Source organism: Hirundo rustica, chromosome W, assembly GCF_015227805.2.
Source record: "Hirundo rustica isolate bHirRus1 chromosome W, bHirRus1.pri.v3, whole genome shotgun sequence".
NCBI lineage: Eukaryota > Metazoa > Chordata > Aves > Passeriformes > Hirundinidae > Hirundo > Hirundo rustica.
The window spans coordinates 726,176-869,621 of NC_053487.1; the positions used below are offsets into that span (position 1 = coordinate 726,176).

The 143,446-nt window shown below is 45.3% G+C and overlaps 3 protein-coding genes across 5 annotated transcripts; 2 read left to right on the forward strand and 1 right to left on the reverse strand.

Moving 5' to 3' along the window:
* Positions 1-12,558: 12,558 nt before the first annotated feature.
* Positions 12,559-46,626, reverse strand: LOC120764916 (arrestin domain-containing protein 3-like). 3 transcript variants are annotated; one of them, XM_040089066.2, is made up of 8 exons: positions 45,923-46,626; positions 40,894-40,975; positions 36,595-36,742; positions 23,404-23,506; positions 22,669-22,925; positions 22,091-22,253; positions 21,113-21,267; positions 14,674-14,850 (listed from the first exon to the last, which is right to left on the reverse strand). In XM_040089066.2, exons 1-8 carry the CDS (start codon positions 46,200-46,202, stop codon positions 14,824-14,826), a joined length of 1,215 nt encoding a protein of 404 aa, XP_039945000.1. In that variant the 5' UTR covers positions 46,203-46,626; the 3' UTR covers positions 14,674-14,823. The 3 variants fall into 3 exon arrangements, with proteins under 3 accessions (XP_039945001.1, XP_039945000.1, XP_039944999.1); XM_040089065.2 differs by lacking the exon at positions 14,674-14,850 and adding an exon at positions 19,173-19,523; XM_040089067.2 differs by lacking the exon at positions 21,113-21,267 and having other exon boundaries at positions 12,559-14,850.
* Positions 46,627-48,314: 1,688 nt separating this feature from the next.
* LOC131378735 (arrestin domain-containing protein 3-like) lies at positions 48,315-59,194 on the forward strand. The gene is made up of 3 exons (XM_058423878.1): positions 48,315-49,018; positions 53,967-54,048; positions 58,203-59,194. Exons 1-3 carry the CDS (start codon positions 48,739-48,741, stop codon positions 58,411-58,413), a joined length of 573 nt encoding a protein of 190 aa, XP_058279861.1. The 5' UTR covers positions 48,315-48,738; the 3' UTR covers positions 58,414-59,194.
* Positions 59,195-73,180: 13,986 nt separating this feature from the next.
* On the forward strand, positions 73,181-93,879 carry LOC120764835 (arrestin domain-containing protein 3-like). Its single transcript, XM_058423932.1, has 6 exons — positions 73,181-73,354; positions 89,547-89,649; positions 90,128-90,384; positions 90,800-90,962; positions 91,786-91,940; positions 93,530-93,879. The coding sequence occupies exons 1-6, from the start codon at positions 73,181-73,183 to the stop codon at positions 93,584-93,586; spliced, it is 909 nt and encodes a 302-aa protein (XP_058279915.1). The 3' UTR covers positions 93,587-93,879.
* Positions 93,880-143,446: the final 49,567 nt, after the last annotated feature.

A 143,446-nucleotide genomic window follows, 5' to 3' on the forward strand; every position in this document is an offset into this window, starting at 1 on the left:
CTTAGTCCAGAGAGGTTGGAACAGTTCAGAGGAGAGGGCAAAAAAGCAAAAAGGAAGGAAAAAAAGGACAAAAAAAGAAAAAGAAAAAAAAAGCAAAAAGCTTCAGCTATTCTACAGCGTCTAACTACGCTAGCACTAAACTAACTAACTGCCGGGGAAAAAACAACAGAGCTTCTTTCGTCTTGCCGTGTTCCAGCTCCCCCGCTTCAAGGTCACTCCGATGAGCAGAGTTTTCCTGGGGAAAAACAAACCGCGCTTGCCCTCCCCCCTGCACCCAACAGACGATTGGGGATACACTGTCACCCCAGGACACTTGCTTTTCGCTACTATTTTCTGTTATAACTTCTAATTTAATTCTCCCCGCTGCGGTTACAAACCTCGCAGAAATCTTATCTTTTTTCTGTCTAAAAATCTTTTCTTGTGAAATGTTTGACCCCATGGTGTGTGTTTTCTAAATCTCACTGTCTCACCAAAGCCGAAAGGCTTGCTGCAGCTGTTTCTATTCCGCCTCAGGGTGTGTCTTGATCACTGCCCGCAGATCTCAGGGTGATGGGTTCTAGGGCCGCTTGGAAAACCGTCGTCTGGGACGAATTGAAAACGAGCTGTTCTCCTTCTTCTTGGCTAGATAGGTGTTTCTTCTCTGGAGTTGTCTTGGTTTGGCTTTGATCTTCTGAGAGCTTTTGATGTTGCTGCAGAGGTCTTATTTTTCTCGTTCAGGAATGCCAGATGTCGTGCATCCAGAGACGCCTGTGGCTGCCTGACCAGAGACGCCTGTGGCTTCTGTCCCATCTGGGGTGCTAGTTGTTTCTGTCCTATCTGGGGGACGGCAGTTGTTTCTGCCTATCTCAGGGACGGCAGTTGTTGGCTTGGCTGTTTGATGTTCTGGGAGCTTTTTGATGTTTCTGCAGAGGTTGCTGCGACCCTTTTTAGCGTTCCTTTTCAGGAGTGCCAGTCAGGAATGCCAGATGTTTCTGCACCCTCAGGGACATCAGTTGTTTCTGTCCACTCAGGGACGCCAGATGTTTCTGCCCACCCAGGGACGCCAGTTGTCGGGGGCTTACCCCAACATTGAGGTGGTTTCAGGGTCCTTTGCTCCCCTGCACAGCTCCGAGCTGAGCTGAAGGAAGAGACGGAGTTCTCAGGTTTAGATTTTTCAAGGTTGCATACTTCGTTTATTGTTTCTTATCTTACAATTTTCTCGGAGTCCGACAAGATGTTCGCAGCTGCATGGATTCCTCACGTCTCCCCCCGAGCTGGGCTGTCCTTATCTTTTATACTAATTACTACGTATTTGTTATTTACTATTTCTTACTAATGTCTATCACTATTACTAAAAAGGTCATCTTTACTTTGACCCAATCCTCACTAACTACTTTGTGCTACGTCAATGCAGCAATGGAGTGAGGGAAGAAGAAGGAGAAGGAGACAACGCTCCAGATTCTCCATCTTGTCCCCATTCACTTCAATGCTAGAAACTTAAAACTATTATTTTCTCATTCTGTGATAAGCTAAACTACTATTTCTCACATTCTTGTGGCCTGTAAACCTTCCCTCAGTGTAAGAAGTTTTTCCCATGGACTGAAATCAAAGCTAGTGTCTCTCTGAGCTCTGGGCTGGGGTCCCAGACCCCCCTGCCCAGGTCCCTGACCCTCCAGGGCAACCAAAGGAATGCCCTGGACTCCAACATATAAGCAAGTGTTAAAAGTATAAGTAAGTAAGAAAAGAATCCTGCTGCCCTGCAGCCTAAAGCCTAAATTCAATAGCTCAGTGTAAAACGTAACAAGAACATAACAAGTATTGCTTGTATTCTTTTTTTTGTGAAGAAAATAAATGAAAGTTTTATGTAAAATATGCATTAGTTCTGTCTGTAAGTCAACGAAATGGAGATAAGAAGTAGAAGATGTCCTGGGGTGACTGTGTATCCCCCAATCGTCTGTTGGGTGCAGGGGGGAGGGCAAGCGCAGTTTGTTTTTTCCCCAGGAAAACTCTGCTCGTCGGAGTGACCTTGAAGCGGGGGAGTTGGAACACAGCAAGACGAAAAAAGCTCTGTTGTTTTTTCCCCAGGCAGTTAGTTAGTTTAGTGCTAGCGTAGTTAGACGCTGTAGAATAGCTGAACCTTTTTTGCCTTTTTTTTTCTTTTTCTTTTTTCATTTTTTTTTTCCCTCCTTTTTTCTTTTTTGCCCCCTCCTCAGAACTGTTCCAACCTCTTGTCCTGGTTTGGGGACAAATTTGGGAGAAAACTCCTGAATAGGATCCCTCTGGGAAGGAAACCTCAGTGGCCCCTCCTTCTAACTAGTCTGGGGAAAAAAAAAACCCTCCTTGGAGAAAAGTGGAAAAAACTATTTTACTAAACAAATGAAGTGCATACAAGTATAAAGAATGAATAATATGAAACAATAAAACCTCTCCTTCTGAAGTGAGATGGCAAATTGAGAAAGTCCTTGCCATGGGTGTAGCTCGGCTCTCTCTCGGACTCTCCTCAGTCCCAGTCTCTCCGGCGCTGCTGGAAAATGCCGAGGTCCAGGCCCCGGTGGGCCGCAGGTGCAGCCCCCAGTGCTCCCCTGGGTTTTCAGTCTAGAGCAGGTTTAAACAGTTCCAAGAAAAAGGGAAAAAAACAGTCCAGGGAACTTCTCTGCCCTAGCTAGCTGAAACTAACTAAAAGCAAAACAAGATCTCTGTCCTGCAGTCTCTCCAAGCCTCCGCCGAACACGCTGTCCGCAGCAGAATGTGGAGGAGTCAGGCAGTTTTCTCAAAACAAACTCTGCGCTTCTCCTTGCTCTTAGAACCAGTCTTAAAGGCACAGGACTCAATATACAGCACAAACAGAACAGACGATTGGGGATACAAGCATCATAAAGTCACCCTAGGACACCTCTCCAGACTAAAGACCTGAAGAAGCACCAGAGGCCTCCACAGAGGACCCACCCCACCAAGACCAGCCCTGTACATCTCCTTTTCTCCCAACGCCAGCGGAGACAGAGCAGTAAAGCACAGTAACAATCTTCAAGAAAAGACTTTCTTTATGTTTGTTATCCCTCCGTAAGCAGCACAAAGCTCTTATCATCAAGTATTGTGCTGAAAGTGCTTTGCCTGTTTAATAAAGAGGTTTTTTCCACTTCTCTCTAAAGAAGTCTTTTCCTGAACCAGTTAAGAGAGGAAAGAAGGGCCCCTTAAGAAGATTTCTCCCAAAATCTGCCTGAAACCATCACACCATCATATAAAGGACCCACCAGAATATCAAAAGGGCCCTCAGCCAACAACATCAGGCTGTAAAAATAGAAACACCTTCAATCAAGTTGTCCAAGGCCTTGTTCACACTAAATTTTTTAAATTGTACATTTGAAAATCTTAACCCACCAATCGTGTGCCATTTCAGGGAAAACTGCCAGCTGCAGCTCAAAGTAAAGCCACTGGTGATGTTTAAAGATCTGGCAACCCAGGAGACAAAGGGTCCTTACAATCTGGTCACCTGGGGTCGTGGATACTCCTGCATGTCCACTCCCTCAGGTCTCAGGTGGGTGCCCTCCAAGTGAGTGAAACCATTCATCCCCAAAAGTGCAAAACCACCAACAGAGGCCCCACAAGTGATCAATGCCACCTGGAGAAGAAGCAAGCGCCGAACCCTCTCCCTCTAAATAGACCCTCTCTTCCCTAACAGTGTTTTTCCTGGACATTTTTTTTACATTGTTTATCACCCTTTCTATTTCTTCAGCTTTAGGGGTATCTCCCACGGACTGAGTTTTCCTCCTCCTAATTTGATAAAAAAGGGGGAGATGTTGCATTGTGCTCTGTGTTATTTGTTTTCATATTTATTTTATGCTGTTTATTTTCATTATAATGGTTTGTTCTGTAGTTCCCTGTTCTGAGAAATGTTATGTTCCAAGGTTTGTCCCTGTCCCCCTTCCCTGTCAATCCTCCCATATTCCCCCCAGTCCTCTCCTACAGGCCCTGCCTTTCATTCGATTGTTCCTCCCAGCTTCTAGAGAGTTCGGGTAAGGACATCGAGTGATAGGGCAGGAGCCGAGGAAGTTCCTCCCTTTATGCTCTCATTGGTTTCTTTGAATGTCCCTCCAACCCTGTTGCACTCCCACCTTGTCCCTCATTGGATGTTGGTTTGTCTCCTCCCTTAGTCCCTCCCCTGTATTTAATCCCGGAGCTCACCGCCCCAGGCGGCTCAGCTGAAGAGACTCCCTAAGGTTCAGATGTCCCCCAGTGGGACTGAATAAACACCTTGGACTCCTCCCTCCGTCTTTGGCGAGGTCTCTCCCGTGATAAGGGGAAAACCCCCTTGGCTGCTCCTCTGTTTCCCAGGATCCAGAGGAGTGTTCCTCGACTGATTACAATGTCAGAGCTAGCCTGGGTGGACGGAGCGCTGCTCCGAGAAGGACACAGCAAAAAACACTTTTGTAAATAGACTCTAATCACCTGTGATTTTGCAGTACGTATTAGGGAATGATCCCGCGCACCTGCCCGGTGTCATGTTAAAAATACACATTCTAACTCTAAACTGTTATAGTCTTTTATCCATTGCAGGTGGGTATTGATACTAGATCAATATTCATATCTTAATAAGTCAATTGTTCCTTATATTTTACAGTGCGTAAAAATTAATAAAAAAATAATAGAAAAGGGGAAATGTGGACATGGGACAGAGGTTACTGTGGATTTAATTAGCATAGTCATTTTGATAACCAAAATACCTGGGCAAGAACAAACAGAGCTTTGAAGATTACATGAAGATTGGATCAAGTCTGGCAGACAGGAAAAGAAGATTGAACCAAACCTCTGCAAGCAATAGATGTTGTAAAATGTATGAGTTTTGTCTGTGTGATGTTTAACCCAATCACTGTAGTAAAAAATTACTAGCCTTCCTAGAATAGTATATAAGCATTTGGAAATCTCAGTAAAAACGAATTCTGGTCAGTGAATCAGTCTTTCCGCCTCTCAATCATCCATAATCATCCATAATCATCATCCACTGGCCGATTGGTTTTGGTTGTGTGCTTCTTTCCTGTGATGACTGCCAGTGGCTTAGGCTCACTGTCTGGTTTAGCTACAACCTGAGTAGTTGGGGTGTTGGCTGCAGCCTGAGTGACTGGGGTAGCTGCTGATTTATCTCCCTGCCCCCCTGCTTCTGTGCTGCCCTACAGTATCTAGCAGAGTGTGATAAGCATATGCCAGGGCCCAGCTTATTGCAGTGACCTTTTTCTCCTTAGAGTCATCATGGCACTTCTCTTTCAGGTATTTCCCCATCTCATCTGGGTTCTGTGTTTGTTCACATGGAAAGTCCCAGGCTACAGGGTCAGAAAATTCCACTTTCTCGAGCCACGCTTGGGCACCAATTAATGTATATGTCCTGGTTTAGGGCAAATTTTGGGAGGAAACCTCCAAATGGGGTCCCTCTAGAAAGCAAGTTCAAGCAGCCCCTCCCCAACTGGTTCAGGAAAAAATTTCCTTAGCGCAAAGTTGTCATTATTGATTAGGAATGGCGGTAATAATGACACATTGACTCTCCGGTCTTCAGGAAAAAAGAGAGCGAACTTTATTTTTCACTACCCCTTTATATAGACAGTTTCGTGAAAGAGACAGGAATTGACATTCAGAACAACACCCCTTGACCGTTTTTTACAAGTAAACAACATGTTAGAAAAAACATCTGCTAACGTTTTTTTCCACCTTAACGGTTTTCCACCTTTCTAGGATTGTTTTGGATTCCTCCTCACAATTTCTCAGGCCAGTGTAAGAAAGTTATGTGACTTGATTTCACACAGGCTCAGACTGCTGTTGCTGCCTGATCTCTCACTTTCAGTATCCACAAAAAGTGGAAAAAACTGTTTATTCAACAAGCAAAGTGTTCACAAGCATAAAAAAAAAAAAAATTAAACAATGAAACCTCTCACCGTTCTAAAGAGACATGGCAAAATTGAGAAAGTCCTTGCTGCGGGTTGTAGCTCAGCTCGTCCAGTCTCTTATCAGGCCCTCCGGCACTGGAAAATGCCGTCCTGGGCCCCAGTAGACCACAGGCGTGAGCTCCCGGTCCTCTTCTGGGTTTTCAGTCCAGAACAGGTTTAAACAGTTCCAAGAAAAAGAAAAATAAACCACGGTCCAGGGAACTTCTCAGCCTCAGATAGCAAAAAAACCTAACTAAAAAGCAAAGGAGAACTCTCTCTTGCTGTCTGTACTGCAGACAACACTGTCGGTGAAGGATGCAGGGGAACAAGTGCAGTTTCTGATAACAAACTCCACGCTTCTTGTTTTTCCCCGCTTCGCTCTCGGAACCAGTCTTAAAGGTGCAGAACTTAATATGCAGCATAAACAGAACAGACGATTGGGGATACAAACATCATAAAGCTACCCCAGGACATTCCACCCCTTATCCCCAAACAGACAATTGTTTATGTTGGATATTATGCTCTGTACTTTAAAGGTTGGTTCTGAGAGCGAAGCAGGGAGAAACAGAAGCGCCGAGTTTGTTTTCAGAAACTGCACTCACTCCTCCACATTCTCCTCCTGGACTGTGTGGTCTGCAGCGTGGACAGACAGTGGGACAGAGATCTCCTTTGCTTTTAGTTGGTTTTAGCTAGCTGAAGCAGAGAAGTTCCCTGGACTGTTTTTTTCTTTCCTTTTTCTTGGAACTGTTTGAAAGTGCTCTGGACTGAAAACCCAGAAGAGCACCGGGAGCTCACACCTGTGGCCTGCTGGGGCCTCGGCACTTTCCAGCACTGGAGGGACTGATAAGAGATTGAGTGAGCCAAGCTACACTCCACGGCAAGGACTTTCTGAATTTGCCACTCCTCGAATGGCGAGAGGTTTTATTGTTTCATATTGTTCATTTTTTATGCTTGTGGAAAATTTGCTTGTTAAATAAATAGTTATTTCCACGTTTCTCCAAGGAAATCTTTTCCTGAACCAGTTGGGGAGGGGCCGCTTGAATTTGCTATTCTGGAGGGATCCCATTCAGAGGTTTTCTCCCAAATTTGCCCTAAACCAGGACACCCCCCATATCTCAAAGAATAAAACAGGTAATTTCCAAATTTTTAGTAATGCTAGTGTTGCCAAAATGATTTTTGCTTTTATATTTTCTTCATGTATATATATATTTGTGTGGCTGCTCTCTCTCCCCCTCCTCAGAGCCCGTGCTCCGTTTCAGCTAGCTTGAGAGAGAAACCACTTCAGAAGGAATGTTCCTTCACAGGGCCTTAAAAGCTACCCAGAGGCGAACCTTGGTTCTTTAGAGAGAGCAGGCGTCCGTCGATGGCAAAAGGAAAGTGTGTGCTCTTTGTCCGGGGAGGATCACAGCTTTATTCAGGGGTCCTGCCCCTGCAGAATCTGGAGTTCAGTCCGGTCCCCGTTCCCGGTGGAAGAGGGGGAGCCCCTGGCTGTCCGAGGGCTCTTTCCCAGGGGGGATGGGCCTAGAGGCAGGGACAAACCACTACCCAATCAGGGACAAGGTGGGAGTGGAACAGAGTTGGGTTACATTCCAGTGTGGGAGGATGGGCACGGCCAAGCAGGGACAAACCACATGATACAGTTTTCAGGGAACAGAAGAAACATTCCAAAACCCAATATAAAAATGAAATACAATATAAACCAAATTAACACACTACAACACCACAGCGAATGCCAAGCCTGACAGGTCTGTCTCTCTGCGTGGATGGGCCATGTTTCGAGACTCACGTGCCTGCGTGAGGTTCCTCGGCCACGTGCTCCACGCGTGGTTCTTTGAGCTTCCTGGGAGCCCCTTTTGGCTTCTAGCACTATGCTTGGGCATCACCTGAAGCTGCTATCTCTCTCCTCTCGGAGCCCATGCTCCGTTTTAGCCTCAGCTAGCTTGAGAGAGAGAGCCCACGCCAGAAGGAATCTTCCTTCACATGGCCTTAAAACTTACCCAGACGCAAACCTTTTTTCTTTAGAGAGAACAGTCATCCATTGATGGCAAAAGGAAAGAGTCTGCTCTTTGTCTGGGGGGGGATCACGGCTTTATTCAGGGGTCCTGTCCCTGCAGAATCCGGAGCTCAGTCCGATCCCCGTTCCTGGTGGAAGAGAGGGAGCCCCCGGCTGTCCGAGGGCTTTTTCCCAAGGGGGGATGGGCCTAGAGGCAGGGACAAGCCACTACCCAATCAGGGACAAGGTGGGAGTGGAACAGAGCTGGGTTACATTCCAGTGTGGGCGGATGAGCGGGGTGGAGGAGCAGGGACAAACCACGTGATATAGTTTCCAGGGGGACGGGGTGGTACAGAAGAAAACATTATAAAACCCAATATAAAAATGAAATACAATATAAACCCAGTTAATGCACTACAACATATTTGTAGCTCTGTAGACTATTGTTGTACAGTTATATATATAGTTCCTAGCTTGCTCCAGTACTTTTCCCTACCCTGATAGGCAGAAAGACAAAACACATTCCAGAGGCTCTGTCATGGGTTGGCACAGTTTGGTTTTTAGTTAGGGAGGAATGCGGAGTGTTTTTCCCTGTCAGGACCTTGAAATTGTTTTAGAAAGGACAGGGACCTATCAGAAGGCTAGTTTGGGATATCGGCATCCGCTTTGACCACTGAGAATGTTGAATGCAACTTTGGCCAGTACCCATATAAATCCTAGTTCGTTCAGGTCAGGCCTCTTTTCCTCCTGGTTGGCTGAACAGGTAACATCGAGTTGGGCCTGCTGCTCCCCCCCCGCCCCGCTTTGGGGGGAGAAGCTGGGCCCGAGGCCTGGCCAGGCTCCATTGGCTCCTGGCGGGGGAGGAGAAGTTGCAGCTTAACATCAACTACTTTTTCAACTTCCCCAGAGCCCCGGAGCAGGGAGGGATCTCTGCCGGGCCCCCGATAACAGCTATGGGCCCGTTTAGGCTGAGGCCACCCCAATTGTTACCAAGGGGTGGGCAGAGATCTCTCCCCCCCTCTCCGGTGATTCCGGACGGAGAAAGAAAAAAGAATGAAAAGAATGGAGGGAGGAAACCCGGGCTGATATGAGGTGCAGTGGGGGAGAGACTGCTGACCTGGGCAGAAATCACATGGCCACTGCAGGCCTGGGCAGATTTAACCCTTTCCTGGCAACATAAAGCTTCCAAGGCCTAACCCTTCCCTGAGAGAGAAACGAAAGAGACAGAGTGGACGTAGAAAAGACACTGCATTAAGTCAGTGGAGCAAGAGTGAAAGAACTGATAAAGATTTTTTGAAGAGGGATTGAGGATGTAATACATGATATAAATACATTTGTGCTGAAACTAAAGTAATCTCGTCTGAAAAAAAACCCGGCATGAATATTCGTCTGGGAGATGCACGTTCCAGAGGATTTTCATCCAAGAAGATTACATTGAAACCAGCACGAATATTCATCTGGGAGATATGTATTCCAGGGGGTTTTTACTGAAACCAGCATGAATATTTGTCTGGAAGGAGTGCATTCCAAAAGATTTGTCAGACACTGCGATAAAAAGAGAGACATGTCCCAACATGTAAGAGAGGGCAAGACCAACAGAAGAAGAAGAGGACCCCCAAAAGGCCTGGGATCATATAAAAAGGACTCTGTGATAGTAGCATTTTGTGAAACACGGTGTAGCGGTGCCAGAGAGCCCCTCCCTGTTTCACCCGGTGCTGTTCGCCTGGCACAGTGCCGGACTGATTTTTGCTTGTGGCTTTTTACGATTGTATTTTTACTATGGGATAAATTCTTTATATTAATCAAATTGGCTATCCATTTATAACAGAGGATGTGGACATTTTTAACCGACTTCTCTGGGGTAAACTATGGAGAAATGGACTGTTTCTTGTAACATCTTAATGTTGTTTGGGGGAATGCTGGTTCTAATCAAATTAGGGATTGATATGATAGAGATTTAAGTGAGAATCTCAAAGCCCCTCACTCCTGGGGTAAAAGGAGGTCTCAGCCCTTGAGATGAAGATGATTTTAGAGAGGAAGTGATTTGAAGCCCTCGGCTCCCAGGGTAAAAAGAGGTCTCTATTTCTTTTGAGATAGAGACGATTTTAGAGATAGAAGAAGAAAATCTTTGTTTTCTACTGGAAGAGGCATTCTTAAACAGTACCCCAAATACACTGAGAGGCCCATGAGTAGCCAGGCTGCTAATGGGTGGGACTGCACAATCTGCAAAAAATTCTGGGCGGTTGCAGATTTGTGACATTGGGAGACACTAGACTGTTGTAGTCTTGTGGTGAGTGTCTCCATGGGGCTCTAGAGAGACTCCTCTCCCAAAGTGATGGAAGATTATGTTCAAATGGTGAAACTGACTGAAAATCACAGGTTGTGTCGCTCTATGCTGTTTTGTAGGAAAGTTAGCAGTTTGTAGTGGGAGGGAAGAGTGTTTTTGGAGTTTCATTCTGTTTTGTTTTATTTTTTTTTCAACTTTCCTTTTCCATTCTTTTAGTGTGCGTTAATAAAACTATGTGTTTATTTTTAAGCTTGAGCCTGCTATGCTTTCTCCTGATCTTCTCGCACATAAAGGGATGTGCTGGCTTGAAGGCAAAACCAGCGAGAGACTCCAAGTCAGAAAAAAAACAATTTAATAGGAGAGAAAAAAAAAAAGTAAAATAAAATAAAACACATGCAATGGTACAAAAGATCACTGACAGAGTCAGAATACAACCTGAAACCGTGGTGGTGGCAGTCCAGATGAAGTGGTCTTGTTGAAGCAGTGTTCTTGCAGAAAAGGTCTGGTAGCTCTTGTCCTCTGGGGATCCAGTGGGTAAGGCTGCCTGTGCTGTCCCAAGGCCCCGATTATATCCAGGTGGGAATGCTTGGCTCCTCCTACTGGGCGGAGCATCTCACAATGGACTGATATCATTTTATCAGTTTTGCAATGGGTCCTTGATTGCCTATTAAACAGAGATAGCTCCTGGGGAGAGTTATCTATGAGTCATGCAGGACGGTATTGATGGGCCATTAACAGAAGATAGTCTGGAGGGAGGGGGCACGGGAAACAGTGGTGCACAACAACATTTCATGTAGATGGTGATAGAATACATACTTTGGGCACATTTTACATTGTAACCTAGGACAAGGGAATAAACACTAAGACCACTACACTAAATTTGGCAATCAGAATTTAGCAAACGTGAAACCACTACATTAATTGGTGTTTCCGCCCCGTTATTGAATTAAAACCATTACAGGCTCCAAACCCCAGGGGTCCAAGGCCCCTAACCTATCTTGGTTCTTCCTGGGAGCCAAGGTTGAAATCAGCTCTTCGAGATGCATTTTCATAAACAAAGTTTAGTTCCTATCTAAAGGGGGGGGGGGGGCTACGGAAGAGGTGGAGCCAAAATGGGGAATTACTTCATCACTTGTGCTTCTAATTGGGGGTTCTTGTCAATTATGCTAATCTGCCAAGCTTATAAAACTCTATTCACCCCATGTGGGTTGGGCATTTTTCCATATCTGCCCCTGGAGCCCTCCAATAAAGACCAGCCTTTATATTACCTCCTATACAAATATTGTCTCTAAAGCATGTTGTTTTATTTCTAGGTCTTTAAGGCATCGCTAGCAATAAACTTAAAGGTAGAAAAAAACCCATGAGCAGTGGTTGTGGTCTAAAAATGTAATTTCAAGAAAATGTTGCACAAAAATGCTCAAAGTGTCTGTCCTTTAAATGACACTGATGATAATTTAAATTTTGACATTGCCACATAGCATTAGAAACTTTAGTTATTAAAAAGGGTTGTGCTGTTATTAGAATAAATGTTCTAATCATTGTCACTCAGCTATAAAGGAGTTCTGAGTCTATCATCATAATGAGAGACAAACTTATTTTTTATATTTCCTATTGGTTTCAATCAAAACTCAGGCACAAATGATTCACAGTGTTATTAATGGGGAAAAGAACCCCTAAAAGATCTTTCTGGATTCTCCCTAGCTGGCAGTTACAAAGTCAAAATTAAATAAAAATGCTCTATTTGACACAATAATTCATGCATTTAGGATGTCTACTGTTTGCATTATACAAAGAGTTAGATCCAGTGTTTGGGTTGTCTATGTTAGTAGCATACACCATAAAACCTCCTGTAACAATACCATGATAATTTAGTGGTCTTTGGTACCTTTAACACCAACAGTCAGGAACAGCATTTATTGGACTCCTGAGTCCCAGCTGCTAGCCTAGTGAACCTTGCCTTAGGTCAAAAGACACTTTGATACCAAGCAATGATGATAGTCCATTCTTTCAGGGGTTCAGCTGTGTGCAGTATACAGAAACAAGATGCTAGGGCAGTGCTTCATTTCTGGAATGTTGAGGAGCTGTATTAATATCTTGCAAAGCTCTACTGACCAAAACACAAATCACAGATAGTGATTTTCAACATCTGGTAACATTAGACTTCTAAGTAAACAGCAAGACACACTTTGTTGACCCCAGTTCAACAAACCAACCTTTAGATCCCAACTGCATATCACTCAGTTATCTGGCTTTTAAAGTAATTCCCCTTCCCCCATTTCCTCCCACCCCTACAAAAATGTGCAATCCCTGCCCCCACCATATGTACTGGAAAACACTACATAACTTGAACAGAGGTCAGGAGTTACAGTAATTTTTAAGCAGGCTCCTGAAAAAAACATTCATATCCTGTAAGTTATTGGTATTTTCTAAGTTCAGGAGATTGTATTACAGCTTCCCAGCTGAAACCTAGCCCTAAGAAATCATTGATATAAACAAGACAAAGAAACTGAAGGTGCTGAAACTCAGCTCTTGTACTAATCAGTGGGGTAGCTCCAGAAATAGTTTTTCCCTATGCAGTTGATACATAGCATAAGCATTTCTGATAGTAATTTGATCCTTATGGCTGTTATTTTACACAGACACATATTAAGTGTTTAAGTCACAACAATTTTAGAGATTACAATTAAAGCATTTTAAAGCATTTAAACAACATTTTAAAGTTTCTTTTTCACAAGGAAGAACAATAGAAAAAAATTAATTGCTTTCCACATAGTTCTCCTTAAAACAAAGTCCATAAGGACATATTCAGCACCAAAAGTTAATTTAAAAAAGAAACACAACCAAAAAAAACCAAAACCAAACAAAAAACCCCAACCAAAACACAGCCATAGAATAGAATCTATAAAGCAAACATTTAACATTGCACTTTGTTTCCCTAATGGTTGGATTTTACTTTTTCCTAATTCAGATCAAGATTCTATATCAAATACTGGGTTACTACTATGAACCTATAATGCCTCTGAACAACTAATAAAAAAGTTTAAGTGGAAAATCTTTATTTGATAAGGTTTCAGAATTTTTCACTCTGATCACAGCCTGTGGTGCAACATCAATTATGACAACATTGGTCAATTTTGCTTCATATATAGTTTTTCCAATATACTGGGATAAGAGCTTCAATGCTATGTATATCAACAATTGTTCTAGTCTGTTAACAAAAAAGATAAAAAAGTAAAATCATCAAATGCCCTTTTATGCCAACAATTTTAACTTATAAAATTTTGTCTGGTTGGAAAGGATTGAAGGAAAGGACAGTCACAAAAATGGCAGCATAAGACATCACCCAATTTCCAATTCTTGCTTATCAAAGCTCAAACATCTGAACTGAATCACTTAAGACGTGACTCTCCTTTAATCACCCTGTCATCATTTTTGGAACATAAAATATCTTTCATGTTCTCAAAAAGGCCGCTTATGGAAAAGCCTATTTTATTATATTTATGAAGCCTTAAAAATAAGGCATAGCTTTATAAGAATGAGCATAATACAGAAACACCAGCTTTCCCTCCCCTCCCTTCTGAGCTGTTTCATTGCACAAGGATTCACATGATGAATTAGTTTTTAAATAGTCAACATCAGACATGTCTCAGACAATAGTTTTTGTTGTTGGTTTTTGGTGGGGTGTTTTGTTTTTTGATTAAAGTTGTTGGATTTTTTGTTTGTTTCATAGAATCATAGAATATCTTGAGTTGAAAGGGACCCACAATGATCATCAAAGTCCAACTCCTGGCCCTGCACAGGACAGTCCCAAGAATCACAACCTGTGCCTGAGAGCATCGTCCAAACACTTCTTGAGATCTGTCAGGCTTGGCGCTGTGACCACTTCCCTGGGGAGCCCGTTCCAGTGCCCAACCACCCTCTGGGTGAAGAACCTTTTCCTAATATCCAACCTAAACCTCCCGTGATACAACTTCAGGCCATTCCCTCGGGTCCTGTCACTGATCACCAGAGAGAAGAGATCAATATCAGTGCCTGCCCCTCCACTTGCCCTCATGAGGAAGCTGTAGACTGCAATGAGGTCTCCCTTCAGTCTCCTCTTCTCCAGGCTGAACAAACCAAGTGACCTCAGACACTCCTCATATAGCTTCCCCTCTAGACCTTTCACTATCTTTGCAGCCCTCCTTTGGAGGCTCTCTAATAGATTTATATCCTTCTTATAGTGTGGCACACAAAACTGCCCCCAGGACTCGAGGTGAGGCTGCACCAGTGCGAAGCAAAGCGGGACAAGCACCTCCCTTGACTGGTTGGCAATGCTGTGCCTGATGCACCCCAGGACATGGTCCTCCTGGCTGCCAGGGCACTGCTGACTCATATTTAACTTGGCATCAACCAGGACCTCCAGTTCCCTTTCTGCAGAGCTGCTCTCCAGCCTCTTGTTCCCCAGTCTGTCCGTACATCCAGGGTTGCCCCATCCCAGGTGCAGAATCTGGCACTTGCCTTTGTTGAACTTCATACGGTTGGTGATTGCCCAGCCCTCTCATTTGTCAAGGTCTCTCTGAAGGGCCTCTCTGCCTCTGAGGGAGTCAACAGCTCTTCCCATTTTATTATCGTCAGCAAACTTAGTATACCTTCGAGTCCTGCATCCAAGCCGTTTATGAAGATGTTGAAGAGAACTGGCCCTAAAATGGAAATTTTTTGTTATAAATTGTTTGTTTTAAAGCTCTCAGGACCAGCCCAGGAGCAATCAGAGCAATTCTCAGCAAATTAAGAGTATGGCTGGTAACACTGATACTCTGGCTCAGTTTTAGTCTATCAACTTCCAAACCAAGATGATAAGGCCAATGGAGCAATATTTGGGTCACTTAAACAAGCTTCAGGTCAACAGAACCTGGTTCTCATGGATGACTTCAGCTACCCAGACATTTGTTGGAAGAACAATACAGCAGCTCATATATCAGCCATCAAGTTCCTGGAATATGTAGAGGACTGCTTCCCCATACAAATGTTAGATGTGCCAAGCAGAAATGAGGCACTGCTGGACTTGCTTCTCACAAACCAAGAAAACGTGCTTTGTAATATCTGCTAGTGATAACCTTGGCTGCTGTGATCACAATATTGTGGAACTGGAGAGCCAGCTGAGCACGCTAAAGTTTAGCATTAAGACAAAGGTTTTAGATTTTAGAAGAGTAAACGTCAGCTTGCTCAGAGCTCAGTTGGGAGGGATTCTGTGGGAAGCTTCCACAGAGGGTAAAGGTGCTAGTGAAGGCTGGGAGTTTTTCCAAGAACACTTTCCTGGAAGCACAAAAGCAATTCATTGCCTTTAAAGGTAAAAGAAATAGGCAGAGCAAGAGACGTCTCCCCCTGGCTTAACTGCACGCCTCTGAGTCTGCTCAAAACCAAGAGAAGCATACCAGAGATGGAAAAGCAGACAAATATCTATTGAATACTACAAAAGGCACTGCCAAGGCATGCAGAGAAGCAGTTAGAAAAGCAAAAGTTCAGCCCAAATTGAAATTGTCCAGAGATGTCAAAAACCTGAAGAAAGGGTTCTTTGTGTATGTAAACAGTAAGAAACAGAAGGAAAATATGGACCTGATGTTAAACAGGAGAGATGAATTAGTCACCAACAATGCTGAAAAGGCTAGAGGTTCTCAATACTTTCTTCTCCTCTGTCTTCTTCACCCAGCACTGTTGGGCACCAGGCCTTGGGAACAAAAATCCAGGCTGATGCAAACACAGACCTATTGTCAGTGAAGAAAGAGTTGGCATGTGAACTGTTACAGGAGCTTGACCCCAACAAATCGATGGACCCTAACACTATCCACCCAAGGGTGTTAAGAGAGTTGGCTGACATCGTTGCAAGGCTGCTCTCCATAACCTTTGAGAAGTTACACAGATTGGGGGACTGCCCAGGAGATTGGAAGAAGGCTAATATCACCCCCATCTACAAGAAAGGATTAGAAGAGGATCGCGGAGATTATAGGTCCATCAGTTTTATTCAGTCCATGGGAAAGTTATTGAACAAATCTTCCTTGGGGCTATCAGAAGTCAAATGAGGCATGGGATTGGGAAAAGCCAGCATGGACTCACCAAGGGCAAATTATGCTTAACAAACCTGATCACCTTCTATGACTAAGTAACTGGCTTGGTTACGTGGGGTAAGCAGTGGACACTGTCTACATGGTTTTCTCCAAGGCTTTCAATGCTGTTTCCCACAGCCTCCTCCTACAGAGACTAATGTGTTATGGTCTAGACAAGTGGTCTGTGCAGTGGGTGGGGAACTGGCTGACAGGCCACACCTAGAAGGTGGTGGTAAATAGCTCCTTTTCAAACTGGAAACCTATCACAAGTGGGGACCCCCAGGGATCGATATTGGGCCCAATGCTGTTTACTATCTTCATAAGTAATCTGGATGATGGAATCAAGTGTACCCCGATGAAGTGTGCTGATGATACCAAGCTGAATGGGGAAGCAAACACTTTGGAAGAAAGATCCACCCTGCATGAAGACCTGGATAGGCTGGAAGAGTGGGCTAACAAGAACCTGATGAAGTTCAACAAAGACAAACATCTTGCACCTGTAAAACGTCATCCAGGAATGCAGCATAGGCTGGGATCTATCCCTCTGGGGAGATGTTCTGTGGAAAGGGCCCTAGGGATCCTATTGGACAACAAGCTGAATATGAGTGAACAGTGAGCTGCTGTGGCAGAGAGCCAACAGGATGCTGGGTTGCTGGCACCACCAGCAGAGATAAAGAAGTAATAATTCTCTGTTGGGGGTTAGGGGTTTGTTCCCCTTTTTTTTCTTATAGATTTTTTCCCCATAAGTTGCTAAGAGACTAAGTACTGGTGCTTAGATGGTGCTTGACCAACACAAAGGAGGTGGCTGAAAGTCTGGAGGGGGAATATCACACGAGTTTTGGGGCAGGAAAAGGACAGGGCTGGGGGAGCTGGGGGCTCTTCTTGCTCTGGGCATGGGAGAGGACGGCCAAGCTGCTGCTTGCTGTGGGAGGAGTCCACTGTCAACAGCAAGTCTGGTCCTGGGACATCTACCATCATCTGCTCGTGTGCCCAGGAATTCTGAGCCCCTTCGCCTGCCCTGCTGGAGCTAGGCCAGCCCTGTCCGGCCGTTGCGGCTTCTTTGGCACTGCTCTTTTTGCTACGCTGTAGCCCCGCAGCCCCCTGCCTGGCAGGACATCCTGCTGTTCCAGCCACCAGCTTGGTGCTCTCAGAGTCCCAAGAGATCAGACTGCCCCGGGCTTTGTGAAACAAAGCCCCTCGAGGTTCCTGGTTCTGTTTATTATTAATGCTATAGTTGTTGTTTGTTTGCCTTGTTATACTTGCTAGTAAAGAACTGTTATTCCTTTCCCCATACCTCTGCCTGAAAAAGCCTCTTTAATTTTCTAAATTGTAATAACTTGAGGGGAGGGGATTGGAATTCTCCATTCCTACAGAGGCCCCGCCCCTCCCTAGCAGATACCTGTCTTTCAAACCAAGACATTCTCCCACTCTACTCAGTGCCTTGTCAGGCCCCACTTGGAATACTGTGTTCACTTTTGGTCCCTGATATACAAAAGAAGATGTGGGCAGGCTGGAGAGGGTCCAGAGAAGGGCCACAAAGATGATTCAAGGTCTGGGAAGGTGCCATGTGAAGAAAGGCTGAGAGAACTGAGTTTGTTCAGCCTTGAGAAAAGAAGGCTAAGGGGAGACCTTATCACCGTTTTCCAGTATTTAAAGGGTGGCTACAAAGAAGATGGATACTTCCTTTTTACAAGGAGTCACATGGAAAAGACATGTGGTAATAGGTACAAGTTACTCCTCAGGAGACTACAGTTGGACACGAGAGAACAATCAGCCATTGGAATAATCTCCCCAGAGAAGTGGCAGATTCCCCAACATTGCACACTTTTTAGGTGTACTAGGTCAGCTTGTCTAGACCATGCTTTTGCCAAGAAAGGTGGGACCAGATAATCCTTGAGCTCCCTTCCAATCTGGTGTTCTATGATTCTGTGACAGAGTATCATAAACCCTGAAGATAATACTAAATGGGCAAACTGAGCTGCTGCTTAGTTGCCATAGTTCAATTTTTTCTTGCAATCTGAAATAGACTTTCTACTGGAGACTCATTTTATATATAATTTTTGATGATTAGGTAACTACATATTATTTAAGTAAAACCAAACACAAACCAACCAGCCAACCTTCTCCTTCCCATCCCTAATAGTTAAGATATCTCTGCCCATAAACCCTGGACAGCATATGATTATCCCCTTTTCACACTTTGCTAGTGTCTCCTGGTGCTGCTTTCACTTTGTAAGTTTTGCGCATGTCCCTGTTCAAAATCCCCCTCAAAGAACAAAGCCAAAACACAAATATAAATAACAGTGCAACATAAGAAAACAAATAGCATTCTAACAGTTTGGCAAGTGATGAATTCACCTGAGATTAAGTGATCTTTAGGCAGTCTGTAACAAAACACTGCTTTGCAATAAAAGCAGAAAGGCAACAAATTATTTTAAGAAATCAAGAAGGTATACAATCTTGATCACGTCTCTTACTAGTTTCCTTCTGTTATCTCTTCCTCCACCTATCTGTTGCTTGTCTACTACAGTTGGCTGCAAAACATACAGCAAGGATTGACTTTGATAGCGTGTAATGTTTGTAAATAAATCCACAATAGGATCCAAGCTGAAGAGGTGATACGGGATCAGCCTACTAGGACAATTCTGAGCATGTGCATTTACAGGTAAAGTCCAGGCTACATCAAATTAAAAGAAAAGAAAAAGAGCATTTGTCAGCCTTCATCTCTTCTTCTTTTTTTTCTTTTTTGGCAAAGCTGTCTTTTCTTCCTTGTTGTACAGATCACAAACAACTGGGGGGGGGGGGGGGGGGGAGGTGGTAACAACAGTCCATCACAAATGAGAATAAGTTGTAGTGGCAGTTAACTGTATAACATAAGTAATAAGCACGTGCAAATTTTCATAGAATCATAGAAAGCAGCCATTCCTCTCTTATAACGTGGTTTGAGTGTTTTGAAACACCTGACTGCACACTAATAAGGCTGCTCCTAGTATGTGCCGCTATTTAATGGAGGGGAACGCAGGTTTTCAAGCACGTGGAGAAGTCCTATGATGTGCTGTAGGTGCCAAAGCATGATCACAGGTTCTTTTCATTTTTTCACCATACAGGCAAGAGCAATACAATTCCCTTTAAAAGCAAGTCTCCACTATCACACCTTGATCTTCAACACAAGTGTGATTCAAAAGCCAAGTCAAGTCAGCTTTTTATGGATTCCTTCAACGAGAGGGGAAAGACGGTATCTCATCTGTGGGCTGATCTGGGTTTGGATCAATCTAACCAAAAGAAAAAGAAAAAAAAACCCAAAACAACAAAAAAACCCAACCAAACAATTGACCAAATAAGCCTAGAACAAAAAAAAAAAGCCCCACCAACCCAAAAACAAAAGCCACAACAACCCAATGCATTTCAGCATCAGTTCCTAGGAATAAAAGTCAAAATTCACAAGTTTAAGACAATTATAATGATATGTGGCATTTCCAGTCCAAGGGTTATTTAAATAACTGAAAAAGTTCTAGTTAGACAAAACTTTGGATAAACAGTAATAGAAATATTAGATCCAGTGGAAGACTTTAAACAAGTTGATGGCAAGTTAAGGATAAGCATGAATAACTGCTATTAAAAAAAATTCTCCTTTACTCACACAGAAGTCTTTTGAATTATCTGATATATACAAAAAAGATGACAACACATATCACTGTAAGCATAATTTAAGACATATTTAATTGAGAGAAGCGAAGAAGTTTTTCTTGAAATGGCAGAAATTCATCAACAAAAATTCATTCTACTTTTAAATTAAAGTAGTTAATCCTCAAATATCCTATAGGATGTTTCAAAAAGTTTGTGTGTTCTAAACCTTGCCTCTTCTTCCTCTCTACAGGAGAAATAAAGGGTACAAGCCTGCTAACTTAGGTCTCAAAAACTAGATGTAAGAGTAGTTTAAGCGTACATTGCATCTTTTAGACAACATTGAATCGGTTAACTTCATACAGCCCTTTTTTCTGCATTTCAAGCCTGGGGGCGGGAAGTTGTGCTACATAATGCTGTTTTCCTAAAGTGGATCAATTCAGACAAAATTTGGCCAGAGGACACTTTCTTTCATTTGTCCTATATCACTTCATTTTCTTGAAAAAGAAAAAAAAAACAACATGAAAAGCTTTGAAATTTGCATCTCATTCATGGTTATTCGGTGGCTGCATTTTTAGTTCTGTGAAGGCCAAAAGTGTTGAAGAACTGTGTACTTCAGAAAACTTAAGCCATAAATTAATACAAATACATCACTTTTCTACATGAAACTTCTGAAAGGCCTACACTCACAGAATTTAAACACACATGTAGGCAAAACAGTTTAGTGGTTGCTATAAATTGTTAGGAAGCAGCAGAGGTGAAAGAGTTGAAACCTTATTTTTACACAAATTTTTAAAAATTATGTTTCTAAAATGGCAAACAACACTTTGAAAATTTCCAGAAAGTATTAGACTAGGGAAGAGTGCTGCCAAGAAAAATTACATCCCAGGTCGGCAGCTCCAGGAAATAGCATGATGGAGAAGCTAAGGCACCTCATGGAGCACCTTTTAAATTTAAGGTTGCAGAGTTCATGTAAAAAATAATATTAATAAAAAAATTATAAAAAGGGTAACCCATGCTGTAAATCAGGCATGGAAAACTCTTGCTGCAATTCATCTGCATCTTGCAAACAAAAATCCTCCTCAAAACTAACTTATTCCACATCATAATTTTAATGGTTTCTTCCAATTTTAGGAAGGAGAAACAGGTTTCTAAACTTATTCCATCAGACAAAAAAAAAATAAAAAATCAGTTACAAACAATATATAAACCATCATAGTCTGACAGATATACCTACTTCTGAATATAGGGGAGGAGGCAGAAAACGAAACTCCTGGATATATGGAAATAATGGTCCTTGCAGTGCTCTCTGAAAATCATCAAAAGCAGCTACAGGTGCAAGGCCAGACTGTCTGTTTTCCTCTGTGACCACGTCTGCATAGCTAGGAGGTGCTGGAGGGAGAAGGTACATACAGTTCAAACAACAAGTTCTTATGCATGACAAAATATACAACATGATAAATATTAAACTTCAACCACTGAAAGATTCACCAGCAGATAAACAATGACTTAAAAATTGTTAAACAAAAAAGGGAGACTATTTTGTTTTATTCTGATATTAAGCTAATGTTCAAAGACAGACTGACCACTGTTGATTGTGGCTTAATCAGCCCCTTAAAATTTAAATCAGACCAAAGATAACTTGATCTCTGTACAGGTAGAAATCACAGAACATTGCAGTCCTCTGTACTCCAGAAGTCTCCAGGTCTGGGATTTGTACTTAAAAAGTGTAAGATATTAGATATGCAAAAAGAGAAGGAAGGAAATACATAATTCTTTCTTTGGCCATGAGAGATCTCCCATAGAAAAGAATATTATTTTTTCACAAAGTCTTGGCTACTAAGGCTGATGAGAAAGCCCAGAAACTGCTATTATGGGTTGCAATGCCTTATAACCAAGGATGTAATTGGGATACTGGAAGTGGAAGCAATGAAGTTATGCACAGATACAACGGTATGCTGTGCTTTTATTTCCGCCACTTTCCAAAGAAGCTAGATTTCACTGCCTGTCCTAGAGACCAAAAGGCAGGGAGGGAAAAAAAATCTCTTGCTCTACACAGAACAAGCAGGTGGCAAGAAAACATCCACAGTGGATTTCCTGTGGGCTTTATTATAAAAGGATGTAATTTGACTCTGTTAACAAGACTGCAATGAATAAAGCAGACAAAAATCAAAAGAGAGCAGCAAATTGATTGGGATTTGTATTATCAAGTTACCTTCTAGTCTTTCAGGCAGAGTCAGACCAAGCCAATTCATGTTCATGCTACCCTGGCTGCTTATGCTTGATGTTCTGCTACCAAATGGATGTAGAGGAATGGTACCAATGACCAGTGGTAAGTTAAGGAATAAATCCACAGCTCCTGGAATATCAACATATACCTGAAGAAAAATGAAACAAGTATATGATTAAAATGTGGGGTTTTATCAGCATTTCATAAGTATTAGTCCAAGTTATCTTTCTATGAAAGTTTTCATGAGGAGCTTGTTTCTAATAGCCCCTTTTAGGGCCCATGCTCCTATGGAGACAGGAGCTCTTCAAGTTAAGAAGAGTCTTAACATGAGCCCTCACATGGAAATGCAGTCTACTCATTAAATGCTTGCTTAGTTGACAGACAGCTGCTTTAAGAACTTGCATGATTTAAACTAAATTTACTTACCAGACCTCCTGTCATGACACTAATACCAGAACATGTAGTTCTTTCATAACTAATGATCACAAAATGCTGTGCTAGAAATTTACATGGCATGTTGGAAGCTACTCATTCTCGCGAGTGAAACAAACTGCCCAACATACCATCAGTGAATACTCCACACGGATTATACTACAGTCGAGGATTGAAGGGGAAACAGGTGGAATTTTCAACTGTTTGCCATTCCAGGTTTCTGTTTTGCCAGATGACAAGGATTCCCCACGGAGGTTGGCAACAAGCTGTCTGACTTCCTTCATTTTCCCTTTGGCATAGAATGCCTGTGTTTGGTAAATGGTTGCCTTTGGCACCACAATACGGGAAGAGGAATTCTCAATCTCAGCAAAGATCTGAATTGATTCACCTGAAACAAAAAGAAAAAAAACACCAACAAAAATAAAACCCAAAAAACTCAACAAAACACACCACAATTTCAATTTCTCTTTACATTTACAAGGCAGCTTAAGCAAACTCTCACATTCTTTATACTGTTATAACGATGCTGCTATCACTGCTCTACCTGGAAAAAAAACCATCCACTGATGCTAATAGAAACAAGATCCCCATGAGCTGTTCTAAAAGGAAAAAGAAAACAACACATCCAAAAAAACCCCAAAACAGTTTAACACCCAAAACATGCCAGTCTAACAGATGAGGTCACTGAACCATCTAAAGATACAAGTAGCCCTGTCTCAGTTAACAGGGTATACAGAGAAGATTGCTAAACGCAGACAGATGTGGTACAAATATCCTTAATGTTTTATCTATGTAAAAACAGTAGTACAGACTCCAGCTTTAAAAATTAAGGAAAACCACACAGAACTAATTATAGGATCACATACCTGGGGTGTAGCCCTTTCTTTCAATTTTGGCACTTAAAGATATTGGGCCTGAGGTACAAAGCCAACAACACAGAGTCTTTTCTTTTGTGCCTGCTTGGGGTGACTGCAAGAAGAAAAGTATTGTCCATCAAATTAGGAGCTTCATGAATCTCATCAGGTATTTAAAGCAACACAGGAAAATAAAAATTTTCATAATGTGCTTATTATTACATATTTTGATAAACAAAGCTGCTTTCATAGGAAAAGTCTCAAGCAGTTTAAACAGCATTATACAGATGAATTGTTTGTCCTAATTCCACTGGTGTATTCGTATTGCTTTTTCTGCGATCTTCCATACTAGAGCCCCAATTAAAACAATACTAAAAGAAAATACTGTATAGCTTAAAACAAAACCCTGCATAGCCTACACATCCCAACATAATGCTGCAGAGCTTTTCATTTAACTAACAGCAAATTAGAACATCTTCACACTTTCCATTAAGCTGCATTTCCAAAGCAAAATAACTAAGCTCAACTACTGTAATCTTTACTCCTGCTATTTCCTCAGTTTCTGAATAATCCTGTTTCATCTATGTTAAAAAGACTTATTTTACACAGTACCAGTGTAATAAACATTAACTATTTTTTGTTCACTGGAGATCAAATAACTCAAGATAACAGGAAGTTACTATGTTACTATCTAAGCTTATAGGCAAATATACCTTCGCCCATTTCTGTTCTCTCTCTCTACTTGCTTAATCAGCTTTAAGTTTCAGGAATTCCAGCTTAGTTACCATATAAGGAAGAGGACAACTACAGCCTTCATCTCTGCGACCACCGAGAGACAGAAAGAGACCCTCCCAGCAACACGTCACACATACATCATCATAGGAAAGAAGCAAGATAAAAGCAAGACTGAAAAACCTGCCAATTCACGGCAGTTGGTGGAGCGAGACTCCCCTGCCGTCCAGCGCTTGTATTTGCCTTTGCTTTGCCTGCTGCAATGTAATAAATTCCTATTGGAACTTTTCTTCGTGTTCATAGTCTATTACAATTTGGTGCCGTGACTCGGATCCACCTGCAAGATAGGACTTTTGGTTCTGCCTGGGGGGCGCCCCGCCGATCAGTTGGCGGCCCTGGTAGACCCGATTCCTGTCTCGGTTGGACCGACGAACCTAAATTCAAAGCATTAGGCAAAGGAAGCCGGCAGACCCTATAAATTTTGTGCACAAAGGTCCGGACGAAGACGCAAGACGCGTGAGTATCTGTGTGGAAGATTCCGTTCGGTCTGGGTCAGGTATCCTGGAGTGCTGCGAGTGTGTGTGTGTGTGAGAGGAGAACCGGCAGCTCGGATTTTCCAAGCGATTGTGGACCCTCAGTAGTGCGGTTCTCATTGTCCGAGAGGGCGTGAGCCACGAACAAGGGGAAGCGAGTGATTTCTGCACCACACTTGTGTGAGGGCACTCCAGAAGATGGGACAGGGGAAGAGCAGGCCCTCTACTCCCATAAAACTCCCCCCGGTGCCTAGAGATAGCCCACTGGGGTTCATATTAGACAATTGGAAACATTACCCTAACACAGGGGGTAAAGATAAAGCTAAAATGATCCATTATTGTGTGGTAGTATGGGGTGGAAAGGAGATTTCCTGAAATATTTTTTAGCCTATTTTAGGATCATCAGAAGATTGGGTGAGGCAAAAACTCAACTTGTGGGTAAACACTAAATTCCTTTTAGTCAGGAAGAAAGTGAATATGCTAATGTATGGGTTACAAGACCTGGGGGTGAAGTGCTCCTGTTTCCCCTCAACGAGGGAGGACGAAAGAAAGACAGGAGTAAAGAGGAAGAAGCGTAACTAATCCCACCTCCTTACATACCCCCTCAGAACCCCCAGATTCCGGATGCACCTCCAATGGAGCCTCAGGAAGCAGGAAGTAATCCCGAGCCCCCCGAGGAAGTGCAGGGACCCATAACCCGAGGTCGGGCTGGACAGCATAACCTATATCCCCTAAGAGAAATGCCTGTGGGGACGGGCCAGGGACCTCACCCAGCGATAGGGTTTGTTTCAGTACCTTTGAGTTCTGGGGATGTTCAGGAATTTAAGAGGGAGATGGGGAGCCTCCTGGAAGATCCTTTGGGGGTGGCCGAGAGACTGGACCAATTTTTGGGACCCAGTATTTATACTTAGGGCGAGTTGCAAGCCATATTGAATATTCTCTTCACGGCCGAGGAAAGAAATATGATTAGACGAGCGGGGATGCAGATATGGGATTCACAACATGCACAAGGACCTTTAGCAGACACCAAGTGGCCTTTGCAGGATCCCAATTGGAATCATCAGCAGCAGGATCACAGAATCAATATGCAGGATCTGAGGGGGATAATAGTACAGGGGATCCGGGAAGCGGTGCCTAGGGGGCAGAACATCAACAAAGCATTTAATGAGAGACAGAAAAAGGAGGAGACACCTACGGACTAGCTAGAACGCTTGAGAGAAAAACCTGCAGATGTACTCGGGCTTAGATCCTGAGACACCGTTAGGGCAAGCACTACTAAAAACACAATTTGTGGCTAAATCGTGGGAAAATATCAGAAAGAAGTTAGAAAATTTAGATAATTGGCAAGATAGAGACCTGGATGAGCTATTGAGGGAAGCACAGAAGGTATATGTGAGGAGAGATGAAGAGAGTCACAAGAGACAAGTAAGAATGATGGTGGCAGCAGTAAGAGAAACTAGGAGAATTGATGCCCCTCCCAAAACAAGTCAAGTGGCCCAGAGAAATGGGGGAGGGGTTCCCCGGGTAGAGAAAAAGGATGGAGGCGTATGTTTCTACTGTGGAAATAAAGGACACTTTCGGAGAAACTGCAGGAAGCGGCTGAGGGATGAGAGAGTCTTCAAAGAGGACTGAAGGAGTCAGGGGCTTCATTTGCTGGGGACACAGAAACATCAGGAGCCCTTGATAAAATTAAAAATAGGTCCTCAGCAGCAGGAATTTGAGTTTTTAGTAGATACTGGAGCTGAGCGATCGACAGTCCAGGTACTACCGGAGGGATGTAAGATATCAAAAGAAACTGCTCAAGTGGTAGGGGCGAAGGGGGAGCCCTTTAAAGTCCCTGTTATTAAGAATGTACTGGTGGAATCAAGGTCCAAAATGGGAATAGGGAACCTTCTGCTAGTACCAGAAGCAGATTATAATTTGTTAGGGAGAGACTTAATTATAGAAATAGGTATTAATATAGAAGTAGTAAATGAAGAAATCAAAATAAAACTCTGTCCCTTGAGGGTAGAGGATGAGGAAAAAATTAACTCAGAAGTATGGTACACTCCTGATAGTGTAGGAAGGTTGAATATACCCCCCTTCACAGTAATCATTAAAGATCCAGAGACACCGATAAGGGTTAAACAGTACCCCATCTCCCCAGAGGGGGATAGGTTGTTTGTAGATGGCTCATCGTGAGTAATTAATAGAAAAAGGGTCTCTGGCTATGCAATAGTTGGGGGAGAAGGACTTGCAGTTATCGAATCAGGCCCTCTAAGTGGATCTTAGTCGGCACAGGCCTGTGAACTTTATGCTGTACTGCGGGCATTGCAGTTGTTAAAAGATAAATCAGGTACCATCTATACTGACTCAAAATATGCCTATGAGATTATACACACTTTTGGGAAAATATGGGAAGAATGAGGGTTGATAAACTCCCAGGGAAAAAAAAAAAAAAAAACAAACCTGGTTCACCAGGATCTAATCAGGAAACTGCTGAAGGCCTTGAGGGGACCTAGGAAAATTGCTGTTGTTCACCTAGAAGGGCATCAAGAGGGATTGGATTTTAAAAGCAGGGGAAATAATGCAGCAGATCAGGAAGCAAGAAGGGCTGCTTTGCAGACGTCACAATCTACCCCCCAGAAAGATCCGAAAGCTGAAAGAAAAGAGCGTGAGACTAGCAGAGGGAATTTGCAAAAGATATATAGTTTTACTATGCAAGAAAAGAAAAGATGAAAAGAATGGGGTTGAGAGAAGACCCAGAAGGGGAATGGCGACTTCCAGAGGATAATAGAACTGTACTGCCTAAATCCATAGCTATGGATATTATGAAGAGAATACATAGCAAAACACATTGGGGGGCACAAGCATTAGTAGATCAATTCGCCACCAAACATATGTGTATTGGGGCAGATGACTTAGCAAAGCAAGCAGTGAGGGGGTGCGTTACCTGCCTAAAAGTAAATAAGGCCAATTTAAGAAAAACCTTAATGGGGGGGACGACCTACAGCATACCGGCCATTTACTAACATCCAACTATGGAAAAAGGGAAAGTTAGCTCAGAGACCCCCACTAGATTTGAAACTGCACCAGGTGCAACCAGGAGATTGGGTAATGATAAAGTCCTGGAAAGAAGCAACCTTGGCCCCACAATGGGAGGGCCCTTACCTTGTATTGCTTACTACAGATACTGCAGTCAGAACAGCAGAGAAGGGATGGACCCATGCTAGCAGAATTAAAGGGCCAGTGAGCAAACCGACTCCTGAGTGGCAGGTGACAAGCAATCCTGGAGACCTGAAGTTACGGATCCAGAGGAGAGATCATCAATGAATAGACACCGTGTAGAATATGCACCAGAACCACACTACACGGAGGAAAGATTAATTTGTAACTCTGATGTTAAGATAAGGTGTAGAGACCCAGAGTGCAATTGTTATCCTTTTGTTTGTTATATTTGTAAAATCTGCGGGGACAGGTGGTGGAGTCATTGTAGGCGAGGAACCCCTCCTAGAGGAATTTGCAGCCCCTGTTGGGTAGTGCAGCGGAACATAACTGATTGGATTCTAGAATATAAAGTTAAATATGAGGGATTAGTAGAAGAATCAGAAGAGTGGTGGAGGATTTTTGCATTAGGGATTGAACCAAAATATTATTGTTATCACCCTAATGAACCCATCCCGTTCATAGCTGAAATTGTTGACTGCACCTGCCGCACACGCCTAAAGGGAATCCGGTGTGATACACCCCCGATTAAGTATCGGAACTGGGATTCCTATGTCAAGAGGCAACAGAGTCGCCCCCGGGGACCTCCTGAAGAATATCCCTGCTGCTGAGAAGATGGTACCCCTCGTGGCTCGAGGCAACCGAGTCGACGGGAAAGACAGAGGGGTAAAAAGCTGTGGAGGAAAGAAACCCCAGAGTGGGACAACAAAACAATATTTGAGGAATTGCCTCAGGAATGGGAATTAGAGCAAGGACCCTGGGCAGAGAGACAGTTTGCGGTCTATGAAATAGAACAATCCTCAGATATACTCCCATTCCTATGCCCCCAATGATGCTCACCACGTGACCCAGCCGATTACTTTTCTTTTGCTGATGTTATACTTAAGAGGGATTAATGCCTTAGACAATCTACCACACCAACCCTTTAAATGGTCACTATGGCGATGGGATGACAATGAGATTTTGCAAACTGTAACTACTGTAGGAGCACCCAGTTTCAGAGTAGGATTGTGTGATCTGACCAACATAGATCATTGTAGAAAAGTACTGAACCTAACGGGATTTTACATGTGCCCAAGCTCAAATCACAGTAAAGGATATTGTAATTATCCTGAGAAATATTTTTGTGGATATTGGGGCTGTAAAACAATCGCCTCTGACTGGACACCCAGGGAAGGGCATGATAAATATTTGCAAGCAGACTTTAGACCATGTATATTTAATAAACTGATTACTATAGTGAAAAGCCGGCCGGAAGCAGCACATCTTATACTTCTTAGGACTAAGTATGATCAGATACCTGAAGAAGAAAATTTAGAAACTTTAGAGTTAGCCAGACAAGAACTGCAAAGATACAGTGAACAAAAATAAGTAAGAACAAGAGAAATGGGGGAATTGTGATAAACATTAACTATTTTTTTGTTCACTGGAGATCAAATAACTCAAGATAACAGGAAGTTACTATGTTACTATCTAAGCTTATAGGCAAACATACCTTCGTCCATTTCTGTTCTCTCTCTCTACTTGCTTAATCAGCTTTAAGTTTCAGGAATTCCAGCTTAGTTACCATATAAGGAAGAGGACAACTACAGCCTTCATCTCTGCGACCACCGAGAGACAGAAAGAGACCCTCCCAGCAACACGTCACACATACATCATCAGAGGAAAGAAGCAAGATAAAAGCAAGACTGAAAAACCTGCCAATTCACGGCAGTTGGTGGAGCGAGACTCCCCTGCCGTCCAGCGCTGTATTTGTCTTTGCTTTGCCTGCTGCAATGTAATAAATTCCTATTGGAACTTTTCTTCATGTTCATAGTCTATTACACCAGGGCTTGATCCAAAGACCACTAAAGTCAAATGAGAGACCTTCGATTTTCATGGAGTTTGTGCAAGGTCCCTTTGCGAGCTGATTTTTCATCCATACGCACAAGAAATTTGTTTCAATGGTCTTCTAATTTTCTTTCCCCTCTAGATTAAAATTTGAGAAGGGGATAAAATAAATAATTTTTAGGCCAGACTGAAATCAAATCCTCGCTGAAAGCAGTTGTGATATTAAAGTTATTTTAACAAAATGATATTTCAGAAAAGGATTATACAGAATTGCGATCATTTCCTCCCCATCAGTAGAAACCTATCCATATGGAAATCATCAATTATGCACTGCAGTAAATTTTTTACTTTGCATTTTTAAGTTAGCAGTCCCTCACTAAAATATTAAGTGTAATAGACTATGAACACGAAGAAAAGTTCCAATAGGAATTTATTACATTACAGCAGGCAAAGCAAAGGCAAATACAGCGCTGGACGGCAGGGGAGTCTCGCTCCACCAACTGCCGTGAATTGGCAGATTTTTCAGTCTTGCTTTTATCTTGCTTCTTTCCTCCGATGATGTATGTGTGACGTGTTGCTAGGAGGGTCTCTTTCTGTCCCTCGGTGGTCGCAGAGATGAAGGCTGTAGTTGTAAGCTGGAATTCCTGAAACTTAAAGCTGATTAAGCAAGTAGAGAAAGAAAACAGAAATGGGCGAAGGTATGTTTGCCTATAAGCTTAGATAGTAACATAGTAACTTCCTGTTATCTTGAGTTATTTGATCTCCAGTGAACAAAAAATAGTTAATGTTTATCACAATTCCCCCATTTCTCTTGTTTTTACTTATTTTTGTTCACTGTATCTTTGCAGTTCTTGTCTAGCTAACTCTAAAGTTTTTAAATTTTCTTCTTTAGGTATCTGATCATACTTAGTCCTAAGAAGTATAAGATGTGCTGCTTCCGGCCGGCTTTTCACTATAGTAATCAGTTTATTAAATATACATGGTCTAAAGTCTGCTTGCAAATATTTATCATGCCCTCCCCTGGGTGTCCAGTCAGAGGCGATTGTTTCACAGCCCCAATATCCACAAAAATATTCCCCAGGATAATTACAATATCCTTTACTGTGATTTGAGCTTGGGCACATGTAAAATCCCGTTAGGTTCAGTACTTTTCTACAATGATTTATGTTGGTCAGATTACACAATCTTACTCTGAAACTAGGTGCTCCTACAGTAGTTACAGTTTGCAAAATCTCATTGTCATCCCATCGCCATAGTGACCATTTAAAGGGTTGGTGTGGTAGATTGTCTAAGGCATTAATCCCGCTCAAGTATAACATCAGCAAAAGAAAAGTAATCGGCTGGGTCACGTGGTGAGCATCATTGGGGGCATAGGAATGGGAGTATATTTGAGGATTGTTCTATTTCATAGACCGCAAACTGTCTCTCTGCCCAGGGTCCTTGCTCTAATTCCTATTCCTGAGGCAATTCCTCAAATATTGTTTTGTTGTCCCACCCCTGGGGTTTCTTTCCTCCACAGCTTTTTACCCCTCTGCCTTTCCCATCGACTCGGTTGCCTCGAGCCACGGGGGGTACCATCTTCTTGGCAGCAGGGATATTCTTCAGGAGGTCCCCGGGGGCGACTCTGTTGCCTCTTGACATAGGAATCCCAGTTCTGATACTTAACTGGGGGTGTATCACACCGGATTCCCTTTAGGCGTGTGTGGCAGGTGCAGTCAACAATTTCAGCTATGAACGGGATGGGTTCATTAGGGTGATAACAATAATATTTTGGTTTAATCCCTAATGCAAAAATCCTCCACCACTCTTCTGATTCTCCTACTAATCCCTCATATTTAACTTTATATTCTAGAATCCAATCAGTTATGTTCCGCTGCAATACCCAACAGGGGCTGCAAATTCTAGGAGGGGTTCCTCGCCTACAATGACTCCACCACCTGTCCCCGCAGATTTTACAAATATAACAAACAAAGGGATAACAATTGCACTCTGGGTCTCTACACTTTATCTTAACATCAGAGTTACAAATTAATCTTTCCTCCGTGTAGTGTGGTTCTGGTGCATATTTTACACGGTGTCCATTCATTGATGATCTCTCCTCTGGATCCGTAACTTCAGGTCTCCAGGATTGCTTGTCACCTGCTACTCAGGAGTCGGCTTGCTCACTGGCCCTTTAATTCTGCTAGCATGGGTCCCTCCCTTTTCTGCTGTTCTGACTGCAGTATCTGTAGTAAGCAATACAAGGTAAGGGCCCTCCCATTGTGGGGCCAAGGTTGCTTCTTTCCAGGACTTTATCATTACTCAATCTCCTGGTTGCACCTGGTGCAGTTTCAAATCTAGTGGGGGTCTCTGAGCTAACCTTCCCTTATTCTATAGATTTTCCCTATATTTCATTTGGCTGGTAATGTATACATTCATATTTTGATCCCTCAACTTTGGATGATCTTGCGGTTCCTCTATATTGTAGGGCATTCCATACAACATTTCAAATGGAGATATTCCCATATCCGATCTAGGTTGTGTCCGGATATTAGCAATGCTAATGGTAGGCATTTTACCCATGACAGTTTGGTCTCAATCACGAGTTTGGTCAATTGTTTTTTAATTTCTCCATTCATTCTTTTTACTCTTCCTGAACTTTGGGGGTGCCAGGGGGTGTGATAATCCCATTGTATTCCCATTATTGCCATGGTTTCTTTAATTATTTTGGATGTAAAGTGGGGGCCTCTGTCCGAGTCAATGGTTTCCGTGACCCCATATCTGGGAATAATCTGCTCTAATAGGGTCTTGATCACTGTTTGTACCGTTGCCTTTGCCGTAGGGAATGCCTCTACATAATGGGTTAGGTGATCCACTATTACTAATAGATATTTATACCTCCCAGTCTTTGGTAACTCAGTAAAGTCTAGTTGGATGTTAGCAAATGGCCGGTATGCTGTAGGTCGTCCCCCCTATTAAGGTTTTTCTTAAATTTGCCTTATTTACTTTTAGGCAGGTAACGCACCCCCTCACTACCTGCTTTGCTAAGTCATCTGCCCCAATACACATATGTTTGGTGGCGAATTGATCTACTAATGCTTGTGCCCCCCAATGTGTTTTGCTATGTATTCTCCTCATAATATCCATAGCTATGGATTTAGACAGTACAGTTCTATTATCCTCTGGAAGTCGCCATTCCCCTTCTGGGTCTTCTCTCAACCCCATTCCTTTCATCTTTTCTTCTTCCTGCATAGTAAAACTATATATCTTTTGCAAATTCCCTCTGCTAGTCTCACGCTCTTTTCTTTCAGCTTTCGGATCTTTCTGGGGGGTAGATTGTGACGCCTGCAAAGCAGCCCTTCTTGCTTCCTGATCTGCTGCATTATTTCCCCTGCTTTTAAAATCCAATCCCTCTTGATGCCCTTTCAGGTGAACAACAGCAATTTTCCTAGGTCCCCTCAAGGCCTTCAGCAGTTTCTTGATTAGATCCTGGTGAACTAGGTTTTTTCCCTGGGAGTTTATCAACCGCCGTTCTTCCCATATTTTCCCAAAAGTGTGTATAATCCCATAGGCATATTTTGAGTCAGTATAGATGGTACCTGATTTATCCTTCAAAAACTGCAATGCCCACAGTACAGCATAAAGTTCACAGGCCTGCGCTGACCAAGATCCACTTTGAGGGCCTGATTCGATAACTGCAAGTCCTTCTCCCCCAACTATTGCATAGCCAGAGACCCTTTTTCTATTAATTACTCACGATGAGCCATCTACAAACAACCTACCCCCCTCTGGGGAGATGGGGTACTGTTTAACCCTTATCGGTGTCTCTGGATCTTTAATGATTACCGAGAAGGGGGGTATATTCAACCTTCCTACACTATCAGGAGTGTACCATACTTCTGAGTTAATTTTTTCCTCATCTTCTACCCTCAAGGGACAGAGTTTTATTTTGATTTCTTCGTTTACTACTTCCATATTAATACCCATTTCTATAATTAAGTCTCTCCCTAACAAATTATAATCTGCTTCTGGTACTAGCAGAAGGTTCCCTATTCCCATTTTGGACCTTGATTCCACCAGTACATTCTTAATAACAGGGACTTTAAAGGGCTCCCCCTTCGCCCCTACCACTTGAGCAGTTTCCTTTGATATCTTACATCCCTCCGGTAGTACCTGGACTGTCGATCGCTCAGCTCCAGTATCTACTAAAAACTCAAATTCCTGCTGCTGAGGACCTATTTTTAATTTTATCAAGGGCTCCTGATGTTTCCGTGTCCCCAGCAAATGAAGCCCTTGACTCCTTCAGTCCTCTTTGAAGACTCTCTCATCCCTCAGCTGCTTCCTGCAGTTTCTCCGAAAGTGTCCTTCATTCCCACAGTAGAAACATACGCCTCCATCCTTTTCTCTACCCGGAGAACCCCTCCCCCATTTCTCTGGGCCACTTGACTTGTTTTGGGAGGGGCATCAATTCTCCTAGTCTCCCTTACTGCTGCCACCATCATTCTTACTTGTCTCTTGTGACTCTCTTCATCTCTTCTCACACATACCTTCTGTGCTTCCCTCAATAGCTCATCCAGGTCTCTATCTTGCCAATTATCTAATTTTTCTAACTTCTTTCTGATATCTTCCCACGATTTAGCCACAAATTGTGTTTTTAGTAGTGCTTGCTCTAACGGTGTCTCAGGATCTAAGCCCGAGTACATCTACAGGTTGTTTTTTTTTTTTTTTTTTTCTTCAAGCGTTCTAGCTAATCCGTAGGTGTCTCCTCCTTTTTCTGTCTCTCATTAAATGCTTTGTTGATGTTCTGCCCCCTAGGCACCGCTTCCCGGATCCCCTGTACTATTATCCCCTTCAGATCCTGCATATTGATTCTCTGATCCTGCTGATGATGATTCCAATTGGGATCCTGCAAAGGCCACTTGGTGTCTGCTAAAGGTCCTTGTGCATGTTGTGAATCTCATATCTGCATCTTCGCTCATCTAATCATATTTCTTTCCTTGGCCGTGAAGAGAATATTCAATATGGCTTGCAACTCGCCCCAAGTATAAATACTGGGTCCCAAAAATTGGTCCAGTCTCTCGGCCACCCCCAAAGGATCTTCCAGGAGGCTCCCCATCTCCCTCTTAAATTCCCGAACATCCCCAGAACTCAAAGGTACTGAAACAAACCCTATCGCTGGGTGAGGTCCCTGCCCCCCCCCCCACAGGCATTTCTCTTAGGGGATATAGGTTATGCTGTCTAGCCCGACCTCGGGTTATGGGTCCCTGCACTTCCTCGGGGGGCTCGGGATTACTCCCTGCTTCATGAGGCTCTATTGGAGGTGCATCCGGAATCTGGGGGTTCTGAGGCGGTATGTAAGGAGGTGGGATTAGTTACGCTTCTTCCTCTTTACTCCTGTCTTTCTTTCGTCCTCTCTCTTTGAGGGGAAACAGGAGCACTTCACCCCCAGGTCTTGTAACCCATACATTAGCATATTCACTTTCTCCTGACTAAAAGGAATTTTAGTGTTTACCCACAAGTTGAGTTTTTGCCTCACCCAACCTTCTGATGATCCAAAAATAGGCTAAAAAATATTCCAGGAAATCTCCTTTCCACTCCATACTACCACACAATAATGGATCATTTTAGCTTTATCTTTACCCCCTGTGTTAGGGTAATGTTTCCAATTGTCTAATATGAACCCCAGTGGGCTATCTCTAGGCACCGGGGGGAGTTTTATGGGAGTAGAGGGCCTGCTCTTCCCCTGTCCCATCTTCTGGAGTGCCCTCACACAAGCGTGGTGTGGAAATCACTCGCTTCCCCTTGTTCGTGGCTCACGCCCTCTCGGACAGTGAGAACCGCACTACTGAGGGTCCACAATCGCTTGGAAAATCCGAGCTGCCGGTTCTCCTCTCACTCACACACACACTCGCAGCACTCCAGGATACCCGACCCAGACCGAACGGAATCTTCCACACAGATACTCACGCGTCTTGCGTCTTCGTCCGGACCTTTGTGCACAAAATTTATAGGGTCTGCCGGCTTCCTTTGCCTAATGCTTTGAATTTAGGTTCGTCGGTCCAACCGAGACAGGAATCGGGTCTACCAGGGCCGCCAACTGATCGGCGGGGCGCCCCCCAGGCAGAACCAAAAGTCCTATCTTGCAGGTGGATCCGAGTCACGGCACCAAATTGTAATAGACTATGAACACGAAGAAAAGTTCCAATAGGAATTTATTACATTGCAGCAGGCAAAGCAAAGGCAAATACAGCGCTGGACGGCAGGGGAGTCTCGCTCCACCAACTGCCGTGAATTGGCAGATTTTTCAGTCTTGCTTTTATCTTGCTTCTTTCCTCCGATGATGTATGTGTGACGTGTTGCTAGGAGGGTCTCTTTCTGTCCCTCGGTGGTCGCAGAGATGAAGGCTGTAGTTGTAAGCTGGAATTCCTGAAACTTAAAGCTGATTAAGCAAGTAGAGAAAGAAAACAGAAATGGGCGAAGGTATGTTTGCCTATAAGCTTAGATAGTAACATAGTAACTTCCTGTTATCTTGAGTTATTTGATCTCCAGTGAACAAAAAATAGTTAATGTTTATCACATTAAGCATTGCATTGTTCCTTCATAGATTATTGTTTATTTATAATTTAAGAGGATCAGTTCACCAAATTTTCTTCCTTAATGGGAGTCTACAAGCTGGTAGTATCAGTTTAGACCAACAAATGCATTTTATATCTTGTAAAGATCAAGCAACTCCAAGTACAGGATAACTTAGCCTTCAAAATACCAGCAGTTAAAGAGTTGTTAAACTGATATAATACTTAAAATAAGAGCTGTACTTAAGCTAGCAAATAAATATTAGGTAAAGTTACATGCTGATGTTGTTTCAGTTATTATTTGTCATTATTTTTATGCCAGAAAAGGAATGAGTAGTTCTGTGAGTTCTTACCAATAACGAAGGAGTGTTGATATCTATATGTTCAAAGACTGTAAATTCCTTCTTTAATTTTACTGGTAGAAGCCAAGGCCTATGCAATTCAGCTTTCACCCAATACCGCACACTGCCGTGTCTGCCTTCGAATGAGGTAGCAAGTGGTCTGCGCGGGACAAAGGTCAAAGTTGAGTAAAGTTTGTCTCTCATTCCCGTAACGATGCAATTGATCAGATTTGGAATTGGTAGGTTGTTGGGGTTTAGGATTTTTCCTTTTGTTTCTTTCTCTTAGGGAATTTTCTCCCATTTTGTTGCTAAGAAACAATAACGACCGGTACTTCAGAGTGACAAAAGAAGTAACCACAGAGAAAGGGGAAGAGTGCAGCTGGCTTTACTATCGTAGCTGAGGGGGCATTCTCCCGGGAAGGGCAGAGATATCGCCAGACTTGGGCTGGGGGAAGGGGCTGGGTGCAGCTCCTAGCTCTCTCTTGCTCTCTCGGCGTCGGAGGAGGACGACTGAGTTGCTGCTTACTGGGGGAGGGGAGGGGAGGAGAGGGGAGGGGGGGAGAATTCGCTGCCGCCGCCGGAGCCCAGCCCTATCCTGCTTCTTCTGCCGTGGGTGAGCCTTTGCTCGTGAGTTCAGTCACTGAACTGGGACCTTATTAACACCCTACCTCACTAAAAGAAAAAAGACTCTCACCATCTGCTCGGGTACCTCAGGGGAAACCCCGGGATCCCGAGCCCTTTTCCCCTCCCAGGGAGCCTCACCCTGCCGTGTTCGGGAGCCGGGCTGCCGCTGTCCCGGCCCCCGCCATTTCTTTGCCACTGCTCCGGGATTTTTGCTACACTGTAGCCCGCACCCCCTGTCTGCTGGGACGCCCCGCGGTTCCAGCTACAGGTGCGGAGTTTCTGATACATCTCGTCTGCCACTCCGGGATTTTGCTCGTCCCTGCTGTTCCAGCTTGCTGCTTCCGAGGTCCCTGCTACAGCTCCTTTTGCTATTCAGAGGGGGCAGCGGGATTGGCTGCCCCTAGGAGTTCGTAAAGGAAGCCCCTTTTCAATCCCTTCTGCCGGCTGTGCCCGCCATTGTCCACGTGCAGAGAGACGACCGAACTCCCGCCACAGCGCCCCCTGCAGCCGCAGGGGGATCGTCGCACCTGCCCTGCCCAGCTGGGGAGCCACCAGCGCCCCTGCCGGCTGTGACCATAACTACACCAAAGGGGAAGGTGCCCGACAGCCGAGAGAAGGCTGTTACTGGGTTTCTGGTTTTGTTTGCTGTTGCTGCCATTATTGTTGTTTGTTTGTCTAGTTATACATATACATACTAGTAAAGAACTGTTATTCCTTTTCCCATATCTTTGCCTGAAAGTCCCTTAATTTCAAAGTTATAATAATTCAAAGGGAAGGGGGGCATATTCTCCATTCCAAGGGAGGTTCCTGCCTTCCTTGGCAGACCCCTGTCTTTCAAACCAAGACATATGTAGAACTGTATTTTTAATGTATCATAATAAGCATAACTTATTTGCAACATTTCCATATCTCAGAAAAACGTAATGGTAAAGTTGGGGAAATATATCATCTCCGATTCATTCAACAGTAGTTTTGTAGAAGTTTTAAGAACCAATTAAAGAATTGTGCAAGAAAAGTGCTAGAAGAATATACATCTCCTTTAGAGGCCATTTTCAAGTGTAGAATAAAGCATGCCCTTTTAAGGTAAATTAAGACCACCAAGAAAAATTAGCATTAGTACCGTCCCATTATTATTTTGGACATTGTATTCTGTAAATAATTGTCTATTATTTACTTGGTTGGTATCTCAGTGGTTTAACTATAACTATATGCTTTTGTAGTTTGTTTTGCCTTAAGTACAGTAGTTCAATATTTCAATGTAGAGTTCTGAAGAGAGAGCTTTTGAGCATCGTCTAATCTTCCTTTACCCTGATGAGATCATCTTAATATATATACACACACAATATAGAAAAGATAAAGACTATTCTGCTCTGAATGCTGAAAGACAAAGTCCTTTTGGGGAGTTGGAGAGGGAAAAAAGAAATATGCGGATAGGGACGTCAAACCTTTCAGCATTACCCTTTTAGCCTCTTCTCCCTCCTCCTCCTTCCCCCCCCCATCATAAGATGAAGGACATAAGATTTTTGTATTCCAGTCATGTCCAGTTAACTCTAACTTGTCTTTTCCTTACACTTTAATCTTTAATCTCTCAGATGATTTTTTATATTGCACTATGTTTAAAATGCATCATAATAGAAGATAAGTTATGGGCAAAGCTTCCCTCCCTAAATTCTATATCAAATAATACTAGCTGTGCTACTACTTTACTAGAAAGAATCATTCTGCTACAAGTTTGACATCTCTATCTGCACATTTGAAATGTTTACTTTTTTTCTTAATAACGCAAATGAAAAGTATTTTCTAATCAGCCTTCAATGTTTCATCCTGCTGCAGTATCCTTTAAGAAAAAAAAAAATAAATAATCTGTAAGGCCAGTCAGCATATTGGTTCTTTTCACTATTGCTTTGTATTTGGTTGCACCGGGTCTGACTGGGATGAAGTTAACTTTCCTCATAACAGTCCATACAGTAGGGCGCACACACACACACAGACACACAATACGACCACACAGACAGGGCTGACACAGACATTCATGGCTATGGTGTTTGTCTTCTCGAGCAACCACTACACGTACTGAGACCCTGCTTTTCAGGAAGTGGCTGGACATTTCTCTGCTGATGGGAAGTAGTGAATTAATTCTTATTTTTGCTTTGCTTCCGCATACAGCTTTTGTTTTTTTTCTTATTAAATCTGCCTTTATCTTGACCCACAAGCTTGTCCATCTTATTTTCTCTCCCTGGCCTGTTGATGCAGAGGAATGAGAGAGCAACTGCATGGAGAGCTGGCAGGCAGCCAAGGTCAACCCACCACATTGGTTTTGTTTTAAATAAATTTTAGAAATATTCCATGGATACAAAATAGCAAGAAATGGTAAGGAGGCAGTGTCAAACTAGTGTTCTTCAGGCCTTTTACTACCAGCCTTCATTTTTTTCCAGTATTATCAAAGATGGCTTCATAGTTATTCTTTAAAGTCACTTGACAAGACCTTTAGTGTTTTAATCAATTTTTATGCTATTTTAGTGGTAATATTTGAACATTCCTTCCAACTCAAGGGAATATCAGTATCATCCTTATCACTTCTTATAGAAGAGTTTTTCATCTGACCCTTAAATTGACTTCTAAAAGTTTCCATATATATGCATCTTCTCCAGCATTCTAATAATACTGACTGTAAAGCCCTGCACTATTTGCAGAAACTGATCTGTAAAAGCATTTATCATCTGCAGGTTCTGTTAAAGCCAGTCCCTCTAATAAGCAGATGTTTTATTAGCTTTAATATTAGGTATCAGTCTAATATTCTGCCAACTTTTTTTTAACCTTAATGACTTTGGCACTTGGCTTTTACAGTAAAAGGATCCTCCTACCTCCTTTCTTTCATCTATTTCCAGACTCTCTCTGTTCCTTCATATTTAATTTTCCTGCAACTTGTGTTTGAGCTAATTTCCATGTTGGTAACTCTTCTATGTATAAATCTTCCCTTCGCAATGTATATATTAGACACCTCAAGCTTGTGTGTGTGTGTATGTGGCAATTTTATCTTAAAACTTCTGCTATCACTCTTGCTTCACCTTTGCTTTCTGAGACAAGCGGGATTAGGTATGGGAATGTTTCTTGCTTCATCCACCCATCCATTTGTTGGTTTTTTTTTTCCATCCTGGCTTTTTTTTGTCTAGAGGTCAGCCTGAGTACATACATTCTATTTGAAGTAGAAAAAAAAAAGCCAAACAAATTCTTATTTAGTTCAAATGCAGTTAAACCTGCCACATCTGTTTCAGACTGAGCCTGAACAGTTAAGCTGTTATCACTAGGTTCTGATGGCCTGCATGGCTCCAGTAAAATCTTGTTTCATTTAGAAGATACCTCAGCCCCTCTTGCAGGACTCAAATGACACAAGTTCCCCTCCCTTCTTCTGTGAAGGGGTCCAATCCTCCAACAGGAGCCAACATACCTCAGTCAAAAGAAAGAGTAACCAACTGAGCAACAACGAGCTCCTGTTTTGCGAACAACTCTTAACCAGTTTAAAAGCAACCTCTTCAGTTTAATGAGATTACATCCTCTATTGCATGCCTGAGCACAACTCCTACTACCACTGAAAAGGTTTCCCTCTCCCCACAAGAATTTTTCTTAAGCAGGTATGTATCTTAGCCTTCTCCTCTCACAAGCTGTGTACTGCGTGTAAGTACTTACATCTGTGGAAGCTCAAAGCTGAATGCATATTCATGCCTTCCTGAATGGATGGTGTGAAGGCCTTCTTCAGAATTGTCATCATCTAGGAGGGAAAAACCCAATATGCTATTCCACCTGTGAACATTTTACATAGCATAATATATTATATAGGTTTCTTTTCCAGAATAAGAGGGATTTATACATTCTTTACAATAATAAGCATACAGTGTCTCAGAAACAAGTCTCTCCAGTCCATTTGTATTAACTGCTAGATGTATAACTGCAGAATTTTTAAGGTTAGGTGAGATTCCAAGACTCGCCTGACATAGAAGCAGAAGTTACCTTGTTTTAATTTATGATCTTGGTTCCAAGTACTGACATAGTTGTAACTGCTGTCATTTCAAGGTCTGCCTGAAAGATCCGTAATGGAAACTGTTTTCCGATATGACCTCTAGTTAAAACTTAAATAGAGCTCTCTAATAGTATTAAGAGATCTTAGTATTGTCTGCTACATTAATCGATTACACGTAGTAATTTGACTTCCTCCTATCGCCTGCCTAGCAAGTGTCCAAAAATTGATTTTTTTAAAAAGTGCGCAAGCACCACCTAGAAAGTACCGAACAAATTCAGGGGCACGAGAAGTGGCAAGCTGTCCAATTAATGTTGTTAAGAGCTAATGTATCAAAAATTCAAAGTTTAGCTCGATCTTGCTTGGATAGCAAAGACCCAAACATTTCCTAATTTCAACGAGAAAGCTGACCTTGTTTTATAGTCATGATTCCTTGTATTGCTTTAAATGCCCCAATAAATTTGCAGTTTGTTCTGATATAATTATCATGAACCCAGAAAAAAAACCTTGCTGATTCCAACAGAACAGAAAGTTATTAAGATAAAACAATTGAGCATTTCATATACAAAAGGGTTGGCATAATTAAGGCACATATAGTGGGATTACGCAAAAGACCCTTCATGTTGTTAATAATCTGAAGCATCATGAAGGAACACCGCTACATTTTAAGATTTTTTTAGTTCCTACTGTTGTACAAAAGTGCTGATGCTCCAATTTCTTTAGTGCACCAGAAATGCTGAAACAAACCTATGCAAAAATATAAAACTCCTAGAACACTATTTACACAAATGCACCTGCAGCATGTCCTGTCACAAAATAACGATCTTCAATACACTGAAAGAGCAAAGCAATGTGTATAATGCTTTGTTGCTGTTGTTAAAAAAACGCTTGGAGGGCTTTGTTTGCTTTTGATTAAAAATAATAGTGTTTTCCTTGTGAGACGTTAATTTTGAGGAACTAAGGATTTTTAGGAAAGTTAAGATAATAAGTTGCTGAACTAGCTGAAGTAGATAGGTAATCTTTGTTCGCAGAAGCCGGATCTTAGATAAGCTACCCCGGATCTTGTAACTCATTTCTTGTCAGGTTTATGTTTATGTAGTTGTCCTTGTAATGAAAAACAAAATGTGGTAAATAGGGCATAAGATAGCTGCAGCTTTCCTGCTTAAAGGACCCATTGAACACAGGAAACTGTAAGTTCTACCAAGGAATCATTTGTCATGAATGCATTGAAAAGGTAGAAAGGTCAGGACGAGGAAGACTCATCTTACTTCCTCATTTTAGGTGACCCCTCCCCAAAATAGACCCCCGACTCATTTTAGGAAACAAAGTACGCATGCTTAATAGCCTTTTTGCCAATTAGCATACGAAGCGAGGAATGGGAGGTGACAGGGGTATGAATATGCATTTGTATTTTGGATATTCAACACTTTTGTAAATAAAAGGCTTTGTAATTACCCGTGAATTTTGCAGTGCAAATTAGGGAAATATCCCGCGTGCTGCCCGGCCGTAATAAACATACACTTTCTAACTTGAAACTGTTAGAGAGTTTTTGTCTGTCACAGTTGGGTATCGATACTAGATCGATACCCATATTTCTTTAATAAGTCACTTGCACATATGTTTTTTAATCTCTTCTTCACTTCCTGTCAGATCAGCAGTCCCACTGAGCCTGAACAGCAGCAGCAGAATTATGGTAAGCAAGTACTGAGCTGTCAGTCACAGACTAGGCTGGAGCAGGAGAGGACTGGCCTAAACAGGCACAAGCACATCCCCTGCCAACCACTCATATACATACAGTATACATTACACCCCACTACACTTGCTCAACAACTCTGCTCACAGTCTGGCCTGACTACCGCAGAGGTAAGGAGAGAGGGAGAGGGCATCACCCACGCCTCACCATCTGCTCTATCACAGGGCCATGCTGCCAGCTTGCCCCGTGCAGACACTCCAATCCTGCACTTCTCTCAGGAGCATGTGCTGACCCATTACTGAAAAGCGATTACAGATAGTGCTGGCCATAGGCGTGGGACAGGAGAGATAACCGAGTGAGCAATGCAAGAGGCTGCAGGGCCGTGTGTCCCAACGGCCGCCCCTGCTCACAACTCCTTGCTGGCCCAGTGGATGTGCATGGCAGGAGCTTGAATACTTCTGTCTGTCCCCAGAAGTGGGCATTCCCAAGAAAGGCAGTGTGCCCTCTGGAGCCACTTCACTCCGCCCCTCAGCACGCACTAGAGAGTGGGCAAAGGAACTTCCCCCACATCCCAGCCCCATACAATCAGCGGCTGGCAACACCTTAGCAACAGGCTAACAAACCCCAGCAGGCCAATGACAAGGCGGGGACAGGGAGTGGTCTTCCAGACTATGGTAGGGTACAAGACTGTAGAGTTAAACTCCACTCTGCAGCGAGTGTTCACAGTCCTGCCGCTGCAGCCAAGGGAAGGACAGTGGTGTCCTGGGACAACTGCTTAAGACTGTACGTGCTGCACATACAGCACCATTCTTGCTTCTGGTGTCGGAATGCATCAGATCAGTCCCTTCCCTGCCACCTTTTGCTCCCTTTCCAGACAAAACCAAGCACCTACTATCGAGGTCAGCATTTGGATCTACAGGCCACATACAAAGTCATTGCTGCTGCTTAAGCTGACAGAAGCATAGGATCGCCTTCTTACTCGTAAGGATACATCCTGCTATGAATAACTCATGCATGCTTGCATGTTTCTGTCATATGCAAGCCAGAGGTGAATGAATTTTTTGCATGAGAGAATTATTTCTAAGGCAGCAGTATAAAGAACATTTGAGCTAGAAAGACACCTCATGAGTGACCTGAGCTTACTTGCATCATGGTAACATTATTAAAATCAATAGCAACTGCTATTTCCAGAGGATCTCTGCAGTAAATATACTTCAAAATAATAAAAAAAAAAACAACAAAAACACACACACACACAAAAACCAACCCCCCCCAAAACAAAGCCAAAACAACACACCAAAACACCCAACCCAATTATGCACTCAGTTTTAACATTTTCTCGTTCTAGAAATTGAGTCATCACCACCACCTGATGTGTGCAACCAATCTGCAGAGAGAAGGAATACTCCCTCCCTTCTTCCCAGGACTGGCCTCGAACAGGATTGAACCGCTTCTAACAAAGGGTGGAAACTTCAGAAATAACCAACTTAGAGTCCCTTGTACTTTCACAACGTAACTATGTGTGAAAAGTGCATATTATATGGCTCTACGAAAGATATTTACTATGTTGTATTGATTAGTAATGGCGTATTAATATTTTGATAGTATGGTAAATGTAGTTTTGTGGTTAAAATGTAGTTTTTGTAGTTAAAATAGAAATTATGCATTTTTTTAAGAGAGGATGGGGGATACTCACAAAGAGATAGCAGCCACAGGAAAACATAAATCTTTTAAAGAGAAAGACTTTATTACTTCCTTATGAGAAGAGATCAACTTCTCCTGCCTTGCTCAGCCCTGAAGACGCCACAGGAAAAAAGTGACACTGACCAGAGAGAATTCTTTGTTTGAATGGAATTTATGCATCATGTATGAAATGTATGAATATTCAACAGGCTATTGCTTTTAAGAGATAATCCTCTGTTAATGGGGTTCTTTTTCGGAGCTTATTTGCCCGGAAAGGCACCCAGACGTCTGTAACTTTGTTTTTATTGTCTCGTATTGTCCTAACCCCTAATTGTTCGATTTTTTTATTACTCTAATTCTATTTTTATAACCATTTTATTACTATTAAACTTTTAAAATTTTAAAACAAGTGATTGGCGTTTTTCACACTATGCAAACAATAGATTAGCAAATTTAAGACCCACAATCCCACTCACAATGTAATAGCCCATTTCCATACCCAAAAATAAGGGAATTTGCAGGGCACTTTCCATTTCTATAGTGGCTTAGCAGACCAGGTTTTCATTGAATGCAGGTTCCAAAACTCCTCAACTCAGAAGCGATGCTCCAATCATACAACCATGACCTCTTATTTGGCCTTTCAGACAGATTTTTTACATCTGGGTCCCCCATAGAGGAGTTGAATAAAAGAAATTAAAGTAATTTACAAGTATACTAGTTTAGAACAAAGGAAGAAATGGAAAATTACGGGTGCGGTGGTGATTGCACATCAAAGTAATCCACAGGAAATCTTTTATCTGCCAACAATGAATCAACCTTAAAAATAATTCTGCAAGTCAGACCTGCATCTGTTATGTGTCAAAAAGTCTAATGTTACATTTTAACTACACTTATGATTCGATAGGATGCTACCAAGAAAGTAATTTACTACATATCTGGTTTTGATTTAACAGCTATTTTCCCCATAGAGAAACAAATCACGCTAATGTCGCTAAGGAGAAAGAAAGAAAAAAAAAAAGGGCATTGTATATTTAAAAATAAAACACATTAAAAACAATGCAATTCCTTATGAAAAGACTGTTAAAAGGCAGGTATTTTTAAAAAGTCCTGTTTTCAGGTACTTTGAAAATGCACCTCAGCATCCTTTTAAGTAAACGTTCAAATAATCAAAAATACAACCTAAGAATGCAACCAGCATTTCCTCATCTTTAGAAATAGTGAACGCTCTGAGACTGCATATTAAAAAGGGATAAACCAAGCAAAGATGCATCTTTTTCTGGAAACATGTCTGCATGTAGTAGTGAATGAATAAGCGAAAAGCTTACCTCTTGCATGCCCGACTAGAACGTCCTTATGGTTAAAATACTCTACTTCTTCGGTGTAATTTTGTGTATAGGCAGTGTTGGATCCCGCATTTCTAGATTCGCTCCAACGTACTTTTGCATGTCCTCTTGCATGAATTTTAAGAGCTTTCACTCTAATTTCCCCAGTAACTTCTAAACTGATCCTTCCTGAGACTGTGTCCCCGCTAGAATACACGGGGATATTGTTGTTACTGAGACAGTCAAAGCTTATTGTCAAATTCTTCACCTTCCCCAGCACCATGATTTTTAACGAAGTGTATAAAAATATACTGTAAGGAAAACAAAACAAACAAACAAACCCAAACAAACAAAAAAGTCAAGGTCTCACAAAACGCGACCTTCACTTTACACTGAACAACACCTCTGCTGCGTAAAGAGCCTGCCAACAAGATCAGCGTGTCCCCTATGAACGCTTCATCGGAATGACTGAGAAGACAACGGCAGCCACCCAACACTGCGATATCCTTACAAAGGCAGCTGGCCCGCACGCTGCCAGCTCACTTTAAGAAGAGCTTTGTGACAAACAACCAGCCCTGCGCATGCGCGAAGCGAGTAGTGGCGGCGGTTTCCTCCACCGCTTGCGTGTCTTTCCTGTCGTGTTCCTTTTTCTTGTTATTGCTTCCGTCTCATGCAGAGAGTCAGAGCACTCCCTGGTGGAGTCGGGGCTCTACTGTGAGTTCGCAGTACGGTATTGAGATACGTACTGAAGAGCGGAGAGAAAAACGTGGGGGGGGGGGGGGGGGGGTGTTGTGCGAGGGCTCCTTTTCCGGAGGGTCGTCTCGTCTCGTCTCGTCTCAACGCCTGGCACGGCTTGGGGATCCTGGCTGGCTGGTTGGGAGGTGTCTCGGAAGAAGCTGGCAGCTGAAATCGGACAGCAGTCGGCAGGTGAGCGGGGTACAGCTGTCTTTACCTCTGCAAAAGTTAATATGCAGGTCCACACTGACAGAGGTACAAATGTGTCACAATGAACCCTGAAGTAGAAGGACAGGAATTGTGACCCTCCTGTCTGAACTCCATGAATGGTAGTGGTATAAATAACTACGTAGTTATTGTCTTTTGCAAATTATTTTGATATAGTACAGTTTGTAATGTCTTTTTAACTGCTTTTGATATAGTATAATTTGTCGGCCTTTTATGGTTAATACCCTAATCCCTGTGTAGATTGTACATCTCAGTGTGATAAATATATATTATAGTTTAGGCTTTTGCAAAATATTAAAATAGAGGATATGTACTGTGTATTATAACATTAACTTCTGCAGAAGTAATTGTAGTTGTGAAATAATAACTAATGCCGTTATTTTTGTAACTAACTGACAATAGTGAAATAGCTAATGTTAACTGAAAGTACTTGTAAAAATGGCTAGAACATCTATATGATAACATTGAAAAAAAACTCAGGCAAATAACACCAAAAGAGAAAAAAGGAATATACCACTCACCCTTCGGTATCAATAACTGTCAAACCGAAGACCAGGGGGCCTTGCAAGGAAATAAAATACAAGACTTTCAAAATCACATCTGCATTGTGGCACATACTCTAAGAAGATGAGGTCAGGGGTTGAACTAAGATAAAGAATTCCCAGAAAATGTGAACTCAAAGAAATGTTTGAATATGTATAATCTTTATTAATATGCATTTGACCAGTGCAATGGGAAAGTATATAAGAAGAGTTGTTATAGTTAACTGTGCTTTCTGGCAGTTTGCCAGATACCCCAGCGCTGGATACTGTCCCTTTTATCCCTTATTGAACTCTTAAATTTTTAAAGAGTGAGCCTTGTTTCTCACAGAAGAAATAGAAAAAGGGGGGGGGGGGGGGGGGGGGGAACAACATCAGCAGCAAACCAGACCCCAAACTAACATTTATATTAATTATATTTTAAAGTATTAAAATGGAAAGCTTCACCTTGATTAAGGTTTAGATGTTTACTTTTGCATAATGCCACGCATTTGTACCCTCACTCCTCAGTTAATGCGCCGACTGCTGCAAGGGGCAAGGTCTGTAACTGAGCAACATGCCGAGAATTTCCCCGACACAAACGTTGCGATCTTTACTGTTAGCCAGACAACCCTCGGCTGAAGGAGAAAACCCGTGCCGTCCGCTGCCAGAATCCGGGCCTGGTGCCCACCGACTGCTGTCCGATTTCAGCTGCCAGCTTCTTCCGAGACACCTCCCAACCAGCCAGCCAGGATCCCCAAGCCGTGCCAGGCGTTGAGACGAGACGAGACGAGACGACCCTCCGGAAAAGGAGCCCTCGCACACCCCCCCCCCCCCCCCCCCCCCCCCCCCCACGTTTTTCTCTCCGCTCTTCAGTACGTATCTCAATACCGTACTGCGAACTCACAGTAGAGCCCCGACTCCACCAGGGAGTGCTCTGACTCTCTGCATGAGACGGAAGCAATAACAAGAAAAAGGAACACGACAGGAAAGACACGCAAGCGGTGGAGGAAACCGCCGCCACTACTCGCTTCGCGCATGCGCAGGGCTGGTTGTTTGTCACAAAGCTCTTCTTAAAGTGAGCTGGCAGCGTGCGGGCCAGCTGCCTTTGTAAGGATATCGCAGTGTTGGGTGGCTGCCGTTGTCTTCTCAGTCATTCCGATGAAGCGTTCATAGGGGACACGCTGATCTTGTTGGCAGGCTCTTTACGCAGCAGAGGTGTTGTTCAGTGTAAAGTGAAGGTCGCGTTTTGTGAGACCTTGACTTTTTTGTTTGTTTGGGTTTGTTTGTTTGTTTTGTTTTCCTTACAGTATATTTTTATACACTTCGTTAAAAATCATGGTGCTGGGGAAGGTGAAGAATTTGACAATAAGCTTTGACTGTCTCAGTAACAACAATATCCCCGTGTATTCTAGCGGGGACACAGTCTCAGGAAGGATCAGTTTAGAAGTTACTGGGGAAATTAGAGTGAAAGCTCTTAAAATTCATGCAAGAGGACATGCAAAAGTACGTTGGAGCGAATCTAGAAATGCGGGATCCAACACTGCCTATACACAAAATTACACCGAAGAAGTAGAGTATTTTAACCATAAGGACGTTCTAGTCGGGCATGCAAGAGGTAAGCTTTTCGCTTATTCATTCACTACTACATGCAGACATGTTTCCAGAAAAAGATGCATCTTTGCTTGGTTTATCCCTTTTTAATATGCAGTCTCAGAGCGTTCACTATTTCTAAAGATGAGGAAATGCTGGTTGCATTCTTAGGTTGTATTTTTGATTATTTGAACGTTTACTTAAAAGGATGCTGAGGTGCATTTTCAAAGTACCTGAAAACAGGACTTTTTAAAAATACCTGCCTTTTAACAGTCTTTTCATAAGGAATTGCATTGTTTTTAATGTGTTTTATTTTTAAATATACAATGCCCTTTTTTTTTTTCTTTCTTTCTCCTTAGCGACATTAGCGTGATTTGTTTCTCTATGGGGAAAATAGCTGTTAAATCAAAACCAGATATGTAGTAAATTACTTTCTTGGTAGCATCCTATCGAATCATAAGTGTAGTTAAAATGTAACATTAGACTTTTTGACACATAACAGATGCAGGTCTGACTTGCAGAATTATTTTTAAGGTTGATTCATTGTTGGCAGATAAAAGATTTCCTGTGGATTACTTTGATGTGCAATCACCACCGCACCCGTAATTTTCCATTTCTTCCTTTGTTCTAAACTAGTATACTTGTAAATTACTTTAATTTCTTTTATTCAACTCCTCTATGGGGGACCCAGATGTAAAAAATCTGTCTGAAAGGCCAAATAAGAGGTCATGGTTGTATGATTGGAGCATCGCTTCTGAGTTGAGGAGTTTTGGAACCTGCATTCAATGAAAACCTGGTCTGCTAAGCCACTATAGAAATGGAAAGTGCCCTGCAAATTCCCTTATTTTTGGGTATGGAAATGGGCTATTACATTGTGAGTGGGATTGTGGGTCTTAAATTTGCTAATCTATTGTTTGCATAGTGTGAAAAACGCCAATCACTTGTTTTAAAATTTTAAAAGTTTAATAGTAATAAAATGGTTATAAAAATAGAATTAGAGTAATAAAAAAATCGAACAATTAGGGGTTAGGACAATACGAGACAATAAAAACAAAGTTACAGACGTCTGGGTGCCTTTCCGGGCAAATAAGCTCCGAAAAAGAACCCCATTAACAGAGGATTATCTCTTAAAAGCAATAGCCTGTTGAATATTCATACATTTCATACATGATGCATAAATTCCATTCAAACAAAGAATTCTCTCTGGTCAGTGTCACTTTTTTCCTGTGGCGTCTTCAGGGCTGAGCAAGGCAGGAGAAGTTGATCTCTTCTCATAAGGAAGTAATAAAGTCTTTCTCTTTAAAAGATTTATGTTTTCCTGTGGCTGCTATCTCTTTGTGAGTATCCCCCATCCTCTCTTAAAAAAATGCATAATTTCTATTTTAACTACAAAAACTACATTTTAACCACAAAACTACATTTACCATACTATCAAAATATTAATACGCCATTACTAATCAATACAACATAGTAAATATCTTTCGTAGAGCCATATAATATGCACTTTTCACACATAGTTACGTTGTGAAAGTACAAGGGACTCTAAGTTGGTTATTTCTGAAGTTTCCACCCTTTGTTAGAAGCGGTTCAATCCTGTTCGAGGCCAGTCCTGGGAAGAAGGGAGGGAGTATTCCTTCTCTCTGCAGATTGGTTGCACACATCAGGTGGTGGTGATGACTCAATTTCTAGAACGAGAAAATGTTAAAACTGAGTGCATAATTGGGTTGGGTGTTTTGGTGTGTTGTTTTGGCTTTGTTTTGGGGGGGGTTGGTTTTTGTGTGTGTGTGTGTTTTTGTTGTTTTTTTTTTTATTATTTTGAAGTATATTTACTGCAGAGATCCTCTGGAAATAGCAGTTGCTATTGATTTTAATAATGTTACCATGATGCAAGTAAGCTCAGGTCACTCATGAGGTGTCTTTCTAGCTCAAATGTTCTTTATACTGCTGCCTTAGAAATAATTCTCTCATGCAAAAAATTCATTCACCTCTGGCTTGCATATGACAGAAACATGCAAGCATGCATGAGTTATTCATAGCAGGATGTATCCTTACGAGTAAGAAGGCGATCCTATGCTTCTGTCAGCTTAAGCAGCAGCAATGACTTTGTATGTGGCCTGTAGATCCAAATGCTGACCTCGATAGTAGGTGCTTGGTTTTGTCTGGAAAGGGAGCAAAAGGTGGCAGGGAAGGGACTGATCTGATGCATTCCGACACCAGAAGCAAGAATGGTGCTGTATGTGCAGCACGTACAGTCTTAAGCAGTTGTCCCAGGACACCACTGTCCTTCCCTTGGCTGCAGCGGCAGGACTGTGAACACTCGCTGCAGAGTGGAGTTTAACTCTACAGTCTTGTACCCTACCATAGTCTGGAAGACCACTCCCTGTCCCCGCCTTGTCATTGGCCTGCTGGGGTTTGTTAGCCTGTTGCTAAGGTGTTGCCAGCCGCTGATTGTATGGGGCTGGGATGTGGGGGAAGTTCCTTTGCCCACTCTCTAGTGCGTGCTGAGGGGCGGAGTGAAGTGGCTCCAGAGGGCACACTGCCTTTCTTGGGAATGCCCACTTCTGGGGACAGACAGAAGTATTCAAGCTCCTGCCATGCACATCCACTGGGCCAGCAAGGAGTTGTGAGCAGGGGCGGCCGTTGGGACACACGGCCCTGCAGCCTCTTGCATTGCTCACTCGGTTATCTCTCCTGTCCCACGCCTATGGCCAGCACTATCTGTAATCGCTTTTCAGTAATGGGTCAGCACATGCTCCTGAGAGAAGTGCAGGATTGGAGTGTCTGCACGGGGCAAGCTGGCAGCATGGCCCTGTGATAGAGCAGATGGTGAGGCGTGGGTGATGCCCTCTCCCTCTCTCCTTACCTCTGCGGTAGTCAGGCCAGACTGTGAGCAGAGTTGTTGAGCAAGTGTAGTGGGGTGTAATGTATACTGTATGTATATGAGTGGTTGGCAGGGGATGTGCTTGTGCCTGTTTAGGCCAGTCCTCTCCTGCTCCAGCCTAGTCTGTGACTGACAGCTCAGTACTTGCTTACCATAATTCTGCTGCTGCTGTTCAGGCTCAGTGGGACTGCTGATCTGACAGGAAGTGAAGAAGAGATTAAAAAACATATGTGCAAGTGACTTATTAAAGAAATATGGGTATCGATCTAGTATCGATACCCAACTGTGACAGACAAAAACTCTCTAACAGTTTCAAGTTAGAAAGTGTATGTTTATTACGGCCGGGCAGCACGCGGGATATTTCCCTAATTTGCACTGCAAAATTCACGGGTAATTACAAAGTCTTTTATTTACAAAAGTGTTGAATATCCAAAATACAAATGCATATTCATGCCCCTGTCACCTCCCATTCCTCGCTTCGTATGCTAATTGGCGAAAAAGGCTATTAAGCATGCGTACTTTGTCTCTTAAAATGAGTCGGGGGTCTATTTTGGGGAGGGGTCACCTAAAATGAGGAAGTAAGATGAGTCTTCCTCGTCCTGACCTTTCTACCTTTTCAATGCATTCATGACAAATGATTCCTTGGTAGAACTTACAGTTTCCTGTGTTCAATGGGTCCTTTAAGCAGGAAATCTGCAGCTATCTTATGTCCTATTTACCACATTTTGTTTTTCATTACAAGCACAACTACATAAACATAAACCTGACAAGAAATGAGTTACAAGATCCGGGGTAGCTTATCTAAGAGCCGGCTTCTGCGAACAAAGATTACCTATCTACTTCAGCTAGTTCAGCAACTTATTATCTTAACTTTCCTAAAAATCCTTAGTTCCTCAAAATTAACGTCTCACAAGGAAAACACTATTATTTTTAATCAAAAGCAAACAAAGCCCTCCAAGCGTTTTTTTAACAACAGCAACAAAGCATTATACACATTGCTTTGCTCTTTCAGTGTATTGAAGATCGTTATTTTGTGACAGGACATGCTGCAGGTGCATTTGTGTAAATAGTGTTCTAGGAGTTTTATATTTTTGCATAGGTTTGTTTCAGCATTTCTGGTGCACTAAAGAAATTGGAGCATCAGCACTTTTGTACAACAGTAGGAACTAAAAAAATCTTAAAATGTAGCGGTGTTCCTTCATGATGCTTCAGATTATTAACAACATGAAGGGTCTTTTGCGTAATCCCACTATATGTGCCTTAATTATGCCAACCCTTTTGTATATGAAATGCTCAATTGTTTTATCTTAATAACTTTCTGTTCTGTTGGAATCAGCAAGGTTTTTTTTCTGGGTTCATGATAATTATATCAGAACAAACTGCAAATTTATTGGGGCATTTAAAGCAATACAAGGAATCATGACTATAAAACAAGGTCAGCTTTCTCGTTGAAATTAGGAAATGTTTGGGTCTTTGCTATCCAAGCAAGATCGAGCTAAACTTTGAATTTTTGATACATTAGCTCTTAACAACATTAATTGGACAGCTTGCCACTTCTCGTGCCCCTGAATTTGTTCGGTACTTTCTAGGTGGTGCTTGCGCACTTTTTAAAAAAATCAATTTTTGGACACTTGCTAGGCAGGCGATAGGAGGAAGTCAAATTACTACGTGTAATCGATTAATGTAGCAGACAATACTAAGATCTCTTAATACTATTAGAGAGCTCTATTTAAGTTTTAACTAGAGGTCATATCGGAAAACAGTTTCCATTACGGATCTTTCAGGCAGACCTTGAAATGACAGCAGTTACAACTATGTCAGTACTTGGAACCAAGATCATAAATTAAAACAAGGTAACTTCTGCTTCTATGTCAGGCGAGTCTTGGAATCTCACCTAACCTTAAAAATTCTGCAGTTATACATCTAGCAGTTAATACAAATGGACTGGAGAGACTTGTTTCTGAGACACTGTATGCTTATTATTGTAAAGAATGTATAAATCCCTCTTATTCTGGAAAAGAAACCTATATAATATATTATGCTATGTAAAATGTTCACAGGTGGAATAGCATATTGGGTTTTTCCCTCCTAGATGATGACAATTCTGAAGAAGGCCTTCACACCATCCATTCAGGAAGGCATGAATATGCATTCAGCTTTGAGCTTCCACAGATGTAAGTACTTACACGCAGTACACAGCTTGTGAGAGGAGAAGGCTAAGATACATACCTGCTTAAGAAAAATTCTTGTGGGGAGAGGGAAACCTTTTCAGTGGTAGTAGGAGTTGTGCTCAGGCATGCAATAGAGGATGTAATCTCATTAAACTGAAGAGGTTGCTTTTAAACTGGTTAAGAGTTGTTCGCAAAACAGGAGCTCGTTGTTGCTCAGTTGGTTACTCTTTCTTTTGACTGAGGTATGTTGGCTCCTGTTGGAGGATTGGACCCCTTCACAGAAGAAGGGAGGGGAACTTGTGTCATTTGAGTCCTGCAAGAGGGGCTGAGGTATCTTCTAAATGAAACAAGATTTTACTGGAGCCATGCAGGCCATCAGAACCTAGTGATAACAGCTTAACTGTTCAGGCTCAGTCTGAAACAGATGTGGCAGGTTTAACTGCATTTGAACTAAATAAGAATTTGTTTGGCTTTTTTTTTTCTACTTCAAATAGAATGTATGTACTCAGGCTGACCTCTAGACAAAAAAAAGCCAGGATGGAAAAAAAAAACCAACAAATGGATGGGTGGATGAAGCAAGAAACATTCCCATACCTAATCCCGCTTGTCTCAGAAAGCAAAGGTGAAGCAAGAGTGATAGCAGAAGTTTTAAGATAAAATTGCCACATACACACACACACAAGCTTGAGGTGTCTAATATATACATTGCGAAGGGAAGATTTATACATAGAAGAGTTACCAACATGGAAATTAGCTCAAACACAAGTTGCAGGAAAATTAAATATGAAGGAACAGAGAGAGTCTGGAAATAGATGAAAGAAAGGAGGTAGGAGGATCCTTTTACTGTAAAAGCCAAGTGCCAAAGTCATTAAGGTTAAAAAAAAGTTGGCAGAATATTAGACTGATACCTAATATTAAAGCTAATAAAACATCTGCTTATTAGAGGGACTGGCTTTAACAGAACCTGCAGATGATAAATGCTTTTACAGATCAGTTTCTGCAAATAGTGCAGGGCTTTACAGTCAGTATTATTAGAATGCTGGAGAAGATGCATATATATGGAAACTTTTAGAAGTCAATTTAAGGGTCAGATGAAAAACTCTTCTATAAGAAGTGATAAGGATGATACTGATATTCCCTTGAGTTGGAAGGAATGTTCAAATATTACCACTAAAATAGCATAAAAAATTGATTAAAACACTAAAGGTCTTGTCAAGTGACTTTAAAGAATAACTATGAAGCCATCTTTGATAATACTGGAAAAAAATGAAGGCTGGTAGTAAAAGGCCTGAAGAACACTAGTTTGACACTGCCTCCTTACCATTTCTTGCTATTTTGTATCCATGGAATATTTCTAAAATTTATTTAAAACAAAACCAATGTGGTGGGTTGACCTTGGCTGCCTGCCAGCTCTCCATGCAGTTGCTCTCTCATTCCTCTGCATCAACAGGCCAGGGAGAGAAAATAAGATGGACAAGCTTGTGGGTCAAGATAAAGGCAGATTTAATAAGAAAAAAAACAAAAGCTGTATGCGGAAGCAAAGCAAAAATAAGAATTAATTCACTACTTCCCATCAGCAGAGAAATGTCCAGCCACTTCCTGAAAAGCAGGGTCTCAGTACGTGTAGTGGTTGCTCGAGAAGACAAACACCATAGCCATGAATGTCTGTGTCAGCCCTGTCTGTGTGGTCGTATTGTGTGTCTGTGTGTGTGTGTGCGCCCTACTGTATGGACTGTTATGAGGAAAGTTAACTTCATCCCAGTCAGACCCGGTGCAACCAAATACAAAGCAATAGTGAAAAGAACCAATATGCTGACTGGCCTTACAGATTATTTATTTTTTTTTTTCTTAAAGGATACTGCAGCAGGATGAAACATTGAAGGCTGATTAGAAAATACTTTTCATTTGCGTTATTAAGAAAAAAAGTAAACATTTCAAATGTGCAGATAGAGATGTCAAACTTGTAGCAGAATGATTCTTTCTAGTAAAGTAGTAGCACAGCTAGTATTATTTGATATAGAATTTAGGGAGGGAAGCTTTGCCCATAACTTATCTTCTATTATGATGCATTTTAAACATAGTGCAATATAAAAAATCATCTGAGAGATTAAAGATTAAAGTGTAAGGAAAAGACAAGTTAGAGTTAACTGGACATGACTGGAATACAAAAATCTTATGTCCTTCATCTTATGATGGGGGGGGGGGAAGGAGGAGGAGGGAGAAGAGGCTAAAAGGGTAATGCTGAAAGGTTTGACGTCCCTATCCGCATATTTCTTTTTTCCCTCTCCAACTCCCCAAAAGGACTTTGTCTTTCAGCATTCAGAGCAGAATAGTCTTTATCTTTTCTATATTGTGTGTGTATATATATTAAGATGATCTCATCAGGGTAAAGGAAGATTAGACGATGCTCAAAAGCTCTCTCTTCAGAACTCTACATTGAAATATTGAACTACTGTACTTAAGGCAAAACAAACTACAAAAGCATATAGTTATAGTTAAACCACTGAGATACCAACCAAGTAAATAATAGACAATTATTTACAGAATACAATGTCCAAAATAATAATGGGACGGTACTAATGCTAATTTTTCTTGGTGGTCTTAATTTACCTTAAAAGGGCATGCTTTATTCTACACTTGAAAATGGCCTCTAAAGGAGATGTATATTCTTCTAGCACTTTTCTTGCACAATTCTTTAATTGGTTCTTAAAACTTCTACAAAACTACTGTTGAATGAATCGGAGATGATATATTTCCCCAACTTTACCATTACGTTTTTCTGAGATATGGAAATGTTGCAAATAAGTTATGCTTATTATGATACATTAAAAATACAGTTCTACATATGTCTTGGTTTGAAAGACAGGGGTCTGCCAAGGAAGGCAGGAACCTCCCTTGGAATGGAGAATATGCCCCCCTTCCCTTTGAATTATTATAACTTTGAAATTAAGGGACTTTCAGGCAAAGATATGGGAAAAGGAATAACAGTTCTTTACTAGTATGTATATGTATAACTAGACAAACAAACAACAATAATGGCAGCAACAGCAAACAAAACCAGAAACCCAGTAACAGCCTTCTCTCGGCTGTCGGGCACCTTCCCCTTTGGTGTAGTTATGGTCACAGCCGGCAGGGGCGCTGGTGGCTCCCCAGCTGGGCAGGGCAGGTGCGACGATCCCCCTGCGGCTGCAGGGGGCGCTGTGGCGGGAGTTCGGTCGTCTCTCTGCACGTGGACAATGGCGGGCACAGCCGGCAGAAGGGATTGAAAAGGGGCTTCCTTTACGAACTCCTAGGGGCAGCCAATCCCGCTGCCCCCTCTGAATAGCAAAAGGAGCTGTAGCAGGGACCTCGGAAGCAGCAAGCTGGAACAGCAGGGACGAGCAAAATCCCGGAGTGGCAGACGAGATGTATCAGAAACTCCGCACCTGTAGCTGGAACCGCGGGGCGTCCCAGCAGACAGGGGGTGCGGGCTACAGTGTAGCAAAAATCCCGGAGCAGTGGCAAAGAAATGGCGGGGGCCGGGACAGCGGCAGCCCGGCTCCCGAACACGGCAGGGTGAGGCTCCCTGGGAGGGGAAAAGGGCTCGGGATCCCGGGGTTTCCCCTGAGGTACCCGAGCAGATGGTGAGAGTCTTTTTTCTTTTAGTGAGGTAGGGTGTTAATAAGGTCCCAGTTCAGTGACTGAACTCACGAGCAAAGGCTCACCCACGGCAGAAGAAGCAGGATAGGGCTGGGCTCCGGCGGCGGCAGCGAATTCTCCCCCCCTCCCCTCTCCTCCCCTCCCCTCCCCCAGTAAGCAGCAACTCAGTCGTCCTCCTCCGACGCCGAGAGAGCAAGAGAGAGCTAGGAGCTGCACCCAGCCCCTTCCCCCAGCCCAAGTCTGGCGATATCTCTGCCCTTCCCGGGAGAATGCCCCCTCAGCTACGATAGTAAAGCCAGCTGCACTCTTCCCCTTTCTCTGTGGTTACTTCTTTTGTCACTCTGAAGTACCGGTCGTTATTGTTTCTTAGCAACAAAATGGGAGAAAATTCCCTAAGAGAAAGAAACAAAAGGAAAAATCCTAAACCCCAACAACCTACCAATTCCAAATCTGATCAATTGCATCGTTACGGGAATGAGAGACAAACTTTACTCAACTTTGACCTTTGTCCCGCGCAGACCACTTGCTACCTCATTCGAAGGCAGACACGGCAGTGTGCGGTATTGGGTGAAAGCTGAATTGCATAGGCCTTGGCTTCTACCAGTAAAATTAAAGAAGGAATTTACAGTCTTTGAACATATAGATATCAACACTCCTTCGTTATTGGTAAGAACTCACAGAACTACTCATTCCTTTTCTGGCATAAAAATAATGACAAATAATAACTGAAACAACATCAGCATGTAACTTTACCTAATATTTATTTGCTAGCTTAAGTACAGCTCTTATTTTAAGTATTATATCAGTTTAACAACTCTTTAACTGCTGGTATTTTGAAGGCTAAGTTATCCTGTACTTGGAGTTGCTTGATCTTTACAAGATATAAAATGCATTTGTCGGTCTAAACTGATACTACTGAGACGTTAATTTTGAGGAACTAAGGATTTTTTAGGAAAGTTAAGATAATAAGTTGCTGAATTAGCTGAAGTAGATAGGTAATCTTTGTTCGCAGTTAACAGAAGCCGGATCTTAGATAAGCTACCCCGGATCTTGTAACTCATTTCTTGTCAGGTTTATGTTTATGTAGTTGTCCTTGTAATGAAAAACAAAATGTGGTAAATAGGACATAAGATAGCTGCAGATTTCCTGCTTAAAGGACACATTGAACACAGGAAACTGTAAGTTCTAACAAGGAATCATTTGTCACGAATGCATTGAAAAGGTAGAAAGGTCAGGACGAGGAAGACTCATCTTACTTCCTCATTTTAGGTGACCCCTCCCCAAAATAGACCCCCGACTCATTTTAAGAAACAAAGTACGCATGCTTAATAGCCTTTTTGTCAATTAGCATATGAAGCGAGGAATGGGAGGTGACAGGGGTATGAATATGCATTTGTATTTTGGATATTCAACACTTTTGTAAATAAAAGACTTTGTAATTACCTGTGAATTTTGCAGTGCAAATTAGGGAAATATCCCGCGTGCTGCCCGGCCATAATAAACATACACTTTCTAACTTGAAACTGTTAGAGAGTTTTTGTCTGTCACAGTTGGGTATCGATACTAGATCAATACCCATATTTCTTTAATAAATCATTTTGGCGAGCCAGCCAGGAGACTGCTCTCTCTGGCCGTGGGGCCAGCAGGGTCCAGGACCCCTCTGGGCGCCCACCCGGAATTTTCTGGGAAGAGGGCTCCTGCGGTCCCACTGACTACCTGGGGAAAGACCAGAACCTGCTGGAACTACGGACAAAAGGTATGTTTATATTTGAAAATAGGTACCTTGGTATAGGCGGTTGGTAAGACACTGAGAGACGTCTCGTGCACAACATACGCCTCTTGGGTTTGTTTGTAAAAGTTGTGACAGCTCTGCGGAGCTTGGTATCAGTGGTTTGGTAGTCCGTGTTCTGTAGTGGGGACAGCGGCAGCCTGTCTTTGTTGTGTCATCTTGCAGTTTAAAGGTGCCTTGGTAGTCCGTGTCCCGTAGTGGGGACAGCGGTAACCGGTTTTTTTGTTATGTCATCTTGCAGTTTAAAGATGACTTTGTAGTCTGTGTCCCGTGATGGGGCAGCGGCGGCAGTAAAATAACCGGTGTTGTTGTTGTGTATTAGGAGCAGTGGTGGCTCCGGTTACAGTTTGTGGTTCAAAGGTACCTTGACAATCCGTAATCCGTGTGGCGAGCCCGTGCTGGGACGCGAAGGGTCCCGTGGTGGGTCGCGGAAAATCCCGATTGCAGCCCTGAGTGCACGGAGTGTGTGTGGTGTGAACGGATCCGTGTTCTGTGGTCTCGTGGTTTTGTGTGTTTGTGTCTTCAGTTGTGGAAGAATTATTGGTGCACCATATGTATCGTGGTCTGTGGGAGTTTGTGTAAGCGTTTTGATTTGTGTGATTTTGGAGTGTGTTAGTAACCTGTGTAAATGGTTTTAGGAATTTTGCAAGCTTGAAGTTGTAAAAACCTTTAGAATTCCCCGCCTAATCAGTGGAGGGATACCTCTGTTTGCAGGACGGAAGGATTTAAAGTGTTTGTGTTGTATCCAGATTGTGTGCTGGAAGGGAATTAGACTGTGTGTGAGCTTGAACAGCGAGTGCTTTTGGCAACAAGATTTTGCTGACGTTTTGTTAGGTGAGGAAAAAAAAAACAAACAAACAAAAAAAACAAAAAAAAAAAGCATTTGTGTTAGTTTAAATTGTTTGGTTTTGAACTAAAAGGAGCAAGCAGCGTAAGGAGGTTTGAAACCTGAGCCAGCCTCAGGAATTGGGAGGGGGTGATTTGTTTCTCTGGTAACCGCAGGGGAATCCAGGCTCTGCAGCCTCGGGCCGTGTCTCTAAACTCCCTGTAAAACCCTAAGAAGTTCTTTTGGCGAGTGAGTGTTTTAGTTAAAGGGAAAAAGGTTGTGCTTGTTTGTGAGGCTTGCAGTTGCTAGAGTGTGTGGCAATATTTTAAAGTCCTGGTGGTGTAGTCCTTAACCACAGAGTGGAGAGGCAGCGTGGGATCAGGGTTACCCCCCCACCTCCTTCTCACGGAGGGATTTGTGTGTGGTGTCCCGGCCGAAATCCGTAGGATTTTTCGGCGAGACCTTGTTGAAACTTCTGGTGGAGTGTGTTTGGGGTCGTGAGGGACCCCTGGCTGTGGTGGTGCAGAACTGTTTTATTAGATTTTTGTAAGAAGTTTATGTTATGGTTCGTTTCACTGTATCCCCAATTCTGTATCCCTTTTGTGTTGTCTGTATAATAAGGTGTTTTGTGTCAATCATCCCATACCTCACATGACATGTAACATCCCCTCTGCCCCAACCCCCCTCTCTGGGGCAGCTTGTCAATCACTCCCGGGGTCCCTCCCGGATTGTGAAATCTCCGTGAGAGAGCTTCAGGTGATAGGTAGCCTGGGGGAAATTCCTTTGGCTCTGGATTTTAGTGGTCTGAAGCTTGGGGATGGGCACACCTTGTTACCCCCTGAAACCCCTGATTTGTGGTCTTCTTGTATCCTCCCTGGGACCCTCCCCCGCTTATAGGGGGTAGGAGGGAGGAGCAAGCTCTCTCAGCCGCTGGGTTCTCAGCCTGGAATCTCTCAGCCGCTGGGCTCTCAGCCTGGAATCTCTCAGCCTGGAATCTCTCAGCCGCCGGATTCTCAGCCTGGAAGCTCTCAGCCGCTCGCTTCGGAGCTTGGAGATCTCTGCTAATAAACATCCTTTAACCTGCTAAGCTGAGAGCCAGCCTTTTCTCTTCTGCTGCTGTTGACTGTCACCTTTGGGTCCAGCTGCCAAGCCGAGAAGCCAAAACGAACTGGAAACTTTGTGTCTGTGTTGACCCGAGCTAGCTGGGGGTCAGCTCCCACCCGGAGCGGGGACACAACCGGACGCAATTGGCGCGCCAACGTGGGGCACACCACGCCGGCAGAAGCAGCTTGGACCACGTGGAGCACGGCTCCACGGTGACAGAGCGTCCAGCGCCCACGCAGGGACCTCCGGAGACGAGGCGGACCCTGCGAACGGACTGGGGCTGATTTAGCCCGAAGAACAGTCTCTGGGCGTCACGCACCCCTGTGAAATTGACTTTTAAACAAGGTAAGTTCCAGGGGAAAGAAGGGGAGCTTCGAGCCCCGACCGGAGTCCTTCTTGCAGCAGAACATCCAGACCCACGCACCCCCCAGGCACAGGAACAGGTAAGTATACCCACAAAGGGACATACTTACTGGTTTTAGGGTTCCCCCGAGGGAGGGGGATCTATTGGGGAGGAAAAAATCCTCCAAAAATAGCTGCGCAGCTAAAGGGTTAAACCTCCTGTGATTTTGAGCGAACGGGGTCCGCGGGGGGAGTGCTTTTCATCTGGGTTTGGGTTCAAAAGCAACTTAGTATCGAAACATGGGCGGGGAAAGCTCACGGTCGCTCAGAAAAGGTTGTATTATAACTATGCGTCAGTAGTTAACGAGGCCAAATTGAAAATCTCAAAAGGCGAGTTAAGAAGTTTTGTTCGCTGGGTTCATGTGCATTTTCCCCAAGTCTCTCCGGACAGAGTCTGCAACCCACATTTCTGTGGCACTGTAGAAAAGGAATTAATTAGGTTGATTCAAACTGGGGACAAAAAGGCTACAAAGTATTTTACTGTAGCAATGAAGTTAAATTCGGCAATTCAATTTCAAAAGGGAATGCCGAAAGAGCCCAACGGAGAAACGTGTTCTCCCCCTCCTCCCCCTCCTCCCCCCACCTCTTTTCCCCGGTCCCCATGTCCCCGGGAAAGCGTTCTCGATGGAGCGGCAGGGGTCCCGCCCGCCCGCTCTGCCTCCGGGGCACCCCAGCCTCCACGCCCGTGCTGGCCCGGTGGGGCCGGGAGGGAAGTCTCAGACAGCACTGGCCATGCTGCACGGGACAACCCTCCCTCCCCGCTTTTTCCGGTTCAAAAATGCCGCGTTCAGTTTTCCGTGGGGGGTGGAATCGGGTCCAGGTCCACGTGGTCCTCTCGGGGTTCCCAAGATGGCGGAGACGGCATGGCGGGGGACTCCCCCGCCCCCTCAGCGCCGCCCACCCCTCCCTACCCCGGTGACGTGGTGCCCGCAGCGCGCGGCCCCGCCCCCTTCCCCGCTCCGCCTTACCCCTGTGACGTCGGGTGCCTGTCGCGTGACCCCGCCCCCCCCAGCCCCGCGCCGCGCGGCCCCATCCCCACCCCACGTGGTGCCGGCCCCAACCTGCGCGGCCCCGCCCCCACCCCACGTGGTGCCGGCCCCGACCCGCGGGGCCCCGCCCCCGCCCCGCGTGCCGCGGCCGCGCTGCCCCCCCCAACCCCCTGTGGCTGCCCGTGCGCACTGCGGCACCCCTTCCCCCCCGCAGCCGCCGCGCTGCCGCCCGCCCCGGAGCAGCCCGGTCCCGGACCGCCGGGGCTCGATCCCGCTCCCCCGGGATCTCCCCTGCCCCCCCACTCCTCAATGATGTCACCCCCCGGGCAAGCCGTGGCCCTTGCAGGGACTCGGTTGCCAGGCAACCAAGTGCCTCAGGGCACAGGCGTCCCAGCTCCCTCAAACCCGGAAGTGCCCGAGCAGGGAACGGGAGCAGAGACAGCTGCCAGCTCCTGCTCCATTCCCACCCTTGCCCCTGTTACCTTCCGCAATGCCCGCGGTGGTAACAACAGGGCAGAGTACCACCCATTTCCCCGAGCCACCATCAAAGAGATCTGCAAAGCTCACAGGATATATGGCCGGGATGGGCCATATTTCAGAGGGCTTCTCAGAGCAGATCTCTCTGCAGAGGAGGTGGTGCCTGCTGATTTAAAGTACCTGTTTTCTTGCTTGCTGAACCCAACAGAGTACATCCTATGGGTCACAGCTTGGAAAAGGCTGCTCCAGGAGGCCTTACCAGGGCTCCTCAACCATGTTAACACCAGAGTTGATGCTCAGGGAATCCCTCTCACTCTCGACCACCTGGCTGGGGAGGGGCAGTGGGCAGAAGCCACTGACCAAGTGGTCATTCCTGTCCAGTGCCTCCACGTAGTGAGAGAGACAGCCCTGACTGCATTCTTCAGCATGCAAACACAAGGTCCTGCGATTTCTTATTCGAAAATCAGGCAGGACCAAAGTGAGTCTTTCACAGATTTTGTGGAAAGGCTGTCCCGAGCTATTGAAGCTCAGGTCAAAAATGAAATGGCTCGGAACACATTTTATCGGAGATTGCGTTTTCAAATGCAAATGATTTATGTCGTGCTGCAATTTTAAGTTTACCCCTACACCCCAAACCAACCTTACCAGACATGCTTCAGGTATGTCAGGTAAAGGTGCCTTTTATGAGCTCCTCTACAGGTCCACGGCCCAAACCTCATCAAGTTGCAGCCATGGAAACTGAAGATTCCCGAAAAACACCGAACACCGGGAAGAAGCATTCTGCGCAAAGCTCCCAGAAGTGTTTTTTGTGCGGGAATTTGGGGCATTGGGTTTCCAAATGCCCCCTCAAGAAAGAAGTAGAGGACCTCAAAAACAAAAAAGGGGGAGGGGAAGGGGAAAAAGGGAGAGGGTTTAAACCCTCACAAAAAAACTGGTGAAAGAGCGCAGGTCCGCCCTGCGTGAGGAAAAAAATGGGGTGGACCGGGCAGGAGGGGAGGGGAAAGGGAGCCAAGGGAAAAAGAAGGAGAAGCTGCAATGCCCCATTCAGGGTGGCAGCAAACATAACACACTGGAAATGACTTACACGGACCATGACATGGCACAACCAATTTTGACAACCAATTCTAAATATACCCCCTACAGGTTGCAGCTCACGGAGGGTTTGCACCTGAAAGACGACAACTGGAATTTTGTGTCAGTTGACAACAGTGAGCAGGGTACCTGGCCAAGGGTCAAAGGTAAGCTCATCGTTGTGGGGGACTGCAAACACACCCCAAAAGAGATCGAAATTCTTCCAGGAACACTTGATAACAATCCTGGAAAGTTCGTTCTCTGGCTACGCTGCACTCACCCACCAACATTCCTACCTAAAGGGCAGACAGTTGCCCAGATCATACCCACCTGGGAACACCTGGAAGAAGACAACATACCAACAGCTTGTCCCGTGCACAACATCACAGAAGTGAAACCCCAGGTGGGATGTGAGTTACAGGTGGGTGATGAGGCCATTAACATCACAGGCCTGCTCCACACGGACATGGACGTGACTGTAATACCAGCTAAGCACTGGCCGTCACGTTGGGCCTTGGAAAACGTGGCAGGACACGTGCAAGGAATAGGGGGAATGCAATTGGCCAAACAATCAAAGAGTGTGGTGCAAATTAAGGGGCCAAAAGGGCAGTTGGCCAGTTTACGCCCTTTTGTTTTGGATTATAGGGAACCCTTGTTGGGGAGAGACCTGATGGCCCAGTGGGGAGTCACGATTGACATCCCAGACCCCCCACAGGATTTTTGGGCGGCGGTCACTGAGGAGTGCCCTACCCACAAGCTGAATTGGAAAACAGATGCACCAGTGTGGGTTGAACAGTGGCCGCTTTCAAAACAGAAATTGAAGGCGCTCGAAGAGCTCGTGGAGGAGCAGTTAGCTAAGGGTCACATTGTAGAGACAACCAGCCCTTGGAATTCGCCGGTTTTTGTTATCCGGAAGCCGGGGAAGGACAAGTGGAGACTCCTCCAAGATCTCAGACAAATTAATAACGTGATAGAAGACATGGGCTCTCTTCAACCTGGGATGCCTACCCCGACCATGCTCCCACAAAATTGGAAATTGGCTGTTATAGATATAAAAGATTGTTTCTTCCATATTCCCCTACACCCTGACGATGCACCACGTTTTGCATTCTCGGTTCCCACTGTTAACCGAGAGGCCCCGAGGAAACGCTACCATTGGAGGGTTCTTCCCCAAGGGATGAAGGTGTCACCTATCATCTGCCAGTGGTATGTGGCTTCCTTGCTGTCCCCGGTCCGCGTAGCCGCAGAGAAAGCAATCATCCATCATTATATGGATGATGTGCTTGTGTGTGCCCCCACCGATGATGTCTTGTCCCACGCACTTGACCTGACAATTAATGCATTGGTTGTTGCAGGGTTCGAGCTGCAGGAAGACAAGGTTCAAAGGATGCCACCTTGGAGGTACCTGGGGCTGGAAATTGGCAAGCGGACCATTGTGCTGCAAAAATTGGAAATCAAGGCCAAAATTCAGACCCTTGCAGATGTCCATCAGCTGTGTGGGGCATTGAATTGGGTGAGACCCTGGCTGGGCCTCACAACTGAGGACCTAGCCCCTCTTTTCAATTTATTGAAAGGGGGAGAGGAGCTGAGTTCTCCCAGGGAACTAACCCCGGAAGCGAAGGAGGCACTGGAAAAGGTACAGCATCTCATGTCCACTCGGCAGGCTCACAGGTGTGATCCAGACCTGCCTTTCAAATTTATAATAATGGGGAAATTGCCACACCTCCATGGAGTCATTTTCCAATGGAGAAATAACATCAAAAAGGACAAGGGCAGAGAGGACCCACTTCTAATCATAGAATGGGTCTTTCTCAGCCATCAAAGGTCCAAGAGAATGACACGTCCACAGGAACTGGTGGCTGAACTGATCCGAAAAGCCAGAGTTCGGATCAGGGAATTGGCAGGGTGTGATTTTGAATGCATTCACATTCCAGTTGGATTAAGATCGGGCCAGATTACAAAGGCAATGTTAGAACACCTGCTTCAGGAAAATGAAGCACTGCAGTTTGCTCTAGATTCCTTCACTGGGAAAATCTCAATTCATCGGCCAGCCCACAAAATTTTTAATCAGGATGCCAAATTCACACTGAATTTGAAAGATGTTCAGAGCAGGAAGCCTTTAGAGGCCCTGACAGTTTTCACGGACGCGTCCGGAAAGTCCCACAAGTCAGTTATGACTTGGAAGGACCCTCAGACTCAGCAGTGGGAGGCAGATGTTGCCGAGGTGGAGGGATCACCTCAGGTTGCTGAGTTGGCCGCTGTTGTCAGGGCTTTTGAAAGGTTCCCCGAACCCTTCAATTTAGTAACGGACTCCGCTTATGTAGCGGGGGTGGTATCGAGGGCAGATCAGGCAATACTGCAGGAAGTGTCTAACACCGCACTGTTTGAGCTGCTTTCTAAGCTTGTCAAGCTTGTCTCCCACAGGGAGCAGCCATTTTTTGTGATGCATACAAGATCACACACCGATTTGCCGGGGTTCATAGCTGAGGGGAACAGAGGGGCTGATGCTCTTGCTGCTCCTGCAGCGATGGCCCCATTGCCAAGCATTTTTGAGCAGGCAAAGCTCAGCCATCAGCTTCATCATCAGAACGCGCCTGGCCTTGTTCGCCGGTTTCACATCACCCGGGAACAGGCCAAGGCAATTGTGGCTACGTGTCCCTCATGTAATCAGCATGCACTCCCCACCTTGAGTGCAGGAGTAAACCCCAGAGGTCTGAACAGCTGTGAGCTGTGGCAGACTGACGTGACACATATCCCCCAATTCGGCCGATCTAAATATGTGCACGTGTCTGTGGACACTTTTTCCGGTGCAGTTTTTGCTTCTGCCCACGCAGGGGAGAAGACCTTGGATGCGATTAAACACCTCATCCAGGCTTTCTCCTTCATGGGCATCCCAAAAGAATTAAAAACTGATAATGGCCCAGCGTACCGTTCCAAGGAATTCTGCAGCTTCCTGCAACAATGGGGAGTGGGTCATAAAACCGGCATCCCTCATTCCCCAACAGGCCAAGCTGTAGTGGAGAGGACCCACAGAGAAATCAAAAGGGTCCTTAACCAACAACAACCGGTGTTGAAAACAGAAACACCACAGACCCGATTGGCCAGGGCTCTATTCACTTTGAATTTTTTAAACAGCACATTTGAGTTTTTAAACCCTCCCATTGTTCGTCATTTTGGGGCAAACCCTCAGCTAAACATCAAAGAGAGGCCGCCAGTCATGGTCCGGGACCCTGAGACTGGAAGGACAGAGGGACCTCATGATTTAGTCACGTGGGGCCGTGGGTACGCTTGCGTGTCCACCCCCACGGGGCCGAGATGGTTACCATCAAAATGGGTGAGGCCCTATGTCCCGAAGGTCTCGGGGGAGAAAAAGAAACTGCCACAGGTTACTCAAGCAGCTTTTAGGAGGAAAAGGAGGGAAGATTTTTCCCCGGATGGTTTCGCTTTCCTGAATGACCCCTGCTCGAATGCTGATTGTTTGTTTTAGTTCTTCTAGTCCCGATGGAACCTGTCCAGTGCCAATCCCCTGTGCTGAGGAAGTTTCACCTGCTCCTTGGTGTCCTCCTGCTTGCCAGTCTCACTGCACCTGTCTCCGGATGGTTAGTGATGTCCACAAAGCCATCCAGAATATCCGAGACATGGTGAATGACATCAAGAGAGAGACTGGTGACTAGCTGAATGGATTGTTTGGGGACTGGGGAATTTCGGGCTGGGTGGGTTCAATTTTGAAATCAGTTTTGTTATTTTTGTTTGTTATTCTGTTAATTTTAATTGGATTTGGTATCATCAAAAAAATGTTAAGTAGATTAATTTCTAGCACCACACATGCCCCCTCTGTGAACCATGTTGCTGTATCATCCGTGCCTGGATGGGAGGAAGACGTGGAACTGGAGGAAGACCCAGAAGACAGAAGACACCCAGAGGATGAACCTCAGATGGAGTGGCCCACTCAGCCAGAGTGGCTCACCGAGAGTTACCCGGACTTCGAATATCATCCTCCTCCGTTCCAGCCCTCCTCCTGTCATTAAAACAAAAAAGGGGGAGATGTGGTGGTGCAGTGTCACCGAGACACACAAAGCAATCACACGCAGACAAGAGATTTTCGCAGAGGTTCCTCTGATCCAGCTCCCAGCTGAAAGAGCGGAGAGAAGAGACCCCTTTGTTTATTCTTTTATACATTTGTGGGTCTAGCAGAAGATTGGCTTTTTGGGGTTTCCACCCCTCAGCCTCAGTGGCCAGACGAATTGTCAGTTACAATTGTTTTCAGGTTAGAAATATGCAAACAAAGGACAAAGAATGAAAAACAAAGGATTTGTTTATATTACTTCTGTGGGAAAGGTAGAAGAACTGCTCTAATATTCTACAGTAACTAAAAGATCTGACTCCATTTATGAAAATCAAAAGGCTAATAAAAAACTCAGAAAAACCAGGGTAACAGTGCAGAACTGTTTTATTAGATTTTTGTAAGAAGTTTATGTTATGGTTCGTTTCACTGTATCCCCAATTCTGTATCCCTTTTGTGTTGTCTGTATAATAAGGTGTTTTGTGTCAATCATCCCATACCTCACATGACATGTAACATCCCCTCTGCCCCAACCCCCCTCTCTGGGGCAGCTTGTCAATCACTCCCGGGGTCCCTCCTGGATTGTGAAATCTCCGTGAGAGAGCTTCAGGTGATAGGTAGCCTGGGGGAAATTCCTTTGGCTCTGGATTTTAGTGGTCTGAAGCTTGGGGGTGGGCACACCTTGTTACCCCCTGAAACCCCTGATTTGTGGTCTTCTTGTATCCTCCCTGGGACCCTCCCCCACTTATAGGGGGTAGGAGGGAGGAGCAAGCTCTCTCAGCCGCTGGGCTCTCAGCCTGGAATCTCTCAGCCTGGAATCTCTCAGCCGCCGGGTTCTCAGCCTGGAAGCTCTCAGCCGCTCGCTTCGGAGCTTGGAGATCTCTGCTAATAAACATCTTTTAATCTGCTAAGCTGAGAGCCAGCCTTTTCTCTTCTGCTGCTGTTGACTGTCACCTTTGGGTCCAGCTGCCAAGCCGAGAAGCCAAAACGAACTGGAAACTTTGTGTCTGTGTTGACCCGAGCTAGCTGGGGGTCAGCTCCCACCCGGAGCGGGGACACAACCGGACGCACCTGGCTATTTTCTTTGCGAGCCTAAATCGGTTGGTGTTTGGAGTTGGGTCTCTCTAAGAAAAGGCTTTGATTGTGTGCAGAAAGCAGAGAGCCCAGAACTTATGCCCAGAGCTAGCAGAAATAGCCGAGAAATTTTTGGTGCTGAGAAGCGCAATTGAAGTAGTCTACTTTGTGTTTTGTAACATCTTGGACCAAAAGGGATTCTAAACATGGGGGCAAATGAGAGCAAAGAGATTCCCAGAGGAAGCCCTTTAGGGTGTATCTTAACACACTGGAAGGAACTGGTGGGCTGTGGTGGTACCGAAACTAAGAGGTGTTGGGAAGGATGAAGCCAGAAAGCCCTATAAATATGATTGCTTAGATTCTGAGAATGTGAAACCTGTAACTGAGATAGAATTGAAAGTAAGTTTTGATGTTTGAGATGTCCTAGCTGCTGGATGCCTAGGAAAACAACCCCCATGTATGATTTATCCCACACTTGTAACACCCCCCTGAAGTATCAAGTATCTGTAACCCCATTGGCACAACCCTGTTACAGCCCACCTCGAGACCCCTTATCAGGGGGCTGCGAGAGTGGACCTTTCTCTTCTTCTTCTGTTTCTTCTGTCTCTTCTGTTTCTTCTCTCCTCTTATCTCTTTGTTTACCTCTTGCATCTTGCTCTTGGAATTTCCTTATCTCTCACTACCCCCACCTTCCAAGGCCATGCTTCAGCTGCGCCTGGCGGCTCTGAGCAAGGCCTCCCATCTTATACAATAAACCCCTTCTTCTAAAACCCAACTTCAGAGATCTCTCGTCTACATTCATCTACACCGTCCTGGAGTCCTCAGCAGCAGCAAGAGGCATATTTCTACAAATTGGTGCCCAATGTGGAAGATGCAGGACCCAGCCTTTCAAGCTGTGAGAGACTTCATCATGGACGGTAACTAAATTACTAGTGGTACGCTAATCGGTGTCACGAGCACAGCAAATCGCTGCTGAGCAGTGTGAGGCTGGAGCTCTTTAAAGTTGCCGAGGGCAAAACCTTGAGCACGAGGACCGTTACTCAGTAGCGGACACTCTGAGCTCTGAGAAGGTTTTTGCCGGGCATCCCTCGAGCACAGACGGCAGCTGCTGAGCGGCGGCCACTGGAGCTCACGGAGGGACTTTTGCCGTGGTACGTTGCCACGTGCGTTGAGCGCGTGTGGGCACTGCTTTGCACTGCCCGCACTGAAGCGCCGAGGGGAGGTTGGAGTCCCGAGCACGGAAGAGCTGTTCCTGAGCAGCGCCTGGAGCCGTGGCTCTGAAGGGGACCCCGTGCAGTGTCCTGAGAGCTGACTGGAGTGTCTGGCCAACCCCCACGTCGGATCTCGAGTGAGGACCTGCTTCTGCGACATCGAGGTGAGCTACACTAGTGTTAACAATATGGGTCTATCCCGTTCTACCCTTGATAGAGATCTCTATAAGAAACTTAAGCATCTTTTACGCTGCAACAACAGTACTTTACATAAGCAAGAGCTGAAAGACCTTTTAGAATGGACTCTAGTTAACTTTCCCAATGCTGACCGTTCAGCCATCTTTACCAGAGACTTTTGGGACTCAGTTGGAAATAGACTCTTTAATGATATTTCACGAAAGAATTTTGCTGTTGCTGAGCTCGTTCCAGCTTGTAGGGCCCTCGTTGAGCTCTTTGCTACAAAAAATGCCGCTACAGACGCGACACCTGGTCACGCCACTCCCGGAGATCCCCTCCGCGCGGCCGCGGGTCTGCAGCAGAAACCGCCCCCCTCCCCCCCTCTGCGCCACGCGGTTTCGGCACCCGCGGTCCCGCCGAGCGCCGTGGACCCATCCCCCACCCTCGTGGCCGCGGCACCCGTCCCCTCGGCCCCTACACCCCCACCGGACCCTGCGGCCCCTCCCACCGCGCCCTCGGTCCCGTTCACGGATGGAATTCCTCTTATCGGGGCCCCCTCCCCTCGCTCCAGTGTGCCGGGCCCCGTCCCCGCTTCTGCCCCTGTGAGCCCGCCCACTGACAGCGTTCCGGCGGCGCTTCTCGCTGCCGGCACGGCGGCAGCCCCGCACCCCCCTCACCCCGCGGCTCGGGCTGTACTCCCCCTCCCCCCCGCGGGTCCCGCCGCTCCGCCGGCCACGGCTTTTGCAGCTGTAGCCGCAGCCGTTGCTGGCGTCCTTCACACACAGGCAGCGACCCTCCTGCAAGCGGCACAAGCCCCCCTCGCTGTAGCCGACGTGGCGCTGGCGGTGCCACCGCTCTCGCCCGTGCCCGCCGCTGCCTCGCCGCCGCCGCCGCCCTTCTATGAGCCGGCGGTGCCGGCTGCAGCGGTGTCGGCGCCCGCGGTGCCACCGGCGCCGGTACCGGCTGTCCCTGCAGTTCCCCTTGCGCACACTAACGCGGAGATGCCCACCACCCCCCTGCGTGTTCTGCCACAGTGCCCCAGCCCCGCACCGCGCCGGATGCTGCAGCCCGTTCCAGTCCCTGCTCCGCGGCGTGCCCCGGCCCAGCCTACGAGTTACCAGCGGCTGAGTGCCGCGGCACAGACGGCGGATGGCCATGCGAGCCCAGTCCCTGCTCCGCGGTGTGTTCCACCCCGCCCCCCCCGTCCCTGCTGGAGCAGCGGCTGCACCAGACGCCGCGGCCGCCACCGGGTTCGCTGCGCTGCCCCCTGCCACAGCCCCTGCGTGTCCTGTGCCCGCAGACTCCTTCGCGTTCCCTCCCGCGGCCCCAGAAACTACCGCTGCTGCGGCTCCCGCGCCCCCGCCACCTCCCGCGCGCCCCATACGAGCCGCCGCCATAACGTCCCCCTACACCGAGACTGCGCACCTCGCGCATGCGCAGTACCCGCCAAGCCGCATCACCGCCTGTAATACAGCCTGCCAGCTCCCGCAGCCATGCTGAAACCTACGCTCAGCCGGAACTTGTTACAGTGCCATCGCAAATAGTCCACACTGCCCATCGTGCTGCACAGCCGCCGATGCTACAGCCGTCAGCAGCCCTTCCCCCGTCCACGACCCTGCACACACCACAACAGCAACATGATTCTACAGCGACTTATATGTATCCTTCCGCGTCTGTTCCACCACGGGACCTACATGCTGCAGTAACAGCTTCATGCCTGACGAATCCTTCCGCGGCTTCAAGCTCTTCTCACATGCCTCCACTGACAGGCCCTCTGCCTCCTGCATCCCTGCCTCTGCCGCCGCACCTTGCATCGTGCCCAAGCATGACAAGACCACAGCTTGACGCACAAACCATGCAACGAGAAGGGGGAGGATGGAATGTGGCAGCCACTTTAACAAATACAGGACAGACAGAGAACTGCTTTGCCCTTGCAGATGCCAGCCGTTTCAAATCTAAGGATCCACCACCACCAATCCCGATTTTGGAAGGTCCCCAGAAATGTTCTGATGACCTTCAACTGACAGACTGGCATGAAGTCACACGAGAAATTTGCAAAGAAGAAAATCTAAATCCTTTAGCCATGCCTGTGATATTCAGCCAGCAAGCCGGAGGTCCCAGAACATGGACAGCTATCCCATCTCACGAAATAAAAGAATTAAGAAAAGCGATAAAGGACAGTGGCATCTGCTCTCCATATTTTAAACAACTGCTAAAAAGCACCTTGGAAGGACACACACTTACACCAAATGACTGCAAAAACCTTGCTAGTGTAATTCTCACAGATTCTCAATATATGCTGTGGGAATTCAAATGGAGAAGGTTGCTGACAAACGTACTGCAGATGTACAAAGTACTGATGTGGACCTTCGTATCCTTACTATGTCTAAGCTCACTGGTGGCCCTCCTGATGATCAGAATGATAATCAAGTGAACTTACCCAAAACAGCATTAGACGACATTAAAAAGATGGCCCGTAGAGCCTTTGTACAAATTCAGCCTGCAGGAAGTTTTGAGAAAGCCTACAACCTAATTAGCCAAGATTCATCTGAACCATTTACCACATTTGTGGATCGAGTGATTCAAGCAGCAGAAAGACAATGCGGTGATGATATAGCTCGCCCAATAATGATACGGGACATTATTGAAAATAATGCAAGTCTGGAATGTAAAAGAGCAATCAAAGCCCTAGGAAAAGAGAAACCCACAGTGCCTGAAATGATTGATGCCTGTAACCAAATTGGGGGCCCACAGCACGTCGCAACGATTCAAGCAAATGAACTTGGAAAAACTATTGGAGAAAAAATTGAAAGGGCTCTTACAGCACAAGCAGCACAAGCTGAAACACGAGACCAGAAACTTACTGAAATCTTAGCCGCCCTACATTTAAACTCACAACAACAAGACAACACCATGGCTGTTATGCAAGCTACTGTGACTTCAGGACCTTGCTACTTCTGCAAACGACCTGGTCATATCATGAGGAACTGCCCAGACATCAAAAGAGGTGTGCAGGCACCAGATCGCTGCTCCACCTCTAAGAAGGGAAAGCATCCTGCCTGGCAGTATCAAGCCAGACAGGACATGAGCAGAAAATACAATCAAAAAACTCCAAGGGGAGCGCGCAGCGCCATCGCGTGAAGACACAAGTAATGGCACCCCAAGCGCCCGAGGAAAAATTTGTGAATACCCCGACCCAAACGCTCTTCGCTTCATCACCAGCACAATCCCAAGTAATGACCCAAACCTACTACCCCCAGGTACCTGGTGCACCTTGGCAACCTCCAAGCCAACAACCTTTCTAAAAGATGATGGCTACGATTATATCTCAACAGGGATCACTGGGCCTTCACAACATAGGCAAGACTTTTTAGTTGTTGGTAAAGAAAGGAATAGCATCCTGGGACTGCTTGTTTTGCCTTGTGTGATGTCTGTTAACTGCAACGAAGAATTGCTAGTGCTAGCCAATGCCTGCTATCCCCCATTGCATATTCCACCCAGAACCCCTATAGCTATTGCCATAGCATTGCCTATGGGAACTATGGACCAAATGCCACCACGCTGTTTCCCTGTCACTCCTGAAAATCCTGAAGTTCTATGGGTTCAACACATAAGTGAACAAAGACCAATGCTAACTTGTGAATTGTCAAATGGTGGGGTTCAAGTTAACATCAAAGGGATGATCGATACCGGCGCAGATGTTTCTGTGATCTCTTCTTACTATTGGCCAAAAGATTGGAAGTTAGTAACTCCCCCAGGTACTCTCACAGGCATTGGAGGTGTCACTCTGTGTTTGCAAAGCGAATCTGTAATCAGCATTACAGGACCAGATGAGAAGAAAGCATCAATTCGTCCCTATGTAGTGCAAAAGCCCATCACAGTGTGGGGAAAGGACTTGCTTTCTCAATGGGGAGCCAAAATTGAACTGGGTTTTTCGTAGGGGCCACTAAAGCACTCAGCACTCTAAAGCTGACCTGGAAAACTGACACCCCTGTCTGGGTTGACCAGTGGCCCCTACCAGACAATAAGCTGAGTGCCCTCAAGGATCTAGTGGCTGAACAACTGCAAAAAGGCCACATTAAGCCCACTAACAGTCCCTGGAACTCACCTGTGTTTGTAATCCACAAGAAAACCTCAAACACCTGGCGATTGTTACAAGATCTCAGAAAGATCAATGCAGTTATTGAAAACATGGGTCCCCTCCAACCTGGTCTACCCAACCTTTCCATGATACCAAGAGACTGGCCACTTGTAATCATAGATCTAAAAGACTGTTTCTTCAATATCCCACTGCATCCAGATGACGCTCCTTGTTTTGCCTTTTCTGTTCCAAGTACAAACTTGCAAGAACCGCTCCAAAGATATTGGCTCGTATCACCTCAAGGGATGAGAAACTCGCCGACTATCTGCCAATATTTTGTAGCCCGTGCACTGTCTCCAGTCCGTGAACAGTTCACACAATCAGTTATTCTCCACTATATGGATGATTTGCTCATTGCAGCACCAACACGAAAACAAATGGAAATGACTCGCAATTGCATTGTTGCTGAAATCAAAAAGAGTGTGCTGGTGATATCTGAATCAAAAATACAAGAGACTGCTCCCTGGAAATATTTAGGTTGGAAACTGACAGAACAGTCCATCACTCCTCAAAAAATACAAATCCGAACTGATGTTCACACTTTGCAGGACTTGCAGCAACTTTTAGGAGAAATTAACTGGGTTAGGCCTGTCCTAGGAATCACAGCTGATGAACTTGCTCCACTTTTTGATTTGCTGAAGGGGGACAATGACATCAGATCCCCTAGATCCCTCACTCCTGAGGCTCACAAAGCCTTAGAAGAAATTACTAGTGCTCTGCAGAGCAGGCAGGCACATCGCTGTGTCCCTGACAAACCCTTTTTCCTTGCAATCTTAGGAGAAAAGCTGAGACTGTGTGGTCTCATCTTTCAATGGGATTCTTCTCACAAAGATCCGTTGTTAATAATTGAATGGGTTTTTATCTCATACAGGTCGCCTAAGACAATCCTCACACCTTTAGAAATGATGTCTCAAATCATCATCAAAGGTAGAACAAGGCTTCTTTCAATAGCAGGTCGTGAATTCGCAATTATCTCTCTGCCCATGAAGAAAACCTATTTTGATTGGGCAATGCAAAAATCAGAAGACTTGCTATATGCCTTGCTCGATTTCCCAGGCATTTGTTCCATTCATTATCCAGCACACAAAATGATCAAAGCTAAATTATGTTACAAAGAAAAACCCCTGATCAGTGAAGAGCCTTTAGATGCAGTCACCATCTTCACTGACGGGTCAGGGCGAACGCACAATTCGGTTGTTACATGGCAAAATAAAAATACTAAAACCTGGGAACAAGATGTTCAAAAAGTTGAAGGTTCTCCTCAAATTGTTGAATTGGCAGCAGTTGTAAGAGCATTTCAGCTCTTTCCAGAACCTTTCAACCTGATCACTGATTCAGCATACGTTGCTAATGTTATTAAGAGAATTGAAGGATCTGTTCTAAAGGATGTGAACAACGACAAGTTGTGCCTTTGGCTCACCTGTCTCTATCAAATTTTATCACACAGAACTAATCCTTATTTTATTTCTCACATTAGAGCTCATTCTGGTCTCCCAGGATTTATGGCAGAGGGAAATGCACGAGCTGATGCATTGGCATCAGCTGCATCTGATGAGGAAAGTGCAGCAAGCATTGAAGATTCTACCTCAGTGCTTGCTGCAACCACCTTGCCTAACACTGTTGAACAAGCCAAACTGAGTCATGCATTTTTTCACCAAAATGCACAGGCAATCAAACGAGATTTTCACATTACCCTAGAACAAGCACAAAATATTGTACGAGCTTGGCCAAACTGTCAGCAGGTTCAACCTCTCCCCTCTTCAGGAGCCACCAACCCAAGGGGTTTGGAAAGTTTACAGAAATGGCAAACAGATGTTACTAAGTACCCCTCTTTTGGGAAACTTAAAAATATCCATGTCTCTATTGATACATTTTCAAATGCAGTTTTTGCTTCTGTACATGCAGGGGAAACAGCTAAGCATGTTTGCCAGCATTTTTCACAAGCTTTCTCCTATTTAGGTGTCCCCCAAGAAATTAAAACTGATAATGGTCCTTCATATACCTCACAAGAATTAGCTGCATTCCTAAATGACTGGGGTGTTCACCATACATTTGGCATTCCTTACTCTCCCACGAGTCAAGGAATGATAGAAAGAACACATCAAACTCTAAAACGCATTTTAGATCAACAGAAAGGGGGAGAAGACCAGGCTGCACCTCAAAAGAGGTTGAATAAAGCCCTGTATGTTTATAATTTTCTGAACAGCTCTGCAGAAGAGCCAGACCCCCCCATTTACAGACATTTCTTAAACAATAAGAAAGCAAAACTGAAGGAGCACCCCCCAGTTTTAATTAAAAACTTAGATTCAGGACAAATTGAAGGACCGTACAATCTTATAACATGGGGGAAGGGGTTTGCGTGTGTCTCCACAGAAAAAGGACTCCAGTGGATTCCAGCAAAGAACGTGAAACCGTACCACGCATCAAAGCCCGCTGAGACCTCCACATCAGCCAGTACTGCTGCAAACCAAGAAGCAAGCGCCCAGACCTGAGCTGCGCAGAATCATCAGGAGAAGATGATCCGCCAAAAGCAGCCCAAGAAAAGACTGAAGTTTTATCATTTGCGCGCGTGCATGTTACTTTTGTTCTTTTGTTTTAGTTCTTGTAGTCAAGCTTTACCTGTAAGTCAACCAAAGACAAATGTCTGGGTTGCTTTAGCCAAGTCTGCAGGCTCTGACACCATCTGTCTATCCGACACAAGCCCTGACAAACCTTTTTCGACCTGTTTAGTTGGAGTGCCTCTTCCAGAAGGTTTTGACAATGTTACTTTTGACAAATACTGGCCGTATGATGATCATCACATATCCCCAACTCCCAGCCAAAGACACCAAACTTATATTGACAATTCTAAAGTTGATAAATCTGACCTCCAAGAGCTAGAAATCCTAGGCTCACTAACTATGAGCACCTGTTATTTCTTTCATTTCCGAGGAGAAAATGGCCCTCATTTAAACGTTACCCCTTATCACCCAGTTTATAGCAACATGACTTCTTGGTGCAATCAAACTAAGCTTCTTACATATGATGAGCCCCACGCAGATCGCTTTAACAAACTTCCTATTCGATTTCCTAAAGGGATTTGGCTCATCTGTGGAGACAGGGCCGGGCAAGGTATACCTTCAAAAATAGATGGTGGTCCTTGTGCCATGGGACAACTTACAATAATTGCTCCCAGTGTCAAAAAAGTAGTCAAAAAGAAAAGCAGGAGGATTAGATCCTCCTGGGGACATGAATATGAGAGCAACTGTGATAGTAATTTCCATCCTTGGAACTGAGGGGAGTCAATTGCTGCTAGCATTTTCCTGCCTCAGCTGAGCTCCTCAATTGCCCTAAAACAACTAAACAAGTTAGGATGCTGGCTCAGCAAAGAAGTAAATGCCACCTCTACTATGATCAGTGACTTGCTAACAGATGAGGAAGCAATCAGACATGCCACTTTACAAGACAGAGCTGCCATTGACTACCTTCTTCTAGCACATGGACATGGTTGTGAGGATTTTGAAGGTTTGTGCTGCATGAATTTATCCGATCACTCTGTTTCCATTCACAAACAATTGCAAGAATTGAGAGATTTAGCTGGCCAAATTACAATAGATGACCCATCTTGGCTAGACAATTTTTTTGATGGTATGAGCTTTGCACCTTGGCTAAAGGAACTTTGTGAGATAGGTTTGATTGTTTTAATAGTAGTAATTGTAGTTTTAGTAGTGGTTCCCTGCATACTTCAGTGTGTGCAAAAAGTAATGAGTAAGACAGTATCTAGCGTTTTAGTTGTTAATAAGAACGGGGGAGATGTTGGGAAGGATGAAGCCAGAAAGCCCTATAAATATGATTGCTTAGATTCTGAGAATGTGAAACCTGTAACTGAGATAGAATTGAAAGTAAGTTTTGATGTTTGAGATGTCCTAGCTGCTGGACGCCTAGGAAAACAACCCCCATGTATGATTTATCCCACACTTTTAACACCCCCCTGAAGTATCAAGTATCTGTAACCCCATTGGCACAACCCTGTTACAGCCCACCTCGAGACCCCTTATCAGGGGGCTGCGAGAGTGGGCCTTTCTCTTCTTCTTCTGTTTCTTCTGTCTCTTCTGTTTCTTCTCTCCTCTTATCTCTTTGTTTACCTCTTGCATCTTGCTCTTGGAATTTCCTTATCTCTCACTACCCCCACCTTCCAAGGCCATGCTTCAGCTGCGCCTGGCGGCTCTGAGCAAGGCCTCCCATCTTATACAATAAACCCCTTCTTCTAAAACCCAACTTCAGAGATCTCTCGTCTACATTCATCTACACCGTCCTGGAGTCCTCAGCAGCAGCAAGAGGCATATTTCTACAAAGAGGGAGCTTGCTAAGCTTTGTACACAATGGTGGCCATTATATAAACTTGATGAAGGTGTGAAGTGGCCAGTAAACGGTACACTGGACTATGCGACATTATTACAATTGATGCTTTTCCTTCGGCGTGAACAAAAGTGGCAAGAAGTAGCTTATGCTGATATGTTTTTCACTCTCAGGAATCATCCCGAGTGGCAAAGGGATTGTGGAATGAGGTCACCATCTGATCCTTTAGTATTAGCCCTTGAAAAGGACAATAAAGCTACTAAAGGGAAGCCCAAACGGTGTTGTAGTACCTGCTCGATAAATCAGAGGTGCACCCATCCTGACAAAGTATACCAAACAGAGGCTTTGGAACAAGAGACAGAAGACATACTTAAGCCAGCCCCTAGGAGGCAGGAAAGGAGGAGGGTGGTGGGGGACGCAAATTCAGAACCATCATTGACTCCAACCCCCCCCCCACTTCATCTTTAGCTTCATCTTCCTTTGGGAGGACAGCAACTGAGGTAGGGGTTTCTCCACCCACTCCTAAATCCCAGGATCCACCACTGCCTAGCAGTGACAGTGAGTGGGATGAACCTGAACCCCTCCCACCAGGTCCTAAGATTCCCTCACGAGGACCTATAGCATCAAGGACCCGAAAACAAACCAGAGAGGTCATACAAGCACCTCTAAGACAAGCAATAACCTCTGATGGGGAAACAAAACTGATTAAAGTTCCTGTCCTAGGGTAACTTTATGATGCCTGTATCCCCAATCGTCTGTTCTGTTTGTGCTGTATATTGAGTCCTGTGCCTTTAAGACTAGTTCTAAGAGCAAGGAGAAGCTACCTGTCAAAGTCCGTCATGTAGATGCCCATGTCCCCAAGAGTCAGGCTAATGAAGAGCACCAAAACAACGAGCAGGTAGATCAGGCTGCCAAGATAGAAGTGTCAAAGATAGACTTAGATTAGCAACACAAAGGAGAGTTGTTTCTAGCTCGATGGGCCCATGATGCCTCAGGCCATCAGAGCAGAGATGCCACCTATAAGTGGGCCCAAGACCGAGGGGTGGATCTAACCATAGACAGTATTTCTCAAGTTATCCATGACTGTGAGACGTGTGCTGCCATCAAGCAGGCCAAGCAGGTAAAGCCGCTATGGTATAGCGAGCGATAGTCCAAGTATAAGTACAAAGAAGCCTAACAGATTAACTACATCACCCTTCCCCAAACCCGCCAAAGCAAGCACTATGTGCTCACAATAGTAAAGGCCACCACAGGATGGCTGGAGACCTACCCTGTGCCTCACGCTACAGCCCGTAACACCATTCTAAGCCTTAAAAAACAAGTTCTTTGGAGGCACGGACGGGGTTGGAATCAATTTTCCTCAATTGATTTAGAAATTTGGGAAAGGATTGCTAAGGGCTATCGAAGTGATCCTATAGGGGTTGCTAAGAAAATGAAGTTTATGGTTAAGCAGCATTCACCTGATTGGGCAGATCTGCAACTGCTACTTGATGCCTTAACAGAAACTGAGAAGCAATTAGTTTTGAAAGTAGCTGGGGATCTGGCTGAGGATGATTGTAGGACAACACAGGAGGATGTTAAAGATGTATTTCCCCTTCAAGACCCAGGCTGGGATCCTAATGATGATGAGGAGTTAGGGCAGTTAAAGCGATACCAAGAACTAATAGTAAAAGGGCTAGAAAGAGCAATCCCCAAAACCATAAACTGGTCAGCCTTATATGCTATCAAACAGGGCCCCTCTCAAACACCTTCTGAATTTCTAGATCACCTGCGAGACGCAATGCGCCGACACACCACCCTGGATCCTGGATCTGATGAAGGAACGCAGCAATTAATAAATTTATTTTTAGGACAATCCACAGGAGATATCAGGCGGAAACTCCAGAAGATCCGGGGCCCAGACAGCCGGAATTTAGAAACTTTATTAGATGAGGCCTGGAGGGTTTTTAGTAACCGGGAAGAAGGGTATAAACAAGGGATGAAGAAACTAGCAGCAGCAGTAAAAGAAGGAAAAAAAGGGAAACATGGGCAAGGTCCACCAAAACAAGGACCACCCCGACTAGGAGAAGATCAATGTGCATTTTGTAAGAAATTTGGTCACTGGAAAAACCAGTGCCCAGAATTAAGAAAGGGTAATGAACATAGAAAAGGTGATCAGAAAAGGGAAAAAGTAGTTGCTCATGTAAAAGAGGACTGAAGGGGACCGGAGGGCCCTACCCTAGGGGACCCTCTGGTTATAGTTAAACTGGGGAACAAAGAAAAAGAAGTGAAATTTTTGATAGATACAGGGGCAACATTTTCAGTGTTGAATAAGGCCCTAATACCTGTAACCAATGACTATGTTATGGTAAAGGGGGCAACTGGCCAATCTGAAAGAGCTTATTTTTGTAAACCATTGAAGTATAAATTGGGAAAACAGTGGGGCATCCATCGATTTTTATACATGCCTAATGCTCCATCTGCACTTTTGGGCAGAGATTTGCTAGAGCAGCTGGAAGCAAGAATAATATTCAAAAATGGGGAAATTAGTTTGGAGGTAAAGGATCAACAATATGTAGAACTGTTAAGCTTAATGCTAATAACCAAAGAAATTGAAGTGGCAAATGAAAAGGAAAATTTTAGGAAAATAATGGATCAAGTATTTCCAGGAGTGTGGGCCTCCAATATACCTGGAAGAGCAAAGAATGCACTACCAGTGCAAATCAGGCTTAAAGAAGGAGGACAGCCAGTAAGGGTTAAACAATACCCCCTAAAGAAAGAAGATATAGAAGGGGTTAGCCCAATTATTGAGAACTTTCTGCAGCTAGGACTACTGAGAGAGTGTCAATCTGATTTTAATACTCCTATTCTGCCAGTAAAGAAACCTAATGGGTCATACAGATTAGTACAAGATTTAAGGGCTGTTAACAAGGTAACTGAAGACTTGTATCTTTGGTTGCCAATCCCCACACCTTGTTAACCCGTTTAACACCTGAACTAACTTGGTTTACTGTTCTAGATCTAAAGGATGCTTTCTTTTGCCTCCCTCTCCATGAAGCCAGCCAGAAAATTTTTGCATTCGAGTGGGAAAGCCCTAAAACTGGAAGAAAAACTCAGCTTGCATGTTGTGTGTTACCACAGGGGTACAAGAACTCCCCCACTATATTTGGGGAACAGCTTGCCAAGGATTTAGAGTCCTGGGAACCTCCACCAGGAGAAGGACAGTTACTCCAGTATGTGGATGATCTCTTAATAGCCACCCGGACCCAGGAGACATGTGTGGACTGGACGGTAAGCCTCCTAAACTTTCTAGGCCTGCAGGGGTATCGAGTATCCCAGAAGAAAGCCCAAATGGTGAGGCAAACAGTTATTTACCTGGGTTACGAAGTAAGTGCTGGACAAAGGACTCTGGGGCAGGATCGCAAGGAAGCAATATGCCAGACCCCAAAACATCAGACAGTGAAAGAACTAAGAACCTTTTTAGGCATGACAGGGTGGTGCAGACTGTGGATTTATAACTATGGGTTGCTTGTTAAACCTCTGTATGCCTTGATCATGGAAGGGAGCAGAGATCTTCAGTGGACAAAAGATGCAACCCGAGCCTTCAACCAACTAAAGAAAGCCCTTATGTCAGCTCCAGCCCTAGGACTTCCAAACGTGAGTAAACCATTTTTCCTGTTTTCTCATGAGAAGCAGGGGATTGCCTTGGGAATATTAGCACAGAACTTAGGCCCGTACTGGAGGGCAGTGGCCTATCTTTCCAAGCAACTGGACACAGCAGCTAAAGGATGGCCAGGGTGCCTCAGAGCAGTTGCAGCAGTAGCAATAAACATCCAAGAAGCATGCAAATTCACCCTAGGCCAGAAGATGACTGTGCTAGTATCTCACACAATGTCTGCAGTCCTTGAGGCAAAAGGGGGACATTGGCTCTCCCCACAGAGATTTCTGAAGTACCAAGCCATACTGGTAGAACAAGATGATGTTGAAATTGTGGTAACTAACATTGTGAACCCAGCTTCCTTCCTCAGCGGGAGTACAGGAGAACCAGTGATCCATGACTGCCTGGAGACCATTGAAGCCACATACTCGAGCCACCCAGATCTGAAGGACACCCCGCTTGAGGATGCTGAGACCTGGTTTACTGATGGAAGCAGCTATGTCATCAGTGGAAGAAGGCACGCTGAGTATGCAGTTACCACAAGCAGAGAGGTAATAGAGTCTAGACCATTACCAACTAATACATCTGCACAGAAGGCTGAAATAATTGCCTTAATCTGAGCCCTAGAGCTGGCAAAAGGAAAAGAGATCAACATCTACACGGACTCAAGGTATGCATTCGGAGTGGTTCATGCTCACGGAGCCATCTGGAAGGAAAGAGGACTGCTGAATTCACAAGGCAAGGGTATTAAACACGCACAAGAGATACTGAGGCTATTAGATGCCATACAACTACCTGAGAGAGTAGCCGTAATGCACATAAAGGCACACCAAAAAGTGAGCTCTGAATTGGAAGAAGGGAATATGCTGGCAGACAGAGAGGCAAAAGAAGCAGCAAAAGGTGAGGTACCTGATAAGGCTGTTGAGGCAGCATTGATTCCAGATGGAAAAGTTTCTATGGAAGGTAAGCCAGTGTACAATAAGAAAGATAAGAAACTTATCAAGGTAGAAAAGGCAAGCTATAACCAGGAAGGATGGGCTGTAACAGAAGAAGGGAAACTTGTAGTACCCTCCTATTTGTTGTGGTCATTAGTACAGAGGGAACATGCAAAAACACACTGGGGAATAGATGCCCTGTATAACCATTTGAAAGAATGAATCATGGCCAGGAATTTGCAGGGCACAGTAATACAAGTAACTCGTCAGTGTAGTCTTTGCCTCCGAACTAACCCTAAAAATACCCCAAAGCCTAAAGTGGGACAAATTGGGAAAGGTTGTGGACCTGGGCAGCAATGGCAAATTGATTTTACAGAACTGCCCAGGAAGGGAGGGTATCATTACCTATTGGTGTTAACTGATACCTTTTCAGGATGGCCAGAAGCCTTTCCTGCCAGGACAGCTAAGGCCCGAGAGGTGACCAAAGCGCTGTTGCAAGAAATAATACCACGATTTGGAGTTCCAGCCACCATATCCTCCGATAGGGGACCACACTTTATTTCGACAATTGTGCAGCAAATAAGTCACCACCTGGGAATAGACTGGGAATTGCACACCCCATACCACCCTCAATCTAGTGGCCAGGTGGAAAAGATGAACCATTTGATTAAACAACAAATTGTAAGATTGGGGCAAGAAGCAAATTTGCCCTGGCCTCAGGCTCTCCCATTGGCCTTGTTGCGAATTCGGACAAAACCAAGAGCAAAAGAGAAACTAAGCCCTTTTGAAATATTGTATGGAAGGCCATATGCAGTTCAAGAGGGAACAGCATCCATTCAAGTAGGGGAAGAAACCCTACATGGATATATGGTGGCCCTAAATAAACAACTTAGAGAAATTGAGAAATATGTGGCTGGAACTCAAAACAGAGAACTAGACGGGCCAGTACGTAATGTACAACCTGGGGATTATGTGTATGTTAAGTCTTTTGCAGAAAAAACCTTAGAACCACAGTGGGAAGGGCCATTCCAGGTGCTCCTCACTACCTTCACTGCAATCAAGATCAAGGAACAGAAGGCCTGGATCCATCACTCCCGAGTGAAAAAAAGCCCCAGAAGGAATTTGGAAGGCCACACCAGGCAATAATGAACTGAAGCTGAAGCTCACTTGGAACAACGAATAAATGGACTAAGAGTTATTTTGGACATTATGTGGAAAGTTGTAACTATTGTAGTAATTACCTTAACCATAACAGGAGTCAACGCAATACCACGAAGGTATAATGTGACTGGGATATACCAGTGCCAAGGAAGAGCCTATGATCCTTACTCTCGTAAGGCTTTAAACAAGATACTAAATGTCACAAATGCAAGCTTGTGGGAGGGAAGAAATGTTTGGGGATGTAAGTATGCATTTGTACAGGATGGGTTCCACGAGGCTTACCATCCACCCATGAAACTCATCAGGGTTAGTCCTGAATGCTGTGATAAATGCTTGAGTAAATGTCTAGAGTTTAGGCTCAAAACAGAAGGGTGTGCGATAAGGGGGTATGACATTGACTTTAACATCACTCAGGTATGTACTGAGTACCATAAGAACCAGACCAAGATCACTCCACCAGTGCCAAGAAAGGCTGTGATCACCAAGATGCCAGCTATTCCAGAAGTGGAGGAACAAATAACTCCTGTAGTTACCAAAATTGGGCCATATGCTATTAAGAAGACAGGAGTTCAGAAGCTGATAGTTAACCCAAAGTGGTCTTTAAAACGAGTAGAAATGGGAGTACAGGTAAATGCTTCACACGTTCTGCCAGAATGTGCCCCATTTCTCAGGAACTCCTTTATGGACTGGACTACTTGGCTTCAAAAAGTATGCCTCCCAATTTTAGGAACAAGAGGGATCTCACTGGATTGCTAGGAACAGGACTGGGAGTGCTGAACACAATAGATTCAGAAGTGTTACTGAATAAATTAACCACAATAGGGAGCGATTTAGTCAAACTACAACAACCTTTGCAATCCTCTCTACTAGCACTAGGTAACAATCACTGGAAATTGACCAAGATATTACCAGAATGGGAAGACACAGAGGAGCGAGATCATGAAGTAATAATTAACGCACTAGGCACAGCTAGTGAAAACATCTCGTTGGCCCTAGGGTGTACTCAGGCACAACTGTGGATGCAATCAATGGCTGCCGCAGTTATCAGGGAAGGTGGAGCAGGAATATTCCCTGCTGAAATTCGCAAAATTGTCTGGGATAATGCCTCTGATATGGAGAGGGAACTTCAGTCCTGGTGGGTGTTGGTCAATTTCACCTATAACCCTGTGACTAGTGTAGTGACAGCCTTTGTTTTAACTATACACGATGCCTCAGTGGACTTAATACACCCAATAGTCCCCTTAGGATTAAACCACGAGGGAACTGTATTGTACCCTTCTGAACACAGAATGTGGGCACGAGAAATTAAAGGAAAGTGGCAAACTATTAATCTAGAGCCCTGTACTGTGAGGAGACAATTAGGATACATATGTGAAGGGACATTAGAGGGTGACAAAGACACTTGTTTAGACACAGACCAAAGTATTTGTCACTTTGAAACACATCCAGGCAAACAGTCAACTTCACTTGTGTATATAGGACAAGGTTGTGTCTGTCTGAGGACAGCATGCCCCATCATAAGGATAGACAACCAAATCGTGAATGAGACTCAATTCAATTTGTGTGTTTGCAATTTTGTTAGAATTAAGGGATGTGATTTTTCCTATCGAGTACCCATAATATCACATCAATATATAAAGGCCAACCTAGCCACTGTGCAGAAGATACTGCCTGTGCCCATAGGAATGAATTTGACTTTAGTTGCTCAATTCCTGAAGCATCATGAATTGAGAGAAATCTTAAAAGAAATTAGAGATGAAGGGAAAAAGACATTAATTACCATACACCATGATACAGAGACCATCAAAGGGGTTTTTAAAAGGCTTGAGGAACATTTGTCTCATCATTGGTGGGATGTGCTTTTTGGGTGGTCACCAACAGCAACCGGAATATTGAATACCTTAATCCCCCCATAGTTGTGTTGCTTATTTTGGTCAGCATAAGTTTAATGTTATCCATTGTAATACTTGTTTGGAATTGGAGGATGCTACGACGAGTGGCAGCTTTAACATCACTGTCAAAGGCATATGGCTTGGTCTTGAGAGACACTAGCTGTACAGCTTGGATAGATGAGGAAGACTCTTGTTGAGGGTTAAGTCTCCTGTAGAATTTTTTCCCCCTCCCAAGTTACTAGGAGACTAAGTGCTGAGTGCTTTACCTGAACAAAGAACTGATAACTTAGTTTTGGGGGAGGGAAAAAAGCTCCCGGAGAGAGCTGAGGGTGGGGGGATCTCGTGGCTCTTTTCTTCTTCCGGGGGGAGCACCGATCGGGCCACGGCTGGCTGCTGGAGTCCACGGTTAACGAAGGAGTCTGGTCCTGGGAATTCTACCATCTGTTGGAGTATCCAGGAATTCGGAGTTTCTTCGCTGTCCTGCTGGATTTTGGGTGAGACCGGGTCCCGCTGCTGCGGCTTCTCCGGCACTGCCACCTCTGCCTGCCGAGGACACCCCCTGCCTGCGGAGGACAGTCCACTGCGCCCGGCTTCCAGCCATCAGCGCCGGAGCTTCCTCCGTTTGCCCTCGGGGTTCTTGGTTCTGTTCTACTATTGTTATAATTGCTGTTGTTTTTTGTCTGTCCTGTTATATTTACTAGTAAAGGACTGTTATTCTTTTTCCCCATAGCTCTGACTGAAAAGTTTTATTTTTGATTTTCCAAATTATAATAACACGGAGGGAAGGATTCAAATTCCCCATTCCTAGAGAGGCCTGCCTCTCCTTAGCAGACACCTGTCTTTTCAAAACCAAGACAACTCTGTATACTGAGTAAAAGAATTTACTCATTTCAAAGAAGAAGTGGGGAATGAGTCGTTAATTTTGAGGAACTAAGGATTTTTTAGGAAAGTTAAGATAATAAGTTGCTGAATTAGCTGAAGTAGATAGGTAATCTTTGTTCGCAGTTAACAGAAGCCGGATCTTAGATAAGCTACCCCGGATCTTGTAACTCATTTCTTGTCAGGTTTATGTTTATGTAGTTGTGCTTGTAATGAAAAACAAAATGTGGTAAATAGGACATAAGATAGCTGCAGATTTCCTGCTTAAAGGACCCATTGAACACAGGAAACTGTAAGTTCTACCAAGGAATCATTTGTCACGAATGCATTGAAAAGGTAGAAAGGTCAGGACGAGGAAGACTCATCTTACTTCCTCATTTTAGGTGACCCCTCCCCAAAACAGACCCCCGACTCATTTTAAGAAACAAAGTACGCATGCTTAATAGCCTTTTTGTCAATTAGCATATGAAGCGAGGAATGGGAGGTGACAGGGGTATGAATATGCATTTGTATTTTGGATATTCAACACTTTTGTAAATAAAAGACTTTGTAATTACCTGTGAATTTGGCAGTGCGAATTAGGGAAATATCCCGTGTGCTGCCCGGCCGTAATAAACATACACTTTCTAACTTGAAACTGTTAGAGAGTTTTTGTCTGTCACAGTTGGGTATCGATACTAGATCAATACCCATATTTCTTTAATAAGTCACTACCAACTTGTAGACTCCCATTAAGGAAGAAAATTTGGTGAACTGATCCTCTTAAATTATAAATAAACAATAATCTATGAAGGAACAATGCAATGCTTAATATTTTAGTGAGGGACTGCTAACTTAAAAATGCAAAGTAAAAAAATTACTGCAGTGCATAATTGATGATTTCCATATGGATAGGTTTCTACTCATGGGGAGGAAATGATCACAATTCTGTATAATCCTTTTCTGAAATATCATTTTGTTAAAATAACTTTAATATCACAACTGCTTTCAGCGAGGATTTGATTTCAGTCTGGCCTAAAAATTATTTATTTTATCCCCTTCTCAAATTTTAATCTAGAGGGGAAAGAAAATTAGAAGACCATTGAAACAAATTTCTTGTGTGTATGGATGAAAAATCAGCTCGCAAAGGGACCTTGCACAAACTCCATGAAAATCGAAGGTCTCTCATTTGACTTTAGTGGTCTTTGGATCAAGCCCTGGTACTGTGTAAAATAAGTCTTTTTAACATAGATGAAACAGGATTATTCAGAAACTGAGGAAATAGCAGGAGTAAAGATTACAGTAGTTGAGCTTAGTTATTTTGCTTTGGAAATGCAGCTTAATGGAAAGTGTGAAGATGTTCTAATTTGCTGTTAGTTAAATGAAAAGCTCTGCAGCATTATGTTGGGATGTGTAGGCTATGCAGGGTTTTGTTTTAAGCTATACAGTATTTTCTTTTAGTATTGTTTTAATTGTGGCTCTAGTATGGAAGATCGCAGAAAAAGCAATACGAATACACCAGTGGAATTAAGACAAACAATTCATCTGTATAATGCTGTTTAAACTGCTTGAGACTTTTCCTATGAAAGCAGCTTTGTTTATCAAAATATGTAATAATAAGCACATTATGAAAATTTTTATTTTCCTGTGTTGCTTTAAATACCTGATGAGATTCATGAAGCTCCTAATTTGATGGACAATACTTTTCTTCTTGCAGTCACCCCAAGCAGGCACAAAAGAAAAGACTCTGTGTTGTTGGCTTTGTACCTCAGGCCCAATATCTTTAAGTGCCAAAATTGAAAGAAAGGGCTACACCCCAGGTATGTGATCCTATAATTAGTTCTGTGTGGTTTTCCTTAATTTTTAAAGCTGGAGTCTGTACTACTGTTTTTACATAGATAAAACATTAAGGATATTTGTACCACATCTGTCTGCGTTTAGCAATCTTCTCTGTATACCCTGTTAACTGAGACAGGGCTACTTGTATCTTTAGATGGTTCAGTGACCTCATCTGTTAGACTGGCATGTTTTGGGTGTTAAACTGTTTTGGGGTTTTTTTGGATGTGTTGTTTTCTTTTTCCTTTTAGAACAGCTCATGGGGATCTTGTTTCTATTAGCATCAGTGGATGGGTTTTTTTCCAGGTAGAGCAGTGATAGCAGCGTCGTTATAACAGTATAAAGAATGTGAGAGTTTGCTTAAGCTGCCTTGTAAATGTAAAGAGAAATTGAAATTGTGGTGTGTTTTGTTGAGTTTTTTGGGTTTTATTTTTGTTGGTGTTTTTTTTCTTTTTGTTTCAGGTGAATCAATTCAGATCTTTGCTGAGATTGAGAATTCCTCTTCCCGTATTGTGGTGCCAAAGGCAACCATTTACCAAACACAGGCATTCTATGCCAAAGGGAAAATGAAGGAAGTCAGACAGCTTGTTGCCAACCTCCGTGGGGAATCCTTGTCATCTGGCAAAACAGAAACCTGGAATGGCAAACAGTTGAAAATTCCACCTGTTTCCCCTTCAATCCTCGACTGTAGTATAATCCGTGTGGAGTATTCACTGATGGTATGTTGGGCAGTTTGTTTCACTCGCGAGAATGAGTAGCTTCCAACATGCCATGTAAATTTCTAGCACAGCATTTTGTGATCATTAGTTATGAAAGAACTACATGTTCTGGTATTAGTGTCATGACAGGAGGTCTGGTAAGTAAATTTAGTTTAAATCATGCAAGTTCTTAAAGCAGCTGTCTGTCAACTAAGCAAGCATTTAATGAGTAGACTGCATTTCCATGTGAGGGCTCATGTTAAGACTCTTCTTAACTTGAAGAGCTCCTGTCTCCATAGGAGCATGGGCCCTAAAAGGGGCTATTAGAAACAAGCTCCTCATGAAAACTTTCATAGAAAGATAACTTAGACTAATACTTATGAAATGCTGATAAAACCCCACATTTTAATCATATACTTGTTTCATTTTTCTTCAGGTATATGTTGATATTCCAGGAGCTGTGGATTTATTCCTTAACTTACCACTGGTCATTGGTACCATTCCTCTACATCCATTTGGTAGCAGAACATCAAGCATAAGCAGCCAGGGTAGCATGAACATGAATTGGCTTGGTCTGACTCTGCCTGAAAGACTAGAAGGTAACTTGATAATACAAATCCCAATCAATTTGCTGCTCTCTTTTGATTTTTGTCTGCTTTATTCATTGCAGTCTTGTTAACAGAGTCAAATTACATCCTTTTATAATAAAGCCCACAGGAAATCCACTGTGGATGTTTTCTTGCCACCTGCTTGTTCTGTGTAGAGCAAGAGATTTTTTTTCCCTCCCTGCCTTTTGGTCTCTAGGACAGGCAGTGAAATCTAGCTTCTTTGGAAAGTGGCGGAAATAAAAGCACAGCATACCGTTGTATCTGTGCATAACTTCATTGCTTCCACTTCCAGTATCCCAATTACATCCTTGGTTATAAGGCATTGCAACCCATAATAGCAGTTTCTGGGCTTTCTCATCAGCCTTAGTAGCCAAGACTTTGTGAAAAAATAATATTCTTTTCTATGGGAGATCTCTCATGGCCAAAGAAAGAATTATGTATTTCCTTCCTTCTCTTTTTGCATATCTAATATCTTACACTTTTTAAGTACAAATCCCAGACCTGGAGACTTCTGGAGTACAGAGGACTGCAATGTTCTGTGATTTCTACCTGTACAGAGATCAAGTTATCTTTGGTCTGATTTAAATTTTAAGGGGCTGATTAAGCCACAATCAACAGTGGTCAGTCTGTCTTTGAACATTAGCTTAATATCAGAATAAAACAAAATAGTCTCCCTTTTTTGTTTAACAATTTTTAAGTCATTGTTTATCTGCTGGTGAATCTTTCAGTGGTTGAAGTTTAATATTTATCATGTTGTATATTTTGTCATGCATAAGAACTTGTTGTTTGAACTGTATGTACCTTCTCCCTCCAGCACCTCCTAGCTATGCAGACGTGGTCACAGAGGAAAACAGACAGTCTGGCCTTGCACCTGTAGCTGCTTTTGATGATTTTCAGAGAGCACTGCAAGGACCATTATTTCCATATATCCAGGAGTTTCGTTTTCTGCCTCCTCCCCTATATTCAGAAGTAGGTATATCTGTCAGACTATGATGGTTTATATATTGTTTGTAACTGATTTTTTATTTTTTTTTGTCTGATGGAATAAGTTTAGAAACCTGTTTCTCCTTCCTAAAATTGGAAGAAACCATTAAAATTATGATGTGGAATAAGTTAGTTTTGAGGAGGATTTTTGTTTGCAAGATGCAGATGAATTGCAGCAAGAGTTTTCCATGCCTGATTTACAGCATGGGTTACCCTTTTTATAATTTTTTTATTAATATTATTTTTTACATGAACTCTGCAACCTTAAATTTAAAAGGTGCTCCATGAGGTGCCTTAGCTTCTCCATCATGCTATTTCCTGGAGCTGCCGACCTGGGATGTAATTTTTCTTGGCAGCACTCTTCCCTAGTCTAATACTTTCTGGAAATTTTCAAAGTGTTGTTTGCCATTTTAGAAACATAATTTTTAAAAATTTGTGTAAAAATAAGGTTTCAACTCTTTCACCTCTGCTGCTTCCTAACAATTTATAGCAACCACTAAACTGTTTTGCCTACATGTGTGTTTAAATTCTGTGAGTGTAGGCCTTTCAGAAGTTTCATGTAGAAAAGTGATGTATTTGTATTAATTTATGGCTTAAGTTTTCTGAAGTACACAGTTCTTCAACACTTTTGGCCTTCACAGAACTAAAAATGCAGCCACCGAATAACCATGAATGAGATGCAAATTTCAAAGCTTTTCATGTTGTTTTTTTTTTTCTTTTTCAAGAAAATGAAGTGATATAGGACAAATGAAAGAAAGTGTCCTCTGGCCAAATTTTGTCTGAATTGATCCACTTTAGGAAAACAGCATTATGTAGCACAACTTCCCGCCCCCAGGCTTGAAATGCAGAAAAAAGGGCTGTATGAAGTTAACCGATTCAATGTTGTCTAAAAGATGCAATGTACGCTTAAACTACTCTTACATCTAGTTTTTGAGACCTAAGTTAGCAGGCTTGTACCCTTTATTTCTCCTGTAGAGAGGAAGAAGAGGCAAGGTTTAGAACACACAAACTTTTTGAAACATCCTATAGGATATTTGAGGATTAACTACTTTAATTTAAAAGTAGAATGAATTTTTGTTGATGAATTTCTGCCATTTCAAGAAAAACTTCTTCGCTTCTCTCAATTAAATATGTCTTAAATTATGCTTACAGTGATATGTGTTGTCATCTTTTTTGTATATATCAGATAATTCAAAAGACTTCTGTGTGAGTAAAGGAGAATTTTTTTTAATAGCAGTTATTCATGCTTATCCTTAACTTGCCATCAACTTGTTTAAAGTCTTCCACTGGATCTAATATTTCTATTACTGTTTATCCAAAGTTTTGTCTAACTAGAACTTTTTCAGTTATTTAAATAACCCTTGGACTGGAAATGCCACATATCATTATAATTGTCTTAAACTTGTGAATTTTGACTTTTATTCCTAGGAACTGATGCTGAAATGCATTGGGTTGTTGTGGCTTTTGTTTTTGGGTTGGTGGGGCTTTTTTTTTTTGTTCTAGGCTTATTTGGTCAATTGTTTGGTTGGGTTTTTTTGTTGTTTTGGGTTTTTTTTTCTTTTTCTTTTGGTTAGATTGATCCAAACCCAGATCAGCCCACAGATGAGATACCGTCTTTCCCCTCTCGTTGAAGGAATCCATAAAAAGCTGACTTGACTTGGCTTTTGAATCACACTTGTGTTGAAGATCAAGGTGTGATAGTGGAGACTTGCTTTTAAAGGGAATTGTATTGCTCTTGCCTGTATGGTGAAAAAATGAAAAGAACCTGTGATCATGCTTTGGCACCTACAGCACATCATAGGACTTCTCCACGTGCTTGAAAACCTGCGTTCCCCTCCATTAAATAGCGGCACATACTAGGAGCAGCCTTATTAGTGTGCAGTCAGGTGTTTCAAAACACTCAAACCACGTTATAAGAGAGGAATGGCTGCTTTCTATGATTCTATGAAAATTTGCACGTGCTTATTACTTATGTTATACAATTAACTGCCACTACAACTTATTCTCATTTGTGATGGACTGTTGTTACCACCTCCCCCCCCCCCCCCCCCCCCCCCCCCCCAGTTGTTTGTGATCTGTACAACAAGGAAGAAAAGACAGCTTTGCCAAAAAAGAAAAAAAAGAAGAAGAGATGAAGGCTGACAAATGCTCTTTTTCTTTTCTTTTAATTTGATGTAGCCTGGACTTTACCTGTAAATGCACATGCTCAGAATTGTCCTAGTAGGCTGATCCCGTATCACCTCTTCAGCTTGGATCCTATTGTGGATTTATTTACAAACATTACACGCTATCAAAGTCAATCCTTGCTGTATGTTTTGCAGCCAACTGTAGTAGACAAGCAACAGATAGGTGGAGGAAGAGATAACAGAAGGAAACTAGTAAGAGACGTGATCAAGATTGTATACCTTCTTGATTTCTTAAAATAATTTGTTGCCTTTCTGCTTTTATTGCAAAGCAGTGTTTTGTTACAGACTGCCTAAAGATCACTTAATCTCAGGTGAATTCATCACTTGCCAAACTGTTAGAATGCTATTTGTTTTCTTATGTTGCACTGTTATTTATATTTGTGTTTTGGCTTTGTTCTTTGAGGGGGATTTTGAACAGGGACATGCGCAAAACTTACAAAGTGAAAGCAGCACCAGGAGACACTAGCAAAGTGTGAAAAGGGGATAATCATATGCTGTCCAGGGTTTATGGGCAGAGATATCTTAACTATTAGGGATGGGAAGGAGAAGGTTGGCTGGTTGGTTTGTGTTTGGTTTTACTTAAATAATATGTAGTTACCTAATCATCAAAAATTATATATAAAATGAGTCTCCAGTAGAAAGTCTATTTCAGATTGCAAGAAAAAATTGAACTATGGCAACTAAGCAGCAGCTCAGTTTGCCCATTTAGTATTATCTTCAGGGTTTATGATACTCTGTCACAGAATCATAGAACACCAGATTGGAAGGGAGCTCAAGGATTATCTGGTCCCACCCTTCTTGGCAAAAGCATGGTCTAGACAAGCTGACCTAGTACACCTAAAAAGTGTGCAATGTTGGGGAATCTGCCACTTCTCTGGGGAGATTATTCCAATGGCTGATTGTTCTCTCGTGTCCAACTGTAGTCTCCTGAGGAGTAACTTGTACCTATTACCACATGTCTTTTCCATGTGACTCCTTGTAAAAAGGAAGTATCCATCTTCTTTGTAGCCACCCTTTAAATACTGGAAAACGGTGATAAGGTCTCCCCTTAGCCTTCTTTTCTCAAGGCTGAACAAACTCAGTTCTCTCAGCCTTTCTTCACATGGCACCTTCCCAGACCTTGAATCATCTTTGTGGCCCTTCTCTGGACCCTCTCCAGCCTGCCCACATCTTCTTTTGTATATCAGGGACCAAAAGTGAACACAGTATTCCAAGTGGGGCCTGACAAGGCACTGAGTAGAGTGGGAGAATGTCTTGGTTTGAAAGACAGGTATCTGCTAGGGAGGGGCGGGGCCTCTGTAGGAATGGAGAATTCCAATCCCCTCCCCTCAAGTTATTACAATTTAGAAAATTAAAGAGGCTTTTTCAGGCAGAGGTATGGGGAAAGGAATAACAGTTCTTTACTAGCAAGTATAACAAGGCAAACAAACAACAACTATAGCATTAATAATAAACAGAACCAGGAACCTCGAGGGGCTTTGTTTCACAAAGCCCGGGGCAGTCTGATCTCTTGGGACTCTGAGAGCACCAAGCTGGTGGCTGGAACAGCAGGATGTCCTGCCAGGCAGGGGGCTGCGGGGCTACAGCGTAGCAAAAAGAGCAGTGCCAAAGAAGCCGCGACGGCCGGACAGGGCTGGCCTAGCTCCAGCAGGGCAGGCGAAGGGGCTCAGAATTCCTGGGCACACGAGCAGATGATGGTAGATGTCCCAGGACCAGACTTGCTGTTGACAGTGGACTCCTCCCACAGCAAGCAGCAGCTTGGCCGTCCTCTCCCATGCCCAGAGCAAGAAGAGCCCCCAGCTCCCCCAGCCCTGTCCTTTTCCTGCCCCAAAACTCGTGTGATATTCCCCCTCCAGACTTTCAGCCACCTCCTTTGTGTTGGTCAAGCACCATCTAAGCACCAGTACTTAGTCTCTTAGCAACTTATGGGGAAAAAATCTATAAGAAAAAAAAGGGGAACAAACCCCTAACCCCCAACAGAGAATTATTACTTCTTTATCTCTGCTGGTGGTGCCAGCAACCCAGCATCCTGTTGGCTCTCTGCCACAGCAGCTCACTGTTCACTCATATTCAGCTTGTTGTCCAATAGGATCCCTAGGGCCCTTTCCACAGAACATCTCCCCAGAGGGATAGATCCCAGCCTATGCTGCATTCCTGGATGACGTTTTACAGGTGCAAGATGTTTGTCTTTGTTGAACTTCATCAGGTTCTTGTTAGCCCACTCTTCCAGCCTATCCAGGTCTTCATGCAGGGTGGATCTTTCTTCCAAAGTGTTTGCTTCCCCATTCAGCTTGGTATCATCAGCACACTTCATCGGGGTACACTTGATTCCATCATCCAGATTACTTATGAAGATAGTAAACAGCATTGGGCCCAATATCGATCCCTGGGGGTCCCCACTTGTGATAGGTTTCCAGTTTGAAAAGGAGCTATTTTCCACCACCTTCTAGGTGTGGCCTGTCAGCCAGTTCCCCACCCACTGCACAGACCACTTGTCTAGACCATAACACATTAGTCTCTGTAGGAGGAGGCTGTGGGAAACAGCATTGAAAGCCTTGGAGAAAACCATGTAGACAGTGTCCACTGCTTACCCCACGTAACCAAGCCAGTTACTTAGTCATAGAAGGTGATCAGGTTTGTTAAGCATAATTTGCCCTTGGTGAGTCCATGCTGGCTTTTCCCAATCCCATGCCTCATTTGACTTCTGATAGCCCCAAGGAAGATTTGTTCAATAACTTTCCCATGGACTGAATAAAACTGATGGACCTATAATCTCCGCGATCCTCTTCTAATCCTTTCTTGTAGATGGGGGTGATATTAGCCTTCTTCCAATCTCCTGGGCAGTCCCCCAATCTGTGTAACTTCTCAAAGGTTATGGAGAGCAGCCTTGCAACGATGTCAGCCAACTCTCTTAACACCCTTGGGTGGATAGTGTTAGGGTCCATCGATTTGTTGGGGTCAAGCTCCTGTAACAGTTCACATGCCAACTCTTTCTTCACTGACAATAGGTCTGTGTTTGCATCAGCCTGGATTTTTGTTCCCAAGGCCTGGTGCCCAACAGTGCTGGGTGAAGAAGACAGAGGAGAAGAAAGTATTGAGAACCTCTAGCCTTTTCAGCATTGTTGGTGACTAATTCATCTCTCCTGTTTAACATCAGGTCCATATTTTCCTTCTGTTTCTTACTGTTTACATACACAAAGAACCCTTTCTTCAGGTTTTTGACATCTCTGGACAATTTCAATTTGGGCTGAACTTTTGCTTTTCTAACTGCTTCTCTGCATGCCTTGGCAGTGCCTTTTGTAGTATTCAATAGATATTTGTCTGCTTTTCCATCTCTGGTATGCTTCTCTTGGTTTTGAGCAGACTCAGAGGCGTGCAGTTAAGCCAGGGGGAGACGTCTCTTGCTCTGCCTATTTCTTTTACCTTTAAAGGCAATGAATTGCTTTTGTGCTTCCAGGAAAGTGTTCTTGGAAAAACTCCCAGCCTTCACTAGCACCTTTACCCTCTGTGGAAGCTTCCCACAGAATCCCTCCCAACTGAGCTCTGAGCAAGCTGACGTTTACTCTTCTAAAATCTAAAACCTTTGTCTTAATGCTAAACTTTAGCGTGCTCAGCTGGCTCTCCAGTTCCACAATATTGTGATCACAGCAGCCAAGGTTATCACTAGCAGATATTACAAAGCACGTTTTCTTGGTTTGTGAGAAGCAAGTCCAGCAGTGCCTCATTTCTGCTTGGCACATCTAACATTTGTATGGGGAAGCAGTCCTCTACATATTCCAGGAACTTGATGGCTGATATATGAGCTGCTGTATTGTTCTTCCAACAAATGTCTGGGTAGCTGAAGTCATCCATGAGAACCAGGTTCTGTTGACCTGAAGCTTGTTTAAGTGACCCAAATATTGCTCCATTGGCCTTATCATCTTGGTTTGGAAGTTGATAGACTAAAACTGAGCCAGAGTATCAGTGTTACCAGCCATACTCTTAATTTGCTGAGAATTGCTCTGATTGCTCCTGGGCTAGTCCTGAGAGCTTTAAAACAAACAATTTATAACAAAAAATTTCCATTTTAGGGCCAGTTCTCTTCAACATCTTCATAAACGGCTTGGATGCAGGACTCGAAGGTATACTAAGTTTGCTGACGATAATAAAATGGGAAGAGCTGTTGACTCCCTCAGAGGCAGAGAGGCCCTTCAGAGAGACCTTGACAAATGAGAGGGCTGGGCAATCACCAACCGTATGAAGTTCAACAAAGGCAAGTGCCAGATTCTGCACCTGGGATGGGGCAACCCTGGATGTACGGACAGACTGGGGAACAAGAGGCTGGAGAGCAGCTCTGCAGAAAGGGAACTGGAGGTCCTGGTTGATGCCAAGTTAAATATGAGTCAGCAGTGCCCTGGCAGCCAGGAGGACCATGTCCTGGGGTGCATCAGGCACAGCATTGCCAACCAGTCAAGGGAGGTGCTTGTCCCGCTTTGCTTCGCACTGGTGCAGCCTCACCTCGAGTCCTGGGGGCAGTTTTGTGTGCCACACTATAAGAAGGATATAAATCTATTAGAGAGCCTCCAAAGGAGGGCTGCAAAGATAGTGAAAGGTCTAGAGGGGAAGCTATATGAGGAGTGTCTGAGGTCACTTGGTTTGTTCAGCCTGGAGAAGAGGAGACTGAAGGGAGACCTCATTGCAGTCTACAGCTTCCTCATGAGGGCAAGTGGAGGGGCAGGCACTGATATTGATCTCTTCTCTCTGGTGATCAGTGACAGGACCCGAGGGAATGGCCTGAAGTTGTATCACGGGAGGTTTAGGTTGGATATTAGGAAAAGGTTCTTCACCCAGAGGGTGGTTGGGCACTGGAACGGGCTCCCCAGGGAAGTGGTCACAGCGCCAAGCCTGACAGATCTCAAGAAGTGTTTGGACGATGCTCTCAGGCACAGGTTGTGATTCTTGGGACTGTCCTGTGCAGGGCCAGGAGTTGGACTTTGATGATCATTGTGGGTCCCTTTCAACTCAAGATATTCTATGATTCTATGAAACAAACAAAAAATCCAACAACTTTAATCAAAAAACAAAACACCCCACCAAAAACCAACAACAAAAACTATTGTCTGAGACATGTCTGATGTTGACTATTTAAAAACTAATTCATCATGTGAATCCTTGTGCAATGAAACAGCTCAGAAGGGAGGGGAGGGAAAGCTGGTGTTTCTGTATTATGCTCATTCTTATAAAGCTATGCCTTATTTTTAAGGCTTCATAAATATAATAAAATAGGCTTTTCCATAAGCGGCCTTTTTGAGAACATGAAAGATATTTTATGTTCCAAAAATGATGACAGGGTGATTAAAGGAGAGTCACGTCTTAAGTGATTCAGTTCAGATGTTTGAGCTTTGATAAGCAAGAATTGGAAATTGGGTGATGTCTTATGCTGCCATTTTTGTGACTGTCCTTTCCTTCAATCCTTTCCAACCAGACAAAATTTTATAAGTTAAAATTGTTGGCATAAAAGGGCATTTGATGATTTTACTTTTTTATCTTTTTTGTTAACAGACTAGAACAATTGTTGATATACATAGCATTGAAGCTCTTATCCCAGTATATTGGAAAAACTATATATGAAGCAAAATTGACCAATGTTGTCATAATTGATGTTGCACCACAGGCTGTGATCAGAGTGAAAAATTCTGAAACCTTATCAAATAAAGATTTTCCACTTAAACTTTTTTATTAGTTGTTCAGAGGCATTATAGGTTCATAGTAGTAACCCAGTATTTGATATAGAATCTTGATCTGAATTAGGAAAAAGTAAAATCCAACCATTAGGGAAACAAAGTGCAATGTTAAATGTTTGCTTTATAGATTCTATTCTATGGCTGTGTTTTGGTTGGGGTTTTTTGTTTGGTTTTGGTTTTTTTTGGTTGTGTTTCTTTTTTAAATTAACTTTTGGTGCTGAATATGTCCTTATGGACTTTGTTTTAAGGAGAACTATGTGGAAAGCAATTAATTTTTTTCTATTGTTCTTCCTTGTGAAAAAGAAACTTTAAAATGTTGTTTAAATGCTTTAAAATGCTTTAATTGTAATCTCTAAAATTGTTGTGACTTAAACACTTAATATGTGTCTGTGTAAAATAACAGCCATAAGGATCAAATTACTATCAGAAATGCTTATGCTATGTATCAACTGCATAGGGAAAAACTATTTCTGGAGCTACCCCACTGATTAGTACAAGAGCTGAGTTTCAGCACCTTCAGTTTCTCTGTCTTGTTTATATCAATGATTTCTTAGGGCTAGGTTTCAGCTGGGAAGCTGTAATACAATCTCCTGAACTTAGAAAATACCAATAACTTACAGGATATGAATGTTTTTTTCAGGAGCCTGCTTAAAAATTACTGTAACTCCTGACCTCTGTTCAAGTTATGTAGTGTTTTCCAGTACATATGGTGGGGGCAGGGATTGCACATTTTTGTAGGGGTGGGAGGAAATGGGGGAAGGGGAATTACTTTAAAAGCCAGATAACTGAGTGATATGCAGTTGGGATCTAAAGGTTGGTTTGTTGAACTGGGGTCAACAAAGTGTGTCTTGCTGTTTACTTAGAAGTCTAATGTTACCAGATGTTGAAAATCACTATCTGTGATTTGTGTTTTGGTCAGTAGAGCTTTGCAAGATATTAATACAGCTCCTCAACATTCCAGAAATGAAGCACTGCCCTAGCATCTTGTTTCTGTATACTGCACACAGCTGAACCCCTGAAAGAATGGACTATCATCATTGCTTGGTATCAAAGTGTCTTTTGACCTAAGGCAAGGTTCACTAGGCTAGCAGCTGGGACTCAGGAGTCCAATAAATGCTGTTCCTGACTGTTGGTGTTAAAGGTACCAAAGACCACTAAATTATCATGGTATTGTTACAGGAGGTTTTATGGTGTATGCTACTAACATAGACAACCCAAACACTGGATCTAACTCTTTGTATAATGCAAACAGTAGACATCCTAAATGCATGAATTATTGTGTCAAATAGAGCATTTTTATTTAATTTTGACTTTGTAACTGCCAGCTAGGGAGAATCCAGAAAGATCTTTTAGGGGTTCTTTTCCCCATTAATAACACTGTGAATCATTTGTGCCTGAGTTTTGATTGAAACCAATAGGAAATATAAAAAATAAGTTTGTCTCTCATTATGATGATAGACTCAGAACTCCTTTATAGCTGAGTGACAATGATTAGAACATTTATTCTAATAACAGCACAACCCTTTTTAATAACTAAAGTTTCTAATGCTATGTGGCAATGTCAAAATTTAAATTATCATCAGTGTCATTTAAAGGACAGACACTTTGAGCATTTTTGTGCAACATTTTCTTGAAATTACATTTTTAGACCACAACCACTGCTCATGGGTTTTTTTCTACCTTTAGGTTTATTGCTAGCGATGCCTTAAAGACCTAGAAATAAAACAACATGCTTTAGAGACAATATTTGTATAGGAGGTAATATAAAGGCTGGTCTTTATTGGAGGGCTCCAGGGGCAGATATGGAAAAATGCCCAACCCACATGGGGTGAATAGAGTTTTATAAGCTTGGCAGATTAGCATAATTGACAAGAATCCCCAATTAGAAGCACAAGTGATGAAGTAATTCCCCATTTTGGCTCCACCTCTTCCGTAGCCCCCCCCCCCCCCCCCCCCCCCCCCTTTAGATAGGAACTAAACTTTGTTTATGAAAATGCATCTCGAAGAGCTGATTTCAACCTTGGCTCCCAGGAAGAACCAAGATAGGTTAGGGGCCTTGGACCCCTGGGGTTTGGAGCCTGTAATGGTTTTAATTCAATAACGGGGCAGAAACACCAATTAATGTAGTGGTTTCACGTTTGCTAAATTCTGATTGCCAAATTTAGTGTAGTGGTCTTAGTGTTTATTCCCTTTATGTGCGAGAAGATCAGGAGAAAGCATAGCAGGCTCAAGCTTAAAAATAAACACATAGTTTTATTAACGCACACTAAAAGAATGGAAAAGGAAAGTTGAAAAAAAAATAAAACAAAACAGAATGAAACTCCAAAAACACTCTTCCCTCCCACTACAAACTGTTAACTTTCCTACAAAACAGCATAGAGCGACACAACCTGTGATTTTCAGTCAGTTTCACCATTTGAACATAATCTTCCATCACTTTGGGAGAGGAGTCTCTCTAGAGCCCCATGGAGACACTCACCACAAGACTACAACAGTCTAGTGTCTTCCAATGTCACAAATCTGCAACCGCCCAGAATTTTTTGCAGATTGTGCAGTCCCACCCATTAGCAGCCTGGCTACTCATGGGCCTCTCAGTGTATTTGGGGTACTGTTTAAGAATGCCTCTTCCAGTAGAAAACAAAGATTTTCTTCTTCTATCTCTAAAATCGTCTCTATCTCAAAAGAAATAGAGACCTCTTTTTACCCTGGGAGCCGAGGGCTTCAAATCACTTCCTCTCTAAAATCATCTTCATCTCAAGGGCTGAGACCTCCTTTTACCCCAGGAGTGAGGGGCTTTGAGATTCTCACTTAAATCTCTATCATATCAATCCCTAATTTGATTAGAACCAGCATTCCCCCAAACAACATTAAGATGTTACAAGAAACAGTCCATTTCTCCATAGTTTACCCCAGAGAAGTCGGTTAAAAATGTCCACATCCTCTGTTATAAATGGATAGCCAATTTGATTAATATAAAGAATTTATCCCATAGTAAAAATACAATCGTAAAAAGCCACAAGCAAAAATCAGTCCGGCACTGTGCCAGGTGAACAGCACCGGGTGAAACAGGGAGGGGCTCTCTGGCACCGCTACACCGTGTTTCACAAAATGCTACTATCACAGAGTCCTTTTTATATGATCCCAGGCCTTTTGGGGGTCCTCTTCTTCTTCTGTTGGTCTTGCCCTCTCTTACATGTTGGGACATGTCTCTCTTTTTATCGCAGTGTCTGACAAATCTTTTGGAATGCACTCCTTCCAGACAAATATTCATGCTGGTTTCAGTAAAAACCCCCTGGAATACATATCTCCCAGATGAATATTCGTGCTGGTTTCAATGTAATCTTCTTGGATGAAAATCCTCTGGAACGTGCATCTCCCAGACGAATATTCATGCCGGGTTTTTTTTCAGACGAGATTACTTTAGTTTCAGCACAAATGTATTTATATCATGTATTACATCCTCAATCCCTCTTCAAAAAATCTTTATCAGTTCTTTCACTCTTGCTCCACTGACTTAATGCAGTGTCTTTTCTACGTCCACTCTGTCTCTTTCGTTTCTCTCTCAGGGAAGGGTTAGGCCTTGGAAGCTTTATGTTGCCAGGAAAGGGTTAAATCTGCCCAGGCCTGCAGTGGCCATGTGATTTCTGCCCAGGTCAGCAGTCTCTCCCCCACTGCACCTCATATCAGCCCGGGTTTCCTCCCTCCATTCTTTTCATTCTTTTTTCTTTCTCCGTCCGGAATCACCGGAGAGGGGGGGAGAGATCTCTGCCCACCCCTTGGTAACAATCGGGGTGGCCTCAGCCTAAACGGGCCCATAGCTGTTATCGGGGGCCCGGCAGAGATCCCTCCCTGCTCCGGGGCTCTGGGGAAGTTGAAAAAGTAGTTGATGTTAAGCTGCAACTTCTCCTCCCCCGCCAGGAGCCAATGGAGCCTGGCCAGGCCTCGGGCCCAGCTTCTCCCCCCAAAGCGGGGCGGGGGGGGAGCAGCAGGCCCAACTCGATGTTACCTGTTCAGCCAACCAGGAGGAAAAGAGGCCTGACCTGAACGAACTAGGATTTATATGGGTACTGGCCAAAGTTGCATTCAACATTCTCAGTGGTCAAAGCGGATGCCGATATCCCAAACTAGCCTTCTGATAGGTCCCTGTCCTTTCTAAAACAATTTCAAGGTCCTGACAGGGAAAAACACTCCGCATTCCTCCCTAACTAAAAACCAAACTGTGCCAACCCATGACAGAGCCTCTGGAATGTGTTTTGTCTTTCTGCCTATCAGGGTAGGGAAAAGTACTGGAGCAAGCTAGGAACTATATATATAACTGTACAACAATAGTCTACAGAGCTACAAATATGTTGTAGTGCATTAACTGGGTTTATATTGTATTTCATTTTTATATTGGGTTTTATAATGTTTTCTTCTGTACCACCCCGTCCCCCTGGAAACTATATCACGTGGTTTGTCCCTGCTCCTCCACCCCGCTCATCCGCCCACACTGGAATGTAACCCAGCTCTGTTCCACTCCCACCTTGTCCCTGATTGGGTAGTGGCTTGTCCCTGCCTCTAGGCCCATCCCCCCTTGGGAAAAAGCCCTCGGACAGCCGGGGGCTCCCTCTCTTCCACCAGGAACGGGGATCGGACTGAGCTCCGGATTCTGCAGGGACAGGACCCCTGAATAAAGCCGTGATCCCCCCCCAGACAAAGAGCAGACTCTTTCCTTTTGCCATCAATGGATGACTGTTCTCTCTAAAGAAAAAAGGTTTGCGTCTGGGTAAGTTTTAAGGCCATGTGAAGGAAGATTCCTTCTGGCGTGGGCTCTCTCTCTCAAGCTAGCTGAGGCTAAAACGGAGCACGGGCTCCGAGAGGAGAGAGATAGCAGCTTCAGGTGATGCCCAAGCATAGTGCTAGAAGCCAAAAGGGGCTCCCAGGAAGCTCAAAGAACCACGCGTGGAGCACGTGGCCGAGGAACCTCACGCAGGCACGTGAGTCTCGAAACATGGCCCATCCACGCAGAGAGACAGACCTGTCAGGCTTGGCATTCGCTGTGGTGTTGTAGTGTGTTAATTTGGTTTATATTGTATTTCATTTTTATATTGGGTTTTGGAATGTTTCTTCTGTTCCCTGAAAACTGTATCATGTGGTTTGTCCCTGCTTGGCCGTGCCCATCCTCCCACACTGGAATGTAACCCAACTCTGTTCCACTCCCACCTTGTCCCTGATTGGGTAGTGGTTTGTCCCTGCCTCTAGGCCCATCCCCCCTGGGAAAGAGCCCTCGGACAGCCAGGGGCTCCCCCTCTTCCACCGGGAACGGGGACCGGACTGAACTCCAGATTCTGCAGGGGCAGGACCCCTGAATAAAGCTGTGATCCTCCCCGGACAAAGAGCACACACTTTCCTTTTGCCATCGACGGACGCCTGCTCTCTCTAAAGAACCAAGGTTCGCCTCTGGGTAGCTTTTAAGGCCCTGTGAAGGAACATTCCTTCTGAAGTGGTTTCTCTCTCAAGCTAGCTGAAACGGAGCACGGGCTCTGAGGAGGGGGAGAGAGAGCAGCCACACAAATATATATATACATGAAGAAAATATAAAAGCAAAAATCATTTTGGCAACACTAGCATTACTAAAAATTTGGAAATTACCTGTTTTATTCTTTGAGATATGGGGGGTGTCCTGGTTTAGGGCAAATTTGGGAGAAAACCTCTGAATGGGATCCCTCCAGAATAGCAAATTCAAGCGGCCCCTCCCCAACTGGTTCAGGAAAAGATTTCCTTGGAGAAACGTGGAAATAACTATTTATTTAACAAGCAAATTTTCCACAAGCATAAAAAATGAACAATATGAAACAATAAAACCTCTCGCCATTCGAGGAGATGGCAAATTCAGAAAGTCCTTGCCGTGGAGTGTAGCTTGGCTCACTCAATCTCTTATCAGTCCCTCCAGTGCTGGAAAGTGCCGAGGCCCCAGCAGGCCACAGGTGTGAGCTCCCGGTGCTCTTCTGGGTTTTCAGTCCAGAGCACTTTCAAACAGTTCCAAGAAAAAGGAAAGAAAAAAACAGTCCAGGGAACTTCTCTGCTTCAGCTAGCTAAAACCAACTAAAAGCAAAGGAGATCTCTGTCCCACTGTCTGTCCACGCTGCAGACCACACAGTCCAGGAGGAGAATGTGGAGGAGTGAGTGCAGTTTCTGAAAACAAACTCGGCGCTTCTGTTTCTCCCTGCTTCGCTCTCAGAACCAACCTTTAAAGTACAGAGCATAATATCCAACATAAACAATTGTCTGTTTGGGGATAAGGGGTGGAATGTCCTGGGGTAGCTTTATGATGTTTGTATCCCCAATCGCCTGTTCTGTTTATGCTGCATATTAAGTTCTGCACCTTTAAGACTGGTTCCGAGAGCGAAGCGGGGAAAAACAAGAAGCGTGGAGTTTGTTATCAGAAACTGCACTTGTTCCCCTGCATCCTTCACCGACAGTGTTGTCTGCAGTACAGACAGCAAGAGAGAGTTCTCCTTTGCTTTTTAGTTAGGTTTTTTTGCTATCTGAGGCTGAGAAGTTCCCTGGACCGTGGTTTATTTTTCTTTTTCTTGGAACTGTTTAAACCTGTTCTGGACTGAAAACCCAGAAGAGGACCGGGAGCTCACGCCTGTGGTCTACTGGGGCCCAGGACGGCATTTTCCAGTGCCGGAGGGCCTGATAAGAGACTGGACGAGCTGAGCTACAACCCGCAGCAAGGACTTTCTCAATTTTGCCATGTCTCTTTAGAACGGTGAGAGGTTTCATTGTTTAATTTTTTTTTTTTTTATGCTTGTGAACACTTTGCTTGTTGAATAAACAGTTTTTTCCACTTTTTGTGGATACTGAAAGTGAGAGATCAGGCAGCAACAGCAGTCTGAGCCTGTGTGAAATCAAGTCACATAACTTTCTTACACTGGCCTGAGAAATTGTGAGGAGGAATCCAAAACAATCCTAGAAAGGTGGAAAACCGTTAAGGTGGAAAAAAACGTTAGCAGATGTTTTTTCTAACATGTTGTTTACTTGTAAAAAACGGTCAAGGGGTGTTGTTCTGAATGTCAATTCCTGTCTCTTTCACGAAACTGTCTATATAAAGGGGTAGTGAAAAATAAAGTTCGCTCTCTTTTTTCCTGAAGACCGGAGAGTCAATGTGTCATTATTACCGCCATTCCTAATCAATAATGACAACTTTGCGCTAAGGAAATTTTTTCCTGAACCAGTTGGGGAGGGGCTGCTTGAACTTGCTTTCTAGAGGGACCCCATTTGGAGGTTTCCTCCCAAAATTTGCCCTAAACAAAGCGGTTTCATGCTGAACAGGGTCACAGTAAGCTTTCTGCACACAGTGAACACCACAAGCCCTCTGAAGATAAAAAGCCAGATGGTCAGCTCCGGAGAAGATAAGAGGAACACTTCTGGCCAGAACAGCTAATCTCACATTCATCCCAGACTGACAGATCTCCAAGGGCCCTGTAATCCGTCACTCTGAAACCTGCTGGTCAGCAGTCAGGACACCTCTGAGGCGAATTTGACAACAGCTGCACCCAAGCCTTTGAGCTTTGCATCTGAGCCACAATGGATACCGAGTAAATGGACTCGGCCAGCAAGGAAGAAAAAGAAGGAAGAAGGATCAAGTCCTTGCTGAGACGGGTGGTGGTTGAGGCCGCTGGTGAACAACGCCCTCTTGACCCAGACTGGGTTGTAGCATGCATTTTTGATCGCCAAGGCCCCTTGGGATCGTTGGAACTTTCCTAGGACTTGCATGAGTGGCAAGAAAGAGTGTCCTCAGTGTCTTGAAGTAATAGTTATAGAAGTGAGCTGCAGAGTTTGTGGTGCACAATTTGAGAGAGAGACACCAAAGCTTTGGCGTAAGGGTGGTTTGTGTGACCACTGCTATAGTGGTACCCTTGGTGCCTTTTATCAAGCAGCACAGGTAGTGTTGAGAATACCTAACCCCGTTCCTGACGATTTTGGTGGAGTAGCAGATTGGAGATTTGCACAGACAGTGTGGGCCATTAAGAGAGGGATATGGCAAGTCCACATGGTAAAACGTTCTCGCGTGTTGTGTGCCTTTTGCTCATGGTGTCAACAAGTGTTGCAGGATCTCCTCAACTAGCTCAGCACTTTTCTAAGAGAGCTAATGTATGGGTGACATTTGCCAAAATGACTGGACAGGATTCTATTTGCCTTAGCCTGGCCAATCCCCAAGACCCATTCAGAACTTGTTTGATAGGAACACCCCTTTGGAGCCCTCATGAATTTAAAGGTTATGTGAAAAATGAGACAATGCTGAATTTTACTGTGGCAAACAGCACGTTGTGGATGTCAGGTTTCGTAGTCACCCAGGCTGATGGAGGCTGGCAGTGTAAAATTATAGAGCAACTTAATGATACACTTACTTCACCACCTGAAGAATTAGACCTCCTTGAATGTATGAATGCCAGCTCTACGAATAGAAGTGAGGGAGGTTGGGTGTCCTTTGAGCCCCCCAAAGAGCAGAGTTTAAATATACATAGCCAGAAATGGGCTGCAATAAATTCAGCTTGACTATCTAGTAGCAGTATATACCAACAACTCTATTCCAAATGTAATTTGACTGGTAAACCATCATGACACCTTCCACCAGGAATATTTTTAATATATGGGGACTGCGCTTGGAATGGAGTTCCAGCCAGCCCAGATAAAGCCCATGCTATTTAGGGAAGCTTGCCCTGTTTCACCCTAACATAACCGCATTGATGACTTTGACAAAAGTCACTCAGAGTAAACGTGCCATACATGAGTTGGACTGTACAGACATAAAAGATCCTAAATTCTGGTCCCAAGCTAGAACAGTGTTAACATCCATGTTTATACCAGGAGCAACAGCCGCCAGAGCAATGGCCACAGTAAAACAGATAGCATGCTGGACCAAATCAGAATTGAATGTAACTAGTCAAATTTTAGATGAGCTATCAGTGGATGTTACCTGTGGTATTACCCCACAAGACTAGACGACCGCAGATAGCAAAAGTAAAAGAGTCTGCTCTCTTTCACCGGGTGGGATATTACAGCTTTTATTTTCGAGTCCTGCCCTGCTTGGCTGGAGCCCTTCCCGATGGCTCGCTGGTGCCAGAGAGAGCTCGCCACTCCCCTGTCAGGGCTTTTTCCCCAGGGGGCAGGGCCCAGAGGCAGGGACAAGACACTACCCAATCAGGGAGAAGTGGGAGGGGAACAGGGTTGGGTTACATTTCAGTGTGGGGGATGGGCACTGCTGGGCAAGGACAGATCACGTGATACATAGAAAAAACATTACAAATCTGACAAAATATAAACCCAGTTAATGCATTACAACATTTCCCCTTTTCTTATTAAAGTAAGAAGGAGGAAGGCTCGGTTCGTGGGAGATGCTCAGAGTTCGGACCTTGAGTACCTTTAAAGTTGCAAAAGAAAAATGACCTTTAGTGCAAACAAACTGTCTAGAAAAACACTGTTAAGGAATAATGATGATTTAGAAGGAGAAGGTTCGGTGCTTTCTCCTCCTCCAGGCAGCACTGGCCACTTGTGGAGCCTCTGCAGGTGGTTTTGCAGTTTTAGGGATGAAAGGTTTCACCCACTCAGCTGGCACCCACTTGAGACCTGGGGGAGTGGACACATAGGCGTACCCACAACCCCAGGTGACCTGATCATGAGGAATTTTTGTTTCTCGGGTCGCTGGATCCTTTACTATCACATCCGGTGACTTTTGCTGAAAGGCAGAACTGGTTAGAGCAGGATTATTTAGTTTAACATTTACATTTTCTAGTTTTTTTGAAAAATTCCCTTTGGATCTTTGAGACCTCCCGCCCCCATTGTCCTGAAAGTCCAGAAATTGCTTCTTTAAAGGGCATTGAGATACCCGATGTCCAGCCTGATCGCACAGGAGACACGTTGTTCCTCTCTTGGGCGGTGGCCGTGGCACAGGTACAGGAAGCACGGTGTCTGCAGCAGCAGCTTTTTGTGGCGGCTTGACTCTGGAACTGTGGTTTTGATGAGCTTTTATGAAGGGACTCTTCCTGGCACACACCTGGAGCATGTCAAGTAAAGTTGAAGCTGGTTCTATAGACAGGCTGAGGATGGCTGCCTTGCACCGTTCGTTTGCATTGGCCAGAGCCATCTCCTCCAGGACCTGTTCTTGGGCTCTTTCATTCTTAACCTGTAACTTAATAGCTTGTGTTAACCACTCTACAAATGTTACTAAAGGTTCTGATGGAAGCTGCTTTATTTTACTGTAGGGTTGGAAAGACCCATCGGGCTGGGTTGCTAATTGAATTGGCAGATTCAGATTATCAACAGCCGTTTCAGGATTTTGCCAAAGCTCCGGAAGTAAATCTTTTTGGAGGTCAAAGGGAACTGTAGTATTCCTTGCTCAATTTGCTTTTAAACAGTTGCAAAAGTATTCTCTTTCATATCCAAATTTGGCCTGAGCTTTGCATAAACCCTGAATCGCTTGTTGGGGAAAGGGGTCCCAATTACTGTGGACAGCACCCCCTCTTTTTGACTGTTGATATGTGAAAGGGGTGGCAGAAAAGCCGGGATCGCTTCCTGCTTCTGGGTTCCCGGCTCCCCCCCCGCCCTCCGGGGCATGGGAACCAGGACTGTGGGCGGGGAAACCGTGGGAACCAGGGGCAGGGAGGGGCTGAAGGCTTGAGTCACACGGGGAGGAGTCAGAGGGTGGAGGTTTGAGGGTAGGGGGCAGAGTCAGAGGAGAGGGCAGTGCTGGGGGTGGCACCGAAGAGAAGGAGGGGTCTGAGGAGAAGAAGGGATTGCGGGAAGGAGGGACAGACAAAGGAAGAGACTCCTCGTGGCTCAAGAGCACATGGTTTTGGCCATTTTGGACAAAGGAATCCCCTCCATCTTGTGACCCCCCCACCTGGGGACCACTAAGATGGGAGGTTTGAGCACTCGGACTGCCTGCAAAGGTACAAGCTGGGGAAAATTCACAAAGAACTGGCTTTTTTTCCTTTTTATTTTGCTTTTGCAATGCAAACTTAATTTTTAAGCTATAAAAAGCAAAATTTGCATCGTCTTTATTATTAGAGGAGCCAGATTCAACTATTTTTTTTTGTTATAGCCTCCCAAAATTCTGGGGAGCTTATTTGCTCTAATGATAAATGTGGAAACTGAGAAAACAACCACAGAGTTAATTTTTTCAGCTGTTTCTTTGAACAATGGGTCTCGCCATCATCCAAGGCATTTAAAATGTGGTAATAGACTCTTTTGTGAGACACAGGCAGCCTAGCACCCATTTTTGGCTCAGATTTTGAGTTTCTGTGTCCTCTTTACTGTGACTGAGAAACTGAAAGGAAAAAAAACCTCGCTGGAGAGAAAAAAAGCCAAAAGGGGAAACAGTTTCCTTTTCCACTGCCCCCCAGGCTGCCGAAAGCACTTTGAAGGTTTACTCTGAAAGCAGAAACCTTCCCCGAAAGAGAAAAAAAACATTTTCTCTGAGGTTTAATGCCTCTTAAAAAGATTTTCCCTTAAAAAACTGAAAGTGGTACTCACCAAAGTTCCAGCGTTCCTTTCCCTTCTTTCCCAATCACTCCTTTTGCCTGAGACTGACCCTTCTGGTGCAAAAGGAGCTTGCGGTCTCCGTTCCCAGGGTCATCTTTCCACGAACATGTGGTCACCTTCCCTGGGAGCAGCTTGCTGTTCAGGGGGCTTCTTCACAGCACTCCGATGCGTTCTTTAAGTACAAAGGAGAAAACTGCAGCCCTGGCCTGTAGAATCCTGTGTTTCGGAGACTCCACAGCGAACGCCAAGCCTGACAGGTCTGTGTCTCTGCGTGGGTGGGCTACGTTTCGTGATTCATGTACCTGCGTGAGATTCTTTGGCCATGTGCTCCCCGAGTGGTTCTTCCAGCTTTTTGGGAACCTTTTGTGGCTTCAAGCCGCACGTAAGGCGCCAGTTGTTGTATTACCCCACGAGACTAGATGACCGCCAATGGCAAAAGTAAAAGGGTCTGCTCTCTTTCACCGGGTGGGATATTACAGCTTTTATTTTCGAGTCCTGCCCTGCTTGGCTGGAGCCCTTCCCGATGGCTCGCTGGTGCCAGAGAGAGTTCGCCCCTCCCCTGTTGGGGCTTTTTCCCCAGGGGGCAGGGCCCAGAGGCAGGGAAAAGACACCACCCAATCAGGGAGAAGTGGGAGGGGGAACAGGGTTGGGTTACATTTCAGTGTGGGGGATGGGCACTGCTGGGCAAGGACAGATCACGTGATACATAGAAAAAACATTACAAATCTGACAAAATATAAACCCAGTTAATGCATTACAACAGTTACCAGTGTTAATCATGCTGTTTTGCAAAACCGTGCTGCGACTGAATTTTTGCTTTTAGTACATAACCATAGGTGTGAAGAGTTTGAAGGAATGTGTTGCATTAACCTGTCTGACCATTCTGGATCAATTCACAAAGATTGTAATTAATGGAGAACAAATTACATGATGTAAAAGAAAGTGATGATGCATTTAAAGATTAGTTAAGTAGCCTTAAGATTACAAGATAGCTGAAGTTTGGTATTAAACAAGTGTTTGTTATATTATTACTTATATTATTAGGATTATTAGTACTAAGTTGTGTAATGTCATGTATTAAGAATATGTTGTGTAAGGCAATATCTAATGCTTAGCTTGTGCAAAAGAAAAAGGGGGAATTGTAGCAGGATTTTTGGAGACAGACAGAGAGGCCTTACAGTGCTGGGAAAGTTCTGTTGTTTTAGCACTGTCAAGGATGCTGAGCCTGAGAACCAGGACACTGAGCCTGAGAACCAGCTTTTTCCCTTAACAAAATTGAAAACAAGTAACTGCAAAAGAATGCTTATGCAGATAACACTAGCGAATAGTATAGCCCCTTGGGGCTCGTGGACACGAGAGATAGCCAATGACATGTAGTAAAATGCCATGTGAACAGCTTATGCACTAGAATGATATATGTATAAAAGAACCCTGTGTACCGTCAATAAAATGAGCATTCACCACTACTTCTGTGAAGAAGGTGTTTGACTCTGGCTGTTCCCCGTGTTTTTTTTCAAAATCACCTTTAGTGGGATGTCATTCAATCTTTCTCAAAAGAGATATGGCACTTGTTTTCAACTGAATAAAATGAGAAAACATAAGATGAAGGAAAAATCACTACAAAACCTAATAATGTTTTATTTTTATCTGAAAAGTCATGCAATTATCTAAATGTAAACAATCCCTTAGTGTCATCAAGTTGCCTAGAATCCAAATTAAACTTCCCACTAGAGCTGGTCATATTAGTGTTCAAGGCAAATTTGTCATGCTTTTCTGTGAGAGTTTTCTTCTCACACACGAAGTCCTATACCAGGGTTAAAAGATGAACCAAACTTGCAGCTTTTTGGTCTTTAAAGATGTTTATTCAGTTTCTTATCTCAAGTTCCGCACGCCACCAACACCTGGCTTAACGTGCTTGAAAACACAGCTGGCAAGAATGCCAGCCAGAGAATTCCAAGGTCTTTTAAAGGTTTCTAGTCCAATTAACTCTTAAAATGTACTATATTTACAGTTTTGTGCCAATAATCTCTACCTATTCTAAACACGCAATTTCTGCATCAAACCCATTCTACCAATGTCTCTGTGCCACCGTCGCAGCAGAAAATGGAGCAGAAAAGAAGAAGAAGAAGAAAAATAAGAAGAAGATGAGGCACCGCCCAAAATCCTCCATCTTGCCCTCATCTATCTCCATACTAAAAACCCAAAACTACAAATTTTCACCCTGTGACAAACTAAACTACTTTTATTTCAAATCTTTGTTGCTTTTAATTAATCTCTAAGTGTTGGAAGTTTTTCCCATGGACTAAAGTCAAAGGCAATGCTTTCCTGGGGTCCCAGACAGAGTCTTGGACCCTCCCAGGGCAGCTCAAGGGATTTTCCACGTGCCCTGGACTCCAACACTTTTCCATCAGTCAGCAAACAGAATATAATAGATTTTTTCATGTTTCATTCAACCCTGTAGGAGATATAAGCCATTTACTGGGAAATGATTTTTTTTAAAGCTTTTATTACTTTCATCCTAGTTTTAGGGCTAATTCTAAATCAGTTGCAGTCTGTTTGGTTAACCACTCCATTTTTATTGGTTAACATTGCTAAGTTCAGAAAACTGATCCCCATATATCAAAGTGTGCTGAGGAAGGTTATGGAGCAGGTCATCTTGAGTGCAATCGCATGGCACATGCAGGACAACCAGGGAATGAGGCCCAGCCAGCATAGGTTTAGGAAAGGCAAGTCCTGCTTGGCTAACCTGATCTCCTTCTATGACTGGGTGGCCTTCCTAGTGGATGAGGGGAAGGCTGTGGATATTGTCTATCTGGACTTTACTAAAGCCTTTGACGCTGTCTCCTGCAGCATACTCCTGGAGAAACTGGCCGCTCATGGCTTGGATGGGTGTACTGTGCTGGCTGGATGGCTGGGCCCAAATAATTGTGGTAAATGGAGGTTCATCCAGTTGGCAGCCAGTTGCACATCGTGTTCTTCAGGGCTCAGTATTGGGGACAATTCTGTTTAATATCTTTATCAGTGATCTGGAGGAGGGGATTGAGTGTAACCTCAGTAAGTTTTCAGATGACACCTTGCTGTGTAGGAGTGTTAATTTGCTTGAAGGTAGGAAGGCTCTGCAAAAGGGATCTGGACAGACTGGATCAATGGGCCAAGGACAATTGTATGAAATTCAACGAGACCAAGTGCTGGGTCCTGCAACTGGGTCATAACAACCCCATGCATCATCTTCATGGCCCTCCTCTTATATGGAAAATCACTCTATGAAAAGCCAGTGTCCACAAAGGAGGCAGAGGAGTCTTGCAACTTTGTTCGAATAAAGGGAGAGAGTTCAGTGGGGCACATGCCTGCAGGGTTGTCTCTTTCAAGGTTTTGGAGGGCACAGCCTCCTTTTAGTCTAAAAGGATTAGGGTTGCAGGTTTCCTCCTGCTAGTGGGGTTTTCAGTTTGTTGTTTCTGTTGGTTGGTTGGTTTCGGGTTTTTTTGTTAGTAATGGTTTTTACATGACCAATAATTGCAGTTATAAAAAGTGTATGTAAACAAATAGAACCCTCCAAAAAGGATGCATCTGTCCAGACCCCTTCCTATGCAGTGTTTGAGTTTATCAGTAGTACCAGGGGGCATTGCAGAAGAAGCCTGCCTGCAGTGTGAACAGGTGAATGATCTCCTTTCGCTGGTGGCTAAGCTTAGGGAGGAAGTTGAAAGACTAGAGAGTATTAGGGAAAGTGAAAGGGAAATAGACTGCTGGAGTTCTGCCCTTCCATCCTTGAAGGAAGCTGTTATGGGTTAGTACAGTTTGTTTTTTTAGTTATAGAGAAATGTAGAATGATCCTCTGGGTCAGGACCTGGGAATTGCTTTACAAAAAACAGGGACCTATCAGAGGGTTAGTTGGAATATTGGCATCTGTTTTGACCACTGAAAATTGTTTGCTACGACTTTGGGAAATACCATATAAAACCCCTTGATTTCCTGAAGGCGGGCATTTTCCTTCTTTCCTTTGGCCAGAGAGAGACAGGTAACATCGAGTTGGGCCTGCTGCTCCCCCCTTTTTGGGGGGGAGCTGGCCTGAGGCCTGGCCAGATTCTATCGGCTCCCAGGTGGGGGGGGGAAGGAGAGGTTGCTGCTTTACAACTACTTTCTCCAAACTTCCCTGGAGCAGGGAGAGATCTCTGCCGGGCCCCTGATAAGAGCTACGGGCACCATTTAAGCTGAGGCTGCCCCAATTTACACTGAGGGGTGGGCTGAAAAGGCATTTATGATCCTGCCTGGGTTTTTTGTGATTCCGGACTGCCCGGGTGCTCTGATCTCTGTTGTTTCTGTGTGAGTTCTTCCTCCCTCATCAGCACAGCCTTGAGCATCTAATACCATGAGCTACCGTGGGAGAGAAGAGACTCTGGGCAGATCTAACCCTTTCCTGGCAACATGAAGCTTCCAGAGCTTAGCCCCTCTCTGAGAGAGTAAGAAAGGGACAGAGTGAACATAAAGAAGATACAGCATGAAGTCAGTAAAGTGAGAGTGAAAAGACTATTGGGACAGAGGGCTGAAGAGTTGGTTGTTCCATTCTTATTTGAGCCATGGAAATGGACTCTATATTTAGATCATTCCTTTAAATCATGGGAAAGATATGCATTTGGGGAGATGATTGTTTAGATTTGTGTGTGGATTTGAGCAAAGGTGTTTGTGATGAATTAAGTAATATTAATCCTATAACATGCTTGAACGGAGATAGAAATGAGAAGCCCTCTGCGCCAGTGAAGAAGTGAGAGAATATCTCTGTACCTTGAGATGAAGAATCCTTTGCTTTTAGAGTTATTCATCTTTAAAAGGTGACACCCCAGTATGCAAAAGTCTAAGACCCATGACCCATAAGCAGCTGGGGAACCTGCTAATGGGAGGGGTCACAAAGGCAGGTTTCCCCAGGTGGTTGTTTTTGTGACAGTTTAAAAAACCCACAAGAGAACTGTTCTAGGTTGTCAGTGGGATCCATGACTCTAAGAGAGACTCTTCTCCTAAAGATTGATGAAAGACTGTTTTCAAATGGTGAAACTGACTGAAAATTACAGGTTTTGTCTCTTTATGTTGTTTTGTAGGAAAGTTAACAGTTTGTAAGGGGAGGGAAGAGTGTTTTTGGAGTTTCATTCTGTTTTAGTTTTTTTTCCAACTTTCTTTTTCTATATTTTTAGTGTGTGTTAATAAAACTATTCATTCATTTTTGAGGTTGAGCCTGCTTTGTTTTTCTCCTAGTCTCTCTCCCACAGAAAAAGAGTGAGTACTAAGCCCAGAATTTAGTGAATGTGAAACCACTACAGAAGGCCACCAGGAGTCAGAGGACTCCCATGCCTCCCACTGTCAGGCAATAGGAGGACACTGGTGGATGAAGGGAGTGGAAATGGGTCCCTACTCGGGAAGGTAATAAAAATTCCTCTTGACCCCCATCACCTACCCAGGTGCCACTTAAGAATAGGTATGAGGCCCTGGATCTAGATGATCAGCCAGATGATATAGAAGAAAATTATCTGCCCAGTGGGCCTCCCAATTACACTTCATCTGTCAGTTATACCACCTCAGACATGAAAAAGGAAAGAAAGGTAGTCATAGTTGGTGACTCCCTTCTGGGGGGAACGGACGGCTCCATATGTTGATCGGACCCGTCCCACAGGGAGGTCTGTTGCCTCCCTGGGGCCTGGGTATGGGATATTACCAAGACACTCCCTGGGCTGATTCAGCCCTCTGATTATTACCCAGTGCTCATACTCCAGGTTGGCAGTGATGAGATTGAAAAGAGGAGCACCAGGGCAATTAAAAGGGACTTTAGGACACTGGATCAAGTGGTTGACAGGGCAGGACCACAGGTAGTGTTCTGCTCAGTCCCTTTGGTGGCAGCGAAAAATTATGGAAGAAATAGGAGAGCCCACATTAACAAGTGGCTCAAGGATTAGTGTCATCAACAGAATTTTGGGTTCTTTGATCATGAGGCAAGTTTTTTGACACCTGGCCTGCTGGAACTGGATGGGCTCTATCTCTCTGTTAAGGGGAGAAGTATTTTAGCTCATGAACTGGCAGAACTCATTGAGAGGGCTTTAAACTAGGTTTGAAGGGAGAAAGGGATGCAGCTGGGCTGTCTGGAAGCAGGCCCAAGGGTGATAAACCTGAGTTAGGGGTGAAATCAGTAGCCCAGCTGAGGTGCATGTATACTAATGCACACAGCATGGGTAACAAACAAGAGCTGGAAGCCATGGTGCAACAGCAAAGCTATGATGTAGTTGCCATCATGAAAACATGGTGGGATGACTCACATAGCTGGAGTGCTGTACTGGGTGGCTACAAGCTCTTCAGGAGAGACAGGAAAGGGGGAAGAGGTGGAGGGGTGGCCCTTTATATTAGGTCTCGGTTTCTTCGTCCCAAGATTCAGGTGGTTTTAGAGTCTTTTTGCCTTCTGCAAAGTCCTGAGCCAGATGCAAGAAAGAGACCAAGTCCTCAGGTTCTGATTTTCAAGGTTGCATGCTTTGTTTATTGTTTCTTATCTTACAATTTTCTCAGTGCCCAACTAAGATCTGTGCAGCTGCTCGGGCATCTGACAACTCCTCCCACACTGGGCTGTCACTATCTTTTATACTAATTGTTACCTGTTCTTTATTTATCAGTATTTGCCAATACCTATCACTTATACTAAACAGGTCATCCCTACTTTGACCCAATCTCCTTAAACTACTTTGTGCCATCGTCACTACAGAAAATGGAGTGAGGGAAGAAGAAAGAAGAAGCAAGAGACAACGCCCCAAATCCTCCATCTTTCTCCCATCCACTTCCATGCTAAAAACCCAAACTCTCTGTTTGTCACCCTGTGATAAGCTAAACTACTGTCTTTCACACTCTTGTGGCCCGTAATTCATCTTGCAATGTAGGAAGCCTTTCCTATGGACTGGGATCAAAGCCAGTGTCCCTCTGGGCTCTGTGCCAGGGTCCCAGACCCCCCCTGTCCAGGTCTCTGACCTTCTAGGGCAACCAAAGGGATGCCCTGGACTCCAACATCTCCCCTTCCTGTTTGAACCAAAAACACCTCCTTGGCACCCCTGTCCATGGCTTGCCATATGCATCGAAGCAAACACAGCAAGATCATGAGAAGAATTACAAGCCCTACTGAAATGTATGTAAATGTTCTTAAAAATCCCTTCCACAACGGTGAAAGGTCAAACAAATTGAACACACCATCCATCCATGACCCAGTTTGTCGCGGTGCTGTTCCTCGCGCTGATGAGCGCGGCCACGGGCTAGCTCAGTCTCGTGCACCGCGGCAACGTATGAGGTCGGGGTGGCAAGCCGGGCGAGCCACCTCCTCCCTGTGGGGTCTTGGTTCCCCTCTCAGCGACGGCCAGCAGATGGCAAATGCAACCCACGGCAGCTAATCAAAAGGCGGACTCCTCTGGGCTCAGTTAAACAGGATTTTATTCAGGGGGAGAGGCAGCACGGGGCTCAGCACTCTCTGACCCACCGCCCAGAAGAGACCCCGGGGGCAGGCGTGCATGAGCTTTTAAAATGGGGTGGAAACAGGGGTGGCGACAACCGGTCAGCCAGTCACAGGAATCGGGGGGTTAACCGGGGGTGTGAACCATGGAACTGGGGACCAATCACAAAATGAGGGGAGGGGGTCTCCCGGGCCCCAGCCTATCACTCGACACCCTTCCCGGAGGATTCTAGAAGCCAGGGAAGGGTCTCTGAGTGGCAGGCAGGCGACCACGAGGAGAGGGGGGGGGGGATTGACAGCGACAGGTGCAGGGAAGGGATGAATGACAGAAAACGTCGGGTTTTACAATAGACAAAACAACCAATGCAGAAGGGAAAACCAATGCAGAACACAGGGGTATACAGTGAACGAAACCATTATAAAAATAACTTAAAAATCTTACAAAAATAACTTAATAACTTAATAAAACAATTCTCACACCACCACACCAGTTACCTCTCCAAGTTTGTTTACACTCTCCTGCAATTGCTTGATGTTCTCATGAATGGATTTGGAATGATCTGACAAATTCATGCAGCACATTCCCTCAAATTCCTCACACCCATGCCCGTGTGTCAGCAACAGATAATCTATTGCCGCTCTGTTTTGGAGACTTGCTCGTCTTACACTGTCAACGTCCAATAACATGTCACTCAGTGCAAGAGAGGTGGCTCGGGCATGTTTGCTCAGCCAACAACCCACCCTATCTAATTGTGTCAAGGCTACTCCTGATGCTGCTTGTGGTGAAAAAAGTGCAACCGCAATTCTTTGAGCCTTGTCCCATGTATGAACATTGTCATCAGAATTTGGATCATACAGTTTGATAGATCTTTTCCCTCTATATTTTTGTTCTCTCAGCAATGTCATGTTGGGTGTTAGCAATGAAAGCATTCCAATGCTGCATGGACCACCTTTGACATTTGTAGAGATTGTGGGCCAAATTCTGTCCCCATAGATGAAAAAGATTCCTCTCGGCAATTGTGCTGGAACATGGTTGGATGGTTTGTCCAGCATCTTAGTGTAATTACACCAAGATGATGAATTTCTGTAAAAACTGAGGATTGGAGTGACGTCTGTCTTTTTGTTTTTTGCCACTCCAGAAAGGCCGAATTTCACACAAAATTGCATTCGGACCGATCCAAGAATTTCCAGTTCCTGAGGTTCAAAAGGAGCCACAGGAAGGAACTTCGTCCAAACATCCCATCTGTCCACTGGATTTACAACGGTCTTTGAAATCTCTGGAGGGATGTTTTCTGGAATCGGCCATTTGCTCACTGGCAACCCCACTAAACATGTTGAAAAGGGTTTCCCTGGCCTTGAGTATGTCAAGCAGATGGTATCCAACCCTGATGCATTGGCTAGAGTTTCCCAAACATTCTCTTTTGGTTGGGCCACAGGCAAAACTGCTGCATTTCTCAAGGCAACCAAGGAGAGAATGAGGCACAAGTATAGTTCTTTCATGTTCAATGGCCCTTTTTCCCATGGGAATCCCTAAAAATACAACACCACCCAAGTTCCAAAGAAAACCCAAACCCCAAAGAAAACTCAATTCACAGAGTCTCTTTTGCACGTAGAACGAAAGGATGTCTGTTGTCTTGACACCGGCTCACATCTGCGTGCCCACTTCTCTTTCTCCAGTCTTGGGGTCCGCGTCTGCTTGCGTCTGGACTCGGTACAGTTTCACGTGCCTCACTGCCACCCACTTTGGTCCGACCGCTGTGGAGACACAAGCATATCCCTTGCCCCAAGTTATTAATTTGAATGATTCTTTCAGTGATTGCTTGACCCGTTGGAGAGTGTGGGATACCAAAGGTATGATGGACACCCTACCTCTTTAGGAATTTGTCAAGTACTTTTCCTATGTAAGTTGGTCCGTTATCTGTTTTGATTTCTTGCGGCACGCCCAATGATGCAAATGCCTGCAAGAAATGTCGACAAGCATGTTGTGCTGTCTCACCTGTGTGCAATGATGCAAAGACTGCACCTGAAAATGTGTCAACTGAAACATGAACATTTTTGAGTTTCCCAAAGGATGGATATTTTGTGACATCAGTTTGCCATAACTGCAAACTGTGCAATCCTCTTGGATTGACTGCTCCTATGGAAGCAGGAGGCTGTACAAGCTGACAATCTGGGCAAGCACTAATGATTTCCTTTGCCTGACTTTTGGAAATGTGAAAAGTTTCCATTAGTGCTTGAGCATTCTGATGGAAGAATGCATGACTCAATTTTGCCTGTTCAAAAATGTTCGGTAAAGTCCTTGAAATTGGCATGGTCAATTTGCCTGCATGTGCATTACCTTCTACTAAAAATCCCGGGAGAGAAGAATGTGCTCTGATGTGAGAGGCCAAGTACTTACATTTTCTGTTGTTACAACAATGTTCTCATGCACAGCAAGTATGAATACCACACCTTGGACAAACATCCGGTGAGCTTGTGATCTTTGCAAGTTTTGGACAGTCTTTTTTGAAGTGCCCTTGCTTGCTACACTTGTAGCATTGTCTTTGTTGAAAATTTGTGAATGCATCTTTGATGGCCTTCTCCACTTGATCTCCCAAAACAGTTGCAACGTGCTGCGGTGTTCCCACCTTGCTGCATGCCTCTATTACTTCTGCCATAGAGCGTTGGCCAGGCATTGCACTGATGACACGTTTGCATTCTGGATTGGCATTTGCAAATGCAAGACACCGAAGCAAATGTGGCTTCACTCCATCATCACTGACTTGCCTGTCCACTGCTTGCGTGAGACGATCGATGAATGAGGTGAAAGATTCTGAAAGACCTTGCTTTATGTCTGTGTAAATATTTTCTGTAACTCCTGTCGTTGGAATTTGCACCATTACCTTTCGTGCTGCATTCTTGATGTCTGTCAACACTTCCCGAGGAAAAATTCTGGCTTGACAAGCTGGATTGTCAAGTGGTGGATCACCGGCCAATTGTGCAACGGTGAAGCCTGCATTTGTTCCTCCCTGATACTTGTTTCTGAGCTCATCAAGAGCTCTTCTCCATTTTGCCTCCCAGATGATGAACTGTGAGTCGGTGAGGAACATTGAAGCAAGGGATTTGAGGTCAAATGGTGTTAAATCATATATATTAAATGTCCCTTTCAAAAGCTGTTTGGGGTATGGAGACCCCAATCCATTATCATGAATAGCTTTCATCAGATCTTTGACGACTTCATGATCCAATCGCTCCCATCTTGGGTTTGCATCCTGTGCATCATAAGTCACTGGCATTGCCACGCTTCTCGAGCCCATCATCTTAAGGGTTTCCCCTTTCAATGCTTTCTTTCTTATTTCAGTCCAATCTGTTGCACGAAATACCCGTGCACCAGGAATCTGTGTCTTATCAGACACCGGAATCGATTGCTGTGTTTGCAGCTTTAATGCTGCTTCATCCTTTCCAGGACCTACCTGTTTTTGTGGCTTTACCTCATCCTGTTTTGTTTCCTTTTCCTTTGCTTGAGGAACAGAAACCAGGGACTGCTGGACATCACGCAACTTCTCTGCAACACCTTGAAAAGAAAGAGTGGGTCCCCCAGGCAATTGTAGAACATATGAAGGAAGAAAGGATTCCCATAGAACCTGGATACCTTTCCCCAGAGGAAAAAGTCGAGAGAAAGAAGACAATGAGTCCCGTTGGAATTCTGAAGCTGCTTCGCTAAATTGCCGGAAAAACTGCTTCATAAAGTCCTTAGATAACAAAAATGATGATGCTTGACGTGAAAAACCAAATGCTTTTGTTGTCCGGACAGGAATGCCCTCCGAAGCAGTGATGTGGATGATGTCGTCATCAGTGATTGACATGTCTTTTTCTTCTTGAGCAGCTCCATCATCCCTCACCGTTGACAAAGGCTCACTCTGCTTTCGTTTGAATTGCTGTTCTGAAGGAGAAGTTGAATTTTTGTACGAAACTGGAAAAAAGCGGTGCAACGTGGTTGTCTCACTGCTGGAAGGTGCTCCACTCGGTGTGCCTGAGGCTCGTTGTGATTGTTGTGGTTTCACAGTCCCGCCCCTAGATGACGATGACATGTCGGCAGCTGGCATCTGCTGGCTCACGGTACTACATGGATCTGATATTTCTTCCACTGCCCCTGATAAAGTATGTTGAGTTTGCAAAAAGCCTTTAATTTCTGGGTGCATCTGTAAAACCTGGTATGATTTTGGACGTGTGCCCATTTGCAGAAATGCAGCAGCTGAGTTTGAATCGCCGAGCAAAGGCTGTACCGCTACCAGTGTGCCGCTGGTGGGCGGAGTCGAGCTCAGTGACGTTTGCCGCGTGGGGGTGGTGCCCTGGAGAAGCTCTCCGCCTTGGCCACGCCCTGTCCCTGCCTGCTCCGCCTCCACCTGTCCCGGCCCGGCGGCGCCTGGCGAAGTGTCCCCTCCCCGCTCACGCCCAGAGGCCGCTCTCTCCTGATCACCGTCAGAATTTGCCCCGCCCAGAGCAAGACCGCGTTTTGGGCCCCGTCCCATCCCTTCCGCGCCTGCGCCTGGACCTGCCACTGGTGTTTCTAGGGTTTGCAGTACCCTGCTTGGCGCCGCCCATCCCGACCTCCTGCCCGCGCTCTGCGACACAGATGTATCTTGAACTGTGCTATTTCTCATGGCTTGCGTCATCGGCGTGCGTCGAGCTGCCGGTACGGGTCCCGCCTCCCCCAACGCCTCGGTCCCGCGGCCCGAGAACCCGCGCCGCTCGTCCGCGGACTGTTCTCCCCTGCGATCCGCCCCCTCCCGCCCTGACGCGCTTCCCGACCACCCTCGGCCACGTTCCATGCCCCAGCGGGATTGGTTAGAATCATCCCCGCGCGCGCGGGCCGCAGTCCCGCTCTCCCGGCACCCCCCCGGCTCCCTCTTCCCCCCACCCGAGCTGTTCCTCCACGGAAAGGAAAAGGAGTGGTTGGGTGCTGCTGCGCTGTGACTGTGGGGGGGGTGAAGGTACTCCGAGGTGGACTCCGTGCCGGACCCGTCTCCCCCCCCCCCCCCCCCCCCCCCCCCCCCCCCCTTGGAGCAAAGGTGCTGTGTCCGCGGGAGCTGCCTCAAAATAAAGCATGTCCAGCTCCTCCTGGTCACTGGGATGGATTAAAAGTTCCATCTTTCCTGGGACTGGCGTTTGATCGGCTTTTGGGGCTTCTGACGAACCTGTTTGTGGTGAACCCTGGGAGAGCTGAGGGTTCTCCCCTCTCCCATCTCCCGGAGGAGGTATTAAACTTGGGGAAAGTAACTGTCTGTCCCCTCCCTCTGACTGGTCGACAGATGAAGTGCTACTTTCTCCCTCCCTGCTACTTTGCAACTGCCCAATTTTGGGATTTCCATCGGCATTTTTTGAAATGGCTTCTAACAGCTGCGGACAAGAGCTTTGCAGCTATCTTGTCCTTCTTTGTGGCTCTATCATATAACTCCCTATTTGCTTCCTGCCAAAACCCTGGCTCAAATAGGACACGGGTCTCACAATGAGGATAATTACAACGGACCCAGAGCATCAGTGCCTGAAGCTCTTTTTCCTTGAGAGCCACACCGTGTTGAAACCACCCCCCTTAGGGCAGGTAAAGTAGAGATTTGTTCCTGGGAAATGGCCCCCTCCATGATCTAGATCCAACTGTTCATATCAAAGCACAAAGGCTTGGGTGCATCTGTTGTCAAATTCACCTCAGAGGTGTCCTGATCACTGACCAGCAGGTTTCAGGGTGATGGATTCCAGGGCCCTTGGAGATCTGTCGGTCTGGGATGAATTTGAGACTAGCTGCTCTGGCCAGAAATGTTCCTCTTATCTTCTCCGGAGCTGACCATCTGGCTTTTTATCTTCTGAGGGCATGTGATGTTCACTGCAGAAGGTTCACTGTGACCCTTTCGGTGCCCCTTTCCAGGGGCCCACCCAGGGACACCAGCTCTCGGTTTCTTCGTCCCGAGATTCAGGTGGTTTTAGAGTCTTTTTGCCTTCTGCAAAGTCCTGAGCCAGACGCAAGAAAGAGACCGAGTCCTCAGGTTCTGATTTTCAAGGTTGCATGCTTTGTTTATTGTTTCTTATCTTACAATTTTCTCAGTGCCCAACTAAGATCTGTGCAGCTGCTCGGGCATCTGACAACTCCTCCCACACTGGGCTGTCACTATCTTTTATACTAATTGTTACCTGTTCTTTATTTATCAGTATTTGCCAATACCTATCACTTATACTAAACAGGTCATCCCTACTTTGACCCAATCTCCTTAAACTACTTTGTGCCATCGTCACTACAGAAAATGGAGTGAGGGAAGAAGAAAGAAGAAGCAAGAGACAACGCCCCAAATCCTCCATCTTTCTCCCATCCACTTCCATGCTAAAAACCCAAACTCTCTGTTTGTCACCCTGTGATAAGCTAAACTACTGTCTTTCACACTCTTGTGGCTTGCAATCCATCCCACAGTGCAGGAAGCCTTTCCCATGGACTGGGATCAAAGCCAATGTCCCTCTGGGCTCTGTGCCAGGGTCCCAGACCCCCCCGTCCAGGTCTCTGACCTTCTAGGGCAACCAACGGGATGCCCTGGACTCCAACAATTAGGGATGCTTTTGATGCCATGGGTATTGAAACTAATGACGATGCAGTTGAATGCCTATGTGTAAAAATTAAGAGGAAGGCCAACAAGGCTGACATCCTACTGGGAGTCTGTTATCATCCACCCAACCAGGAAGAAGTGGACAGCTGTCATGGGTTAGCACAGTTTGCTTTTTAGTTAAAGAGGAATATAAAATATTACCCTGTCAGGACCTTGGAATTGTTTTGGAAAGGACAAGGACCTATCAGAAGCTAATTTTAGATATTGACATATGCTTTGACCACTGAGAATGTTGAATACGACTTTGGGAAGTACCTATATAAATCCTGATTTTGTTTGAGTCAGTCTTTTTCCTTCCAGCCAGTTGAACAGGTAACATTGAGTTGGGTCATTCTGCTGGCCGGCTAGGCCTGCTGCTCCCCACCCCCATGGGGAGGAGCTGGCCCTGAGGCCTAGCAGGGCTCCATTGGCACCCAGCGGGGGAGGAGAGGCTGCAGCTTAACATCAGCTACTTTTAAAACCTCCCCGGAGCCCCGGAGCCTCAGAGCCAGGAGGGATCTCCGCTGGGCCCCTGATAACAACTATGGGCCTAGTTGGGCCGAGCTCACCCTGATTGTCTCTGAGGGGTGGGAAGAGCTCCCCCCTCCCCTCCGGTGAGAGGAAAAGAGTGAGTGGGGAAAAACCTGGCCAACCTGAAGTGCAGCAGGGGAGAGACTGCTGCCTAGAAGAGGTTACATAACCACTGCAGTCCTGGACAGATTTAACTCTTTCCTGTCAAAATGAAGCTTCCAAGGCCTAACCCTTCCCTGAAAGAGAGAAGAAAGAGACAGAGTGGACATAGAAAAGACACACCATGAAGTCAGTGAAGCAAGAGTGAAAGAACTGATAAAGACTATTGGAAGTAGGGATTGAGGAAGAGGACATTTTTAACTGGACTTCTCTGGTGTAAACTATGGAGAAATGGACTATTTCTTGTAATATCCTAATGTTGTTTGGAGGATTGCTGGTTCTAATCAAATTAGGGATTGATATGATTGAGATTTAAGTGAGAATCTCAAAGCCCCTCACTCCTGGGGTAAAAGGAGGTCTCAGCCTTTGAGACAAAGATGATTTTAGAGAGAAAGTGATATGAAGCCCTTGGCTCCCAGGGTAAAAAGAGGTCTCTATTTCTTTTGAGATAGAGATGATTTTAGAGATAGAAGAAGAGAATCCTTGTTTTATACTAGAAGAAGCATTCTTAAACGGTACCCCAAATACACTGAGAGGCCTATGAGTAGCCAGGGGTGTCCTAGGGTAACTTTATGATGCCTGTATCCCCAATCGTCTGTTCTGTTTGTGCTGTATATTGAGTCCTGTGCCTTTAAGACTGGTTCTAAGAGCAAGGAGAAGCGCGGAGTTTGTTTTGAGAAAACTGCCTGACTCCTCCACATTCTTCTGTGGACAGCGTGTTCGGCGGAGGCTTGGAGAGACTGCAGGACAGAGATCTTGTTTTGCTTTTAGTTAGTTTCAGCTAGCTAGGGCAGAGAAGTTCCCTGGACTGTTTTTTTATCCTTTTTCTTTGAACTGTTTAAACCTGCTCTGGACTGAAAACCCAGGGGTGTTACCCTGGTTTTTCTGAGTTTTTTATTAGCCTTTGGATTTTCATAAATGGAGTCAGATCTTTTAGTTACTGTAGAATATTAGAGCAGTTTTTCTACCTTTCCCACAGAAGTAATATAAACAAACCCTTTGTTTTTCATTCTTTGTCCTTTGTTTGCATATTTCTAACCTGAAAACAATTGTAACTGACAATTCGTCTGGCCACTGAGGCTGAGGGGTGGAAACCCCAAAAAGCCAATCTTCTGCTAGACCCACAAATGTATAAAAGTAAAAGAATAAACAAAGGGGTCTCTTCTCTCCGCTCTTTCAGCTGGGAGCTGGATCAGAGGAACCTCTGCGAAAATCTCTTGTCTGCGTGTGATTGCTTTGTGTGTCTCGGTGACATCTGGTGACCCTGAGTGTGGGTGAACAGTGTGGTGAGGTTCTTCCTTTCTCCTTTTCCCTGCTTTGTGTTTATCATGGAGGATTCTTTAGTTTTGGAACTTTGGGGAGATCTCTTGGAGCGGAAGGATGCTCAGATATCCCAGGAGGGACTACAGGATCTATTTGCATGGGGCAGGCGGCATGGGTTCTTTCCCACGCCAGGGTCTGTGCTTAGTCGACGGGAGTGGTACCTCCTGGGGGACTGTATGTTAGACTCTCTTGATATAGAATACGATGAAGACATTGCAGAACTCTTATTGCAGTTGAAATTATTTGAGAGAGCTGTATTTAAGTCGACTCCTTACAGTTCGAAGCCTGAGAGCCCCAGTCCGAAGCGGGACGGAGAGCTGGGAGGGGGCGGGGTCGTTATGTCAGACCCGGAATCTGAATTTCAGCTGCTTTGTGATGTGGATTCTTCCCCTTCCTCCCCCGTTCTTGCGCGGGGGGCTTCCCCCCCCTCCGGTTTTGGCGCTGGTCTCGGGCAGAGGGGGGGCAGAGCCCTGCCGAGCCTGGGGCCAGCCCCGCCAGTCCCGCCGGTCCCCGCGCAGCGGAGTCGCTGGAGCGGGGCGGGGCCGCCCCCTCTCCAAGCCTTTCCGGCGTTGGTGGGTGAGGGCGCCCCGGAAAAGCAGGCTCCCCTTTCTTTTGGCCGCGATTCGGTCACGGTGCATTGTCTGTTCTGCCGCACGACCGTTACGTATCCGATGGGGTCGGGCGGTGTGGAGTTTCCCGCTCTGCCGCCTGGGCCGAGCCCGGAGGCGGCTGCGTCGGCCGCCTCTGCCTCCGCGCCGCCGGCAGCGCGGGGCCGGGATGCGGCCGAAGGCAGAGCCTCGGTCAGTCCCTCGGCGGGCGCCGCCTCCCTGCGCGGGCTGACAGCTTCGCCCCGCTCTGGGATGGGGGGGCCCACGAGCTCCCGGGCCCCCGCGGGACCCCTTCTCGGGGGGGTTCCGGATACTCCGCCTCCCGCACCAGCCCCATGGGCTGCAGGCGGTGCTGGCGGGGCGGGGAGAGGCTCTGATGCGGCTACTTCTAAGGGGCTGCCAGCAGGGACTGGCGCGGCACCCCCAGTCACGGGGGCGCGGTCGCCGCCTCCGCCTGAACGCAGCACAGGCTCCTCAGGCGCGCAGGGATGCGTGTCCACCGCGGAGCCGTCGGACCGGTCTCTGGCAGCTGGCGCAGGCTCCAGCGCCGCTGAGGATGCGGGGGGGCCAGCGCCAGCGGCTGGTCCGACCCCGCCTCCGCTTCCTGCTGCTAGCGTTGCGCCGGCTGCAGGCGCCGAGGTGTTTAAGTTCAGCGCGAACGGGGACACGGCCGAAATGCGGCCGGTCTTTGACAAGAGCAGAAATTCCCGTGCTGTTGGCTCTTCGTCCACAGCCTGGACGCTACCCCCTTGTCAGGTGACTGTACGCCCAAAAGACCGCGGGCGCTTTTGGGGGGAAGTGAAGGCTAAGGCTGAAGGACTAAGTGGAGATGCTGATGCTGGTGCTGGACCTGCCGTGTCTGATGTTCAGATAGTTCCCAGTCGAGTGCCTGCCTCTGACCCTGTGGGGTCCACAGGGCAGGATAAGGTAGGTGCTGCTGCTTCATCTGAGGGTCTTCAGGCCTTCCCTGTCCTTCAGGGTGCTACTCATAACACCTATCAACCCTTGGCTTGGCAGGCCTTGTCAGAACTGCGTGATGCAGTTGGGAAATATGGTTTGGGCTCAGCCGAGGTGATGCAGGTTCTCCGTTCTTTTAATGCCAGTCTTTTGACGCCCTTTGACATTCGGAGCTTGGCTCGGGCCCTTTTCCCACCGGTTGAATATGACTTCTTTGAGCATAAATGGACTCAGTTGGCAGGCAGAACAGTGGAACGGAATACGACACTGGGTCCAGGAGATCCTAGGCGTATGGTTAATATTGATATGCTAATGGGAACAGGCAATTATACCAGGGCCGAAGGGCAGGCTGGTTATGAGCCCTTGGTCCAGGAGCAGTGCCAGCAGACAGGCATGGCAGCCCTGGTTCAGACCTTACAGCTGGCTACTCTACAGCAGCCCTTTGCGACTATCGTCCAGGGAGTTGATGAGCCCTTCCTGTGCTTTGCAGGGAGGTTAACTGCTGCGGTTGAGAAGCAGGTGAGTGATCCGGCAGCAAGGAAGCTCATGATTCAGTCTGTTGCTCAGGGCAACTGTAATGCTGTTTGCAAGAGGATTATTGAGGCCCTTCCCGGGGAACCATCCATGTCGGACATGGTTGGGGCCTGTGCAAAGATATCCCCTTCCAGCCAAGAGGTGCTTGCCGTGCATACAGCTGTGCAGCCAGCTGTGGCTACGATTGTCCAACCGACGGTGACTACAGCGGTCCAGCCGGCCATGCCTGCGGTCGTGCAACCGGCTGTGGCTGCTGCTGTGCAGCCTGCTTGGGTTGTTCCCCAAGGGGTGCAACAGCAGCAGTGGGGTGCTCAGGCCAGGAAGAAACAGAGGAAGGCACAGAAGCCTACGGCTGTCTTGTTTTATTGTGCACGGTGTGGAAGGCCGAATCACGCTGCGAATGCGTGTAAGGCGACAGTGCATGTGAATGGTCAGTGATTGAGCAGTTCGGGAAACGCGACGCAGAGCGCGAAGGTGAGACGCGTGCAGACACAAATGTCTCTGCCTCAGCCCCAACCAATGGAGATCTGCTCAGCAGGCTTGCAGCCAGCACCCGCGGTTCAGCAGGTGTTGATGTCTGCACAGCCGAGTCTGTCGTGATTGATTCGGACAAAATACACAAGGTTCCCCTGGATGCCTTTGGTCCCTTGGGTGATGGCATGAGTGCCTTCCTGATGGGGCGGTCCAGTGCCACCATTCAGGGTATCATAGTGCACCTGGGACTGGTTGATGCAGATTTTTCAGGGCAGATTCATGCAATGGTCTCCACACCCACCCCCCCTCTGACTATCCCAAAAGGCACACGAATTGCTCAACTTGTTCCTTTTAAGTCTTCTGTTTCCAGGACCGAGGACCGGTCACGGGGAGACGGTGGCTTCGGCTCTACAGGGCCACCTCAAGTGCGCTGGACTGCTGTCCTGACCAAAGACCGTCCTGAGATGCTGTGTACCGTGTCCATGGTTGGTGCCACGCCATCGGAGATTCACCTTCGTGGCCTCCTAGATACGGGGGCTGACGTGAGCATTCTCTCTCTGGCCGCTTGGCCCCTGCAGTGGCCTTTGACCCTGGCAAAGACATCGATCTCGGGCTTAGGAGGAACGAAGCAATGCTACGTGAGCCAGAATCCCATGGCCATCACGAACCCGGAGGGACAGACGGCCATAATTTGGCCTCATGTTACTGAGATTCCTCAGAACCTCTGGGGGAGGGATGTTTTGGCCGCGTGGGGGGTGCGACTGGGGACGGATTTTTGATTGGGGCCACTGTGATGAAGGGCACAGAGTATCCCATGCCTCCTTTACGGTGGCTGGTGGACAGACCCACCTGGGAGAACCAGTGGCCCCTCCCTCATGACAAGCTAATCGCCCTTCGTGAACTCGTACAGGAGCAGTTGGATCAGGGGCATTTAGAACCATCTACCAGTCCCTGGAACGCTCCTGTCTTTTGTATCAAAAAGAAGTCTGGGAAATGGAGGTTGCTATAAGACCTCCGAAAGATCAATGCCGTGATGGAAGGCATGGGGACATTGCAGGCTGGTATGCCATCGCCTACCATGCTTCCTGCGGACTGGCCGGTCCTCATTGTGGATCTGAAGGATTGTTTTTTTACAATCCCTCTGCATCCCGATGACAGACCAAAATTTGCCTTCACGGTGCCAACAATAAATAATGCTGAGCCCGCACAGCGGTATCAATGGAGAGTTTTGCCTCAAGGAATGCGGAATTCGCCAATGTTATGCCAATGGTATGTAGCCCGTGCCTTGTCTGGAGTTTGCAAGCGGTTTCCTGATGCTCACGTCTATCATTATATGGACGACATTTTGGTGGCTACGCCCACTCAGGAAGAGCTGCTGAGGCTACAGCCTCAGTTGTTGAATGCTCTGCATTCACATGGACTGCAGGTGGCTCCAGAAAAGGTACAACAACAACCTCCTTGGAAATATTTGGGAGTCAAAATTCTGGAACGGACAATCCGTCACCAGGAGGTGCAATTTGTGCAATCGGTGAAGACAGTGAATGATGCTCAGAAGCTGGTAGGTGTTATCACTTGGTTACGTCCTTACTTGGGACTGACCACAGCACAACTGTCTCCCTTATTTGAATTGTTGAAAGGGGACACTGATTTAAAGTCACCTCGTGAATTGACCCCTGAGGCACGAAAAGTGCTGGAGGAGGTTCAGCAAGCTGTTTCGGCTTGCCAGGTGTACCGCATTGAACCTTCCATTGATGTTACTGTGTTCATCACCACTCCTGATTTACATCCTACAGGTATCATCGGCCAGTGGAATGATGATTGGACTGATCCTCTGCACGTCTTGGAATGGGTCTTCCTGCCTCATCAGCCGCATAAGACGGCGACAGCGCTGTTTGAATTGATTGCGCGCTTGATAATCAAGTGCCGGCAACGCTGTTTGCAATTGATGGGTGCAGATCCCTCAAAGATCATACTCCCGGTTCAGAGGGAGGAATTTGATTGGAGCTATGCGAACAATGTTTCGCTGCAAAGTGCTCTCGAGGGTTTTTCAGGGCAGATCACTTATCATCTGCCTAGCCACAAGCTATTGCAAGTGGCCAAAAATGCTCAATTTTCTCTACGACCCAAAAATAGCCAAGAGCCAGTGCAAGGTCCCACCGTCTTCACTGACGGTTCGGGCAAAACAGGAAAAGCCATTGTTACCTGGCAGGATGGATCTGAGTGGCAGGTTTTGGAAGGCCATGAGGATGGCTCAGCCCAACTGGTTGAACTAAAGGCTGCTGTCATGGCATTTGAGAAATTTTCCCAGGAACCTTTCAATTTGATCACGGACTCTGCCTATGTTGCCGACATCGCACAGCGATTGAGTTGTTCAGTTTTGAAGGAGGTCAGTAACCCTGCCTTGTTTGATTTACTCAAGGCCCTGTGGTGTGCAATTCAGGCCAGAGTTCATCCATACTACGTTCTGCATGTACGGAGTCTCACTAACTTGCCAGGATTTGTAGCGGAAGGTAACGCAAGGGCTGACAAGTTGGCTAACCCAGCGTGGGTAGCCCCTCAGCCTGACGTGCTCGCGCAGGCCAAGGCATCGCATGGGTTTTTCCACCAAAACGCGCATACGCTGCAGAAGCAGTTCCAGCTGACGGCCACTGAGGCTCGTGAAATTGTCGAATCATGTGATGACTGTCACGCCCTTGGTGCGCCATTGCCGGCAGGGGCTAACCCCAGAGGCCTTAAAGCCTTGGAGCTTTGGCAGACCGATGTTACCCATGTCGCCGAGTTTGGCCGGCTCAAGTATGTGCATGTCACGGTGGACACGTTCTCATCTGCGATGTGGGCTTCTGCTCACACAGGAGAGAAAGCCCGTGATGTCATTGCCCACTGGAGGCAGGCCTTTGCTGTTCTTGGCATACCTTCTGCTGTGAAAACCGACAATGGTCCTGCTTATGCCTCGCAGCAGGTACGGCAGTTCCTACAGTCATGGGGTGTGTCACATAACTTTGGCATCCCTCATTCTCCGACGGGACAGGCGATTGTAGAACACAATCATGGTACACTCAAGCGTGTTCTTCAGAAGCAGAAACGGGGAATGCAGGGTGAAACCCCAAACAGTCGGTTGGCAAAGGCTTTGTACACCATCAATCACCTTACGGTGCCGCAGAACTCAAATAATCCTGTCATTTTGAACCATCATCTCTCGTTGCAGGCTTCAGATGGTGAGCAACAGCCTCGAGCGAAGGTACGGGTCCGAAATTTAGTCACCAAGCAATGGGAAGGACCCTATGACCTAATCGCTATGGGTTGAGGGTATGCGTGTGTGTCCACGGACACTGGGACACTCTGGCTACCTTCAAAGTGTGTCCGTCCTGACCTGCGACCACAGAGGCAGAATTCAGCTGACAGGCAAGGTGGAAGCAGTGATCAACTTGAAAGCCACCAAGTGGATGAATCCTCGAGTGATCACTCTGATGATTCCTCCACAGACAGTGATTGAACTTGTATATATTCCCTTTGTAAATTTGTTCATTTTTCTTTTTCTGTTTTTCTTTTTTTAAAGTTAAAAGGGTGAGATGTTACCCTGGTTTTTCTGAGTTTTTTATTAGCCTTTGGATTTTCATAAATGGAGTCAGATCTTTTAGTTACTGTAGAATATTAGAGCAGTTTTTCTACCTTTCCCACAGAAGTAATATAAACAAACCCTTTGTTTTTCATTCTTTGTCCTTTGTTTGCATATTTCTAACCTGAAAACAATTGTAACTGACAATTCGTCTGGCCACTGAGGCTGAGGGGTGGAAACCCCAAAAAGCCAATCTTCTGCTAGACCCACAAATGTATAAAAGTAAAAGAATAAACAAAGGGGTCTCTTCTCTCCGCTCTTTCAGCTGGGAGCTGGATCAGAGGAACCTCTGCGAAAATCTCTTGTCTGCGTGTGATTGCTTTGTGTGTCTCGGTGACACAGGGGAGCACTGGGGGCTGCACCTGCGGCCCACCGGGGCCTGGACCTCGGCATTTTCCAGCAGCGCTGGAGGGACTGGGACTGAGGAGAGGCACTGAGAGAGAGAGCCAAGCTACACCCACGGCAAGGACTTTCTCAATTTGCCATCTCACTTCAGAAGGAGAGGTTTTATTGTTTCATATTATTCATTCTTTATACTTGTATGCACTTCATTTGTTTAGTAAAATAGTTTTTTCCACTTTTCTCCAAAGGGTTTTTTTTTTTTACCGGACCGGTTGGAGGGAGGGGCCACTTGGGTTTGCTTCCTTAGAGGGATCCTATACAGGGGTTTTCTCCCAAATTTGTCCCAAACCAGGACAAGGGGGAAGGCTGATAATGGGTGGGACTGCACAATCTGCAAAAATTCTGGGTGGTTGCAGATTTGTGACATTGGGAGCCACCAGACTGTTTTTGTCTTGTGGTGAATGTCTCCATAGGTCTCTAGAGAGACTCTTCTCCCAAAGTGATGAAAGATTATGTTTGAATGGTGAAACTGACTGAAAATCACAGGTTGTGTCTCTCTATGTTGTTTTGTAAGAAAGTGAACAGTTTGTAGAGGGAGGGAAGAATGTTTTTAAAGTTTCATTGTTTTTTCAATTTTTTTTTACTTTTCCATTCTTTTAGTGTGTGTTAATAAAACTATTTGTTTATTTTTAAGCTTAAGCCTTCTTTGCTTCTCCTGATCCTATTTCACAGGGAAAAAAGAGAGTAAATACTAATACCACTACACTAAATTGGGCAAACAGAATTTGGCGAACATGAAACCACTACAACTTATTCTATAAGCAGCTGGAGAATGTTTTAGGATAACCAGCCCGTGTTCTTGTAGGTGATTTTAAATTACCAGACATCTGCTGGGAACTTAATACAGCAGAAAAGACGCAGTCCAGGAAGTTTTTAGAGGGTGTGGAGGACAACTTTTTGTCAGAGTTGGTGAGTGAGCCCACCAGGGGCGGGACTAGGTTAGACGTGTTGTTTGTAAATAGAGATGGGCTGGTGGGAGATGTGGTGGTTGGAGGCTGCTTGGGGCATACTGATCATGAAATTATAGTGTTCTCAATATTTGGTGAAATGAGGAGGAACATCAATAAGATTTTTACATTGGATTTCCGGTAGGCAGACTTTGACCTATTTAGGAGACTTATTCAGAGAGTTCCTTGGGAAGCAGCCCTTAAAATAGAGGAGTCCAGGAAAGGTGGGCATACTTCAAAACAGAGATCTTGAGGGGACAGGAACAGACTGGCCCTGTGTGCCAAAAGATGCGTTGACAAGGCAAACATCCAGTCTGGATTGGCAAGGAGCTTTTGAAGGAACTTAGAAATAAAAAGAAGATGTATCATCTTTGGAAGGAGGGTCCGGTCTCTCAGGAAGTATTTAAAGGGGTTGCTAGGGCATGTAGGAAAAAAAATTAGAGAGGCCAAAGCTCAGTTTGAACTTAATTTGGCAACTTTTGTAAAGGATAATAAAAATGTTTTTACAAATATATTAATGGCAAAAGGAAGGGTAAGACCAATCTTTGTTCCCTATTGGATGCGGGAGGGAACTTAGTAACTGCAGATGAGAAGGCAGAAGTGCTTAATGCCTTCTTTGCCTCAGTTTTTAGTGAGAAGACAGCTTGTCCTCAGGACAACTGTCCTCCTGGGTTGGTAGATGGTGTCAGGGAGCAGAATGGTCCCTCTGTTATCCAGGAGGAAGTCCAAGAACTGCTGAGCTGCTTGGATGTTCATATATCTATGGGTCCAGATGGGATCGATCTCAGGGTGATGAGGGAGCTGGCAGATGAGCTTGCGAAGCCACTCTCCATCATTCACCAACAGTCCTGGCTCACTGGTGAGGTTCCAGGTAATTGTAAGCTGGCCAATGTGATGCCCATTCACAAGAAGGGTGAGAAGGAGGATCCTGGTAATTATAGACCAGTCAGCCTGACCTCAGTACCCAGTAAGGTAATGGAGCAGTTTATTTTGTTGAGTGCCATCACGCAGCACTTACAGGATGGCTGGAGTACCAGATCCAGCCAGCATGGGTTCAGGAGGGGTAGGTCATGTTTGACCAACCTGATCTCCTTTTATGACCAGGTGACCCGCCTCGTGGATGCAGGGAAGGCTGTAGATGTTGTCTACTTGGATTTCAGCAAGGCCTTTGACACTGTCTCCCACAGCATACTCCTGGAAAAGCTAGCAGCCCATGACTTGGACAGGAGCACTCTTTGCTGGGTTAAGAACTGGCTGGATGGCTGGGCCCAGAGAGTGGTGGTGGTGCATGGTGCTGCATCCAGCTGGTGGCCAGTGATCAGTGGTGTCCCTCAGGAGTCTGTGCCGGGGCCAGTTCTGTTCAATATTTTTATTGACGACATGGGTGAAGGTATTGAGTCATTCATTAGTAAATTTGCAGACGACACTGAGCTGGGAGCGTGTGTCGATCTGTTGCAAGGTAGGATAGCTCTGCAGAGAGACCTGGAATGGTTGGATGGATGGGCAGAATCCAGTAAGATGATGTTTAATAAGTCCAAGTGCCAAGTCCTGTATTTTGGCCACAATAACCCCCTGCAATGTTATAGGCTGGGGACGGTGTGGCTGGACAGTGTCCAGGAGGAAAGGGACCTGGGGGTACTGGTTGACAGCTGACTGAATATGAGCCAGCAGTGTGCCCTGGTGGCCAAGAGGGCCAATGGCATCCTGGCCTGTATCAGGAATAGTGTGGCCAGCAGTACCAGGGAGGTAGGTCATTCTTCTCCTGTACTTGGCACTGATGAGGCCACACCTTGAGTACTGGGCCCAGTTCAAGGCTGGTGAGGGGCTTTGAACACAAGCCATATGAGGAACAACTGAGGGATCTGGGATTGTTTAGCCTGGAGAAAAGGAGTCTCAGAGGTGACCTTATCACTCTCTACAACTCCCTGAAAGATGGTTGAAGTCAGGTGGGGGCCAGTCTTTTTCTCCAGGCAGCAACTGACAGAATGAGAGGACACAGTCTTAAGCTGCTCCAAGGGAAATATAGGTTGGATATTAGGAAAAAAATAATTACAGAATTACAGAAAGGGTGATAAAGTACTGTAATAGTCTGCCTGGGGAGGTGGCGGAGTCACCATCCCTGGATGTGTTTAAAAACCAGAGTGGATGTGGCACTTGGTGCCATGGTTTAGTTGAGGTGTTAGGGCATGGGTTGGACTCAATGGTCTTGAAGGTCTCTTCCAACCTAGTAATTCTGTGATTCTGTGACAATATAAAGGTAAAATTATTAAGAAAAACATTCTAATGGTGTTATTTAATCACTTAATCTAATTCTCACATTGTCTTCCATACCACCTGTGGCGAGTGAAGGCAGAGAAACAACTTAACATAAGGAAAACAATGACAGCAAGGATTAGCCCCCCAGTGACTGGAGATCCCAAAGGAGGGATGCCCATACAGACTATTTCAGCAGTCTGTGGGTAGGCACACGGGGCTCCCCCCCAATGTTGATGCACTGGCTACTGCTCCGTGCACTCCTATGGAGTGTCATTCGCGGTCTCCTATCCTTCTCCTCCTGCTGAGATGTACACGTCTCCAGGGCTTCAAACACCTTGACCCAAGTGTGATGGGTCCACCCATGTTCAGCTGTCTTGACGGTTGTTTCTGTGGTCAGTAACACTTGGAAAGGTCCACACCACTTTGCCACCAGTGGTGCTTCTTTCTACTCCTTAACTAGGACCCAGTCTCCTGGATGGATGTTATGAACAGTGTCACCCTGGTTTTTCTGAGTTTTTTAAAGCCTTTTGATTGTTCATAAAATGGAGTCAGACTTTTTAGCTACTGTACAATATTAGGAGCAGTTTTCACTTTTTCTCACACATGTAACAAACAAATCCTTTGTTTTTCATTCTCTGTCCTTTGTTTGCATATTTCTAACCTGAAAACAATTGTAACTGACGGTTGGTCTGGCCACTGAGGCTGAGGGGTGGAAACTCCAGAAGCCAATCTTCAGCCAGACCCACAAATGTATAAAAAGTAAGAAATAAACAGGCAGAGGGCTCTCCGCCTTGTTCTCCGCCTTGGCTCAGCCTTGAGCTGGCTCGGAGGAACTCTCTGCCCTGCGAAAATCTCTTGACTCCGTGTGATTGCTTTGCGTATCCCAGTCACAAGTGGTGACCCCTGCATGTGGAAGAAACGGTCTGGTGAGGTTTTCCTTCCCCTTTTCCCTGTTTTGTGCCTGCCATGCAGGACGCTCGGGTATTGGAGCTTTGGGAGGACCTCTTGGAGCGGAAACACGCTGAGGTCTCCCGGGAGGGGCTTCAGAGTCTGTTTGCGTGGGGCAGACAGCGTGGGTTCTTTCCCACTCCAAATGCTGTGCTCAGTCGGCAGGTGTAGTTCCTCCTGAGGGAACATCTGATGGACGCCCTTGAAATAGAATATGATGAGGAGATTGCAAGTTTGTTGCTGCAGTGGAAGTTATTTGAGAGGGCTGTGTTTAGGTCGACCCCCCCCAGCTCGCAGGCTGCCAGCCCCGTTTCGAAGCAGGACGGGGAGGTGGAGGGGGGCGGGGTCATTATGTCAGACCCAGAAGTTCTGTCTGAGTCCGAGCTTCAGCTCCTTTGTGAGACGGCCTCAATCCCTCCCTCCCCGGTCCCTGTGCCAGGTGGTTCTTCCCCCTCGGGCTCTGGCGCTGATCTTGGGCAGTGGGGGGGCGGGACCCCGCCGAGCCCGGAGCCGGCCCCCCCCGTCCCCACGCCACGGAGCCACCGGAGCAGGGCGGGGCTGCCTCCCCTCCATGCCTTTCCGGCGTTGGTGGCGGGGGGAAGCCTGGGGGTGGGGCCCCCACTGTCGTTTGACCGAGATTCGGTCACTGTGCACTGTCCATACTGCCGCACGACCATCACGTATCCGATGGAACCGGGTGAAGCGGCGCACCCCGCTCGGCCACCCGGGCCGGGGCCGGAGGGGGGTGCGCTGGCCGCTTCTGTCCCCGCGCCGCCTGCTGAAGGGGTGCGGGGCGGGGACGCTGCTGGAGGCAAGGTCCCGGTCAGTCCTTCGATGGACGCCGCCCCCATGGGTGGGCTGACAGCTCCGCCCCGCTTGGGGGTGGCAGTGCCTGCAGGCCTCCACCCCCCCGCAGGGGCCCTTCTTGGGGGGGTTCCAGACACTCCGCTTCCTGCGCCAGCCCCGTGGGCCATGGCTGGGGGCGGTGCTCGCGGGGCGGGGAGAGACTCTGGTACGGCCAGCTCTAATGGGCTGCAGGCGGAGACTGGCGCGACCCCGGCAGTGGCGGAGGTGCGGTCGCCGTCTCCGCCTGAACGCAGCCCAAGCTCCCCAGCTGCGCTGGGATGTGTGCCCGCCACGGAGCCATCTGACCGGTCTCCGGCGGCCGGTGCCACGGCGCTGCTGGCGGGCTCCAGCGCCGCTGAGGATGCGGCGGGCCCGGCACCAGCGGCTGGTCCGGCCCCGCCTCCGCCTCCCCCTGCGAGAGTTACGGCGGCGGCAGGCGCCGAGGTGCTTAAGTTCAGTGCGAACGGGGACACGGCCGGAATGCGGCCGGTCTTTGACAAGGGCAAGGGACCCCGCGCCGTTGGCTCTTCGTCCACAGCCTGGACGCTCCCCCCCCGTCAGGTGACCGTACGCCTGAAAGACCGCTGGCAGTTCTGGGGGGAAGTGAAATCTAAGGTTGAAGGACTGAGTGATGGTGCTGATGCTGGTGCTGGACATGCAGTGTCTGATGTTCAGCCAGTCCCCAGCCTAGTGCCTGCCTCTGACCCTGTGGGGTCCACAGGGCAGGATAAGGCAGGTGCTGCTGCTTCATCTGAGGGTCTTCAGGCCTTCCCTGTCCTTCAGGGTGCTACTCATAACGCCTATCAACCCTTGGCTTGGCAGGCCTTGTCAGAACTGCGTGATGCAGTCAGGAAGTATGGTCTGGGCTCAGCCGAGGTGATGCAGGTTCTCCGTTATTTTAATGCCAGTCTTTTGATCCCCTTTGACATTCGGAGCTTGGCTCGGGCCCTTTTCCCACCGGTTGAATATGACTTCTTTGAGCATAAATGGACTCAGTTGGCAGTCAGAGCGGTGGAACGGAATAGGACACTGGGTCCAGGTGATCCTAGGCATATGATTAATACCGATATGCTAATGGGAACAGGCAATTATACCAGGGCCGAAGGGCAGGCTGGTTATGAGCCCTTGGTCCAGGAGCAGTGCCAGCAGACAGGCATGGCAGCCCTAGTTCAGACTTTACAGCTGGCTACTCCACAGCAGCCCTTTGCGACTATCGTCCAGGGAGTTGATGAGCCCTTCCTGTGCTTTGCAGGGAGGTTAACTGCTGCGGTTGAGAAGCAGGTGAGTGATCCTGCAGCAAGGAAGCTCATGCTTCAGTCCCTTGCTCGAAGCAACTGCAATGCTGTTTGCAAGAGGATAATTGAGGCGCTTCTTGGGGAACCATCCATGTTGGAGATGGTTGAGGCCTGTGCAAGGGTAACCCCTTCCAGCCAACAGATGGTTGCCGTAGCTACGGCTGTACAGCCAGCTGTGACTACGGTTGTCCAACCGATGGTGGCTACGGCGATCCAGCCGGCCGTGCCTGTGGCCGTGCAACCGGCTATGGCTGCTGCTGTGCAGCCTGCTTGGGTCATTCCCCAGGGGGTGCACCAGCAGCAGTGGGGCTTGGACCAGGAAGAAACAGGGCAGAAAGGCACAGAAGCATACGGCTGTCTTGTTTCATTGTGCATGATGTGGAAGGTCGAATCACGCTGCGGACGCATGTAAGGCAACGATGCATGTGAATGGTCATTCGTTGGTCAGTTCGGGAAACGCAACATGGAGCACGAAGGCGGGACGCGTGCTGACACAAATGTCTCTGCCTCAGCCCCAACCAATGGAGATCTGCTCAGCAAGCTTGCAGCCAGCACCCGCGGTTCAGCAGGTATTGATGTCTGCACAGCCGAGTCTGTCGTGATTGATTTGGAAAAAATACACAAGGTTCCCCAGGATGCCTTTGGTCCCTTGGGTGATGGCATGAGTGCCTTCCTGATGGGGCGGTCCAGTGCCACCATTCAGGGTATCATGGTGCACCTGGGACTGATTGATGCGGATTTTTCGGGACAGATTCAAGCAATGGTCTCCACACCCACCCCCTCTCTGACTATCCCAAAAGGCACACGAATTGCTCAACTTGTTCCTTTTAAGTCTTCTGTTTCCAGAACCGAGGACCGGTCGCGAGGTAATGGTGGCTTCGGCTCTACAGGGCTGACTCAAGTGTGCTGGACTGCTGTCCTGACCAAAGACCGTCCTGAGACGCTGTGTACCATGTCCATGGTTGGTGCCACGCCGTTGGAGATTCACCTTCGTGGCCTCCTAGATACCAGGGCCGACGTGAGCATTCTCTCCCTGGCTGCTTGGCTCCCACAGTGGCCCTTGAGCCTGGCAAAGACATCGATCATGGGCTTAGGAGGAACGAAGCAATGCTACGTGAGCCAGAATCCCGTGGCTGTCACGAACCCGGAGGGACAGACGGCCATAATTTGGCCTCATGTTACTGAGATTCCTCAGAACCTCTGGGGGAGGGATGTTTTGGCCTGGTGGGGGGTGCGATTGGGAACGGATTTTTGATTGGGGCCACTGTGATGAAGGGCGCAGAGTGTCCCACGCCTCCTTTATGGTGGCTGGTGGACAGACCCACCTGGGAGAACCAGTGGCCCCTCCCTCATGACAAGCTAATCGCCCTTCGTGAACTCGTACAGGAGCAGTTGGATCAGGGGCATTTAGAACCATCTACCAGTCCCTGGAACGCTCCTGTCTTTTGTATCAAAAAGAAGTCTGGGAAATGGAGGTTGCTATAAGACCTCCGAAAGATCAATGCCGTGATGGAAGGCATGGGGACATTGCAGGCTGGTATGCCATCGCCTACCATGCTTCCTGCGGACTGGCCAGTCCTCATTGTGGATCTGAAGGATTGTTTTTTTACAATCCCTCTGCATCCCGATGACAGACCAAAATTTGCCTTCACGGTGCCAACAATAAATAATGCTGAGCCCGCACAGCGGTATCAATGGAAAGTTTTGTGTCGGGGAATGCAAAATTCCCCAATGTTATGCCAATGGTATGTAGCCCGTGCCTTGTCTGGAGTTCGCAAGCAGTTTCCTGATGCTCACGTCTATCATTATATGGACGACATTTTGGTGGCTACGCCCACCCAGGATGAGCTGCTGAGGATACAGCCTCAGTTGTTGAATGCTCTGCATTCACATGGACTGCAGGTGGCTCCAGAAAAGGTACAACAACGACCTCCATGGAAATATTTGGGAGTCAAAATTCTGGAATGGACAATCCGTCACCAGGAGGTGCAATTTGTGCAATCAGTGAAGACAGTGAATGATGCTCAGAAGCTGGTAGGTGTTATCACTTGGTTACGTCCTTACTTGGGACTGACCACAGCACAACTGTCTCCCTTATTTGAATTGTTGAAAGGGGACACTGATTTAAAGTCACCTCGTGAATTGACCCCTGAGGCATGAAAAGTGCTGGAGGAGGTTCAGCAAGCTGTTTCGGCTTGCCAGGTGTACCGCATTGAACCTTCCATTGATGTCACTGTGTTCATTACCACTCCTGATTTACATCCTACAGATATCATCGGCCAATGGAATGATGACTGGACTGATCCTCTGCACGTCTTGGAATCGGTCTTCCTGCCTCATCAGCCGCATAAGACGGCGACTGCGCTGTTTGAATTGATTGCGCGCTTGATAATCAAGCGCCGGCAACGCTGTTTGCAACTGATGGGTGCAGATCCCTCAAAGATCATACTCCCGGTTCAGAGGGAGGAATTTGATTGGAGCTATGCAAACAATGTTTCGCTGCAAAGTGCTCTCGAGGGTTTTTCAGGGCAGATCACTTATCATCTGCCTAGCCACAAGCTATTGCAAGTGGCCAAAAATACTCAATTTTCTCTACGACCCAAAAATAGCCAAGAGCCAGTGCAAGGTCCCACCGTCTTCACTGACGGTTCGGGCAAAACAGGAAAAGCCATTGTTACCTGGCAGGATGGATCTGAGTGGCAGGTTTTGGAAAGCCATGAGGATGGGTCAGCCCAACTGGTTGAACTAAGGGCTGCTGTCATGGCATTTGAGAAATTTTCCCAGGAACCTTTCAATTTGATCACGGATTCAGCCTATGTTGCCGACATCGCATAGCGATTGGGTTATTCAGTTTTGAAGGAGGTCAGTAACCCTGCCTTGTTTGATTTACTGAAGGCCCTGTGGTGTGCAATTCAGGCCAGAGTTCATCCATACTACGTTCTGCATGTACGGAGTCTCACTAACTTGCCAGGATTTGTAGCGGAAGGTAACGCAAGGGCTGACAAGTTGGCTAACCCAGCGTGGATATCCCTGCAGCCTGACATGCTCGTGCAGGCCAAGGCATCGCATGGGTTTTTCCACCAA

What these genes read in the sequence shown, in the direction of transcription:
- LOC120764835 (XM_058423932.1), top strand. Translation starts at nt 73,181, where the DNA reads ATGGAGAAGGTTGCTGACAAACGTACTGCAGATGTACAAAGTACTGAT. An exon ending in AAGAAAGGGCTACACCCCAG is followed by an intron (nt 89,650 to 90,127) that starts GTATGTGATCCT and finishes TTTTTGTTTCAG; the next exon opens with GTGAATCAATTCAGATCTTT. An exon ending in GTGTGGAGTATTCACTGATG is followed by an intron (nt 90,385 to 90,799) that starts GTATGTTGGGCA and finishes ATTTTTCTTCAG; the next exon opens with GTATATGTTGATATTCCAGG.
- LOC120764916 (XM_040089065.2), bottom strand. Translation starts at nt 46,202, where the DNA reads ATGGTGCTGGGGAAGGTGAAGAATTTGACAATAAGCTTTGACTGTCTC. An exon ending in TCTAGTCGGGCATGCAAGAG is followed by an intron (nt 40,976 to 45,922) that starts GTAAGCTTTTCG and finishes TTTCCCTCCTAG; the next exon opens with ATGATGACAATTCTGAAGAA. An exon ending in CTCCTCCCCTATATTCAGAA is followed by an intron (nt 19,524 to 21,112) that starts GTAGGTATATCT and finishes TCTTTTGGTTAG; the next exon opens with ATTGATCCAAACCCAGATCA.
- LOC131378735 (XM_058423878.1), top strand. Translation starts at nt 48,739, where the DNA reads ATGGTGCTGGGGAAGGTGAAGAATTTGACAATAAGCTTTGACTGTCTC. An exon ending in TCTAGTCGGGCATGCAAGAG is followed by an intron (nt 49,019 to 53,966) that starts GTAAGCTTTTCG and finishes TTTCCCTCCTAG; the next exon opens with ATGATGACAATTCTGAAGAA. An exon ending in AGCTTTGAGCTTCCACAGAT is followed by an intron (nt 54,049 to 58,202) that starts GTAAGTACTTAC and finishes TGTCCCGCGCAG; the next exon opens with ACCACTTGCTACCTCATTCG.